Genomic DNA, 144,179 nt, shown 5'->3' with positions numbered 1-144,179 from the left:
CATGGACAGAGTCCTTGGGAGGGCTCATCCAGGATGGGACTTTGGCCAAGCTGGTTTGACAGAGGGAGAGAGGGAAGCAGAAGTTGAGGGGAGTGAAAATACAAAATGGACCACAGAACCTACAGGATCGGTGGGGGAAGGGAAGCCAGGGAGGCTGAAGGACAATGAGGCAAAGATGAGAACAACAGATGAGAAGTGGCCTTGAGGTCAGAGACTTGGGGCAATGACACAAGTGGGACAGTGTGTTGGAATATAAGACACAGAGCGAGGGATGTTGGAAACAGACTGGTAAGGTTCCTGGCTGTGACCGTAAGGGACAGTGGCTGAGGTGGGTATAAGAAAAGCCCTTGAGAGGAAGAGGAGAGGAGCTGAGGGCAGCCATTGGATGGGTCCGTGTGGATGGCAAAGTTCACCAAAGACAAAGGCAGAAATTAGGAAGGAGGAGAGGATGGTGAGCCAGAGCTCATGCCTCTAATTAATGGTGACTGGTGACTAGGAGGTGGGTGACCGGCAGAGACAAGATGACTGGTGTTGTCATATGGCACTTGCTGCCAGAGAGCAGGGCTTTTGAAGGAGGAAGGGGAATTGTCCCCAACCCCTCCCATCTAAAGCTTTTCCATCTCTGGGCTATTTAGTGAACAAAGCTACTTAGCACTGCATGCCTGGCATGAAAGACGACACTACCCTAAAAAAAATTTTTTTTTTAATGTTCACTTATTTTTGAGAGAGAGAGAGAGAGAAACAGTGCGAGTGGGGAGAGGCAGAGAGAAAAGGAGACACAGAATCCGAAGCAGGCTCCAGGCTCTGAGCTGTCAGCCCAGATTAGTTTCTAATCTCATTTCACAAATTCGTGCATTCGATTGACAACATTCCTATGAGGTACATATTATCAGCACCATCTTGCAGTTGAGGAAACTGAGGCACAGAGAGGTTGAGTCACTTGCTCAACCTCACACAGCCAGTCGGTAGTGAGGATGCGATGCAGGAACAGGCCCCGGAGCTTGAAACTCAGCCACAGCACTACACTACCTCTCTAAATGTCCGAAGTTCTCTGCCCTGAGATGCTCTCAGGCTTGCAGAGGAGAGATGAGTACAATCTAGAGTGATCAGTGCTGTGGAAGACACCCCAAGGAGAAGCACATGGATGAAGTGGAGGTGGGGAGATCAAAGGAGACTTCCCAGAGGAGGAGCTTCTTGCATCGCGTCTTGATGGACAAACAGAAGATCACCAGGTGATGGAGGGCATAGGGAAAAGTCTTCTTGGAGCACGTGCAAAGGCACAGTAATTGGAAAGAAGGCAATGCCCATTTAGGAACCCAACAGGCGAATGGGTAGGGGGTCAGAGTGTGAGGGAGGGCATAGCCCTCTGTGTTGGCATAGCATGCCCTCATGAAATATTTGTTCAATGGATAAAGAACCAGTTCCAAGTGTTTTTGTTTGCTGTTAGAGATCTCTCCTCCCATGAATGGACCGAGAACCTACACATATACTCAGCGATTACTTGATCACATGACAAGTAGGTCACAAGGAGCTCTGGACTCCTTGCTAAAGGCAAAACACACTCTATCTATTGCATTGCCTCTATCAGCCAGCCTGGTACTCTTTCCAGGAAACAGGAAAGGGGTCTGCAGTTCACAGTAAACCCATGCTGGATTCTAATTACTACTTGCCTTCCTGTATTCACATGCTAGAATTCTAAAGTTCTAGGATTTTCCTCCTGTTGCACTGATAACTCCTTGGCAGAATCCTTTGCTGGCTCCTCCTCTCCCAAACCTTTTAACATCACAGGGGCCCAGAACTCAGTTTTTGGTTCTTGACTCTTGTCTACCCTTGTTTCTTTCAACGTCTCGTCCATTCTCACTGCTTTCCATGCCATCCACGTACTGATGGCTTCTGCCCCCGGACTCCAAACTGACATATATCCAACTAGTACCCAGCATTTCTGCTTGGACCTCCGACATGGCATTGCGAGCCTCTCCTGTCCAAAACCGAGCTCCTGACTTTCCCGCTAAAATCGACTCATCCTGCCAGCTTCCCCAGTGAAGTTAATGGCACCTCCATGTTTTCTGCTACTGAGACCAAAAATTTTTGAGTCCTTGACTCCTCTCTGTCACATCCTATGTCTGAGCTGTCAGTGAATCCTGATGGCTCTGCCTTCTCTGTCTGTATTCAGAACCCACCCCTTCTCACCATGTCCTTTGCTGTCACCTGGTTCAAGCCACCATCATTTCTTGTCTTTGTTCCTGTTATAGCCTCGTAACAGGTCTCTCTGCTTCCACCTCAGTCATCACAATACCTAGAGTGTTCCTTTTAAAAAGGCAAGTCAGAGCATGTCACTCTTTGGCTTCAACCTGCCAATGGCTTCCTTTCTTGGAGAAAAGCTGAAGTCTTATATAACCTGTAAGTCCTACATTTTCTGGCCTCTCTCTTATGTTGTTTCTTGCTGTTTTTCCTTTCCCTCACTCTGCTCTAGCCACAATGAGCTCTGAGCTGGTCCTTAAACATGCAGGCCTGCTCCCACCTCAGGGCCTTTGCACATGCTGTTCTGCCTAGCTTGCCTTCTACTGGATCACCACATGGCTCAGCTCTCACCTCCTTTAGGATTCTGCTCAAATGTCACTATCACAGAGAGGCCCTCTGTGACCAACTAATTTAAATTTACAACATTCTATTCCTTGGAAACCCTTTTTTGTCCTTATCTACTTTTTTATCCTTAGCATTTGTCACCACCTAGCATTTTACTTAGTTACCTGCCCCTGCCTGCTAGAATGGGAGTCCCGTGAGGGCAAGAAATTCTGTCTATTATAGTCACCATTTTACCCAGAACATAAAACAGTGCCTGGTACTAAATGCTTTAAAAATTTTGTTGAATGAAATGAATTTTTTTTACAGGGGCTGTCTTCACAGTCTCCTGCCATGGAATCCTGTTTTTTTAAAACCTGGGTAATCTTTACCTACCTTTGGTCGTTTGGCACCTCTTGTGTTCTTTATGAATTCCCAGTGGCTCCTTGATGGTGATTCCAAACAGCCCATGAACATGGTCTTAGTTTCTTCTGTACCAATGTTTATGTTACTCCTTCAAGTCTGAAGGTCACATTCTTTGATGAAAGTAGAGGAGGAATTGAATGGTTCTGTCTTCTCATGGTCACTTGTTAATATTATCTCACCTCTTCTGAGCCCACGCTTATTTTTATTAATCTATTTTCTTGCTAAAAACCCTTTGATTGCTCATAGAATATTTTGAACAACTAATTTCAGGCCATAATATGCTATACCTTTGTGGCCCTCTAAAAATATTTTTATTAGCCAAATTGACTCTTGAATAATTCATTCATTCAACAGATATCTATGTCATGTCTTGGGAATACTGCTGGGAATCAAGACAGCCCTCACAGAGCTCACATGTTAGTGGGGCAGGCATTGGCACATTGGCATACGGAGAGGGTCATCTCAAAGGGTGGTCAATGCTGAGGAAAAGGACACAGGGTGTGGGAGGAAGGGCTACTTTAGACAGGGTGATCCAGGAAACTTCTCTGGGATGACATTTGGTCTGAAAGATGAGAAGTGGGCCAATTAAGGATCTGGGGGAAGAGCATTCTCAGTAGAGGGGTCAGCAAGTGTGAAGGTTAAAGCAGGAATAGCTCTGGGTATCCCAGGGACAGCAAGGCAAGGGTAGCTGAAGTGTGGTCAATAAGGGGGAGAAGAGGTCAGAGAGGAAAGCAGGGATCTGCTATCCTGCTGAAAGGATATCCTGCTGAAACCTGGGCTGTCAGCTCTAGCCAGGAGTTGGATTTTATTCCCATTGCAATGGGCAGCCCTTGGAGGCTTTAGGCAGAGGAATACTCTCCGATCACATTTCTGTGTGAAGATGGGCTGTGGGCGGGTGACTGTGGAAGCAGGGACGCTTTAGGAGGCTGTGAGTGAGTGAGGAGTGACTGTGGTGTGGATTGGGTGGGCAAGAGTGGAGAAGGACAGGACAGAAATGGGAGTAGTCTGGGTGTCTCTTTGGGGTGGGGCCCATAAGACTTGCCGAGGAACGGGAGTGTGAGGCAGCACAGGGAAGGCTGCAGTGAGAGATGAGCAAACAGTGGATGGCAGGATCAGGGCCCAACTCCTGACCTGGACCTTCCCCCTCCTCTCTCCATTTGGAAATAGGATGCTTCAGAGAGTTCTGGTCTGCCCTAGAACAGACGGGCTTTGGGTTGTGGGAATTCAGACTGGAAGGCAAAAGGAGGTGAGCCCCTTGGGGAAAAATGTAAAGAAATCTCAAGAGTCTAGGGGCCAGGGGTACTTCCTATTGTTTAGCTGGGGCTTGGGCCTGGATGTTCTGTTCTGTCCACGATGGAACGACTGCCCCCCAGTGGTGTGGAGTCAAACTGCAAGGGCAGGACTCTTCAGTAACCTAGCATTTCCTGTCACCCCAGGTCTTCAAGTGGACAGGAAGGAATTCTTTCTTTGTGAAAGGAGACTTGGATTCACTGATGATGGGCAGTGGCAGGTGCGTGTCTCAGTCTTCCCCGACTCTGGAGTCTGGGGGTAGTCTGTGTTCTGGTCCCTCTCCCATCCGGAAATACTGGGCAAGGCTGCCCCAGACAAAATGAGGCTGGTGGTTAACTTCCAGGCCTCTCCCTTCAACACTTCCCAGGTGCTGCCCAGTCTCCCAGCCAAACCCGTCAAACCTACTTTAAGTAAACACCGAGAGGAAAGAATGGCATGTGTTTATAGTCGGTGACAGCCTAGTCTGAATGTATGTGATTTGGGGAACAGCATTCCGCATGTTCGGATGAGGCTGGAGTCCAGGGATAGGTGAGCCTTACATGTGCCTGTCAGCCCCATAATCTCAGGGAACATAACTCATCGGGGGAAGGCAGGCCTCTGCCCAGGAACCCAGCGTGCGTGCGTGAGTGCATGCTGAGGGGGATGAGTGGGTTAGGAAGAAGAGGTTAGTCTTACCCCTGGTGAGAACTCCACATTCAGGCAGAGTAAAATCTTACCCTGGGGGCAAAGATGAGAGCATTGTCGGATTAGTAGCAGGCAAATTCTTTGCTCTCCCAACTGCCTGAAGAGCCCCCCACCCTGAGCCAGTTTGGAGAAGAACATAGCAGCCATTGCTGATTTGCAATCGGCAGCCCACTTTCCAGCCCCAGCCTGGTTTGCTGTCAAATGAGGGGATCAGAACGAATGCTTTCTGATGTGTTTTGGGGGTTGAGTCCATGCCTTAAGATTCAGTCCTTTGGTTAAGCATTACCATCTTTAAAATGTTCCACATGTTCTAAACCCGGACTGTGGCGATGGTTATACCACTGTATATGTTTATTAAAATAACTTAACTGTAAAAAAAAAAATGCTCTAAGCCCTATGGGGAACAACATGGGGAGTTCCCAACAATTCTGGATAAATCAGCTTAAGATGAGATAGTCAAAACAGAGCTGTGGTCATGGTGTGGCCAAAGGCTGATGGTGAGGATCTGGAAAGTCAACCTCCAGGAGTGAGCCATGCCAAGATTTTCCTCTTCTTTTTAGTGGCCAGTTTGGACTGTGGTTGGATGGAGACTTGTATCACGGCGGAAGCCACCCCTGTGCAACCTTCAACAATGAGGTGTTGGCCCGGCGAGAGCAGTTCTGCATCAAGGAACTGGAGGCCTGGGTCCTGAGCGGATGCCCCCATCGTGGGAAGCTTCCTGAAGCAACCAGTGCTCACACTTGCTCATGAATGCTATCTAGAACCTCCTTATAGAGGGCTGCCCATTTTCTCTGAAGCCTGGATGACTGTGGTTGTAAGCAAACCTTCCTGTGGTCTGGGGACCCAAGACAGTCATGGAAACAAGCAATATTCTCCTGGGGATGTGACTCTGAAAGAGTGAAATGCACTCACATCTCATCTGAGCAGCACAAAGTCCCTCATGAAATTTCTTTTTATGTATTTATTAGGTAGGCTCCATGCCCATCCCAGGGTTCAAACTCACAACCCCGAGATCAAGAGTTGCATGTTCCACCGACTGAGCCACCCAGGTGCCCCCTGAAATTTCTTTTTAGAGATTATACAATTAATACATGTTTACTGTAGAAAAACCAGAAGACATTTAAAAAGTTAAAACTGCCTAGGGCACCTGGGTAGCTCAGCCAGTTAAGCGTCGACTTCAGCTCAGGTCATGATCTCACGGTTTCATGAGTTTGAGCCCCGAATCGGGCTCTATGCCGACAGCCCGGAGGCTCAGAGCCTGGAGCCTGCTTCAGATTCTCTACCCCTCCCCTACTCACACTCTGTCTCGCTCTCTCTTTCAAAATAAACAAACATTAAAAAAATTTTTTTTACTTAAAACTGCCTACAATTCAACCACCCCCAAATCATGAACATTCTAGGCAATGGATATATACATCTTACAAAAATGGGATCTATTCTGTATGCTTTAGAAATTATTTTAACTTATATTGTCAAACCACAGACACCTGGGCTCAACTGGTGAAACTAAGAAAGACTCCAGTAGCATGTTCCTTTTTCTAGAACATTGAGGGCTTTCTGCCTGCCGTCAGTGTGCCAGGTGCTTGCAAGTCTCTAATTTCATGAGGAAGATGGGAAAGCAGCAAATGAACAATATGCCTATGTGGATAAAGAAGTTGAATCTCTGGGGCAGGTGAAAAAGGAGGAAAGATACGTTTCCTGTCCCAAGAGCTCAGTAAATGAAGAAACATCCAGGGGCACCTGGGTGGCTCAGCTGGTTAACGTCCGACTTCAGCTCAGGTCACGGTCTCACCGTTTGTGGGTTTGAGCCTTGCTTCTGGCTCTGTGCTAACAGCTCAGAGGCTGGGGCCTGCTTTGGATTCTGTGTCTCCGTCTCTCTCTGCCCCTCCCCCACTCGCACTCTGTCTGTCTGTCTCTCTCAAAAATAAAGATTAAAAAAAAAAAAAAAGAAAACATCCATATTTCTTCCTCCTGCCAGAAAACCAGATGACATAAGCCCTGTTAAATATCATCCCCTCTCTTGCAAACCCAACACAGTGTTGAAACATTTGGGTAGATTCCTAGACACATTTCCTTCGTACAAAAGGGTCCAAACTGGGCACATAAGAGAATGTCATGAAGGAAAACACCTTTGGTTTCAAGATGAAGATACATTCATGAAGCTTTATTGCATCTGTTTCCTCACCCAAATGAAGTAACCAGTCATTTAAACTTGCAGTTCTTACTTAACATTCTCAAGGTGACAAAGTTCAGTAACTCTAGAGGTTAAGTTGTTAAAACCTCAGTTTTTATACAAATAGTGAAGGCGCTTCTTAGAAAAATTTAACCTTGTAAATGGCACATGGTTCTGATAATTAAAACAGTTGCAAAGAGCATAAAGTGCAGCTGACTTAAATGGATGCAAACAAAATAGATTCAAGTTATTTCTCAGCAAAATGATACAATATTGAAACTAAAAAAATTCCAGAGTAAACCCCAATGATTTAAAGGTAAGAGTTGCAGAAATAAAACAATCTTAGCAGAAAAACATTACATTCTTGACCTTGGATCTGGATATACTAAGTCTGAGCCCTATAGTTCTCCCCCACTGAATGTTTTAGGGTACCTTGGCCAAAACAGATGTGACCCAGTACAGGGCTGATTTCACTTGTGCTTCTAGGAGCCCACATGTCCGCATATCCCACCTACACAGCACTATGGTGGAGGAGCTGGGAAGGGTTTTAATTATTCTCCTATGAATGAGGGTCAACTCTTGATCATCTGCTGGGGGGTGGAGGAGGGTGGTGGTGGTAGTACAGAATGGCAGACATTCCTAATACTTTTCCACCCTAGGGTCACAGAACAGAACCTGGTTACATAGCGGAAGGTTACAGCACTCTTAAGACTGTGGATGAGTACCGGCCTGTGGTCGGTAGTTCCTCCTTTCCTCCCACTTACTCTTGCCCGGAGCCAGGGCTGGCCCCCCCAATCCCAGGCTGCCATGGAGGCTTTTGTAAGGGAGTGTCTATAGCATAAGATAGGGGACTTTTATAACTATAGCACAAGTTAAGGACTTTGACTCCCATTCCCCACTGCCCTGCATCTACAGGACCCTCTGGCTACCACCAGCATTGGCTCTAAACTCCAGATTTTACTCCTGGTGAATTTCTGCAGAACTGGCAATTGTGTGTAATGGAGGTGGGGGATGGGTGTCCTCTGCACAGACTCGCTCAAACCCAGTGGTGCACAGGAGGTAAAGAACGAGCGTGGGTATACTGGGCTACAAAGGGGGACCTGGAATTCTGGGGATAATCACTCATCTATCCCAAGCAGCTCAGTCTTTGCTCTGAAATTCGTAACATGCACATTGAGCCCAGCAACAACAAAGTCCCAGCTCTGAGTGGCCTCAGAAAGGCTCCTGTGACAACCTTTGATCAGGCTCACAAGGGAAATTCAGAGAGAAGGCCGGAGGGGAGCCTTCTCCAGGCTGAGCAGTGATCGTGAAAAAGACCTCGGGACATCGGTAGTGAGTAATCAGGACGAAGAAGAAACCGCCCGGGTCTGGAGCTGCATGCAAGTGACCCAGAGAACAGCCTGGTTTGGGGGAATCCCTCTGCCACTGGGGATAGGGGTCTCCTGAGAGGCAGTCTCATGTCCCATTTCAGAGGGGGCCAGAGCCCTCAGATATTTCTAATAATCAGGACTCTCACCCAAGAGGTGGAACTCATCGTCACCCTCATCTACTGTCTAGTCCAACCTGGCTAAAAGGGTGAGGGAAGGTGTTTCACTAATATTTAGATCACTTAAGAAGAATTTTCCTCAAATTCAAGGTGATGGGTACCCTCCTCAAGGGGCTAGGATTTTTATGTTTTGTTCTTAACCATGGCTGTTTAGACAATCCCAACTTCATACTTCAATGTGCACTTTATCTCATTTCCAAACTTTAAAAAAAACCCAAAAACAATCATTATGTCATAAGAGTTCAGAGTACATAAAAAAATATTATTCTAGAGAATAGACTACAAAGAAGAGAGGCTTTAGTAATGTTAAAATAGGGCAAGGTCATGCTTTCCATATAGCATGTACAGCCAGAGCTGGTCTAACACCTTTTTGTTTTCTTCGGATAAAAATTACTTAGCTTCAGCATGGGTGTACATTCAAAATGTAAAAAGCCACTCGTTGTCACAAATTTGTAGAGTTCATGACCAATTTCCTAAATTAGCTATACTGTTGGGGGATGGGGAAGAGGACTTTATGTAAACTATCGGTTGCAAACATTCACACAGAGTCATCTGGAAAAAGCCGGGTTTTAAATTTGGACACTTTTTGTAAGTGATCTGGGCTCTGGGCCTGAATCCGGGTTCTTCCACTCCCTCTTTTCGAGGGGTCTAATTGGAGCCACAAATCATCTCCTGTCACGAAAAGAAAACCAGAACAAATAAAATCCAGTTTTATCATAATTTTGAGGAAATCCTCAGGTACCACATATTCCTTGTCTTGCAGATGCTTCTAGACGAATGTACTCTTCGGGAAACCCCAAATTATATATATGCCCTGTGCTTAGGTCCAATTAGAAACACCGCAGTCCTAAGCAGGTAAGAGCCTTTGTAGAAAAAGCTAACAGACCTATTCTTTTCAAAGATGACCAAAAGCAACACCCTCCCCCATTCTATGACCCTCTCCCTTCATACACTTTCATGAAACACAAACTTGGTTTTTCCAGGAAAGATGGACTTCACTGGGTCCCTGCTCCTCTCCTGCTTACTCCCCTCTGCAGTAGATGGTCCTGGTCTACAAGAGGCCCAAAAGGGGGAAGGACAGGGGTGTCTAAGTGTCCTACTTCAGCTCAGGTCATGATCTTGCAGTCCATGAGTTTGAGCCCTGCGTCAGGCTCTGTGCTGACAGCTCAGACCCTGGAGCCTGCTTTGGATTCTGTGTCTCCCTCTCTCTCTGCCCCTGCCCCACTCACGCTCTGTCTCTCTTGAAAATGAATAAACGATAAAAAAAATTTTTTTAAAGGGGAGGGTAAGGGCAATTTATATGTGCAGAACTTGAACTTTTTCCTGCAAAGTTATAACTTTGGCCCATCAGCATAGATTCCACCCAAAATGAGGAATGACCTCAAAGTGAAGTGACACTATGACTTGAAAGAAATGAGTGTAAGAAGGCCCTCTAAGACCTGACTATCCTAAACTGTTCTTGAACTTGTGCATAGATTCTCTTAGGGTGTATGAGGGTTCAGGAACTCTGAGAGCCTTTACTGCACTAGGAATACAACGTCTGGGTAGAATACATGCTCTTCATTTGCACCTGTGCTCTCAGATCCACTTTTCACCTTTCTGCTGCTCTACTCTATGTAACAGGAGCTGCTTTTTTTTTTTTTTTAATGCTTATTTATTTTTGAGAGAGAGAGACAGAGCATGAAGGGGGGAGGGCCAGAGACAGAGGGAGCTGTCAGCACAGAGCCTGATGCGGGGCTTGAACTCACAAACCGCGAGATCATGACGTGAGCCAAAGTCAGACACTCAGCCGACTGAGCTACCTTAACAGGAGCTCCTCTTATAAAGTATGTTTGCCAGGTCCCCTGCCTACTGGCTTTTGGTTAGGTTTGGCCAAAGGGGGGCACAGGTGGAAGACTGGAAGGGAGGAGGAGAGAGAAGTGAGGGTATTACTCCCTGAACCCTTCTGGCACTGCAGCAGTGGCCGTGACTCTTCTGTGGTTCTAGCTTCTGCAGGTGGTCCCAAGACCTGGCTCCCACCTCCACCCCCAGAGGTGGTAGCAGCTTCCTGCTGTTGTCTCACTATCCTCTGCTCATTTAGCTCTGCCAAAACTTCTGTATCTTGTCTCCGCTATTAATTTGTCAAACTACTCTGGATCTGACTTGATAGAGCTACTAAAAGTGGCCATTTAATTGCCATGATACTCCTATCTGGAAGATCTTATAGTACAAGGTCAACATTATTTGCCTTCAAATTCATCTCTATTTCTACCAAGGATCCTTATTTCTACCCATTCTAGTTTCGACTCTAGTGAATTTATAAATACAAACTTGAATGTCACTCTCGTGCTTAAAACACTTCAATGGCTTCCATTGCTCTTGGCCCACAAGACTATGCAAGATCCCATGGACCCCCTCCCTGAATGCACTATGTTCTTGATCATCTTCTGGCCTCCTCCCTTCACCCCCTTTACCCAGGTGACTCCTCATCCATCCTTCAGGTCTCACCTTCTAAATCCTTCTTAAAATAAGCTTTTACCAACCAACCAAGTGTGGCTTAAATCCTTCTTCTTTTGGCTCATCTAAGACTCTGTACACACTGTGCCCCGCCCCCAAAGCACTTACCACACCACTGTAATTGTTATTTACTTGTGCGTCTATTAACAGAGTGTGATCCGTGGAACTATGTCTGTCTTAGATACTGTTCCATCTCTGCTACCTAACATAGGACCTAGTGAAAATCCTCATTCAAGGAATGAATGTATCTAGTTTTAAAGTAGTTATCGCCACACGGCTGAACTTCAATAGCTTTTGGTCTCTCTAATTCTAGTCTCTCCTAGTTCCAATCCATCTGCTGCTGGAGTTTTCTTCCTTAATGTTTATTTATTTTTGAGAGAGAGAGAGAGAGAGAGAGAATGTGTGTGTGTGTGTGTGTGTGTGTGTGTGTGTGTGTGTGTGAGCAGGAGAGGGGCAGAGAGATGGAGAGAGAGAATCCCAAGCAGACTCCACGGGGTCACCACAGAGCCCACCCCAGGGCCTGAACTCACGAAACATGAGATCATGACTTGAGCTGAAACCAAGAGTCAGATGCTTAACTGACTGAGCCACCCAGGTGCCCCTAAAGATTTTTTAAATTATTTAATTAATTAATTAAAATGTTTATTTTTTTTTGGAGAGACAGAGAGAGTGTAAGCATGCGAGAGGGGTGGGTAGAGAGAGAGGGAGACAGAGAATCCCAAGCAGGCTCCATGCTGTCAGTGCAGAGCCTGACGTGGGGCTCAAACCCATGAACCTGAGATCATGACCTGAGCCAATATCAAGAGATGGATACTCAACCGACAGAGCCAGCCAAGCGCCCCTAAAGATTTTATTTTTAAGTAATTTCTACACCCAATGTGGGGCTTGAACTCATGACCAACTGACCAAGTGACCAGCTTGAACTCATGCTCCACCAACTGAGCCAGCCGGGCGCCCCTAAATGACTATCATTTAAATGAGAACTTTCAGAGGAAAGTAAGGATCTCTTTAGGTTATTAATTAAAAACAGGAAATTGTGCAAAGTACGTGAACAACAAACTACGTACCTGTGGCTTGGTGAAGTTTCTGATTAAGCACCAATGAACAAAGTACTGGTGTGCAGCAAACAAGCTCTTTGCATCAGTCTTCTTGCAGTATACGCGAATTAGCTGCTCTGCAAACCTCTCTGGCAAAAGCTCTGAAACCTTTTCAAAGAACAAAAGATTTCACTGTCATCTTGAATTCACACATTGAAGAGAGCTCAGCTGTTCTTAAGCTTCATTCTTTTTTTTTTTTTTTTTTTTTTAAGATTTTAAGTAGACTGTACCCAACGTGGGGTTTGAACTCATGGACCCCAAGATCAAGAGTCGCACACTCCAGGGGCGCCTGGGTAGCTCAGTCGGTTAAGCATCCGGCTTCGGTTCAGGTCATGATCTCCCAGTTCATGAGTTCGAGCCCTGTGTCGAGCTCTGTGCTGACAGCTCAGAGCCTGGAGCCTGTTTCCGATTCTGTGTCTCCCTCTCTCTGACCCTCCCCCGTTCATGCTCTGTCTCTCTCTGTCTCAAAAAATAAATAAACGTTAAAAAAAAAAATTAAAAAAAAAAAAAATAAACAAACACTAAAAAACTTAAAAACAAAAAAAAAGAAAAAGAAAAAAAAAAGAGTTGCACACTCCAATGACCGAGCAAATCAGGCACCTCAACCTAAGCTCCATTTTTCATGTTATATTAAAAACACCACATTGTTTTGCTGTCTTATCCCAACTGTCATCCAAAGAAAAGAATTGAAGATAGTTGTCATATTGCAAAATGTCCCACAATTTTATATTATTAAGACTAAAAAAAGTTTGTATTATGTAATTATACGTAGATCAGACTCTCATTAGAAGATATGCAAACAAACACATTTAACTTACATGATGTCAACCATACAACACTTCTTTCCCATCAGATTTATAACCTAGCTACCAAACCAAAAACTGTGCTTTCATCTATGTTTAGCAAACAGGAAAAACTGGCTGTTAAGATGATTTACACAAAAATCAGATATACTTTAATTTCAAAAATAATTTTTTTTTTTACTGTATACATTGACTTTAGGACCTAACCTGCATGTAAAATGCAGATTTATCATAAATCTGCCAAATGCCACTACAGTATATTTATTTTGCCCAAGTAGTTACCTGATCTTTAGTAATCCTGACTGCTTTGCTGAGGTCACTCTTACAATAGAAGCGAACATGATCAATAGGATTCTTGTCTTCCATTCCATAATCCATGTTGATAACCTTAATAAAAGGAATACATTAGTAATCACTCACAGAACAATGAGAATTGAATTCAAGGTTGTAGGAGCGTCACAAAAAAACGAGCAGAGCTCTCTGGAGGTAGCTCATAGTGGAATGAAAATAACTCTGGTGCATGTGCCGTAGGGATGTGGTCTTGAAACCTGAGTGGGGTGGGGGAGATATTTGTGTTTTCAACATAAGGAGGGTATAAAGTCTGTACCCACTATGTGATAGCCACTATGGTACTACAGATTCAAGGAAACTCGGTACAATCCCAACCCCACAGCACCATGTGGCCTAGACTGAGGTTGAACAATGATTATAAATGTAATTATTGGGGCACCTGGGTGACTCAGTCGGTTAAGCCTCTGACTTTGACTCAGGTCATGATCCAGTTCATGGGTTTGAGCCCAGCGTCAAGGTGTGCTGACAGCTCAGAGCCTGAAGCCTGCTTCAGATTCTGTGTCTCCCTCTCTCTCTGCCTCTCACACTCACGTGCTCCGTCTCTCTCTCTCTCTCTCTCAAAAATAAACATTAAAAAAATTTTTTTAAAGTAATTATCAAGCTACATTTGTTACAAGAGCTACCAAGGAAAAGCAAAGGGTGCTGTCAAACTTTGTAACCAGGGAGCCTTGTGGTCTGGGGCTTTGGGGGAATGACTAGGAGTGTTTTCCTGGGAAAGTCACAGGAATGAACCAGGTCTAGGTAGAAAAGAAAAGAATTCCAGGCAGAAGAAAAAGCTCTGAGGCAGACAGGACTGAAACGGTGAGCTGGGTTAAGTAACACTGAAGTCACTGTTGATCTTGGAAGAATAGTTCTAGTATGGTGATGGCGACACACAAAATGTTTAGGAGTAAATGAGAAGTAAAAAAGAGAAGACAGGGCGGGTGCCTGGGTGGCTCAGTCAGTTAAGCATCCGACTTTGGCTCAGGTCAGGAACCTCGCGGTTCATGAGTTCGAGCACGAGTCAGGCTCTGTGCTGACGGCTTGGAGCCTGGAGCCAGCTTCAGATTCTGTATCTACCAACCTCCACTTGCCCCCCTGCCCCGCTCCTCCTGTGCTCACTCTGTCTCTCTCAAAAATAATACATAAATGTTAAAAAATTAAAAAAAAAAAAAGAGAAGACAACTCCTAGAAGCTTGGCTGTTAAAAAGATGCAAGAAAGAAGAATATGGAGAGGAATATGGTACCTGGGAAAGGTAAAAGGGGGGTACTTTTCAAGGAGTTTGACAGGGGTAAAGGTGCAGTTTGTTTGTTTTTTAAGTTTGTTTATTATTTGAGAGACGTGTAGGCACACACAAGTTGGGGAGGGCACAGAGAAAAGGAGAGAAAGAGAGAGAATCCCAAGCAGGCTCAATGCAGAGCCCAACGTGGGGCTTGATCCCACAAACCATGAGATCATGACCTGAGCTGAAATCAAGAGTTGGACGCTCAACTGACTGAGCCACCCAGGTGCCCCTGTTTGTTGTTTTCTTAAGATGAAAGTCTGTTTAACTGATGATGGGAAAGTCAAAGAGACAGGACAGAATGGGATACTGTAAGGCTCCACAGAAGTGCTAAGACGAATGGCTCTATTGCCCAATGTGGCAGTCACTAGTCATAGGTGGATTTTTAATTTAAAGTCATCAACATTAAATACAATAAAAAAATTTAGTTACTTAGTTGAGGTAGTCACGTTTCAAGTGCTGAACCTGTGGCTAGTGGGCTACCAAAATGGACAGCACAGTTACAGCCTGACGCAGGGTTTGAACCCACAAACCGCGAAATCTTGACCTGAGCCTAAGTGGATGCTTAACCAACTGAGCCACTGAGGCGTCCCTTTCCAAATTTTCTTTAATGAACATGTGCTGCTTTTATAATGGAAGTAGGGAGGCTTTATCTTAAAAAAAAAAAAAAAAAATCTTTACTTAGTATATTTTTGGGCTAACTACTTACATCCACTATGAAGTCTTCAGCCTTTAGTTCAGTTTCTATCAAGATGTCCTTAGGTTTAGAATCAGCGAGATCTTCTGGAAGGCTTTTATAATTTTCCTAGAAAAGACAAGACTCCTTACATTAGAACCCCCGTTTTTCATCATTAGTGTTTGTGCCACAAAAGGTTCCCTCTCTAAAAATGGCACTTTACTAGGAAGAGTGGGTAGAGATACCCCTAACAAATACAGAGCTTCTGGCTTATGCCATCCTTCAAACACATCACAATAGAGTGATTCTCATAACAAAACTTCCACATTAAAAAAAAAAAATGTGGCATTGACTTAATAGGAGGAAAGTGTTATGAGGCAGGGTGTGGTAATCAGTGTGGCTCATGTTACTGGCTTTCGGCAAACAGAAAAACCTTCCATCAGCAGGAGATGAAACAGATATGGATATCTGGCATGCACCATCTGGGAGAACCTGATATAATGTGAAAGAAGAAATTAGTAAACAGCAGGTCCTTCGCTTCTCAGAGAAGCTCATGCAGATACCTTATTTTGAGGCCCCATTCATTTTCTTGCCTTTAGATCTAGCCAAAATTTGGGGCACCCCCTCTCACTTCTGGGATGAGAGAATAAAGGTTTAGACTAAGACAGACTTGGGTTCAAATCCTAGCTTCTGTAGGCAAGTTGTTTAATCTCTCCCAAGCTTCAGTTCCTTCATCTACAGGACCAAAGAACACGTTATTGATGAGATTAAGGTGAAAATGAACGTAGAGGGCTTAGAACAGAGTCATGATACTGTGATGGGTTAATGGCTTCCTTTTGGAGGTTTCCTCTCTTGGAAGAGAGACATCTTTCACTATTAACAACTCAACTTACCCTTTTCAATTTTTGTTGTTCCTTTTGGTTTAGTCTCACCCACATACTTGTATAGATTACGGCATTCAATTTTTTTTAAAATCTCTCGTGCTGCATTCAGTTTGGGATCAGAAGAATATAAAATCTCCAGGAAAATGTTATCTGCCAATTTGATAAAATTTCAGTTATGTTAAGATGGGGACAAAAAAGGTTTAAAGACTCATACACCGCTGTACTTCTGAAAGGATTTTAAGTGGACATTTACAAATGTAAGCACAGTATAACATTCAATGTCTTGGATTTGCTTTAAGATAATCTAGTGCATGGGAAAGGGCATATAGAGATGGCTTAAGGTTGGGTGATGGGTAAATAGGGGTGTATTAATTTGTTGTTGTGCTTTATTTTCTTAAAGGGAATGATACTTACGTAATTATAAAGTTATGTCTGAAATCTACTTCAAAAACAGACCAGTATTTTACGGGAGTGGGTGGATGGAGGGGATGAAGCAAAATTGCCATGTTAGTAATTGTTGCAGCCAAGTGATGGGTACATGGAATTTTGTATGTTTCATAATAAAAAGTTTTTTAAAGTTCCATGATGAAAGTAGAAGGTAGTTGTTTTTAAGATTTTATTTTATTTTTTAAGATTTTTTTTTAAGTTTATTTATTTTGAGGGGCACCTGGGTGGCTTAGTCGGTTAAGCCTTCAACTTCGGCTCAGGTCATGATCTCCCAGTTTGTGAGTTCGAGCCCCACATCAGGCTGTGTGCTGACAGCTCAGAGCCTGGAGCTTGATTCTGTGTCTCCCTCTCTCTCTGCACCTTCCCTACTCATGCTCTGTTTCTCTCTCTCTCTCAAAAATAAACATTAAAAAATTGTTTTTAAATAAAAAAATAAATTTAACATTCTATTATTCCAATTTAATTAAGATATTTTGGGGTAGAGGGCTTGCATTGGAAGGGAGGGAAGGGATAAGGTCCACTTATTTCCTAGGAATATTAAGGGAAAAAGACTAAAGTAAGAAAACGGTTCCCTAAGGCAGTGGTCATATGACATTTGCTATGTTTAAGACAGCCAACATCTAGGTAAGCTGAAACATTTATAGGCATTTTATTTTAATTTTATTTTAAAGTTTATTTATTTTGAGAGAGACAGTATGAGCAGGGGAGGGTCAGAGAAAGGGAGAGAGAGAATCCCCAAGCAAGCAGGCTCTGGGCTATCAGTGCAGAGCCCAACTTGGAGCTCAATCCCAAGAACTGTAAGATCACAAACCCAAGCTGAAATCAAGAGTTGGATGCTTAACCAGCTGAGCCACTGAGGCACCCCTATAGGAATTTTTATAGGAATTTATAAGTAGGAATTTAGGAAGCAGAGAGGACAAATTATGACATATTCATAAAAGGAACTACTACTTGATAATAAAAAGGAATAAACTACTGATGCATGCAATCTAGACGAATCTCAGACACATAACACTGGGTAAAAGGAGCCCTACAGAGATGAGTACACCTGCCTGATTGCATTTATGTAAAAGTCTAGAACAGGGCGCCAGGCTGGCTCAGTTGGAAGAGCATGCGACTCTTTTTTTTTTTTTTTTTTTAATGTTTATTTAGTTTTTTGAGAGAGACAGAGTGTGAGCCAGGGGAGGGGCAGAGAGAGAAGAAGACACAGAATCTGAAGCAGGCTCAGCTCAGAGCCTGACACAGGGCTCAAACTCACAAACTGTGAGATCACGACCTGAGCTGAAGTTGGACGCTCAACCGACTGAGCTACCCAGGTGCCCCGAGGATGTGACTCTTGATCGCAGGGTCATGAGTTTGAGCCCCATGTTGGGTGTAGAGATTACTAAAAATCAATAAACTTAAAAAAAAAAAGTCTAGAACAGGCAAATAGTGGTTGTTTCTAGGGGTGAGGTGAGGGCAAGAACTGACTGGGATGAAGCATGAGGGAATTTCCTAAGGAGAAGATAATGTTCTGTATCTTGCATGTGTCAAAACATTAGCAAATGTACATAAAATGTGTGCATTTATACGAATTGTGTCTGCATTTTACATCAGAAGAAAAAAAATCTATAAATTATTGTTGAACTTTAATCTTCATGCTAAAGGAGTTAGGGTAAAATGTACTGATCACTGCAATTTACTTAAAAATGCATCAAAACTGGGGTGCCTGGGTGGCTCAGTCAATCCGACTCTTGATTTCAGCTCAGGTCATGATCCCGGGGTCATGGGATTGATGCTTACATTGGGCTCTGCGCTGATCATGGAGCCTGCTTAAGATTCTTTCTCTCTCTCTCTCTCTCTCTCTCTCTCTCTCTCTCTCTCTCTCTCTCCCCGCCCCTCTTCCCAGCTCATACTCTCTCAAAAAGAAAAGAAAAGAAAAGAGAAAAAAAAGGAAGAAAATGCATCAAAATTCAGATGGGTTAACGAACAGGATGGTAAGTGACAGACAAGTCATAGAGCAAGTTCAGTAAATGCTAGAACTGTACCGGTGTGGCGAGTGTACAAGTGTTCACTGTAAAATTCTTCCAACATTGCTGCAGGTTTCAACACTTCCCAGTAACATGTGGAAAAACATTCTTAAAAATTAAAAAACAGGGGCACCTGGGTGGTTCAGTTGGTTAAGCGTCCGATTTTGGCTCAGGTCATGATCTCTCAGGTCATGATCTCGCAGTTCATGAGTTCGAGCCCCACATCAGGCTCTCTGCTGTCAGCATGGAGCCCACTTCAGATCCTCTGTTCCTTCTCTGCCCCTCCCCAGCTGTGCTTGCTCTCTCTCTCTCTCTCTCATAAATAAAATAAACATTAAAAAAATTAAAAAAACAAGAAGTGGAGACTTTAGATAAAGTGAGTTGACTTTTGGAAAAGCAGCAAAGGTAAGGAAGGCTCACATGGTCCTATTCCTTCCAAGTTATGTAGTTAAGGCCAGTAAAGATTTTATGACTGCTCAAAATAATATGCAAGGAAGATAAGATTCTGGGTCTCAAATGATGAAAGCTGGAAAATCCATATGCTTATTCTACCATACTCTTGGCAGATAAAGCACAAAAATGTGACCTAACATTTTGTATAGGATTTTTGACATTAATACAATATCCAAGGGTATAACCAGTGGACTCATCCCATTGAACAGGGTAAAAGCTAGTTTGGGTATTATAGAACCTTCAGAGTGAGAGAGAGCTATGTATAGTCATGTAGTAAAACCACATTAGGGGGCGCCTGGGTGGCTCAGTTGATTAAGTATCATCACTGCTGTCAGTGTGGAGCCCGCTTTGGATCCTCTGTCTCCCACCCCCCTCAAAAATAAATAAACCTAAAAAAAAAAAAAAAAAAAAAAAGACCAGGGGCGCCTGGGTGGCTGGGTGAAGCACCCGGCTTCAGCTCAGGTCATGATCTTGCAGTTCGTGGGTTCAAGCCCTGCATCAGGCTCTGTGCTGACAGCTCAGAGCTTGGAGCCTGCTTCGGAATCTGTCTCTCTCTCTCTCTCTCTCTCTCTCTCTCTCTCTCGCTGTCTCTGCTTCCTCTCTGCTTGTACTCTCTCTCTCAAAAATAAATAAATGTTAAAAAAATTAAAAAAACAAAGATCACATTAAACTGTATACTTTATGGTTTGTCACTTAACCCAAAAGTGTGTAAAATCCTGAATTCATTTCTTTTCATTAAAAGAAAGTTGAAATGTAATATAATGTTACAGGATAAATTGTTAGAACTAGCTTCTGATGATGAAGACTGAAGATTTTTTTTTTTAATGTTTATTTTTGAGAGACAGAGACAGAGTGCGAGCAGGAGAGGGGCAGAGAGAGGAAGACACAGAATCCGAAGCAGGCTCCAGGCTCTGAGCTGTCAGCACAGAGCCCCATGTGGGGCTCGAACTCACGAACTGTGAGATGACCTAAGCTGAAGTCAGAGGCTTAACCACCTGACCCACCCAGGCGTCCCACTGAAGATGACTTTTTAAATACAGCATCACCTGCTTCGTTATGAACAAAAGTTAAAATATCCCCAGCTTGCTCAAACTGTTATGTAATCTCTTCTTCCATTCCTATCAACATAACAATGGGAGACTAGTATCTGCTATGATGTTTTTAAAACAACACAGAAACAATTTAGATACACATCATCCCTTATGAGTGAAAGTGTCATCAATCCAATCTAGATTAATTAACCAGTAGGAAAATCACTTATTATAAACTTTAAATATTGTTGTACACAACATTCTGAGTGTGCACAAAGATATGTAATATGAGGAATCACTATTTAACTTATAATTTTGATTTACTTATGTTTGAAAAGTGACTAAAAAGTTCTAAGCCTAAAAGGGACTCTATATCACCTACATGTCTATTTTAAAGAATAGTATATATTCTATAATACACTATAGTACACTATAATACATATAGTTTTATTATTAAAATTTTTGTTTCTTTTGGTTATATTTACTGAAATGTATGTTAAGTCTGTTAAACTCAATATGAAATATTTGGGCTCATATTTTGTATGTGCTTCCCACCCCCATATCGTTCTCCTAGTAATCCGTTTTTATTGTTTTACAAGGGGATCAATCTGTGAGTTGTTGGGCATGGAGAATGTTGGTTCTTCAAGACAGTTTGAGAGGCACCGGTGTGAGTCTCGTTCTGGCAATGTGCTGCAGACAGAACCCGGCAGTAGCATCACACACAGGAAGCTCATGTAAAGTGATCTCCGCTGCCTTAGCCCACTCAGCTTGGGTTGTTTTTGCTCATTTGAAAAACCTTCAGCCTTTCCACCGATTCTCTACAAGCTATGTGACTGCTTTCTAACTTTCTTTTTAAACAGAGTCAGTTTCATGATCCGCCACGAAGAACTCCAACTTTTGTGGTCTACTTTTGCTTTGCTCATCTTTATGGCTCAGTCAGCACTTGCCCACATTAAAGAACCAGCTGCAACACCTTCACCTCTCCCTTCTCACCCTAAGCTGCAGGTTTTGCTTGTGTTGAAACGTGGCAAAATGCTCTTGGTATTCTGTGTTTTATAACAAAAGTAACGTTAAAAGCAAGTCAGTTTTTTAGTCTGGTATCAGTCCAGCCGTATTTTAAGTTAAATAACGGTGAATATTGGGTACTTAAGTGCCAAGTACTACATACCAGGTGCTATGCCTCATTTAAATACTATAACAAAACTATATGCTGGGTATCAATAGTCCAATTTATAGATGAGGAAACTAAGGTTCGAGAGGTTAAATGATTTTATCAAGGTGATACAGTTAGTACCAAGCAGAGACAAAACTCAAATCCAAAAGTATACAATCACTAGAGAAGCTAAATATATTGGTATGTTTGGAAAAGAACACATCTGCAATCCAGGCACAGCTTACACTTTATCTGAGATGGACTTCCTGTGTTACTGTCTAGCTCTTACCTGTGAGCTTAGTGAAGGCATCCATGTCATCAATTGCCGTAGAAATGTGATACTTTTTTCCTTCAGCACCTACAATTTCTATGTAGGGGTCTGCTTTGAGGAAAGCATCTGTAATCCTAAAGATCATTTCATAAAAATTTATGCTTATGAGAAAATTTGAGTATTTGCTTAATGTCATGCTTAAAGTTAAGGAAACCTTTCTACTTCAGAGAAGTAAAACCCTGAGACGCGATGTTCTAAAGACAACTGTTTTTTTTTTTTTTTAAACAAACAGATAAAAAAAGACAACTGTTTTTTGATCATACATAAATACATAAATAAGTGCATGGGGATTCGTCAGCTACCATGTTTACTGTGATCCAAGCATTATGGTAGGGCTTTAGATACATTATCTTATTTAATCTTTCCAACAAGAAGATAGATGTAATCAGCCTCAATTTTACTAATGCAGAAATTAAGTAATTTTCATTTAATCAAGTTAGGAAGAAGCCATACCAGGGTTTGAAACTAGCTGAATTAAAAACAAATAAAAACTTCTTATCAAAGTAACAACCATACAAATAGATGAATGTGTTCTAACTAGTCTGCTCATGTCAATTTAAAACTATTTAGAGATATGGAATTAACTCACATCCTACTTCTGAGAATTCCTCATGGGTCTTTGAGTCACACAGAGATGTATGGCTATACTTCTATCTGTACTTGGCTGAACTTTTCTGCTATGGTTCTCACTGGGCCAGGGAGAAGAGGTCAAATTCCTGTTGGTCTTACTATCTGCTACTAATTTTGACAAATAATTGACAGGGTAAGGACGGGCGTTAATCTTAATTCTTGAAATTAACTTGTCATTAACTTCAGAATGTCAATTATTCACGTCCCATCTCTCACCTTGATGACTAGTATCCGGCACATAAGTAACTACCTGTGAGGAGGTCTAAGGCATGCTGACATTGCCTCTTCATGTCTTGCTGAAGCCAACTCTTCCACACTTCATCTATCCCCTTTATCTATTCTCCTCCTCTTCCTCCAAATAAGTTTTTACTTTATGCTCGTTTTTGTTGTGTTTAAGGGAACCATTTTAGATTTATTCACTTAAAATTTACTTGAATTCCTAGAAATCTCAACTTGACCCAAGAATGATACTCTAGCAAAGCATCATGAAGAAATTTTATAGGGAAATAGCACTAGAATTTCTTACATTGTATCAATGATGTTGCCAACTTTGTGTTGATAAGCTCTGCGGTGCAAAGAGGTACGGGTATGGAACATGTCATACAGATTCCCAACCTCCTGCAGAAAAACATGAAATAAATATTAATGTAGGTTCAGGTTATGTTACCCTTGTTAGTAGATAAGTCCATAGGATAAGGAAAAGGGATGGTGACAGATGGACAAGAAGGCTATGCATAAGGACTACCTCATTAAAATCCCTGAGCCCACCCATTAAAAAATACAAGGTAGTTTGCAACTTTTGGTTTGAAACTTTTCTTCTTAGTAAACCAAAATCTATTGTTTTAAGTCTGTGGCAGGTTCTGTTTTAGGCATCTTCAATATATTTTTTAATCTCAACAAGTCTAGAAAATTAGGCATTATTCTTTATGTATTCTTATTATCAAAAGAAAGACTTTCTGTAGTACAATACCATACTACTCTTTAGCTACATGACTCTCATCTAGCAGAGACCTAATGATTTAGTATTTTACCTATTATGAAACACTAACATATATCACTAACTATGGTTAAGGATGAGACTTGAGCCAAACTTTTTAGGCTGAAACTTCAGTTCCGCCTTTTATTAATTGTATGTCTTCTTTGCTTCAATTTGCTCACCTGTTAAGCGGGATAATAATAGTATCTATTTCATACTGTTGTGAGAGTTGAGTTAATCCACCCAAAGCACCTAAAAACAGTGCCTCGCACAATACTTAATAAATGTCTGTTGTAACTTTGTTATTATTTAACAATGCAGTAGCAGTGAAAAGAACTTTAAGACACTTAACAAGTGCTAAGCATTAAGTAAAGAGACTGATAATTTACCAAGTTCTGATTTTTCCGAATTATTGAATGATTACTTCTAGATTTCAAACTATGAACTACACCTTCTTTGTTGTTTCCTCTGATCTAGCTTACCTTATCTCTAGTACAAATACGCTTCCTATCATCTACTTCACAAACACGGGCAAATTTGATAAAGCGCTGGTAATCAAAATTATTTTGGATTCCAAGATGATGGCAGTCCCTAGAAAGATTCCAAAGCAGAGAGATGAAATTTGTCAACAAGAAAACTATACCTTAAGTATCAACACTAAATGTATATAACAATTTTTTATTTTATTCATTTATTTAAATAAAATTTGTATATATTTAAAGGATATGAGGATTTTAACCAATTTTTCTGAAGTGTTCAGTGCATACCTGGCAAAATAATCCCATTTGTCCACATCAATGCCATTTCTTTTATTGGCCACTATCTCATAAAGGAAGCTTTTCTCTTTAGGACGCCCTTTGTATGGCCACTGGAAGACAAGAAAACTCACCAAAAGTTTTAGGAATATGAACGAAATCTCTTTACAAGCAAAGCAACTGTGTTAATCTAAAAATTATAACAGAGGGGCGCCTGGGTGGCTCAGTCGGTTGAGCACCCAACTTTGGCTCAGGTCATGATCTCACAGTTTGTGAGTTCGAGCCGTGCATCAGGCTCTGTGTTGACAGCTCAGAGCCTAGAGCCTGCTTCAAATTCTGTGTCTCCTTCTCCTTCTGCTCCTCCTGGCTCATACACTCTCTCTCTCTCAAAAATAAATAAACATAAAAAATTTAAAAATAAAATAAAATAAAAATTATAAACAGACACGTGAATGGGAATGTGAGATAAGTCAAAAAGTTCCACTCTTTCCTTCTTCCACCTAATTGCTAAACTAGTAGAAAAAGGAAAAGAAATGCAAAAGTATATGACATCCTGTTAATACCAAGCCTTATGCCATTGAAAGGATTCTAACTCTATTACACTTCCCATAACCAACAAACTTTCTTCTTTTCTTGGTTTAAAAGTTTCTTTAAAATTTAAGATCTGGGGCCCCTGAGTGGCTCAGTCAGTTAAGCATCGACTTTGGCTCAGGTTATGATTCTGTGATTCGTGAGTTTGAGCCCCACATCGGGCTCTGTGATGACAGCTCAGAGCCTGGAGCCTGCTTCAGATTCTGTGTCTCCCTCTTTCTCTGCCCCTCCCCTGCTTGCACTCTGTCTCTCTCTCTCTCAAAAATAAACATTTAAAAAAATATTACAAGATCTAATTATGAATTAGTAAGAATGCTCTTCATATGCTAATGCTTGAATTCATGCATGGAAATAGTATCTTTCAAAGTAGTTGCACATCTAGTCAAAATGATATGTATTGTTCAAAGAATTTTTGAAGCTCCTATATTTTGGAAATAGAATATTTGCTTCAAAATCCAGATTTTCTGGCAGGGGTTGAGGGGTGAGGGGATGGTGCACATGGGTGGCTCAGTTGGTTAAGCTTCCGACTTCAGCTCAGGTCATGATCTCACAGTTCGTGGGTTTCAGCCCCGTGTTGGGTTCTGTGCTGACAGCTCAAAGCCTGGAACCCACTTGGGATTCAGTGTCTCCCTTTCTCTCTGCCACAATGCAGGGGCTTGAGTCCATGACCCTGAGATCAAGACCTGAGCTGAGATCAAGAGTCGGATGCTTAACCAACTGAGCCACCGGGTGCATTTAGCTCTTTATCTTATAAGTAGATTGATATATATTCAAGGCAAAAATTTTTTAAAACCCAAAGGCAAACTATTTTTCAACTTTTAAATTAAAACAAACAAAAACAAAAACAGATTTTCCTTTGAACTATTCAACTTTTTTTCTAGGTCTTCATATATCTAAGTATTTCAGATATGCTATTTTTTTAATTGATTTATTTTATTTTTTTTCTCTTCTTTTAAAATTTTCTTCTATGAGTCCTGCGCCCTCCCATCCCTCCTCCCTCCTTCCCACTCCTGCACAGCTCTCCCTAAAGCACTCAAATATGTTAACTCTTTTAAAAATGATCTTATTTTGGGGGGGCACCTGGGTGGCTCAGTCGGTTGGGTGTCTGACTCTTGATTTTGGCTCATGTCATGATCTCACAGTCATGAAATCAAGCCCTGTGTTGAGCTCTACACTAGGCATGGAGCCTGCTTAAGATTCTCTCTCTCCCTCTGTTCCTCCCCTGCTCGTGTACAAGCTCTCTCTCTCTTAAAGAAAAATTAAATTAAATTAAATTAAATTAAATTAAATTAAATTAAATTAAATTTGGGGCGCCTAGATGGTTCAGTCAGTTAAGCATCTGACCTCGGCTCAGGTCATGATCTCGCAGTCTGTGAGTTCGAGCCCGATGTCAGGCTCTGTGCTGACAGTTCAGAGCCTGGAGCCTGCTTCAGATTCTGTGTCTCCCTCTCTCTCTGCCCATCCCACGTGGATTCTCTGTCTCTCAAAAGTGAACAAGCATTTGAAAAAATTTTTTAATTAAATTAAATTAAAAAATATATTTTATTTTTAAATAATCTTTATGCCCAACATGGGGCTTGAACTCAAAACCCCGAGATTACCACTCATGTACTCTGCCGACTGAGCCAGCCAGAAGCCCCAAACGTGTTAATTTTAATGGAGAAACAGGACACGCCCTTTTACATTTTTCAAACAATGTTACTTCAGGCTTCTATATAGAATACTACATATATATTCATCAAAAAACATTTACATATGTATTTTAATTTGGGAGGTAATTTCTAAAGAACGGTTAAGAGATGAAAAAAATAGATAAGCCTTTTTATTTTTTTTGCACTAAACAGTAGAAATACATAATGTATTTATCATTTAGTCCCCCTAAAATAGCCAAAAATCTCTCTTCAAATAGCTCTGAAGGATAAAAAAAAAAAAAAAAAAAAAAAAAAAAAAGCTCTGAAGGAAACTAGAAAAGACTAGATGGAAAACACAGTCAATTCAAATTAAGTTGTAAACAAACTTACCAAAGAATCTTTGATTGGTGATTCAAGTGGTCCTGTAATTTGTTCCTTGATAAAGCAAATATCTTCTTCAGGGATGAGACCGTAATGTTCCATGACAGCTTTGAGTCCATTAGAATTAACTAGGTGCTCAAACATCTTCACTGAGCCCTGTTCATGCTAGGAAAAGTCAGCACAATATGATCTCTTATAGACTCTAGTCCATCAGGGACCCCAAATAATTCAAATTATTCTTGATTCCAGGTAATTCAGAGATAAGGTTCCAATGCATGTTAATTATCTAGTTCCCAACTACCATCTTACAGATATTTTAAAAACCTGTTAAATTTGTCTGTAAACAAATAAACCTTTTACATATCATGTTCATTATCTCATAAATATATTTAATGAGATATATAATTTATAGTGCAGAAATATTGTATAGTACAGTACAAAAGAATATTACCCAGTCATACAGATGGGATCCTGCTTTAATGAATATCACTATAAAATTCAGTTCTATTGTTTCATCAGGCTTGGAACATTTGAAGTTACAAATTCTGTTAGCACTTCCATCTGGTGGTGAGAAGGAGTAACTGCAAACTTGCCACTTAAGAACAAAAGTGTTTAGAGTTCAAAAGTCAAGATCTAGGGGGGGAATCTCAAATTGGCCTCTTTTTACTCATCTGTCTGCTCACTCATTCATAATTGTAAACATCAAATGATCCCCTGAAGATACTGGCACCATCACAGGTCTTACCAAAACCCGACTCAATATGAAAACAAAACCCTGAATGGTCCTGTAACTACTTTTTTTAAGTGAATCAAGATACATATTAATTACAACAAGGAAAAACATAGTTCAGGTTTATAGTGAAGAAATCTGGTAAACATTGCCTTAAGTGATCAAAGTTAATGTCACCAGCATTGTGTTAAACAGAGTTTCCGTGCCTCTGATGCTAAAGAAGATATAATGTGGCATTCTGCCAAAAATACATAGTCTGACACTATGTATCAGAAAACTGCAAACTAAAGGACATATCAGAAACAACTCACCTGTACTCTTCAAAAAAATAACAAGATCATGAAAGATAAAGACTGAAGAATTGTTCCAGATCAAAGGAGACCAAAAGAAATAGCAACTAAGTATGATTTATGTACGGATTGGGGAGGAATAAAGTTTTCTTTCTCCTTTTCTGCATGGACAATTGATGAAATTTGACAGAAACTATAAACTAAATAATAGTATAGCATCAGTATTAATTTATTGATTTTGATACCTTTACTGAGGTTATGTAAGAGAATGTTCTTGTTTTTAGGAAATACCCACTGAAGTATTTAGGAATATAGGGGTATGTCTACAACTCACTTTCAAATAGTTCAGAAAAAATTTTACTTTTTTTAAAGGTTTTTATTTTTAAGTAATCTCCACACTCAACATGGATCTCAAACTTATAACCCAGAGACCAAGAGTCTCACACTCCACTAACTGAACCATCCAGGCACCCCGAAAAAAAATGTTATTTATACAGAAAAATTTAAGTCCCACAAAGATAACATGGGCAATTACAATGAAAATTATAAGCAACTTAGGAATAAATATAACAAAAGATATAGAAGACCTTTATGGAGAAGATAGGGCAAATGGCCAAAGATACTCAATAAAAGAGATGAAAAGTTATTATAAAGTAATAATAATTAAAGTGTGAAATAGAAGAGAATCCAGAAGGATTCATCATATATGGAAAGTTAATAAATGTTGGGGGTGTGTTATAGATCAGCAAGGAAAGAATGAACTGTTCAGTAAACAATCATCCATGTTTTAAAAAAAGACATTAGATTTCTACTATGCACATGCACAAAAATAAATCCACATGAGTTAAGGACTTATATGTGAAAGGCCAAATATCTATTATTTTAAAAATCTAGGTATGTATGTATGTATGTATGTTTGTTTGTATGTATTATTTGAGAGAGAGAGTGGGGAGAGGGGCAGCGGGGGAAAGGGGGAGAGAGAGAGAGAGAGAGAGAGAGAGAGAGAGAGAGAGAGAGAGACTCAAACGTGGGGCTCAACGTGGGGATCAATCCCATAACGATGCTCAACCAAGCCAACCAGGTGCCCCAAAAGGTCAAACATATAAATAAAAGACATGGAAATGGCTGAGTAGATCCTATTTAGATCAGCCTTGCTGAAGAAAACAACTGTTAAGTCTGGACAACTTCCTAAAAGTACTGGAGAGCGACCAAAGTAGGCAGATGTCAGCAGGAAGTTAATACTTGGAAAAAAAGAGCACGGGGCAATATTCCAATTCTTTTATGGCCTTTAGTATGAGGCTCCCAGGAAGCAAAACTATAGAGAAACTATCGATCTCAGTTCATTAAAGAACCAGAACACTTCATCAACATTTAAAATTTGTTTCTCAAAAAGTACCATTAAAAAAAAAATGAATTGGAGGGGTGCCTGGGTGGCTCAGTCAGTTAAGTGTCTGACTTCGGCTCAGGTCATGATCTCCCAGTCCATGAGTTCGAACCCCGTGTCGGGCTCTGTGCTGACAGCTCAGAGCCTGGAGCCTGCTTCAGATTCTGTGTCTCCCTCTCTCTCTGCTCCTCCCCCACTCATGCACTCACTCTCTCTCTCTCTCTCTCAAAAATAAATAAATATTAAAAAAATTTTTTTAATGAATTGGAGGGGTGCCTGGCAGGCTCAGTCAGAAGAGCATGTGACTCTTGACCTTGGGTCGTGAGCACGAGCCCCACATTGGCTGTAGAGATTACTTAAACGAATGAATGAATTTGCAAGTAAGAGACTGAAGAAAAAATATTCACAATACATATATCTGACCATTATATATATAGTTACTATATATACTATTACATAGTTATATAAGTAATTAATCAAATCAACAATCAAAAAGCAAACAACAACATTTTTTAAATGGGTTAAGTGTTGAAAGAACTCTTCACAAAAGAAGATACATCAATAACAAAGTACAGGGGGGCACCTGGGTGGCTCAGCCTGTTAAGCCTCAGACTCTTGATTTCCACTCCGGTCATGATCTCACAGTTTGTGAGTTCGAGCCCCATATCCAGCTCTGTGCTGACAGTGCAGAGCCTGTCTGGGGCCCTCTCTCTCTGCCCCTTCCCTACACTTACTTTCTCTCTCTCTCAAAAATAAACTTAAAACACACACACACACACACACACACACACACACACACACACACAAAACAAAAAAACAAAGCACAGGAAACGGTATTCAGCATATATCAGAGAATGCCAAAAAAAAGAAAACAAAACAACAAAAACCCAAAACCCCACAAAATACCACTTCACACTCATTAGAAAGGCTAATCTAAAAAATGAAATGATGAAGCTACAGAACAACAGGAAATCTCCCACAGTGCTAACAGAGGGCAAAATGGTACAACAACAGGGGAAAGGTCTGGCAGTTTCTTTTTTTTTTTTTTTTTTTCTAATTTTTAAGTTTATTTACTTATTTTGAGAAAGAGAGAGTGAGAGAGAATGCGCGCAGGTGCGTGTGCACACAAGTCGGGGAGGGGCAGAGTGTGGAAGAGAGAACATCCCAAGCAAGCTCCGTGCTGTTAGTGCAGAGCTCAATGAAGGGCTCTATGCCACGAACTGGGAGATCATGACCTGAGCCTAAATCAAGAGTCAGACACCGATGCTCAACCGACTGAGTCACCTAGATGCCCTTGGCAGTTTCTTATAAAGTAAACATGCACCTACTCCATGATCTAGCAATTCTACTCAGGTATTTTACCTAAAAGAAATGAAAACATTTTCCATAAAAATGTTTTGCAACCTTATTTGTAATAGCCAAAAAGTGAAAACAACCCAAATTATATTGAAGGGGAAAAGTACAAACAAATCACAATTTACTCACACAAGGGGATACTAGTCAGCAATAAGCAGGGATCAACAGTAATGCATGCAACATGATAGAATCTCACAATCATCATGTTGTATGAATAAAAGCAAAACACTAAAGAGTATATATGATATGATTCTACTTGCATGAAATCTAAGAATAGGCAAAACTAATCTATATTTAAAAAAATCAGAAGGTGATGAGGGAGAAGCAGCCATCGACTGAGAAGGGGCATAAGGGAATTTTCCAAGAAGATGAAGACATCTTGTATCCTGACTTGGGTAGTGATTACATGGATATATCTATCTGTAAAAATTCACTGAACCATGGTGCCTGGCTGGCTCAGTCAGTAGAGCATGTGACTCTCGATCTCAGGGTCATTAGTTTGGACCCAATGTTGGGTGTAGAGATTACTTGAGATAAATAAACAAACAAACTTAAAAAAAAAATTAAGATTGGTACCAACTTACTATATGTGAATTATTCCTTTATTTTTTAAAATTAAAAAATTTTTAATGTTTATTTATTTTTGAGAGAGTGAGCAAGCTAGTGGGGGAGGGGCATATAGAGAGAGGGAACAGAGGATCCGAAGCAGGCCCCACACTGACAGCAGAGAGCCCAATGCAGGGCTTGAACTCACGGACCATGAGCCTAAATCAAGAGTCAGATGCTTAACCAACTGAGCCACCCAGCTGCCCCTTGAATTATTCCTTTAAAAGAAAAAGAAAAAAAATAGGGGTGCCTGACTGCCTCATTTGGGACAGCATGTGACTCTTGATCTCAAGGTCATGAGTTTGAGTCCCATGTTAGGTGTAGAGATTACTTTAAAAAACATAAAGAAAAAAAAAAAAAAAAAAAGAAAGAAAAGAAAAGAAAAGAAAAGAAAAGAAAAAAAAAAAAGAAAAAGAAAGAAAGAAAGAGAGAGAAACAGGGAGGAAGGAAGAGGGGAAGGAAGAGAAAGAGAGGAGAGAGGGAAGGAGGGAGGGAAGAAGGCAGGAAGGGAGGGAGGAAGGCAGGAGGAAAGGAAGGGAAAGAAAAGGAAAGAAGGAAGGAAGGAGGAAGGAAGGAAGGAAGGAAGGAAGGAAGGAAGGAAGGAAGGAAGGAAGGAAATAGAGGTTGACATGGAAGGAGGATTCAGTACATATTAATATCCTTTACTCCAGATTCCAGAAATACAGTGTGGAAGCCAGCCTAACTTCACTTTCCAAAACCTGATTCCAAAAATATGGGTCAGCCACCTCTAAATCCCTAATAATAAAGTGGTTCATTTAATATAAACAATGAAACTTGACTGGTATCAGTTACTTCATGATAAAAATGGAGGTAGCTATTATTTTACTTTTCAATAATATGATAGAATAGTAAAAGCATTAAATTAGCATCTAGAAAACCTGGTTTTCTACTGCTGGCTCCACCCTTTAACAGCTTTGTGATTTTTTTGTGTATCAGTTCAATACACCTCTGTGAGCTTCAAGTTCCTTTACACTTATAAAATGGAGATAATGATTCTTCCTTTATAGACTACTGTGAGATCAAATGAAACATTATGTATTTGTATATGATTGCACCCTGAAAACTGTAATGGGGAAGTATACTATAACACAGCAATGGTTGCTTAAATAGTCTTTACTTTATTGACTATTGAATATATGAAAACATACCGTCCATTCCACATCTGGGCGAGCAAGTGGAATAAATCTTCCATCAAACATATGAGAAAATGGCCCGTGACCTAAAAAAACAAAAGCCTTAAAACTGCTTGCAAACTGGTAAAATGTGAATCTATTTTTTAATCTTTTTAGCGAAAATTGAATATCAACAGAAATTAATACTTTATAAGTACATTACAAAGAGGAACAAAAATCCTTCCTTCCTATTTTCTAAAACAAGAAAATAAGAAACAAAAACATATAGGAAAGTGAACTGCCCATGGAGGAGTCTTTGAGTCTTCAGAGCTCACATACATCTGATGAAAGGACAGTTCTGTGTAACTAAAAGGAATATTAATGAAAAACTTTGGCATCTTCAGATTGAATATTTATATTAGAATAGTCATTTTAAGATCATCCACTGAGGTGGCGGAAGAAAATAATAAAACTTTATTTTTCTACTCTCATCCTTTTAAAAACATTTATTTTCATGTAAATTGTATAATTTACATAATACATTTTATAATAAATATACACACTTGGGTTTTTACTGCTGATGTGGGCAACCAAAAGTGGAGATCACTAGTTTATCTTATTCATAAGTGATTTTAACATTCCACTCATTTAATACTATGAAACTTTGTTGACACACAACTCTGTAATTATCAGAATTTCTGAAGTGAGTTACTTGGCTAAAGAGGGACTCCACCTGGACCAGCCCTGGGCCTTTTTGCATGTCACAGTCTATAGAAAAAGCCTCATTAATGCAGTGCTCAGACTCCTAGACACTGACAAAGTTTCCCAATGATCCCCTCTAGAATCTGTTAAATTTATCATCTAGGAGTGGTACTGGTCCTGCTGAAATCTCCAAGAGGACATGCTAAAGAGAGTGCCTTATCCCCTTGAGAATCTGGCTGTTCAAACACAGATACCTCCCTTTCTCTATCTACCCTCAGGGCACACACAAACTCTCAGAATCCTCCAATAGGTAGGAATAAACTACAAAGACATGGGGTTGAAAACTCCTGTAAAAAAGAGGACAGTCTCTCCCTCTCTCTTAAGTTTATTTATTTATTTTGAGAGAGAGCGCATATGCACAGGGGGAGGGCAGAGAGAGGAGAGAGAGAATCCCAAGAAGGCTCCATGCCCAGTGTGGAGCCCAGCTCAGGGCTCAGTCTCACAAACAGTGAGATAATGACATGACCTGAGCCAAAATCAAGAGTTGAATACTTAACCAACTGAGCCACGCAGGCACCCGTCTTTTCTCTTTCTTTGTCAAAGAAGGATGATATTCTACTTGGATTAAAATGGTCTAAGACCTCACATGGGTCAGGAGAGAAAAGGAGTTCTCTAAATGTGTTGTTAATCTGCTAGGGAAGATTATGTATTTTAGGTATGAGAAGAATGAATTTGATGAAGTAACTGACAGAAAATGGCAACAAAAAGAATAAAGGAAAGATAAAACTCATATCATCCTAAACAGAGTAGTCAAAAATCTCACTATTAGAAGGTCCTTTTGGGGCACCTGGGTAGCTCAATCAGTTGAGTGTCCTACTCTTGATTTCAGCTCAGGTCATGATCCCAGGGTTGTGGGATCAAGCCCCACATTGGGCTCCACAGCATGGAGCCTGCCTGGGATTCTCTTTCTCTCTCTCTCCCTGTCTCTCTCACTCTCTCCCTCCCTCTCTCACTCCCTCCCTCTTCCCCACCCCCAGCTCCTCACACTCTCTGTCTCTAAAAAAATTTTTTTTAAATAAAAAAATTAAAAATGTAAATATCCAAAAAAAAAAAAAAAAAGAAAGTCCTTTCATATAACTTGTAGCAAAATTGTTTAATGTGGGAAATACATTTAAGACCACAAAAAATAATAGCAAAGCTTTGAGCTTATGAATCATTCTAGGAAGAAGCAAGGGCACATTTATATTAATGTTAACTGCAGAATTAAAACACAACTTTCAGGGGCGCCTGGGTGGCTCAGTCGGTTTAAGCATCTGACTTCGGCTCAGGTCATGATCTCACAGTCCGTGAGTTCGAGCCCCGTGTTGGGCTCTGTGCTGACATATTGGAGCCCAGAGCCTGCTTCAGATTCTGTGTCTCCCTCTCTCTGACCCTCCCCCATTCATGCTCTGTCTTTCTCTGTCTCAAAAATAAGTAAACATTAAAAAAATTTGTTAAACACTACTTTCATATTTCTTTCCATTATATTTTTTAATTCCAAAAAGAGATAACTTGTTATGGTTTTATGTTAACAACTTTGGTTCTTTGTACAGCATACCGAGATCATGACAAAGGCCAGCAATCTGAACACAGAGCACATCCCGTTCACTTATCTGCAGCTCTGGTTGTTTTTCACGCAGTGCACGAACAAGACATCCCGCTAGATACCCTACGCTGCAGAGTAAGCAAAACAAAACAACATAAAGTCACTCTTCCATTTGAAAGATGATACTTCTGGAACTCAAGAATTCTAATATGTTTCTCAAATGTTTTAATATATTTCTACAAGTTAACAGAATAGTCAGTTTGAGAACTAGGCAGAAACACAAATAGAATCCTCAAAGCAGGACCTATTGGCTCACAATCAGTTAATTATTAGGGAAACGCAAAATCAAAACCACAATGAAATACCCCCTCACACTCATTAGAAAAGCTATAAAACAAAACACAAACAAACCCCCCCCCACACACACAAAACAAAAAACAAAAAAACAAATGTTGAGCAGGATGTGGAAAAATTTGAACCTCGTGCACTGCTGTTGGGAATGTATAATGGTGCAACTGCTATGAGCAATATGGTGGTCCCTCAAAAAATTGAAACTAGAATTACCATATGATCCGGCAGTCCCACTCGCGGTATATAACCAAAAACACTGAAAGCAGTGTCTCAAAGAGGTATAAGCACACCCATGTTCCTAGCAGCACTCAGTCACTCTGCACCAGAACTCTGTCTGGCTCTCCCTGCTCCTGTTCTGGGCAAGCCCAAGTCTAAGTGGATGATGTGATCATTGAGGATTTGTCAGGCTACATGGAATACTACTTATATATTCCCAAGAAAATGCCCCACATGGCAGAAATGATGTACACCTGATAGCAAGAAGCTAATTAATATGATTTAAACCAATAAAGGGTTGCCAAAGAGATTTAGTTAATGGCAGACCTTGTGGCCACATCGTGTGAGAAGACGTCTCCTTATGCTCACTGTGCTTGCAATAAAAACTTTTTTCAGGCGCGCCTGAGTGGCTCAGTTGATTAAGCGTCCGACTTTGGCTCAGGTCATGGTCTCGCAGTTCATGGGGCACCTGGGTGGCTCAGTTGGTTAAGCGTCCTACTTCAGCTTAGGTCATGATCTCATGGTTCATGAGTTTGAGCCCCACATCAGGCTCTGTGCTGAGGGCTTGGAGCCTGGAGCCTGCTTCAGATTCTGTGTCTCCCTCTCTCTCTGCTCCGCCCCCACTCACATTCTATCTCTCTCAAAAATGAAATAAACATTAAAAAAAAACTTTTCTCAAAAAAAAAGTCAAAGAGGTAGAAGCAACCCAATGTCCTCTCACAAACGAAGGGATAAACAAAATGTGGTATAAACATACAAAAGAATATTATTCAGTCTTAAAAAAGAAGGAAATTCTCACACATGCTCTAACATAGATGAACTTTGAGAAAATTATGCTAAGTGAATTAAGCCAGTCACAAATAGATAACTACTGTATGAGGTACCTAGAGTAGTCAAATTCATAGAAACAGAAAGCAGAATGGTGATAGCCAGGGGCTAGAGGGAGAAGAGAATGAGGAATTGTTATTTAATGGAGAAGAGTTTCAGTTTTGCAAGATGAAAAAGTTCTGGAGTTTGGTTGCACAATAATATGGATATATTTAACACTATTGAAGTACACTTAAAAATGGTTAAGATGGTAAGTTTTATATCCTGTGTATTTTACCACAATTTTTTTTTCAAAAAAGCAGGACTTCTGGTTTTATAACATAGATTGAAGATAAAGTGCCCAACAAATGTTAAATGCACTTTTAGCACTTCCCTCAGAAAGTAATTCCTGAGTGAATACAGTATCTTTCTTTCTCTGCTTAAACCCTAACTCCACAAAGGTGGGACAACTGCTACCTTGGTCTGGTAGGGCCTAGTAAGTTTTCAATAAATATTTGCTGATGAATGAATAAACATCTGAATAGACACTTGTCTTCTGGCTAATTAAAAACACTTCAAAAACAAAACACACACACTTCAAAACAAACAAACAAACAAATGTAAAACAGTGTGAGTAGTCCATGAAACCTAGAAAATTATCTAGTTTTTTCCACCCCAGCCCATGTTCTCCTGGTTCTAGATTCTATAATGGAAAAGCAGACCAAATTCTCAACTAGTTGTTTGTAACAGAGGTGCCACCTTTTCTACGCTTGTGAATGCTCTTCTGATTTACACATTTCCTGCTAGGTTAAGAATATTATCTGGTTTCGGGGCGCCTGGGTGGCTCAGTCGGTTAAGTGTCCGACTTCGGCTCAGGTCATGATCTCACGGTGTGTGAGTTCGAGCCCCCGCGTCGGGCTCTGTGCTGACAGCTCGGAGCCTGGAGCCTGTTTCAGATTCTGTGTCTCCCTTTTTCTCTGACCCTCCCCTGTTCATGCTCTCTCTCTGTCTCAAAAATAAATAAATGTTAAAAAAAATTTTTTTTAAGAATATTATCTGGTTTCAAAGGGCAATTCTTTATAAGACTAAACAGGAAAATTAAATAATAAAATTTACAACATTAGTTATATCAGTAACCAACCCATGTTTAAACAAATATGTCATCGAAATGGCCTGTCAATAGATACTTTCATTATCTTTCCAGTGAGGATATGAATTGGCTTATAAGAGTATATAAAATAGGGGCGCCTGGGTGGCTCAGTTGGTTAAGCGTCTGACTTTGGCTCAGGTCATCATCTTGAGGTTTGTGAGTCCAAGTCCCGCATTGGGCTCTGTGCCGACAGCTCAGAGCCTAGAGCCTGCTTTGGATTCTGTCTCTCTCTGCTCTTCCCCCACTCATGCTCTGTCTCTCTCTCTCTCAAAAATAAATAAGCATTAAAAATTTTTTTTAAATACATAAAATATAGCAAGGTAAATCAAAGCCTCAATTTTCTCAACAAAATATGGATATTATTACCATTTTGTAAAACTATGCTCTAAAAGGTCATTATTTCATAAGATAAGGAAAGTACTTAAATAACTGTAAATTCCCCATCAACTGCCTTCTTACCCTAGACTGTGCTCAAATCGGTTGTGCGAAGCGCCTGGAAAAATATAGTAACTGCCACCCAACTGTTTGATATATCGAAGCCGCTGAAATTGAGGTGTGTCGATGATTCGGATGAGGAGAGGGTGGAGTTCAATGTGGCCATGGATAGGATCATTAATGACCTAGAAAATGTTTAAATTAATATCAATAACAATATATAATTCCATCTAAAATTTTTGTGCAGCCGTTCCTATCTACAGTGCACAATTAAAGCTATTCAATTGTTCTCAAGTAAGAATACTTCTACAGGAAATAACAAGATATTAATATCATTACCTTATTTAGGTATCACTACCAGACAGATCAAGTATATTGGGTCTGGGTATATTTTACTTCTTCTTAATGGATTCTAATATAGAAAAATAAGGAATTCAATTTGTTTATTGTGTATATGATTTGATTAGTCTTTAATAAGTTAGTCTTGTATTCAAGTTAAACGTACTCATTTAACACACTCATTCAGATCATATAAGCCTTATTGCTATAGACAATGTGTCTGTTTTTTTCCTAAATGTATCTATATGGTACCCATTAGGAAGAGAGGGAGTGAGGAAGAAAGAATGGGAAGCTTCCTACCATACAGATAAGAAATTTTGGGCAGGAAAATGAAATTCTATACTACTCAATGTCACTCAGAAATACCTATACTTAGTGAAGATAAATTTTACAATTATTTATTACTCTAAGCTTAAACAGGGTTAAATACAGGTGAAGATTTAATGTCCCTCAGTGTTTCTTAAAATAAAGATACATCTTAACTATCCATAACCGCCTTTTAAAGAGAAAGACAATAAAAAAGGAGTGGCCCTTGTGTGGCTCATTTGGCTAAGTGTCTGACTCTTGATCTCGGCTCAGGTCATGCAGTTTGTGACTTTTGAGCTGATGGCATAGAGCCTGTTTGGGATTCTGCCCCTCCTCCACTTGTGTTTTCTCTCTCTCTCTCTCTCACTCACTCAAAATAAATAATAAAAAAAATTTTTAAAAGAAAAAAAAAGGAACTTAATAAATGATCTGATGCATGATTTGCAAACTGCTTCAAATTTTTCCATGAAGTTCCTTAAAAATGTATGGAATTCTGGGAGGTGAAGGGCCTTGTCTACTGCCATATTCTCAGAACTCATCACGCAGCAGGAACTCAAATATGTTTTAAATGGTTACTGTTGAACTGCCATTGCAAAGATACAAATATTTTTTAAAGGTTTATTTATTTTTTTGAGAGAGAGCATGAATGGGAGGAGGGGTGGAGAGAGAGGGGGGGACAGAGGATCCAAAGCAGGCTCTGCGCTGACAGCAGTGAGCCCAATGAGGGGCTCAAACCCACGAACTGTGAGATCATGAGTTGAGCCGAAATTGGAGGCTCAATGGACTAAGCCACCTAGGTGCCCCAAGATACATATGTTAAGATTCTTTTTATTTTTTTTTATTTTTTTATTTTTATTTTTTCAACGTTTATTTATTTTTGGGACAGAGAGAGACAGAGCATGAATGGGGGAGGGGCAGAGAGAGAGGGAGACACAGAATCGGAAACAGGCTCCAGGCTCTGAGCCATCAGCCCAGAGCCTGACGCGGGGCTCGAACTCACGGACCACGAGATCGTGACCTGGCTGAAGTCGGACGCTTAACCGACTGCGCCACCCAGGCGCCCCAAGATTCTTATAGTTAAAGTGTACCATGCCCATATATAGATACATACAAAATATGAATTACAAAAGCTCTATGCTGTAAAGAAGCTTAAAGGGTCATCTGGTCCAACATTTGAACATGCTAGTGATAAGGAAGTCATTTCCTTTAAAAACAGCCCAATTCAGGGGCGCCTAAGTGGCTCAGTCGGTAGAGTGTCCGACTTCAGCTCAGGTCATGGTCTCATGGTTTGTGAGTTCGAGCCTGCATCAGCCTCTGTGCTGACAGCTCAGAGCCTGGAGCCTGCTTCAGATTCTGTGTCTCCCTCTCTCTCTGCCCCTCCCCCACTCACGCTGTCTCTCAAAAATGAATAAATATTAAAAAATTAAAAAAAAATAGCTCAATTCAAGTTGTGCATCAACAGCCTGAGTCAAGTAATGCCTAGAATTTATACCTTTGTTAAGCAATATGTAATGTATATTAACAAAGATTAGATTTATGACTGGTGAGTATTAATTTTTTTCACCTGCTCTATAAAGTCACTTTATCACTATCATAAACTGGGTGATATTGGGTGTCTGGGTGGCTCAGTTGGTTTAGCGTCCAACTCGATTTCAGCTCAGGTCTGCTTGGGATTCCCTCTTTCCCCCTCTCTCTGCTCCTCCCCCTCACTCACTCTTGCACACTTGTGTGTATATACTCTCTCTCTCAAAATAACATTAAAAAATATATAAAATCATTAAAGCTATCAATTTCATGACTATACAGTGACTCACTGACCAAAAAGTACTTAGGAACCTCAAAATCTATTTGCAACAAATGTAATTTATAATTTATAAATATGGTTAGGCAGTTTTCTGTTTTTGATGAAACATAGAAAGAATAAAAGTGAGCAAATGACACTGATTGTCTTTCTTTTTAACTTTTAACCTTTACTTTAGAGGGAGAGGGAGATGTGAGTGGGGGAGAGAGGCAGAGGGAGACTGAGAATCTGATGCAGGCTTCACACTCAGCCCGACACAGGACTTGATCCCATGACCCTGGGACCATGGCCTGAGCCAAAATCAAGAGACACTCAACTAACTAAGCCACCCAGGAGCCCCGAAACTGGTGTCTTGAACATTACTTCAAAATTATTTTTGCTGCAGGGGCGCCTGGGTGGCTCAGTCGGTTGAGCGTCTGACTTCGGCTCAGGTCACGATCTCGCGATTTGTGGGTTGGAGCCCCGCGTCGGGCTCTGTGCTGACACCTCAGAGCCTGGAGCCTGCTTTGGATTCTGTGTCTCCTTCTCTCTCTGCCCCTCCCCAACTTGTGCTCCATCTCTCTTTGTCTCTCAAAAATAAATAAATGTAAAAAAACAATTAAAAAAATATTTTTGTTACAAATTTTGTTGCACTGTGAAAATGTGGTAACAGAGATCATCTGAGATGATCTCACCTAATAAAGAAAACTTATCTATGTCCTATCTGAAGAGAATACTCTGTGCTGCCCTTCTCATGAAGGAATGAAGGACAAAATAGATTGCAGGCAATTTTCTTCCAACTGCAGGACAAAATTGTTAAATATAATCTTTAATAAGTGATCACCCTATTTAATTTGTCATGAAAAGAATGAGGTATTTTAATATTAGGTAACTTTTTCAGAAAGGGCTAAAATTTGATTATTCAAATAAATACTTGCTATAAGAACCACTACTTGGCCTATAAAAGAAAACTCTTGTAGGACTGAACCAAACACATTTATTAAATATTTCAAACATGGGGAGTTTGGCTGGCTCAGTCAGGGGAGTGTGTGGCTCTTGAACTCAGGGTTGTGAATTTGAGGCCCATGTTGGGTGTAGAGATTACTTAAAAATAAAATCTTAAATTTTTTTTTTTCAAACATGATTTTCAATGGGAAATAAGCAGACTAACTGGCAAGAGTAAAATTGAAATATGTATTCTCATAGAGATCTGAGATAACTTAAATACCGTACAAAATATACCAAACACAGCTAATGAAAAATGTACATGATCATTGCAAAAGGGTACAAAAGGGGATTTAGATATCCTACACCTTCTTCCAGGTCTGAAACTAAGTTTTCTTAACCTACAGAAGTCAAAAGGGTGAACAATAAGATAAAATTTCTGTCACCAATCAAGAAACATTTCTTTAATTATGATACCAGAGAGTCTGTGAAAAATGCACATTCACGGGCCTACTGTAAATTCCCACAATCAGAATTTCTGAGATGGAGGGTGGGCAGTTGACCACTTGTTAAAATGATTCTTGGGACACTAATTCCAAAAAACAGGGCCTTGAATGTCTGGAAGGGGCCGGGAGATGAAAAATAAGAACTATGAGGGGCACCTGGGTGGCTCAGTCAGTTGAGCACCTGACTTTGGCTCAGGTCATGATCTCACAGTTTGTGGGTTCGGGCCCTGTGTCAGGCTCTGTGCTGACAGCTCAGAGCCTGGAGCCTGCTTCAGGTTCTGTGTCTCTTTCTCTCTCTGCTCCTCCGCCACTCGTGCTCTTTCTCTCTCTCTCTCTCAAAAATAAATAAATGTTAAAAAAAATTTTTTTTAATAAGAACTATTGATAGATGAAACTCTAGGAATGTATCCACCCTGTGGACTAATATCTGACACAAAAATTTACCGGAGCTGACAAGAAAATTCAGCACAACTTTAAAAGTTATTCTCTGACTAAGGGGAAAGCAGAGCTATGTGTGTCGATGTGGAGGATGCTCAAAAGTATAATAATAATAATAATAATAATAATAATAATAATTTTTAAAAAGCGATGTAAAATGAAAGTTTAAAAGGTTACTTACTGTTTATAATTTTTATAAAGCTTAAAAAACATGTAGAACAACACTATACATTGTTTATAGCTATAGATATACATTAGTGAAAGTAAAAAACATTTGTGAAAATGAATAAACCCAATTCAAGATGGCACTTATTTTGGGGGAAGAACGGATGGAAACAGAATCTACAATAGGTACAAAAAAGACTATATTGTTTCTAACATTTTGTTCTGAAAACAACAGATCTGAAGCAAAATTAGGTAAAATATTAAGATTTAACAAGCTAGGTAGTTGCCTACTTACACTTTTCTGTATGCTTAATATATTTTAGTTTTTCTTTTGGTTTAAATATTTTGTGCTTATTTGAGAAAATGCAGTTTAGAAATATAAAAATCAATTACAATTCTATTACTGAGAAGCAGATTTCCTCCCATTCTTTTTTTTTTAATGTTTTTTCTTTCTTATTTAGTTATTTATTTTTAAAGTAGGCTTCACGCCCAACATGATCAAGACCTGAGCTTAAATCAAGAGTTGGACGCTCACAGGAGTGCCTGGGTGGCTCTGCTGGTTAAGTGTCTGACTTCGGCTCAGGTCACGATCTCACAGTTCGTGGGTTCAAGCCCTATGCCAGGCTCTGTGTTGACAGTTCAGAGCCTGGAACCTATTTCAGATTCTGTGTCTCCCTCTGTCTCTGCCCCTCCCCTGCTCGCTCTCTCTCTCTCTCTCTCTCTCAAAAATAAACAAACATTAAAAAACAAATAAAAAAAAAGAGTTGGACCCTTACATAATAGGGGCATCTAGGTGTCTCAGTCAGTTCAGCATCCAACTCTTGATCTCAGCTCAGGTTTTTTGTTTTTTGGTTTTTTTTTAAGTTTATTTATTTATTTTGAGAGAGAGCAAGGAGGAGGAGGGGCAGAGAGAGGGTGGGACAGAATCCCAGGCGGGCTCTGTGCAGACAGCGCAGAGCCCTATAGGGCTCAAAGTCATGAACAATGAGGGGCGCCTGGGTGGCGCAGTCGGTTAAGCGTCCGACTTCAGCCAGGTCACGATCTCGCGGTCCGTGAGTTCGAGCCCCGCGTCAGGCTCTGGGCTGATGGCTCAGAGCCTGGAGCCTGTTTCCGATTCTGTGTCTCCCTCTCTCTCTGCCCCTCCCCTGTTCATGCTCTGTCTCTCTCTGTCCCAAAAATAAATAAACGTTGAAAAAAAAAATTAAAAAAAAAAAAAAAAAAAGTCATGAACAATGAGATCATGACCTGAGCCGAGATCAAGAGTCAGACACTAAACTGACAGAGCCACCCAGGCACCCTGTTTTTATTTTTTTAAGTTTATTTATTTATTTTGAGAAAGAGAAAGAAAGAGAGAGAGAGAGAGAGAGAGAAAGTAACATGGGCACATGTGCTAACAGGGGAGGGGCACAGAGAGAGGGAGAGAATCCCAAGCAGATTCTGCCCTGTGAGCTCAGAGCCCAGAGCCCGATTTAAAGCTTGATCTCACTAAGCGTGAGATCAGGACCTGAGCTGAAATCAAGTCAGACACTTGACTGACTGAGCCACCCAGGTGCCCACAGCTCAGGTCTTGATCACAGGGTCGTGAGTTTAAGCCCTGTACTGGGCTCCGTGCTGGCATAAAGCCTATTTAAAAAGAACAAAATAGGGAGCGCCTGGATGGCTCAGTCGGTTGAGCGTCCAACTTTGGCTCAGGTCATGATTTCACTGTTCGTGAGTTTGAGCCCCACATTAGGCTCTGTGCTAACAGCTCAGAGCCTGCAGCCTGCTTTGGATTCTGTGTCTCCCTCTCTCTCTGCTCCTCCCCTGCTTGCACTCTGTCTCTCTCTCTCTCTCAAAAATAAACATTAGAAAAAAAAATTTTTTTTAAAGAATAAAATAAAAAGTCAAAAAAACATAATAAACTCAGATTCTTCTTACCTTCATTGCATCAACATGAATTTCCTTCAGTTGCTGGATATAATTATGCAGCTTCTTTCTGTCACCCAAAGTACTAAAATTACAACAGGATAAGCAAATCCGTCATTATCTGCTTAATAATAATCCCTGGAGTATATAATAGCATATAATCAACTCTAAATTATCTACACTAATAGAACGAGAAGTCAGATTAAAAGGAACAATTAATAATTCAAACATACGCCCCCTCTAAAATTCTCCCTCGAGGCTTCTGCCCTTGATTCTCCTCTCTTGGTAACTCAGACTTCAACATCTCCTACGTCTCTACTTAACGCTCAATTTATACTTCAGACTTATTTAACCTAACCGAAGTTGCCATCTTCTCTCACAACCCTGAATCTGCATGGTTCAAGGTAGTACACGGAATTATAGCATAGAGATAATGAAAAAGGACTTTGAAATTAGAACTGGTTCACATCTGCATATGGAATCTGTGTGACCTTGGGGCAGGGAGAATCACTCAACCTTTTTTAGTATACTAATGTTCTCATCCGTAGCACAGGGAAATATTATCTACCTTACAGAGCTGGAGAGGGATTAAATAATGTATTCAGCACTGCAGTTAATGATAAAGACCCAGTTCCTTCCCTCAAGAACTAGAGAAATTTAACTATGATTACCGGTGTCACAGAAATCATCACTGATTATCAATTCAATATTTACCCTATCAGAAGTATTTTAACTATAAGAATTTAGGAATCTATTAGTGTGAGCAAGTGATAAACGTGTGAACAAAGTTCACATGATAAGTCCATGAAGAGATTTTTAAATTTATTATGGTAATGAGTTACAAAGGTCCAAGTCTGACTTATGAACATTGGATATGACTTAGGCACAAATCCAATATATATGAAGGCAATAGCTTTACTTATACCCATCTTCTTTTGTCAGTAATCCCTTGTAATGCTTCAGTTTCAGAAATAAATTTAATAGGATTTAATGTAAACAGCTCAAAATCCTGTAATTGGTTATCCGGCTTCTTTTACCTAATTGGTCCAAGCAAATTAGCCTGACACTTGGCTAATTATCAACAGAAGCAGCATGTAAAGGGGCAGAATTTACTGACCTAACAGCTAATTAGATTGAAAAATAAATCTTTTGCTAAAAGTCCTAGATACACTTAGAGTCAGAACCGCTACAATTGGCCTCTATATCATATTAAATCGTACTACAATCTAAGAATCACTTTCTTGGGATATATGGAAGCATTATTACAGCTGATAAATCATAAAGCAGCATACATTGTGTTTTCCTATTCTCCTACCAACCTCATTAGTTTGATATAACAAGCAGAGGGAAAGGCCAAGCTTGGAGAAGTACTTACAGGTCAGCGATAACGGAGTCAGGTTAAGTATCATTGCACAGTTGAGCACAACCAAGAGTTACAGCATAAAATACCAAACCTAAACCAATCTCATTGCTTAGTATTTACTTGAACTGATACTTGGTATTCATTACTTAATAAAACCCAAAAAGAAATATTCACAAAGAAATTGCTGATTAAAGTCTATAAAATTAGGGGCACCTAGGTGGCTCGGTTGGTTGAGTGTCTGGCTCTTGATTTTGGCTCAGATCATGATCTCACAGTTCATGGGACTGAGCCCCATGGTAGGCTCCAGCCTGTGGTGGGCTCTGTGAGCACAGCACAGAGCCTGCTTGGGATTCCCTCTCTCCTTTTTCCTCGTCCCCTCCCCCCAGCCCCCCCCCCCCACCTACCCACATGCTCTCTGTCCTCTCTCAAAATAAATAAATAAACATTAAAAAAAGATAAAATCTATGAAAATAGACACCCAAAACCTAGAGGTTTTTTGGTTTAACAAGGTTATAAAAACAATACAGTATCTCAAAGAAAAATTTAAAGTATTCAATGGGCCAGGGCGCCTGGGTGGCTCAGTCGGTTAAATCATCAACTTTGGCTGAGGTCATGAAGTCCTGATTCCTGAGTTCAAGCCCCACGTTGGGCTCTCACTGTCAGCATGGAGCCTGCTTCAGGTCCTCTGTTTCCCTCTCTCTACCCCTCGCCTGCTCACACACACACACACACACACACACACACACACACACACACACATTCTCTCTCTCTCTCTCTCTCTCTCTCTAAAATAAACATTAAAACAACAACAACATGGGGGACTGGGTGGTTCAGTTGGTTAAGCATCTGACTTCAGCTCAGGTCATGATCTCACAGTTTGTGGGTTTGAGTCCCGCATCAGGCTCTGGGCTGACAGCTCAGAGCCTGAAGCCTGCTTTGGATTCTGTGTCTCCCTCTCTCTATGCCCCTCCCTGCTCGTGCTCTCTTTCTCTCTCGAAAATAAACAAACATTTAAAAAAAATTTTTTAAAACAACAACACTATTTCAAGTATCCATGGGCCATAGTTAGACTATAAGATTTCATATGTATATTTCATCATTTCCTGAATCTAAAATGTCTTACAACTGACATATACAGTTAATGTACCAATGTTTCTTATTTCTTAGAAAAACCTTTTATTTTTTTTATGTGTATTTATTTTTGAGAGAGAGAGAGAGAGAGAGCGAGCACGAGCAGGGGAGAAGAGGGAGGGGGACAGAGGATCTGAAGTGGGCTCCACATTGACAGCTCATGACCTGGGTCAAAGTCAGATGCTTAACCAACTAAGCCACCCTAGAAAAACCTTTTAAACTGGGGCTCCTGGATGGCTCAGTTGGTTGAGTGCTGACTTCTGCTCAAGTCATGATCTTGCAGTTCATGAGTTCAGGCCCTGTATTGTGCTCTGTGATGACAGCTCGGAGCCTGGAGCCTGCTTCGGATTCTGTGTCTCCCTCTCTCTCGGCCCTCCCCTGCTCTCATTCTGTGTCTCTCTCTGTCAAAAATAAAAACAAACCAAAAAGAAAACATCTTTTCAATCAACAGTTGATCATAAACTTGAGAAATTTCAGTACTTTTCTAAACTGGACTTCCTCTTAGAAAGCAGAATCTAAGACAAGACCTTATGTACAGGTAATTTATTTTTAAGATGTGAATCTAGGAAAGGTAAAACAGGAAAGGATGGAAAAAACAGTACTATGTTATATTAATAAATTGGCTGAACTACTACCGCTGTGAACAACTTTGCCTAATCTCACTGGGATCTTCAAAGGCAGCTCTAGCCAGCAGAATTTTGCTAAGATAGAAATGTTCTGTGTCTTCCCTGTCCAACATGGTAGCCACTAGCCATAAGTAGCTATTGAGCACTTGAAATATGGCTAGGTAAGGAACTGAGACTTTAATTTTAATTAATTTAAACATGTAACTAGCAGCTGCTATATAGGAACACACAGCCCTGAAAAGTCCTGCAGAATATACCTCAGAGTTATATGGTGGGCACAACCAGATAATGTTCATTTGAAATTCTATTTTGTTCACCTCATGTCTCCAAAGTTCCTAGAAGAATTCCTAACATGTAGTGGGCCCTCCATAAATATTTGTTGAATAAATTGGTAGTATTTGGGTCCACAAAATATATGGTTCTCTTTAAAAGCAAGACAATTAGAATAAATGCAATTCAATTAAAATAATAAGCAACTAGGGGTGCCTGGGTGGCTCAGTCAGTTGAGTATCCGACGTCGGCTCAGGTCATGATCTCACGGTCCGTGAGTTCAAGTCCCACATTGGGCTCTGTGCTGACAGCTCAGAGCCTGGAGCCTGCTTCGGATTCTGTGTCTCCCTCTCTCTCTGACCCTCCCCCGTTCATGCTCTGTCTCTCTCTGTCTCAAAAATAAATAAAAAAACATTAAAAAATTTTTTAAAATAGTAAGCAACTCAATATACCTAAGAAATAAATAGTAAGGGGGATGTTGAGGGGACTGAAACGTGATTATGAAAGAGACTCCTGATGATTCTGATCCAAAGGACATTTATTAAAATTCAAGTAAATGTCCTAAGGTGATCTTTTCTCACAATCTGCTTCTATTATCAACTACTAAACAACAGTGTATGAAGTAAGTGTATGAAGTAATTGTTTTGATTCTTTGGTTACTGTTACCACAAACAACACTTAGCCAAGTGGACTCCAGAAGAAAAAATACCTTATTTTACCACTGTTGCCAATTCTCAAAAAAAAAAAAAAAAAGTCTCCATTTTAAGCAATATTTAAATATTGTTTCTCAACTGTGGATCTTTAAAGTGGATCCACACTAATCTAGCCCCTACAACCTCCAGCCTTACATAGGGATCTCTACCTATATATATATAATTTATTATTAAGGGCCAATGTGTTAATCACTTTATATACACTGTCTCATTAGTATTTTCCATTTCACAGGTGCAGAAACTGAAAGGTGAAATTACTTGTCTCAAATCACACAACCAAAAAGGAACAAGCTACTTTGGATCGTGTCTTTAAATCTAATACCAAGTATACATTCCAGTCTTAAGACAGCTTTAGGAAGACCTAAAAATATGTTCAAGATAAGGTTGTAGCCTTGATTTTCTTGCCGACATTGCCCCCCTATTAGTCCTACGTATTTTATGGTGTGTATAATCCACTTATTCTGAACTTGAGAGTAAAAAGTTGGTCACTGCAAACTTCATGAAGGCTTGTCAGCAAAATTTTTAAAGTAGGAATCATTAGTAATATTAAACACAGGATTTGCACAGCAAAAACAGACACAATTATGTTGGGATTCAGTTTAAAACACTTTGTAGATTTATTTATTTTAAAGTTAATTTATTTATTTTTGGAGACAGAGACAACACAAGTGGGGGAGGAGCAGAGAGAGAGGGAGAGAAAGAGACTCCCAAGTAGGCTCTGCACTGCCAGCACAGAGCCCAGTGCGGGCTTGAACCACAAAGCCATAAGGTCAGGAGCTAGCTGAAACCGAGGAGCCAGACATTTAACCGACTAAGCCACTCGGCACCCCAACACTTTGTAGATCTAAAATGAGGACAGTTAGATCAGTGTCATGGGCTTTGTCCCTCAGAGGTGAATAAAAAGGTCAGAAGTATGCTTGGCTACAAGTTGAATTTTATCATTCTTACCTTATTCCAAGACTTTCAAGATCAGACTCATTAAGATGGAGCAGTATTGAACCTGTGATTTTATTTACTTTGGAAGAAAAGGGAGAAAAAAAGATGAATGGTTTCAACAATTATACCATATGCTTTTTTGTTTCTTTCAATTTGGATTCACCAGATTTACCCAAATCAACATTTACTAAACCACCCACTACAGGTAATGGACTGTGTAAAAACCACTTTCATTTGCCACTTGGAAAGTCTTTTCCTCCACATGGGGCTCAAACTCACAACCCCCAGACCAAAAGTCACATATCCTACAGACTGAGCCAGCCAGGCACCCCTCTCAACTGGATAGTCTTCATTTTAATTAGATAACTATATTGACAGGCTATTTTTGATAAATCAAGTAAAAACTTTTAAATTATTTGAATGACTTATTTGTGAGGAAGTCCAGCAGCAAAACCAGTGGCTTCCTTCTAAAATAGGTGAGGTTTGGCATGGGGGGAGGAAGGAAACTTAAATCTATTGTTCTTAGAATAGTCAGGTCAAAACCGTAGCCTGAAGGGTGCCAAGTGTTGATTGAATTCTAAAACCTCCAAGGAGGGGCTTGACTCCCGGATCTTGGAGATGTGAGTTTGAGCCCCACACTGGGTGTACAAATTAACTTAAACAATAAAATACTTAAAAAAAAAAAAACCTCCAGAAAGCACATAATACTGTGTTTTGAAATATATATACGTTTATTTTTCTTTCACTCACTATATAATAATTTTACCTCCCTCCTGACCTCAGATTCCACACTCTGGACTATTTTCAAACAAAAAAAATCTTTTTTTTTTTTTTAAGTTTATTATTTTGAGAGAGGAAGAGCACTCCTGAGTAGGGAGGTCAGAGAGAGAGAGAGAGAGAGAGAGAGAGAGAGAGAGAGGGAGAATCCCAAGCAACGCTCCACACTAACAGCCTGACTCAGGGCTCAACCCCACCCTTGATGATCTTTGATGAGAACACTTGTTAAGGTATAGCTGGCATGAATTCTGGAGTCCAAAGACAAAATCTTAACATTCAGTTCTGTTTTTTTTCCAGTTGTATGACCTTTAGAAAGTTACTTAACATCTTTAGACCTCAAACACATCATCTGTAAACAAAACAGGGATTACAGCCTCTAAATTTCAGGGCTTCAGGGGCCTGGGTGGCTCAGTCAGTTGAGCATCTGACTTTGGCGCAGGTCATGATCTTGAGGTCTGTGAGTTGGAGCCCCATGTCAGGCTCTGTGCTGACAGCTCAGAGCCTGGAGCCTGCTTCAGATTCTGTGTCTCCTTCTCTCTCCGCCCCACCCCACTCGTGCTCTGTATCTCTCTCTCTCCTCAAAAAAATATTAAAAATTAATTAATTAATTAATTAATTAATTTCAGGGTTCCTGTGAGACTGTATTCCATAATGAGGAGAGGGACCCAATACCTTGTTTGGTCAAATAAAAGCAACCCAGACTAAGACAGGGATTAGAAAGGAAGACTATTACAATAGGGAGAATGTTGTGACCTCAGAAATCTCCAAGTGGTTCAAAATGAAACAGACAAAAGTGTTGCTGTTTTTTTTCATAGGGTAAGGAAGTGATCTCAGTGGGGTCTGACAGGACAGTATCCTGCTATGCTCAGCTGGTTACCAGAGAGGCTGATGATGGGGCCTTCCACTTTTTAGTGCTTGTTCAGGTTTGGGGACAAGCAAGATCTCAGGGCCTTCTAGGAGAGAGAGAAGGCTGACTAAAGTTTTGGTCAAGACAAAGCAGACGGTTAAGAAATGAGCATTTGTTGCGGCAACTGGCTGGCTCAGTCAGCGGAGCATGGACTCTGGATCTCAGGGTTTTAAGTTCGAGCCCCATCCTCGGTGTACAGATTACTTAAAAATAAAAAATCTTAAAAAAAAGAAAAAAGAGGGGCACCTGGGTGGCTCAGTCGGTAAGCGGCCGACTTCAGCTCAGGTCATGATCTCGCAGTCTTGTGAGTTCGAGCCCCGCGTCAGGCTCTGTGCTGACAGCTCAGAGCCTGGAGCCTGTTTCAGATTCTGTGTCTCCCTCTCTCTCTGACCCTCCCCCGTTCATGCTCTGTCTCTCTCTGTCTCAAAAATAAATAAATGTTTTAAAAAAAAATTTAAAAAGAAAAAAGAAAGAAAAAAGAAATGACAATTGTGAATGTAGGTCAGTTTTACCAATTAAAGCAAGTAGTGAGTTCTGCTAGCATTTGACTGTAGGTTCAAGAGATCATTCTGAAGGTTGATGACTTAATCTACAGAACACCAAAAACAAAAACAAAACAAAATCTATAGAACACCACTGAAAGAGAAAGCCAACATCATAGTCCATCATATTCTGGAGACAGAAAATATAAAACTACTTCATCCCCACCTAGTTGCTATTCAGAGAAAACTTCTGAGTGCAGGCCAACCAAAGGGGGGGGAGGAGAAAAAAGAAGTACCATTTCCCACACCATCAAGCTGTTTTTTAAGTCTTCAAACACTAAGTCCCTCGACCCTAGACAAACAGGACTCCACCCTATAAACTGCAAAAATTTATTAAACTTACAAAATGGGGTAAGACAGAGAGAGGTTAAGCTTCACATCCGTTAGGGCAAGTTTAGATCTCAACTGGATGGATGCTTGAACTGGAGCCAGTTGCTTAAAACTCACAACCCACACATTTGCCCCATGTGATGTGGCCAAGTTGTGGGCTGCTGGGAGTCCGGTGGTCAGCTCAGCACTCCCCAGTGTCATTCAGATTTAACTAGGCAAACTGATTTTGGAGACCAAAACAGAATCATTACCAAGCTCTACAAGTGTGGTCAACCAACATGCACTGAGCCCTGCTGGCATGCTACGGGTAAGGCAACGGGGATGCAGGGATTCACAGAAGCATGTGCCCTCCCCATTAGGAAAACCCCGAGTTGAGGGGCCAAGGGAGGAAACCTAAACTTGAAAGCAAAACACACTCCAAGTGCTCAAGGAGCTGCAGGAGCACAGAGGGGGTCTCCCGAGCCCCGTGAGTGTGAATGACAGCGCCCCTCCGACTACGGTCTGGGGAAAACGTTCTTCTAAGTCACAACAGGGACCGGAGTCTCGCCTGCCCCGCGCTGGGGTGACCAGTTCCCGAAGAAACCCACCAGCCTCACACCAGGTGCCTCACCCAAGTTCACAATCCTCAAAGTCGGCTTCTCCCCCTGCGGGTCCCCAGCCCCAGACGCCCCATTTCTCCTCCCTCCATCTCGGGGGCACTCCTAGGCGCCCCTTCTGGCACCTCCCGTCCCCGTCCTCAGGCCCCCGGTTCTGGAGGACTCTCACCCTCAAGGTCGTCCCCCCACCCCCCCACCCCCGCCCCCAACACCTCGGCACCCCCGCCTCGGGTCTACCCCTTCTGGTACCTTCCCCGCCGCAGGCCCCCTGCTCAGAGGGGCTCTCCGCCTCAGCTCATCTCCGGCTCGGCGCCCCACACCCCCCGCCTCAGGTCCACCCCTTTCGTATCTCCCCGCGCAGGTCTCCCTTCTCCGCTTCGGGTCCTCTCTGAGGCCCCCAGCTCACTGCCTCGGCGTGCCCTCCCCTCAGGCCCGCGGTCCCCGCCTCGGGTCGCGGTCCCCGGCCCCGCAGCCCTGCAGCCCTGCTACCTCGGAAGCGTTCCAGCAGTCCGGGATCACTGAAGCCACTGCGCTTTAGGAAGCAGCACACCTGCTCCGGGCCCCAGGTCTGGTGGTCGCGGTGGAGTTTGGGGCCCGGGGAGCTCTCCGCCGCCGCGGAAGGGATGTTTGGCGGGGTTCTCGGGCTGCCATCGCGTCGGGGCCGTTTGAAGGGCTGGTCCGAGTCCGCTCCCTGCATGGCAACAACCAGCGCCCTGCACAGCACAGTCAAGAACCGCGGCGCTGGGACCGCACGCAAGCGCACTGACTGCCGGTCGGTGGGGACGAGTCCGCTCGGCACTGCCAGCCTACTGGCCTCCCGCGCAGGCGCACTGGTACTCAAACCTTGTGGCCGGGCAGCCCAGCCACTTCAGCCACCGGGCCCCCTTGCGCAGGCGCAATGACAGCCCACTGGTCCTCAACAGGTCGGGAAGTTTACCGAAAGGGGCCGACTAGACGCAGAGCCGAGGAAGTGCTAATACGGGCGAGGTGAGGAAAGAGTGTATCTAGGACCCGTGGAAGCCCCGCCAAAGCCCGGAGCGCGGGCTCCTCTGGTGAATTGCGGGTGTCTTCTTCCAAATGAGTATCCCAGGCATACCCTTGGCCGTGTTTCATATGCCCCAAACTTAAACCTAAAAGGCCATCATCAGCGGCCAGCATCTTCCCAATTGAGAGACCAATGGGCAAGAAGCTGAACTGGAAGACCCTAGAATGATTTCAGATCTGATATGAAGGTAGTCTTCTTGCATTTCACAAGCTCTACGGTATCGCTGGGCAGTTAGAGGGCCCTGGGGGTGCCTAGCCTTGAACTCTTATCTTAAGGTTTCCAAACAGAAGCGGACTTCAAATTTCTCTCTAAAAGAATCCTCAACCCCTCTCTCCAGCCCAACTCCCTGCCCAGAGAAAAGGAAGTGGTCATCGCGATTACTGTTAAACAAAATTCACCTGAGTAGATTTGAAGATCTAATCGGCTTTATTTCAATGATTCATGAATAGGATAACATCCTATCTAGTAAGGAGAAAGGAACTGTACAAATGGAAGATTTTTAAAGACAGAAAGGGTGTAAGACAAGGAAGTCAGACAAAAGAAAGGATTGTTTTAGGCAGAGTCACCCAGCTGTGGGGGGAAGGCAGGGGTCTACCAGGCCACTAACTCACTAGTGCTAGCCCAGAAAATACCAGACTGACCTGTTAAAGGTCACAGTTCAGGGAAAGGCTGAAACTGCAATTGGGTTAGACACTAAGTCTTGGTTTGCTGATGTGGGGCCTCACACGGGTGATTTCATTTTGGACCTGTTTCTTTTTCAACATTACTTAAAACTTATCTTCAAGGACTTTTACCAGCTGGTCGTAACAGCCTGTAAAAATGGGAGGCATGCCCCATCATTTAGTCACTTGGGGGAGGACCAAACTTCCCTGTAAATCCTAGTTCATGCAATTAACTAGTAAAAAGACTACTGCTACCACCACTAAAGCCTTACACCTCTCCATCCACCCAGCCATAGACCCATCTAGGGGATAAAGAGTGTATGAGGCAGATTATCATCAAGCATTATGAACTAGTGGTCTGGTAGAGAGCAAAATATTACTAGCACACACTTAGAGCTTTACTGTGGTGCCAGGCATTTCCTAAGGGTTTTACAAATATTAATTCATTTATGTATCGCAACCACCTCAGGGTGTAAGAAACTAAGATACAGAGAAATAAGTAAATAATTTGCCTGTGGTCACACAGCTAGTAAGTGATAAAGCCTGGATTCAAACCCAGGCAATCTAGCTTGGCTCCAAAGTCACTTGCTAACCTGCTTGTTAATGGGAATTTTGACATAGAATTATATCAGGTAACTCAAAATTTTCAATTGCTCCTTTGTCCCACAGAGCCATGGTGAAAAGTATAGAGAGGGGTACTTGCCCTCTGTCTGCCTAAAAGAGCCAGGCTCAGCAAAACATGCCCTTAAGCCCAGAATAATTTGAGATGAGATGAGAGAGTTGCCAAGACTTGTGAAACCAAAACAAAGGGGTGAAAGAGACAACAAATAGCACATGAATGAAAGCCTTATATTTCAAGTTGGAAATGGCTGGCTTAAAAACTTGTATTTTTTTAGACTTATGGGAAAATCTGCCCTGACAGCAAGGTTTCCTTGGCAGTAGAAGGTGATATAAGCAGGGTTTTAAGTTTAACCAACTGGGTTTGTTCAAAGCAGCTGCTTTTGAGAACTTTAATTTTCCATTTGTCTGTGTTTGTTAAAGAGTGTAATTTAATTCCATATTTAGTATTTCCTCTACTTTCTAGGGGCCCTAGATCTTGTGCAAGATGGTTGGTTACTTGCTCAAGGTCACATGGCTGGTAAGTGACAGAATTGAGATTTTAAGCTGACTCCCAAACTTTGGTGCCTTCTGGTTTGCCGAATAGAGTTAACTCCATTTACAGTTCTGGTGATCTTGTTCCTTCTATCTTTCCACAACTTGGGAACAGTTACCTACTTGACATAGGCCCTGTGCTCTGGTCATATTAAAGGAGATGACTGCTCAGATTCGCCTCTGATTTCTCACTCACCATAGTTAGGACTAGAAAAAAAGGTAATTTCAAATTAATTTCAAGCCCATTGCTTAATGACCTTGAATATCTCCAGCAATTTTTCTCAGCCCTTCCCTAGCTACCTTCCACCTACCCAGCTGAGCTGGGCAATTTTATTTCTGTCAGCATTAACCTTGCGGTTTTTATCTCTCCGCAGCTTCCTCTTCAACCAGTGCTGCTGGTTCTCAATGCCAGCTGTCATCACTGTTTTACTTCCTCTCCCCCCTTTGTGGAACCTAGCCTTCTTAAGCCTTTTTTTTTTCTTTCTTTGGTTTTTTTTTTTTTTTTTTTTTAGTATTTTCCCCAAATCCCAAAGCCAAGCCAAAATTCTTTTTTTAACTTAATTTTATTTTGAAAAATTTTTATTTTTTAAGTAATCTCTATACCCAAGCCAGGAGGAAAGGAGATCAGTTTATTGAATAGTGTAAGTGATGGAGTATAGCAGACAGTGTCTGAAAGACTTGGAAAAGTGAGTCTCTCTGTTGCTTGGGGTTAGGGGTTTATATTGGAAAGGGGTCCAGGGTACGTGTTCCTTCAGGAAGGCAAGGTAGGGTCAGATCAAAGGTAAGTGTCAGGTGAACAATAGGTGTTATCCTATAAATCACCAAAGGTGGGGATTACTGATGACAGTGTTGATGGAGGTTTGTTCGCTGGAAGCTAATGTCCTGGAACATGTTTGGGATCCAGTTCTTTTCGGATGTTACCTGATCCAGGTGTTTGAGGGCCTAGGATGAACTTAGAGAATGATTAACTTTCTTGTCTTCGCTTCGAGTGGGAACATAGCTTCTTTGTTCTTTGAACAGAGCTGGAAGTGGGGCATGAATTCACAAATCTAAGTTTTGTGACCTGAGCCACCCAGGCATTCCTAAACTTAAAAAAAATAATAAAATAAAATAGAATCCCTTCAGTTTCTGTGCCTCAATCCTTTCACGTGTTTACCTTTACTTCCCCGTATATGAACTGTTCCTAGGCTCAACAAAGCAACAAAGCTCAACAAAGCTAAGGTAGCTTTCTTTGGGAACAACCCCTGCCTTCTTTTTTTTTTTTTTTTTTTTTTAATTTTTTTTTTTCAACGTTTTTATTTATTTTTGGGACAGAGAGAGACAGAGCATGAACGGGGGAGGGGCAGAGACAGAGGGAGACACAGAATCGGAAACAGGCTCCAGGCTCCAAGCCATCAGCCCAGAGCCTGATGCGGGGCTCGAACTCCCAGACCGCGAGATCGTGACCTGGCTGAAGTCGGACGCTCAACCGACTGCGCCACCCAGGCGCCCCACCCCTGCCTTCTTTTTGGGCTGCCCTTCTGATAGTAAAGCTTTGTTTCAAAACTGGTGTCTCAGACATTGGCTTACTGTGCATCAGGTACATGGACAAGTTTCCCTCTGGTAACATCTCCTTCCCTGTGCACACAACGGAAAGACCACGTGAGGACACAGCAAGAACATGGCTGTCTAGAAGCCAGGAAGAGAGGTCTTACCAGAAACCAATTGTGCTGGCACCTCGATCTTGGACTTCCAGCCTCCAGAAGTGTGAGAAACTAAACTTCTGTTATATTTAAGCCACTGTCTGTGGTATTTTGTTACAGCAGTCCTAGCAGACTAATACATATGACCAACATGTTTGTACTATGTCCACTCCTGAGTTGATGGCCTAAGGTTGGACATTTTGACTTTGTGGTTGCCAGCCTTTGGGTCCCAGGCTTCTTGGTTATTATGCAAAATAAAGTCACATGGGGGCACCTGGATGGCTCAGTGGGTGAAGCATCGGACTTTGGCTCAGGTCATGATCTCACAATTTGTGGGTTTGAGCCCTGTGTCGGGCTCTGTGCTGACAGCTCAGATCCTGGAGCCTGCTTCAGATTCTGTGTCTCCCTCTCTCTGCTCCTCCCCAACTAGCGCTCTGTCTCTCTCTCAAAAATAAAGATAAAAAAAATAAATAATAAAGTCACATGTATTTGTCTATTTCTCTACTCTTAAGGGTGCTGTCATTAGTAACAAAACACATAGTGATTCAAGTATTAAGGAAGGCTTTGTTCATTTTTTTTTACATTCCTTTCCCAAGTTAAATATCTTGTTTACATTGTGATCCTTCTCACTTAAAAACTCGACCCTTGGGGTGCCTGGGTGGCTCACTCAGTTAAGGGTCCAACTCTTTGATTTCAGCTCAGGTTGTGATCTCACATTTCATGAGATCCAGCCCCATGTTGGGCTCTTCTCTAGGCATTTGTATTCTTGGGACTTGTTCTGGAGGGTGGGTGTCTCTACTATCAACAAGGATAAGGGTTTCAGGATTTCTGTAAAGGTGGGACTTAAAGCCTGTAACTTGGGTGAGATTGGAGTTACACGTGCATAACAAGCATACTGAACTTACCTATATTGTGAGTTAAAGTGGACCAATAACCATAGTGTTTAAGATGCTCTTATTCGCTTTTTACAGGACTGAGAAAAACCTCTATCCCTAGGAAAGAGAAGTACCACATACATTTGAAGTGGTTGCCAGAGAGGCGCCTGGCTGGCTCAGTCGGTGGAGAATTCCACTCTTGATCTCAGGGTGGTGACTTCCAGCCCCACCTTGGGCAGGGCATACAGCTTACTTTATTATATTTTTATTAAAAAATTGTTTTGTTTTTACATTTAATTTTTGAGAGACAGAGTATGAGTGGGGGAGGGGCAGAGAGAGAGGGAGACAGAATCTGAAGCAGCCTCCAGGCTCTGAGCTGCCAGCACAGAGCCCGATGCGGGGCTCGAACCCACAAACTGTGAGATCATGACCTGAGCTGAAGTCAGACGCTTTAACTGACTGAACCACCCAGGCACCCCCATACAGCTTACTTAATTATTAAAAAAAAAAATAAGTGAAGCAGCTGCAGGAAAGTGAACTTTCCCTTACTCAGTCCTCTCTGAGTATTGGGGGGGAACTGGCACCAGATTCTGAGGAGGACAGCAGTGTTCCTTGGTGAAAAGACCCTTTTCCTTGGGAAAGTAGCGAAGGGGGCACTGAATCTTCAGGGTGTTGGTGGAAGCTGGTGCTAAGGCTTCCAAAGTGGGAAGTTTAGGGAAGACACAGTAAAGGTGAAGCATTTGGGGTTTGCAGGAGGCAACTGGGAGACAGGGTTTAGAAGAAAATTGAGTGAAGGGAGAAGATTGTCATTGGAGGTCATTACCACAACCGCCCCTGCCCAACACTTTTGTTATCTGGGAATCTTTCAACAGGCAGAGTTCCTTCTGTGGGAACTGGGAGTGTGAGGATGTGCTCTCAAATGTAAACAGACAGTTTTCCAGAGCAAAGGAAGAAATGAAACTTAAGAGTACAGACTTCCCAGAATACAGGGGATCCTTACGTGAATATGAGTCACTCAAGACTAATACTGAAAGACATTGTATATCATACAGATTAAAAATTAGGCTGCAGTCGAAAGACAGATGAATGGATAAAGAAAATGTATACTTGTAATGGAATACTACTGAACCTTAAAAGAAGGAAATTCTGACATGCTACAACGTGAATGAACCTTGAGGACATTATGTTAATGTCACAAAAAGACAAATACTTTATGATGTGGGAAACAAAGGCAAAAGAAAAAGTTAAATTTCCTTACTACCTACAGCCCATTGACAAGTCCTTCAAACAGGCGGAATGAACTCCTCTGAGAGCTCAGTCCCTCAGTGTTGACACTTTGCTAAGGGCAAAAGGCAATCTTATCTCAACATTATCCTGCCCCTCCAGGATCCTGTGAGTCTAGTTTAAACATATAAAAGCTCTGGGGCGCCTGGGCGGCTCAGTCGATTAAGCGTCCAACTCAGGTTTCAGCTCAGGTTATGCATGTTCTCCTGGGTTCATGAATCCGAGCCCTGCATTGGGCTCTGTGCTGACAGTGTGGAGCCTACTTGGGATTCTTCTCTCTCCCTCTTTCTCTGCCCTTCCCCCACTCGCACTGTCTCTCTCAAAATAAATAAATAAACTTAAAAATAATAAACATATAAAAATTTCTTTGGAAATTTCCTTTATCTCTAACCCCTCAAACATAGGTTAGCAGTCATCCTCCAAGCATATGGCTCACTGATATACATCTGAAGGGTCTCATGACTGAGGATTTACTACACAGTAATTTTTCATTGACCTTTTCCTAACAATAGCTAGCCTCCTCAGGGTCCTGGAAACCTTGTTTCCCAAATTCCTTGGAGGCTTGTGCTTTCCCTAACCCTCTCCCAACTTGAAAATATATAATCAAAAAAAGAAAAAAAGGGGCGCCCGGGTGGCGCAGTCGGTTAAGCGTCCGACTTCAGCCAGGTCACGATCTCGCGGTCCGTGAGTTCGAGCCCCGCGTCGGGCTCTGGGCTGATGGCTCAGAGCCTGGAGCCTGTTTCCGATTCTGTGTCTCCCTCTCTCTCTGCCCCTCCCCCGTTCATGCTCTCTCTCTGTCCCAAAAATAAATAAACGTTGAAAAAAAAATTAAAAAAAAAAAAAGAAATATATAATCAGTCACCCATCACAACCCCAGTGCAGCTCTTTCTGTCAACGAGTCTGGACCCGTGTTTTAATAAAACCACCTTTTTATTTTTAGAAAGAGAAAGTGAGATTGTGAGCAGGGAGAGGGGCAGAGGGAGGGACAGAGAATCTAAGCAGGCTCTACACTCAGCAAGGACCTGGCGGGGGGGCTTGATCCCATGACCTTGGTATCATGACCTGAGCTGAAATCAAGAGTTGGGTGCTCAACTGACTGAGCTACCCAGGCACCCCAATAAAACCACTTTTTGCACTGAAGATATCTCAAGAATTCTTCTTGACCATTTGCTCCGAATGCCAACATTTCCACATCAATTCCACTTATATGTAATGTGGTATCTGGAGTAGTCTAACTAATAGAAATTAGAATGGTGGTTTCCAGGAACCAGGGAGAGGAGAAAAGGAAAGTTGTTAAAGGGTATAGTTTCGGTTTTGCAAGATGAAAAATTCTGAAGATTGATTGCACAACAATAGGAATGTCCCTTTTTTTTTTTTTTTTTTTAAAGTAAGCTCTATTTCCAACATGGGGCTTAACTCACAACCCAGAGATCAAGAGTCACATGCTCTACCAACTTCGCCAGCCAGCCACTGCCTTTAATTTCCAATTTTGTACAAAAGTTTTATTATAGGATTTTATGAGAATTGAGTCTGGCACATAGAAATGCTCCATACATATGAGTTATCATTATTATAAAAGCATCCCTAAGCCTCCTTCTTCATTAATTCAACAAATGTCAATATCATACTTTCTTTAATGCATCATTCCACACTTTGGGGAAACCACAGGGAAAAAGTACTACCTACATGGAGCTTATACACACTTGAAGTTTATATATTCAACTATATGCACTTACTAAATTACTAGTGGTAGATTCAGATAACACGAGTAGATCATAAGTTCTGGGGAAAAAAAAAAAAGAAACCAAAAGTACAGGAAAGGCTGGTTGGTCTAGGAAGTGCTGTGCTTTGGCATGGAACAGAGACCCAAGTGAAGGGAGCCTATGTGGTACTCATTTATGATGAGTATCTTTAGTATTTAATATCATTAATATCATTAATATCATAATGTTACAAATAATGCCTGATTAACTTGCAAACATTAGACTCACCAAAATTTATACCAAGTTCTTTTTTTGGGGGTTGTTCATTTGTTGCTATGTATTTTTTACTTAAAAAAAAACCTTTTTTAATGTTTATTTATTTATTTTTATATTTATTTATTATTTTTTATTTTTAAAAATATGAAATGTATTGTCAAATTGGTTTCCATACAACAGCCAGTGCTCATCCCAACAGGTGCCCTCCTCAATGCCCATCACCCACTTTCCCCTCCCTCCCACCCCCATCAACCCTCAGTTCTAATATTTGAAACACATTCAAACACAAAACCTCCCAAACACCCTTTTAATCTTTTCTTGTTTGATGATAAAATAACGTAAATGATGATACATCCTACATTGGAACATAACCATTAGAATTGTTACAGAAGGGGAGCCTGAGTGAGTCAGTTAAACGTCCAATTCTTGGTTTCGGCTCAGGTCATGACCTCTGGTCCTGGGACAGAGCCCACATCCGCTCCATGCTGGGTGTGGAGCCTGCTTAAGATTCTCTCTCTCTCTTTCCTCTGCCTGTCCTTTCTTGGGTGCCCGGGCTTGGGCACTCTGTCTCTCTCTCTCTCTCTCTCTCTCTCTCTCAAAAAAAAAAAAAAAAAGAGAGAGAGAGAGAGAAAGAATTGTCAGAGCGTCTGGATGGCTCAGTTGGTTGAATCAGACTCTTGATTTCGGCTCAGGTCATGATCTCACGGTTTGTGAGTTTGAGCCCCACATTGGGCTCTGTGCTGACAGCAGGGAGACTGGGATTCTCTCTCTCCCTCTCTCTCTGCCCCTCCCCCACTCATGTGTGCATGTGCTATCTCTCTCTCTCTCAAAATAAATAAACTTTTAAAAAACAAAAGAAGAAGAATCATCTTGGGCATAATTTAGACATTACAATGATAAATCTGCCATAGTATATGATATAAATGGATATATGATCCATTTCTTACTAAAAAAAATACTAATATATGTATTGAAAAAAGTCTAGCAAGATTCACATCAAGACGTGACAGAATGTGGAGCAAGTGAACGCTTTTTTTTTTTAAGATTTTTTTCTTTTTTAGGTAACTCTACACTGTATGTGGGGCTTGAACCCACAACGCCAGAGATCAAGAGTTACACTCTACCGACTAAGCCAGTTAGGCACCCCACAAATGGAACCCTTATACACTGCGGTGAGAATTCAAAATGGTCTACTTTGAAAAAGACATGTCATTACCTTATGAAGTTAAATATATATTTGCCATTTGACCCAGCAATCCAATTCATAAAATAATAAAAGAAATAAAAATATAAGTACAAAGACTTGAATGCAGATATTCATAATTATTAATAACACAAAAGTAGAAACAACCCAAATGTCCATCAACTGGCAAATAGATAAATGAATTGTGGTTGTATGTATAATCTGGTAAATAACAAAATCAACCAAGTAAATTTAAAGATTTAACTGGATTTATTAAATGATTCATGAATCAGGCAGCACCCCATCTAGCAAAAGAGGTGCTCCATGGTGTAGTACAGAATGGAAAGGTTTGTTTGTCTTTTTAAAATTTATTTATTTATTCTTGAGAGAGAGAGAGCGAGCATGCATAAGCAGGGGAGTGGCAGAGAGAGAGGAAGAGAGAATCCCAAGCAAGCTCCACATTCAGCATGGAGCCTGATGCGGGCTCAAACCTACCAACCGTGAGATCATGACCTGAGCGGAAATCAAGAGCCTGAGGCTTAACCAACTGAGCCACCCACATGCACCTCAAAATGGAGATCGTTCTTATAGGATGGTGGGGCAAGAAAGTTATTAGCAAAAGAAAAGAAGTGTTCCTGGCAAGGCTGTTTTTTTAGGGGGAAAAGCAAGGTGTCTTATCATGCAGACTACCTCATTTCACTTTGAGGGGAAAAGAGGACCCAGGTGCCTGCCTGATTGGCAGGAATTGAAAATTCCTGACTGACCAGTTAAGACTACATTTCTAGGGGAACTTGAAACTGCAATTAGATTATGTATTAATTAAGCATTGATTTGGGAACTTGGTCTAAGTAACACTATTTTGGGCCTCTGTTTTGTTTTTTTTAATGTTTATTTTTGAGAGAGAAAGAGCATGAGTGGGGAAGGGGCAGAGAGAGAGAGGGAGGCACAGAATCTAAACCGGCTCCAGGCTCTGAGCTGTCAGCAGAGAGCCTGACACAGGGCTCGAACTCGGAAACGGCAAGATCATGACCTGAGCTGGTCAGCTCGCTTAACCGACTGAGCCACACAGGTGCTTGTTTTTGTTAACAATCCATAGTATGGGCAGTTATTTAGCAATAGAAAGAAATTATCTACACATACAACATGAATGAATCTCAGAAACATTACACTAAGTGACAGAACTCAAATACAAAAGGTTACATACTGGGGCGCCTGGGTTCCTCAGTTGGTTAAGCATCCAACTCTTGATTTTGGCTCAGGTCATGATCTCATGGTTCAGGCTACCACAGAGCCTGCTTGGGGTCCTTTCTCTACCTCTCTCTCCTCCCTCCCCCTCTCTCCCCCCCTCCCCTCTCTCCCCCTGCCCCTCCCCTGCTTTTGTACTCTCTCTCTTAAAATAAAAAACATTAAAAAAATTTTTTTAAAAGGGGCACCTGGGTGGCTCTGTTGGTTGGGCGTCCGACTTGAGCTCAGGTCATGATCTTGCGGCTCATGGATTCAAGCCCCATGTTGGACTCTGTGCTGGCAGTTTGGAGCCTGGAGCCTGCTTTGGATTCTGTGTCTTCCTCCCTTTCTCTCTGCCTCTCCCCACTCATGCTCTGTCACTCTCTCCTTCAAATATAATAAACACTAAAAAAATTTAAAACAACAAATAACAAACAAAAGGTTACATATTGTGCATACGTATATTTTATATTAAAGTCTAGAAAAGGCAAGACTATAATGATAAAAAAGAGTCAACAGTTGACTGAGTAGAGTGTGTGGTGGGAAGGATGTGGGGAGGGCAGGGAAGATCAGAGGGCACAAGAGAACATTTTGAAGTGATGGAAAAATTTTTTTAATGTTTATTCATTTTTGAGAGAGAGAGACAGAGCATGAACGGGGAAGGGGCAGAGAGAGAGAGGGAGACACAGAATCTGAAGCAGGCTCCAGGCTCTGAGCTGTCAGCACAGAGCCCAACGTGGGGCTTGAACTCACGAACTGTGAGATCATGACCTGAGCCGAAGTCGGACGCTCAACCAACTGAGCCACCAGGTGCCCCTGGAAATTCTATATATGGATTGTGGTGGTAGTTATACAATATACTATTATTAAAATTCATCAAACTGTATACTGAAAATGGGTACATCTTACTCTATGTAAATTATACCCCAACAAAGCTGGAAAAAATTCAGTGTAGCATATACAACTTAAGACTTACACATTTTCCTTCATGTGAAAAATAATTGTAATACATTTTTTTAAGATTTTATTTTATTTATTTTGAGAGAACGAGGGCACAAGTGACTAGGGTCTGAGAGAGGGGGGGCGGGGAGAGAGAGAAGAGGGACTCGTGCTCACCAGAACTGGGGCTCCAGCATACCTGATTCGGGGCTCAAACTCATGAACCCCAAGATCATGGCCTGAACCGAAGCCAGACACTTAGCCGATTGAACCACCCAGGCCCCCCTAAAGATTTTAAGTAATCTCTACACTCGATGTGGGGATGGAACTCACAACCCTGAGATCAAGAGTCTTATGATCCACTAACTGAGCCAGCCAGGCGCCCTTGAGGTCGTTTGTTTATTAAAACAAGCTCTGGCCAATTTTATTAAAGAGGTCATCTTTTTAAATTTAACAAATTTTTAGGAGCGCCTGGTTGGTTCTGTTGGTGGAGTGTGAGACTCTTCATCTCAGAGTTATGAGTTCAAGCCCCACGTCATGTGTACAGATTACTCAAAAATAAAATCTTTAGAAAGATGACGTCTGAGTGCTGGGACTATAGTTTGTTTTGCTTTTGTTTATGTATCTTCTAATTTCTCTACAATAAATGTGATTTTCTATAATTAATTATTTCCCGAAGTGATGATGATGATGATGACCTAACTGAAGTAACATTCAATTTGGCTTGGCAGTGCAGTGTCAAGGAGGATATTTGAACCTGGATCTCCATACTCTTGGCCATTATACTCTTCTGCTGGCTTCAGACTTCCATGGTAAGAACAGCCTGGGATGCTTAACAAAACTGTGCATCATCCTATTGAATCTGTATGGTTCATAAATCTTCAACAGTGATTCTTACCATTGGGAATTTTGATGGGACTATTGCCTAGATGTAGGATCTGAGGATCTGAAACCTCCTGAACATTTTCTTAACATATTAAGGGTCTGTCATTGATGCCAAATAACCTCACATATATATTAGTTACCCCACCTGGAATCTATCATCATTAATCCTTCCTGGAAAGTCATCCCTCACTGTGACCCCATACATGCTCAGTCAGGTGACTCTCTGTCCCCACTACCAGCATCCGAAAGTGTACAGCTCTTCTTGACAGGTGTTTACTTAATTCAGGGACTGGTGCATGCTCGCCCCTGAATTGCGATAACCAAAAATGCAAAAATGCCTCCAATCATTGCCAAATGTCCCTTAAAGGGACAAAATTACTCCAAAATTAAGAACTACAAATTTGTGTCTCATATCAGTCTAACCATCCTCTCCTCCAGCCTCTCCACAGCTTCAGATTCCTAAACCTTGCTATTCAAAGTGTAGTCCTTGGACTAGCAGCATTGGCGTTAAGGGAGCTTGCTAGGAAAGCAGAATATTAGGCCCAACCTCAGATCTACTGAATCAGGATCTGAGTTTTACCAGGATCAACAATCCCTGGTGATTCCTATGCACATTAAATTTGAGAAGCACTACCAGGTCTCTAACTTACTTGGGGGTGACTATCACTTGGAACAGAGGTTAACAGTTCAACCAAATTTCTGGAGATGATCATTCCATGGTAAAGGGCAGGACCTAAGAATCTGTATTGTTATCATGTGGCTCAGGTAATTCTCATCCTTGGGCAAATTTGGGAATTGCTACTCTAAAATAAACATCAGATTTTGTCATTATCCACCTAAAATTAAAATCTCTTTAGTGACTCTCCATGGCCTACAGTAGTGATTCTCAACTCAACCTTAGGTGCTTACCTAGGAAGTATTTAGAAATCTGGATGCTAGGCTGTTCCCCAAACCCACTAAAAACTCTAGGGGAGGGACCCACCCACTGGCGAATTTTTCAAAGCTCCCCAGTTGCAGCCAATGTTAAGAACCACTGGGAATGATCAAACCTGAGCTGCTTAACCTAGATTAGAAAACCCAACTGTGAAAGGCCCTGCCTGCGTTCCTAGCCCTATTTTGCGTTGTATTTTTGCCTGTGCATACTACACTCCAACCTCACTGAACTACCTGTAATTCCCAAACCTATGGTACAGTCATGCCTCTGGGCCTTTCTACAGGTTGTGCTCTCTGAATGGCAGTTATTCATCCCTAAGGACTGAATTACCACTTAGCTCCTTCGCCTTTAGAGTAATTTTAGATTTCCTTCACACACCTGCCCAGACAGAGTAATTCATTCTCTTTTCTGTGCTAATACCATGCCTCTTTGTGTAGAACTCTATTACTATACTTATTACATTATACAGCTGATTCTTGAACAACGTGGGTTTGAACTGTGCAGGTCCACTTAACAGGCAGATTTTTTTTCAATACAGAACAGTACTGTATTTTCCTTAACATTTTTTTTCTCTTATTGTAAGAATACGATATATAACATATAAAACATACAAAATATGTGTTAATCAACCATTTGTTATTGGTAAGGTGGAATTCTGGTCAATAATTAAATTTTTGGGGGAGTCAAAAATTATACACGGATCTTTAATGGCAGGGCATGAGGTGTGCGTGTGGAGATGTCAGTGTCCCTAACCCCCACGTTGTTCAAAGATCAACTGTAGTAATGGGTTACAATTATTATATCTTGAGAATGAAAACTAAGGCTGGTTTAGTTTTATATCCCTAGCACCTAGCTAAGGGCCAGGAATATGGTAGGCAGCTAGTAACATTTTTGACTTAGTGAAAGTAGTATAAAAGAAGAAAAAAAAGAAGAAAATAAAAATGAGCAGGAATATTATTACTTTCTTTAAAAATCTGAATTAATATAATCTAACATTAAAATCTTAATTAGAAAAGAACTTTAAGCTGTGAGTTTCATCTGGAGAAATATGCGTGAAGGCACTAAGAGAGAAATAAACCCTTTCCTTAATTCAGTGACATAATTTGGTCCACAAATTCATTCCAAGGAGTTGAAATAATCCTGTTTCTTTATGTGTCTAAGGCATTTTTGAACTGAGGTAAAATTCACCTAACTTAAAAATTACATTTTTATTTTTTTAAATAATCATTTTAAAGTGTATTTTAGTGAATTCACAATGTTATACAACCACCATCTAGATTAAGCTCTAAAATGATTTTCCTCCCCTCAAAAGAAACCCTGCTACAAACATTGGGGTACATGTGCCCCTATGAATCAGCACTTTCAACAATAGCCAAATTACGGAAAGAGCCTAAATGTCCATCAACTGATGAATGGATAAAGAAGATGTGGTTTATATATACAATGGAATACTACTTGGCAATGAGAAAGAATGAAATCCTGCCATTTGCAGCAACGTGGATGGAACTGGAAGGTATTATGCTGAGTGAAATAAGTCAGTCAGAGAAGGACAGATATGAGTTTTCACTCATATGTGAATCTTGAGAAACTTAACAGAAGACCATGGGGAAAGGGAAGGGGAAAAAAAAATTGCAAACAAAGAGGGAGGGAGGCAAACCATAAAAGACTCTTAAATACAGAGAACAAACTGAGGGTTGATGGGGGTGGGTGGGGGGCAGGGGAAAATGGGTGATGGGCATTGCAGAGGGCACTTGTTAGGATGAGCACTGGGTGTTGTTATGTAAGCGATGAACCGTGGAAATCTACCCCCAAAACCAAGAGCACACTTTATACACTATATGTTAGATAATTTTACAATAAATTATATTAAAAAAAGGAATAAAAAAAAGAAACCCTATACTCAAGTAGTGAGTCACTCCCCATTTTCCTCCTAGCCCCTGAAAACCACCAGGAACATTAACTTTTAAGTTACACTAAGGTATTTAAAAGATATAAAGCAGGTATTTAAAAAGGTCTAGGTTCTAGATAGCTGTACAATTGTTTCTAGTCACACAGAAAAGAGTACAAATATAGTTTTTTTCAGTATCTCAAAAACTCCAATGTTTTATTAACCATTTTATGTACACTGATATCGTCTTGAAAACTAATAAAAACATGTCCAAATCTTCTTATATAGTCACTGTACAAATGCTCATGTATGTTTTCTACATTAATAATGAAGATGAAAATGACACAATAGTTACAGCTACATAAAAATATATACAAGGACTTAAGACACATTTGATATTATTTGGTTTACAACATGTGTAGATAACACAAAAAGTGAGGATATAATTTGCAGAAAAGTAAAATGTGACCAAAATCACTTTTCTTCTTAAAATTTAAAAAAAATTCCTGACAATAGCAATTACTAATTTACAGCCAAATCTTAGACTAAGTCAAATTAGCCAGGGTTAGACATAAGTTAAACATTTTGTATTTAAAAAAATAAGTTTTTCAGTTTAAAAAACATACATTTCATAACATTTTCTCAAAATTAATTAAGAATGGTTTATCCATGTCCTTCCAGATTCTGGAAACACATTAGAAAAAGTGAATATTGAACAGCTGATTCTTTGGAAAGCTGCACCCAAGTACTCCTTTTATTAGGTTGTGACATCAGCTAAGAGGGCCTTTATTAGGTCTGGAAGGCAAGGAGCTGGAGCTCAGGTACGAATCTACTTATGCTCAAAGAGAGAAAGGCCATGAGAAGGGAGCTAGACAACCCAGGATAGTAGTGGCACTTGGATGTGGAGTTACCATAGTGGGTCAGAGACAGGCTGGTGTATCATCCTTTGGCTCAGGTGCTATAGGAACCAATCCCTATTCAATATACATATGTATTTTTTAGAGTAATCTCTATGCCCGACATGGGGCTTGAACTCACAACCCTGAGATCAAGACTCACATGTTCTCCCAACTGAGCCAGCCATGTGCCCCCCTGCTCAATATTAAATGAGAACAGAAATATTTCAAAGTGTGCTTACCAAAAACAGATTATGTACCTTCATATTACAAAGCATAGAAGGAGACATTGATTTTTAAAAAGTGAGCTAAAAAGTTATGAGGTATCTCCTTACTTCATCTTAAAACTAACCCAAGAAATAGACGTTTAAAAAATTCTTTAACTATTAAAATGTTTAAAAGGCACTTGAAATATTGCTTTCCAATCCAACTCAAATATACTGTCAATTAATTTTGGACATAAAAAAGCGCATAATTTTGGTGCAATTTTTCTTGTAATTCAGTGATACTTTCCATCTACAGGGCTGGAAGTTTTGAGGGATAGAGCCCCAACATTCTGCTACCTGAAAGTGCTTTTAGCGTAGAAACAGGAAGGGCGTTAATGATTTGCTCTCTCAGTGACAACATCCTGTAGTCGTTTAAGCAAAACATCATCATTTTCTTGACAGAGGCGTTTGGCAGGTGATTCTGCATCACCATCGATGGCTATTGCTCGCTTCTTGGTTCTCTGTTCACCCTGTCTTATCATATTGTTGATATCTTTCAAACTCTGCAAAAATAGAGGACATGTGTGAGTAAAAGGGGAAAAAAAACAAAGAACTAAGTAACTGCTTTTTCCTGCACTCTACCCAAAGCTGAACACTAGGGTAGAGATTATCTTTTGAATCTAGGCCAACCTAATAAGAGCGATTAGATCTAATCTTTTCATGGTTTTAAAAACTGGATTTACCTTACAGCAGTAGTACTCAAAGACACTGGACCAGATGCAGAAATATCAAGGAGCTTACTAGGAATGCAAACTCTCAAGCCTCACCCTAACACCTACTGAATCAGACACTCTAGGGATGGAGTTCAGCAATCTATGTTTAACCAAGCCCTCCAGGTGATTCTGAGCTCCCTTGACATTTGAAATCCTCTTCCTAGAGCAATGCTTTTTAAGCTTTAATGTGCTTACTAATCATCTGCAGATCTTGTTAAAATGCAGATTCAGATTCAGCAGGGCTGGCATGAGGCTTGAGATCAAGCATTTTTTAAGTTTATTTTTTAATTTTTTTTTTTTTGACAGAGAAAGAGAGAGCGAGAGAGAGAGCACATGCACGTGTGAGCAGGGGAGGGGGTAGAGGGAGAGGAATCTCAAGCAGGCTCCACACTGAGTGTGCTCCGATACTGAGGTGTGGGGCTCAATCCCAAGAACCCTGGGGTCATGACCTGGAGCCGAAATCAAGAGTTGTTCAATGACGAGCCACCCAAGTGCCCCCAAGATCCTGCATTTTTAGTATGTTCCCAGGTGATGCTGATGTTGAAGCGTCTATAAACTATATTGAGTAGAAAGCCTTAGAGTAGTGGCTCCTGAAAGCTGTGGATCATAACTGTCTAGAGAACCTGAATGGCAGGCTTTGGGATTTAAGTAGGTCTATTGAACAGATCCGTGTTCAACAGGTCCCCCAGGTGATTCTGGTCTATGGTTTTGAAATCATATGCCTTAGAAGTCAGGTGGTCCCATCTTTGATTTCATTTAAGAATATCTTCTAACCATCCTTGTAGGAAATCGACTTCTATGAAGAGGAAATGCAAATCTGTGAGGTATTCTATCTCAGTGAGGTTTGACTTCTGGAGACATACTAACATATTTAGCTTGATAGCCTTCAAGTATCTGAAAACATCTATCATATAACTGTCACATATTCATCACTGCTATGGGAGTTAAGATGAGGATAACCACAGAACTGTTTGCATAAATAAGAGAAGGCCTCTGTTTTTAGACTTTTCACTATCCCATCACCAAAGCGAACTTCCACTTTGAAAGCTTTTCTTAAAGTCAATTCCTCGTGTTCTGACCACCTGCCTTACTGAGTCCCTTCTCAAGATCGTATTTAAGCAGGGTGACACATTGGACTCTTGCAGTGAACTTCCCTAGTATCACAACAATAGTAATGGATTAAGCTACTGAAGCAGTTGGAATACACTGCCTCTTAATCACAGGAAACTTGCCACAGTAACAGTTAATATTATTTAAAAAATTTTTTTAAAATGTTTATTCATTTTTGAAGAGAGAAAGAGACAGAGTGTGAGTGGGGGAGGAGCAGAGAGAGGGCGACACACAACTCGAACTCACGAACAGTGAGATCATGACCTGAGTATCCACTAAACTCATGTGTATATTGCTATCATGGTATTTGTGATATTCTGACAAAACTACCTTCTTATTCATCATATTTCCTGCCTGGTTGTGGATTCCAGATCAAGGCAGGGAATGGATTTTCTTTTTTTTCAATTCACTGCAGCAATCCAACCCCTATATTAATTACAAAGAATGCTTTATAAAGCCCTGCTGACATGAAGTGTAAAGAACAGTCTGAGTCAAAAGTGAAGACCAATATTGTGGGTTACGTGTTTAAAAAAATTAAAAAAATATTTATGTTTTGAGAGAAAGAGATGAGAGATAGCGTGAGTGAGGGGAAGGGCAGAGAAGCGGAGGAGACACAGAATCCAAAGTAGGCTCCAGGCTCTGAGCTGTCAGCACAGAGGCTGATGTGGGGCTTGAACTCATGAACCATGAGATCATGACATTGCCGAAGTCAGACGCTCAACTGACTGAGCCACCCACGTGCCCCCAATTCATTATTATTACTTAGTAATTTTGCAGACAAAGAGCAAGATTAAAGATTATTAACTGGCAATATGAAATCCAATTTTTAACACAAGTACATAGATTGTTGCTAACACCTTACCTTAGAAGGGCTGCCATTGAACTTATATAGCAGAGCACTCCTTGGTGTAAAGGCCTGATGCATTCTTGTGTGGGGAAACATAAATGGAGTGCTGCTGGGAAATGCGGCGTGGTGAGCCTGGTTGTTGCTTAATATGTGGAAAAGGAGAGAGTGGTGGAGCTTCCATCTGAAATAATCCAAAAGTAAATTTTTGTTATGATAAAAGTTCTTTTTTTGAATCCCACCATATTTCTATTCCTTTATTTTTTTTTAAGTAGGCTCTGTGCCCAACATGGGGCTTGAACTCACAAACCCAAGATCAAGAGTTGCATGTTCTACCAACTGAGCTAGGTAGGTGCCCCCACATTTTTATTCTTATTGGCATTTCTTATGTGTCAGCTACACCATAAGAATCTATTAATGGCTGAAAAAAAGCAAAGACATGCGTCCATTACCCCTTGTTTTTCAAGAGTTACTAACAGATAACTAAAATTTATTTTCCTGCATCTTTCAGGAAATACTGAAGAATTCTGAGACACCCAGAAGTGGTAATAAGCCAGGAGTATAGTATATAGGAATAAGCCAGAAAGGAGAGGCAAAGAGTATCAATATTCTAACACAATGATAATCTCTCTATACATAACATACACCTCCTGCCCATAACCAAAGCCATAGCAGAGAGAATAAAGAGAGACAGAACTCTATGAGCCAGAAGGATGGGTCCATCATGGAACAAATTTGTTAGTGAAATGATTAAGACTTTATACTAAATGCAAATTATTTAGAAATAGAATTAGGGAAGCAGGGTCTGCACTTTCCTTTAATAGTCTCGACAATGTTTCCATTCTAGGAATAAAGAGATGGTTCCTTAATTAATAATTTCATCATCTTCTCACGGAAGCTAATAAAACTAGTTTCAATTGGCTCATGACAGACATATTCATGATAGGGGAGGTGGAACTGATGGGAGTTGAATGAATAGTCATGGCCTCTGAGATAGTCACAGACCGCATTCCTTGAAATGTAAAGGGAGACACAAATACACATATATGGCTACTGGCTAGATGCAGTTTCACTTGGTTCCTCTTACAACTAAAGTCTGCTCTCCTGGGAACCAACCTCAGCTTATACACTGATGATGTTTTCACAGGCCTGCTAGTTACTGCCAAATCTGCATTAAAATGTCTTAGTGTTGCCTCTACTAATGATTCAGGCCTATTTATTTCCTTTTCTCTTTATCTTGAGAAAACCACTTATCTCATATATACATATTACAATAGAAATTAAAATTAAGAGAAAAAAACTAGCAGAATTGTTTTCCTTTTTTCCACATTCTCATCTAGTAGTTGCCCATATGTTAACATACTTTCCAGCAACATAATCATAATACGGATAAATTTCCCTGATTTCTTCTGGTCTGTGTTGTATGATAGTTTTAATCATTCTCTAATTAATTACTGGTATTTTTTTTTTCTCCTATAAAATGCATCAGTGACACTTTAACTCTGAAACACTTATCTAATAAACTTATAGTAATCTAACTATGACTATGAATATTCATATCATAGTAAAATATAAAACATACCACATGGTCCTGATTTGACAAGTCATATCTCAGTGCAAATGACTTCACTCTTCCTACGTATATTGTATTATAAAATTTGATAAGATCACCTCTTTCCTCTTTCACTGGTCCACTAGAACAGTCAGGTGTTTTTGTAGCATCTTCCAATTCTGTTAAAAGATTCAGGGTTATGACAGATGTATTATAATACACAAAGTGGTGATCTGAATCACAACTCTATGATATAAAAACAAAATCAGAGGCGCCTGGGTGGCTCAGTCAAACATCTGACTCCTGATCTCAGCTCAGATCTTTTTTGGTTTTTTTAGTTCATTTATTTATTTAGAGAGACAGCAGAGCCTGATGTGAGGCTTGAACTTACAAACCATGAGATCATGACCTGAGCTGAAATCAAGAGTTCTATGCTCAACTGAATGAGCCACCCAGGTGATCCTCAGCTCAAGTCTGAATCTCAGGGTCGTGAGTTCAAGTCCTGCATTGGGCTCCATGCTGGATTTGGAACCAATTTAAGGGGAAAAAAAAAGTAAACACAAATCTTTATATAAAGCAATTAATGTTTTTAGAAAATGTTTGAAACCCATCTATATTATGTATAAATTAAATTGGAAACTTGAGAAATACAAATACATGTACTTAGGCTAATACTCTTTTTTTTTTAATTTTTTAAATGTTTATTTTTGAGAGACAGCAAGAGACAGAGTGTGAGTAGGGGAGGGACAGAGAGAGAAGGAGACAGAGTCCAAAGCAGGCTTCAGGTTCTGAGCCTGATGTGGGGCTCAAACTCAAACCAGGAGATCATAACTTGAGCCAAAGTCGGAAGCTTAACCGACTGAGCCATCCAGGCACCCCAAGGCTAATACTCTTTTCTCTAGATACTATTTCAGCAAGAATTTTTTCACAACGATACTTTTTAAGTTTATTGATTTATTTATTATGTATTGGCGGAGGGGGGCAGAGAGAGAGAGAGAGAGAGAATCCCAAGCAGGCCCCATGCTGTCAGCATAAAGCCCAACGCAGGGCCTGAACTCATGAGCCACAAGATCATGACCTGAGCTGAAATCAAGGGTCGGACGCTTAACTGGCTGAGCCACCCAGGCCCTTCTTCTCAAATTTTTTATGCACAGTCCCCTTTCCGTGTTAACACCTACTACCATCCTAATAAATGCTATTCCAAGCCATATTGGCTTTGTATCAGCTGTTGTAGGTTATTCTCACTACATGGACCAGTCAAAATTATTTAAGGTCCTCCTTTGATTAGAAATTTCTGGACACAGAGACTATACACAGTCTTCAGATTTGTGTGTCATTCCAATTCTCGTCATTAATATTTACATAAAGTAATGGGCTCTATTTATTTTGAAGGAACCAAACATTTAAAACTCTCTGGGGACCTTGGTGGGATGCCTGGCTGGCTCAGTCAGCAGAGCATGTAACTCTTAATCTGGTGGTTGTGAGTCAAGCCCTATGTTGGGTGTGGAACCTACTTAAAAAAACAAAAAACAAACAAACAGTGATATTTGGCAGTTTCTTGTGAACTCTAAAAGGCATGACCATAATATAAAAACAAGTAAAACTGTGCTCTATTATATCTTCATTGTCTATCTGGTGATTTTAAGATGGGCATAATGTGGGGCGCCTGGGTGGCGCAGTCGGTTAAGCGTCCGACTTCGTCCGACTTCGGCTCAGGTCACAATCTCGCGGTCGGTGAGTTCGAGCCCCGCGTCGGGCTCTGGGCTGATGGCTCAGAGCCTGGAGCCTGTTTCAGATTCTGTGTCTCCCTCTCTCTCTGCCCCTCCCCCGTTCATGCTCTGTCTCTCTCTGTCCCAAAAATAAATAAACGTTGAAAAAAAAAAATTAAAAAAAAAAATAATAAGATGGGCATAATGTGAAATAAAGTTACCTGATTTTCAATATGCAGTTACCAATATTATATATCTCATATGAAAACAGAATTTTCGTCTCATGAGAGAATTTGCTTTTACTGTTTTCTTTTAATGTGACCTACTCAACATTTCAAGTATTTTGTTTTTATTATGTTTAATCTCTACACCCAACATGGGGCTTGAACTCACGACCCTGAGGTCAAAAGTCACACACTCTTCCGACAGAGCCAGCCAGGCACCCAACAACATTTAAAGTATTGCAAATAAGGAACATGGCCTTAGACAAATTAGCATGAAAAAGAAAAAGAAAAAAAAAATTTAAAGAGAAATATTCATTAATAAAAAACCATAAATTTTATACTGCTTAAAAAATGATAGGGGTGTATGGGTGGCTCAGTTGGTCGACTGTCTGACTCCGAGTTTCCACTCAGGTCATGATCTCATGGTTCATGGAATTAAACCGTGCATTGGGCTCTTACTGACAGCATGGAGCCTACTTGGGATTCTCTCTCTGTCCCTCCCCCACTCATGCTCGCTCTCTCTCAAAAAAAATAAATAAATAAAAATAAAAAAAACTTAAGTAACAGCTGTTACTTACTGAGGTCTTACTATAAGCAGGTCTTGTGTTAAACATGATACTTACATCATTCTTTGTAATCCTTAAAACAAGTCTCTGAGGAAGTACTGTAAACTTGTCAGTGTACCATTATACACTTGAGTATTATATTTGTTACTGAGATTAAGCTGTAATCTGGGTCTCTCAAGTGTTCTAGTCAATAATGCCAGTCTAGGGTGGTCTGCTCACATAATGGTGAAGAATTGGTATTTTGATCAGGAAGCTCATTCCCAACAGGTAGCTATTATAAGAGTTTCTGTTAGGTTTATCTTAATCAAAGGCCAATGCTTTGCTAATTAACATACTCAATGTAAGAAATGGGTTTTTATTCATTAAAAAAAGGGGGGGGGGTAGGCACGCCTGGATGACTCAGTCGATTGAGTCTGACTTTGGCTCAGGTCACAATCTCATGGTTCGTGAGTTTGAGCCCCACAATGGGCTCTGTGCTGACAGCTCAGAGCTTGGAGCCTGCTTCGGATTCTGAGTCTCCCTCTCTCTCTGCCCCTCCCCCACTTGTGCTCTTTCTCTCTTAAAAATAAACATTAAAAAAAAAATTCAAGGGGCGCCTGGGGGGCTCAGTTGGTTAAGCGGCCAACTTTGGCTCAGGTCATGATCTCACCATTTGTGAGCCGGAGCCCTGCGTCAGGCTGTGTACGGACAGCTTGGAGCCTGGAGGCTGCTTCGGATTCTGCGTCTCCCTCTCTCTTGGCCCCTCCCCTGCTCACACTCTGTCTCTCTCTTTCTTAAAAATAAACAAACATTAAAAAGCAATTTAAAAATTTAAGAATCTGGTTTTTATTGATGAAAATAGTGACTGTTATGAAAGCCTAATGCTTAAAGTTGGTGCATGCTGGGGAAATTAGAAGTACCTAAATAGACTGGTTAACATATTTGAGACACTGTCCACAATATCATGATACAGATGAGTGATTCACTGAAGTCTGTGGAGCTCTACTATTATGGATGATAATGAAGACCAGCCCTGAACTCTGATGCATGTCATTTGCTTGATCCTGGCTTTAAGGCTAACAGAGTCCTGAATCTGGAATCTTGGCACCTGCTTCAAGTGAACCTTTAATGTGTGAGGTGGTGGTTGGACAGCTGGGTCTTTGGACAACCTATATAGGATGCATAAACTATGTGTGCTTTCTAAATAGTAATCATTTTATACCTAATTAAGAATTTTATAGAACCAGAATTGTTCTTCACTATGTGGTATTCTTTGTTATGTTTAAGTCATAGCAACCAACCATAGCTGGAGAAACTTTAACATACCTTATCTGAATATAAACTTGCCTGACTGTATCCTCCACTGTAACTTTTTCCTTTTTGGTGCCAGAATTCCTGAGTCCATTATCACTGGATACTTGTGCAGCTCTGTGCCATCACCATTGGATAAAATCTTAAAAATGGTTGTTTGCTTGCTAATAAATATCTAGTTAATAAATGTATATACAACAGAAATTGATTTGAAACCTTTAGGTTGTAGAGAGTAGCTAACCTTCACTGACCTCAAATTTCATTTGCAGATACTGTATCTATTGAACTTCACTGCTCCTTGTATGCCAGATACTTGCTAGTAGTTACTTTGTTTCTCATAGAGAACATTATTTTCCAGCTAACCTCTGGTGCCTGTTTGTCTCTACCCCCACCCCACATGCCTGGTTTTGTATGGACAGAAAAACCACCTGGGACAGATGAGCAACATGTGTTACAAAAATAGAAAGGCTGTGTGTGTGTGTGTGTGTGTGTGTGTGTGTGTGTATGTGTGTATTTTATACACACGTTTGTAGTTGATGTATATGTACGTATATATAATATATATGCATTTTTTCAGTTTTACTGTCTAATACACTTCCATTGCCTTGAAAAGGCTCAGGAATAATATATCTATGTAAAAAGAATTGAGCTTGGCTTATGTATCCTTAAATAGGGCAGATTCTAGGGCATTGTTATTAAAAAATTTTTTGGTGAGTAAGATCTTAAAAGTTCAGATCCCAATAAACACCATAATGATCACGGATATCTACGTGATTAAAAAAAGAGTCCTTGACTCTGGCAATTTTCTCTAAGAATTTATCCTAAGGATACGGATCAAAGATTAAGCTACAGTGATGTTCCTCACAAAGCTATGTATAATGGTTAATAATGTAAATGTCCCACACTGTAGAATACATCACAGTACATGTGTTACACATGTACACGTTAAGTAATGGGAAGATGAGACAAGGAAAAGATGGGCAGAAGAAGCATTTTTACAGCTTATCAACATAGGAATAATTACCTTGACAATATGAATAATTGATTTTCCTTTCTTTGAAAAAAATTTCCTAGTGCCTCAAGTCTTACATATCATGATGGTAACAACAGGATGGCAGCTTTGTTGGTGGTGGAAGAATACTTATATACTTATTAATGAACAAGACGTTTCCTTAATTGTCACCCCAGGCAGATCACTGACAGCTACCTTACTTCCCCTGTAATTCAGATTTATTTTTAAAATTTATTAAGAGCCTTTTATGTGTTTTATTAATGTTGTAAGTATACTACAAAACTTTTTTAAAACAAAAAAATTTTTTTAATGTTTATTCATTTTTGAAAGAGAGAGAGAGACAGAGCACAAGTAGGGGTGGGGCGGAGAGAGAGGGGGACGCAGAATCTGAAGCAGGCTCCAGGCTCTGAGCGGTCAGCAAAGAGCCCGACACGAGGCTCGAACTCATGAACGGTGAGATCATGACATGAGCCGAAGCCGGACACTCAACCGACTGAGCCACTCAGGTGCCCCACAAAACTTCTTCTAAAGCACAATTAATAGGGGAAAAATGGTTTCAACTCACAACCTCTTTGGATGGAGGCATCTGACTCATACTTATCTCAAACTTGTTTCTTCCCAAATGCTTTCACATATGCATTATCCATTCCACTTACATCACTAACTCCATGCTGCCTGACATCCACTGCATTATGTACCATGTAATCAAAGGTATATTACATATAGAATATTAAATTGGGCAACTTACCATAATCTGTCATTTCAAAATCACCATTTATGTTTTTATTGTATGCCACAACTTCTTTTGGAATACTTTTCAACAGTACACTTCTATAGACCTACAGGTTAGAGTGGAAAAAGACTGCTAAGTCATAAAGATGCACAGTTTAAGCAAAACCAAAATAAGAACAGAATATCATGCCAGTTAAAAGGTATTTGTCTGTATTGGTGATAATCGAGGGCAAAATGTTACTAGGCTGGTAAATATAGATTATAGCAACTATCTTAGTAGAGGGGATATGGAAACAGAGCCTACCACCTAATACTGCCACTGTAGTTTACAAAAACTAAACACTGATGAGCAGGTTTTGCCAAATAAAAGCAATTTCAAATATCTGAGCTTGTTCTTCCTTTTAATTCCTTGCATAAGAATCATTTGATCTCATTAAGGCTTGTTTTCCTACTCCCATCCCATTCTCATCTCCTTTCAGATGGTCACATGAAAATCTGTTTCCCTTCCTTCTTCTAAATTCTTTCCTACCTCCAAGACAGCTGAAAGGCATAATCCATTTCCCCTCATCCTATGGGTGGTAGGTATGAGAGGATATTTAGGAAGCTATGGCTCGGTCCATTTTGGACCCACACTAACTTCACCTTAATGATCTTTAGGGATAATCTGGACCTTTCTAGAATCTGTTCCTGAAGGATTTTTCTGAAGAGGTCCAGACACTCTTAGCCTATCAAAGGATATAGCAAATGCTTGTACTTGGCTCTTCCATGTATTTTAGAGCTTAAAGAAGTGAAACTCTATGTGGGGCTCTCTTAGAAGGGGTTGTGACTACCAGTACTTAAGCATGGGATATCTGAGTAGCTACATCACATCACATCTCTCTTCCTAAGATGGCAGATCACCAAGGCTAGAAAAGAGGTCATTATGCTCCCTAGAGCTCAGCAACTAAGCTCCTGAGTGGTCAAAGCCTTAAGGTAGCCCAACTTTATGTTCTTCAGCTGTAATAATAACAATACAGAACTAATAGTCATTAAATACTTACTGTGTGTCCGGCCACTAGGCTAGCATTTTATATTTCCATGACTGAAAGGTTTTATAGGATTTTTACCATGGCTATTATAAAATGACATTATCAAATATGCTTGGTATCTATTTAAAGATTCAAACATTAAGATTCTTAGTAGGTGGCAAATGAAGCTAGACTTGAGCTAATAAATCCTCAAATTTCACGGGATTTTAAACATCATTAGAGAATCAAGTCCCACACAATTAGAGAATATTATTATTATTATTTAAATTTATTTTTTTGGTAATCTCTACACCCAACATGGGACTCAAATTCATGACCCCTGAGATCAAGAGTCACGTGCTCTTCTGAGCCAGCCAGGCATTATTATAGATGATTTTCATTAGATTATTTATTTTAAAGTTTACTTATTTTGAGAGAGAGAGTGCGTGTGCAAGTGGGGAATGGGCAGAGGGTAAGAAAGAGAAAAAGGCAGAGAGAGAAAATCCGAAGCAGGCTCTGCATTGTCAGTGCAAAGCCAGATGCGGGGCTCCCACAACCCTGGGATCATGACCTGAGGTGAAATCAACAATTGGACACTCAACCAACTGAGCCATCCAGGCACCCCTAGATTTTTTATTAAAGTAGGCTCCGTATTATTACGTGGGGCTTGAAATTCACCACCCTGAGATCAAGAATCTTATGCTCTATAGATTGAGCCACCCAGGCACTTCCCTTCATTAGATTTTTTGTGAAAAATGTCCCACTCAACAAATGAACAAATAAATGGAATAGGAAAACACATGACAAATATATGCAAATATATTGATTAGTATATAAACAGCCAATTTCCTGGCTTTTACTGAAATTTTCTTTAGAGTTTAATGATATCCACTAAACCAAAAAATCTGAAGTACAGTAAAACTATAAAAGAAGTTTACCTTTTCTATGACTTGTCAACAGAGAACTAGTACAAATCTATTTTTGGACGGGAGGAAAAATGTTACTCACATGACTGTTTGCCTGGGGCTGATTCCTATAACTTTTCATTATTTCTTGAAAAGTTCTTTCTTCTTTTGTTACCTAAGGAAAAGTAAATTCTGCATTTATCAGTTGCTTTTAAAAGAAAAATGGCTCTGAACAAAAGCTTCAATTATAGGTTGGCAGTGAGAGCAGTCCTGCAGAAAGTCATTAACCCCAGGCCAGTCCATGACTAAAAACCACTACCATTTATGATTTTTACTATCTTTAAAGTTCAAGCTTTGTGGCCTGTGGGGACTCAGCTAATAGCTTCATTAATCAAAAGCACTGAGATTGCTATGGTATAACTTTACTGAAAATACATTTCTTTTTATAAAAAGAATGATACCAGAAAACTCCAATCTGCTGCATCCCCTGCAGTCTCTGATTTTACTGACTTTTAAAGTACCCTCTTAAAAGTAAAGTAGCCACTTACTAAAGGATAAAAAATGTCTTATGGTGATTCACAAGAAAACTGAACAATTATTACAGGATTAGGTTTTTAATATTTTAGGACAGACTATATGGTTTCTAATGCTTAGACAGAAAAGTTATGGTGGTGGCCAAAAGGAAGGAAATGAATTGGTGATCCATAACAGTATCCCTTCCAGTTATTATAAAATTTACTTAAATTACTCCCTCTCTCTGCTTTACTGTCCGTTAGCACTAAACCTGTTCTTCCATAATGATGAGCTAAAAATGGCAAAGCCTGAACTCTGAGAGTTCCATGGAAAACACAAAATATTAGGTAATAACATTTATTAATCTCTATTTTGTATAGAGATCTTAAAGGCATTGTGAGAGAGGAGTCAAAAGGAGTTTGAAAACATGTCCTCTGCCTCAAAAAGCTTAAGAATTAGGTCTTAACTATGTACATCTGCTAGTACTGCCAGTGTGGTCAATATGGTTCAGACCAAAGTTATAGATGATTGTTTCAGGTATATCAGAATTTTAAAAAGCAAGTAAGATATACTATTTTATGAATGAAAGCATGTTGTAGCACCTAGAAAGTAAAATGCTTTTCTGAGGTGGTGCAAAAAATCACTGGAAAGCAGTATATTAGAGAAGCTATTTTATGAAGTATGAGTTCATTAAATTATGAAATAAGAAATCCTAGGGTGCCATTTGTTAATTGTATAACTGACCAAGTTACTTTCAGCTCTGGGCCTCAATTACTAACCTACAACATAATGATCATTTTATTGTAAAGTATTAGATGAGAGGGGTCACAGCGATGGTGGTAAAAATGATGTTCACATTAACAGTATGGAGAACCATTTATACAAATGGTCTCTAAGACCTTTTCCAATTTCTTTACAACCAATGTATTCTTATGATGTGGGAAAGCTGATTATTACAAAATGAAATGGAGAGTCCAGAGAATAGATGCAGTAGCTGGAATTTACTACTTAACAATAGTGGGCATTTGAACAAACTAACAATTAAGTGCAAAAGATTTTCACTTTGTGCTTCAAAAATGGGTAACTAGGGCAAAGAGCTTCCCCCAACTTATACATTACCTTTGCCATGATGTAAAAGGCACAAAGAAGCAGCTGATCCAAATGTCGGTCTTTCATTAGATCAGGGCAATGAACTAAAGTGAATTCAAAACATGTCCATATCTTCCTTCGTAACTCATTTGAAACATCCAGTTTTAAACATAAATCTCGTAATCGTACACTTGCTAAATGATAGACCTAAGATGGAAGGTAGCACATTGATGCAAAAAAAAACCAGTAAATAATTCTTCGAATTTATGTCTTACCATGAACATGGGCTTTCAGGTCAAGATTAACAAATACCTAGGCTGTTGATAAATGTATGTAAAATTACATAAAATTTCCGTTCTATAGTACTAGTTCACTGGCAGAACTAGTTTCACTAGTTTCAGTTCTCTTCAGAAGACTGTCTTAAAAACTCTTTTGGAAAAGATGTCCTCTATCCTGTCATCTATGTAAAGTAAGAAACACTAAAATGCAAGATTTACTTGCATCATGATCATTATGAATACATAATTTTTCAAGTGTTCAGAAATCCCCCATACCTTTTTTTGTTCAGAAAAGATTACTAGGAAGTCTAAAATGTCAGATAATAGGGGTGCCTGGTTGACTCAGTTGGTGGAGTGTGACTCTTGGTCTCGGGGTTGGGGGTTCTAGCCCCATGCTGGGTGGAGAGATTACTTGAAAGTAAAATCTTTAAAAATTTTTGAAAAAAAGTCAGATAATAAAGAACTAAAATGTTTGATTTCAAGAATGAGTCAGAAAGCAAAACCATTTAAAAAACCTCCCCTATATTCTACACTGTTTTTATGAGCACATAAATGGAATATTAAAGTAAATGAGATACAAGGTTTTTTGTTTTTGTTGTTTCTAAGTACATCAGAGTAAATTTAGTTCAATGCCCTAAACCTTTCATATACAACTTTTATACGAATTGATAACTAATGCAAATGACCTGAAGGTCCTGCAAGATTCTAAAATGGCTTCCAATCATCCAGGAAGCATTATGTTTTACTGTTTTAAAAACTGGTGACCCTGCTGTGGTATTCCTAAATCACACTATTCTGTTTGAACTAAGTCTTCAAATTTAAATGTTCAGGGAAAAAGAGTCAGGCATCCCTTACAGCAAATTATCTTTGGGGACGCCTGGGTGGCTCAGTTGGTTGAGCATCTGATTCTTTTTTTTTTTATTTAAAAAAAAAAAAATTTTTTTTTTTTTTTAACATTTATTGATTTTTGAGACAGAGAGAGACAGAGCATGAACGGGGGAGGGTCAGAGAGAGGGAGACACAGAATCTGAGACAGGCTCCAGGCTCTGAGCTGTCAGCACAGAGCCCGACGCGGGGCTCGAACTCACGGACCGCGAGATCATGACCTGAGCTGAAGTCGGCCGCTCAACCGACTGAGCCACCCAGGCGCCCCAAGCATCTGATTCTTGATTTTGGCTCAGGTCATGATCCCAGGGTCCTGAGATTAAGCCCAGTGTCAGGCTCTGTGCTGGGCATGAAGCCTGCTTAAGATTCTCTCTCTCCCTCTGCCCCCTCCCCCGCTCTCTCTCAAAATTAAAAAAAAAAAAAGTATCTTTGGCAGGAAAATAATCCACAAATAAGAGTTTAAAAACAAATCATAAGCTATCCAATACACTAATCTGATAGAAAGTCAAATGGTAGACTCCAAAGCCACAAGTGATTCATTTTATAGCAAATTCATTTTTTCTGCATCCTATCCCCTTGTTTCTAGTCCATCTGGCCAAAAGATAAACAGAATCCATTTGGGTCAGTGCAGTGGGAAAGATGCCAGAACTTTACATTTGTCACGGAAAATAAAAGATAATGGCCCTAGTTAAAAAGATTAAAAATAATAAGTCATTAAGTAATATTTGTTAAGTATCTTTTACAGAGTTGATCCAATGCCTTAAAGAAACACATACTGTGGAAGTCTGATTCTGACAAAAAAATTCAGAGTACATTCTATTCAGTCCTGGAACACCAGCACCACGCTGAATTCAGCATAGATAATAGCTGCAACTTACTCAAGGAATGGTTATTTTGAATTCACTATAGATACGGACACATATGTTCTTTTTTTTTTTTAACGTTTATTTATTTTTGAGACAGAGAGAGACAAAGCATGAACGGGGGAGGATCAGAGAGAGAGGGAGACACAGAATCTGAAACAGGCTCCAGGCTCTGAGCGGTCAGCACAGAGCCTGACGCAGGGCTCGAACTCACGGACCGCGAGATCATGACCTGAGCCGAAGTTGGACACTCAACCGACTGAGCCACCCAGGCGCCCCACGGACACATATTTTCTTTATACAGACATCCTATTCTCTTTTAGGATAGAGTTTTTCTAGTTTCTAATCTATGTCAAACAGGTTATAATTAAATGGAAAGAAGGATGCCTGAGTGGTTCAGTGGTTCAGTCAGTTAAGTGTTTGATTCTTGATTTTGGCTCTGGTCATGATCCTGGGGTTGTGAGACTGAGCCCTGCATTGGGCTCCTCGATGAGCATGGAGCCTGCTTGGGATTGTCTCTCTCTCCCTCTGCCCCTCTCCCCAGCTTGCACTCTCTCTGTCTGTCTGGTCCCTCTCTCAAATAGATAAATAAATGGAAAGAAAAAAACCCAAGATTCTGAAATAATGCAGAATTAAAAATTCAGAACTAGGGGCGCCTGGGTAGCTCAGTAGGTTATGTGTCCGACTTGATTTTTGCTCAGGACATCATCTCACAGTTTGTGGGACTGAGCCCCACATCGGGCTGTGCACTGACAACGCAGAGCCTACTTGGGATTCTCTCTCTCTCCCTTCCTCTGTCCCTCTCCTGCTTGTGCTCCCTCACTCTCTAAATAAATAAATAAACTTTAAAAACAAAAACAAAAAACAGGCCTTATATAGGCACAAGGTGGAGGCAGTAGTCATGGAGGCAGAGTAGAGGAGGCAGTGGGAAGTGGAGAAAATGGCAAGTCTCTCAAGAATTATGATTAAAAAGACTAGAGGAAATAAATTTAAATTTGCATCAAAAGTAATTTGGAAAGATAATTTCTTAAAATTTTTAAGTCTTAAACCCTAATCACAATGCTAAGACAAAAAACAGTGCTTTCTTTTTCCTTTACAATTTTTTTTAACGTTTATTTATTTCTGAGAGAGAGAGTGTGAGTGGAGTAGGGGCAGAGAGAGAAGGAGATAGAATCTGAAACAGGCTCCAGGCTTTGAGCTGTCAGCACAGAGCCCGATGAGGGCTCAAAATCAGGAGGCTTGAGATCATGACCTGAGCTGAAGTTGGAAGCTCAACCAACTGAGCCACCCAGGCGCCCCTCCTTTATAATTCTTGAGAATGGGCTAGCCAGCCATGTAGTTATGGAGTAGACTACAGAGGTACTTTCAGTTCTGGGATTTATTTTAGAGAAGAATCATGTTTGGTTATAAAAATCTAATTAACTTACCTGTCTTATCAGAAGTTGACAGTGCTTGTAAAAATGGGTAGGGCAAATTGAAATTATTTCTATGTTAAATCTTTCAGTCCTTTTTCATTAATACTACAGTAATGCATGTATTATAATGGAAATTGGTCAAATCTTAATTTAAAAGGTAACACAGTAAGGGGTGCCTGGGTGGCTCAGTCCATAGAGCATGTGACTTTTAATCTCAAGGTCATGAGTTTGAGCCCCACTTTGGGAACAGAATTTACTTAAAAAAATAAATAAAAGGTAACACATTGGATTTATGATAAAAACTGTGTGGCCACCCAGTATTCCACCAATTTTTATAACAATTCTTCAATAATTTAAGCTTATCTGTAAGATCCAAGAAGCACCTGTCCCACAATGAACTCTAATCTACAGCAACCTAACACGATGTAGTTCCACTAAATTTCAGAGGATGGCCAACTGCTCAAAGTGATATAAGAACATAAGGTGGTAGGATATATAAGTTATATCATGAAATGGAGTCACACCATATAAGCCTGAGTCAAACACAGTTCACCAAAATCATAATGTTTTCTTAAGAGGTCAAATATGTTTCTTTTAAAAGGGTAAACGTATATTACCTGATGTCAAAGCTGACAAAGATACTACAAAAAATATAGACCAATATCTCATGAATATTGATACAAAAACCCTCAACAAAGTACCAGTAAACTGAACACAACAGCATACCCTAAAAGGATTTTACAGTGTGATCAAATTATGATTTATTCTTGGGATGGAAGGATAGTTTAACATAGAAAAACCAATTAGAGTAATATACTACATTAACAGAATAAAGGGAAAAATATGATTATCTCAATTGATGCAGAAAAAGCAACTGACAAAATCCAAAATGCTTTTTTTCTTTTTAAATTTTATTTTCTAATTTTTAAAAATTTTTATTTTACACAGTGAGAGTGTGAGCTGGGGAGGAGGCAGAGGGAGAGAGAGAAAGAAAGAGAGATAAACTTAATCAGGCTCCATGCTTATGGCAGAGCCTGATATTGGGCCTCAATCCCGTGACCCTGTGATCATGACCTGAGCCGAAATCAAGTGTCAGATGCTCAACTAAGCCACCCAGCTGCCCCCAAAGCCCCCCTTTTTTCCCCATAAAAACACTCGATGAACTAAGAATAGAATAAAACTACCTCAACATGATAAATGCCATATATGAAAAATCCATAGCTAACATCATACTCAAAAATAAAACAAAGAAAAGAAAAAAGCTTTTCCCCTAAGATTAGGAACATGACAAGGATGCCCAATTTCAGCACTTTTCAACACAGTACTAGAAATTCTAGCCAGAGCAATTAGGCAAGAAAAAGAAATATAAGGCATCCAAACTGGAAAAGAAGTAAAATCACCTCTGTGTGTAGTTTACATATGTAGAATACTGGAAAAGTCTAAAAAGTCCTTAAAAAACGTGAGAAATAATAAATGAATTCTACGAAGTTGCAGGATACAAAATCACACAAAAATCTCTTTCATTATTATACTACCAACAATGAATAATCCAAAAATAAAGAAAATGATTTCATTTACAATAGCCTGAAAAAGAATAAAATACTTAGGTATCAACTTAACCAAGTATATGAAAGTGTATACTGAAAACTGCAAAATACTGCTGAAAGAAATTAAAGAAAGTGCAAATAATAAAACACTGCATGTTAAAAAACAAAAAAGCAAAACAAAAAGCTCAAAACACAAATAAATGGAAAGACGCCCCATGTTCATGGACTGGAAGACTTTTTTTTTTTTAAATGTTTACTTATTTTTGAGAGGTGGGGGGATGGGGGAGGATGGGACAGAGGATCCAAAGTGGACTCCATGCTGATAGCAGTAAGCCTGACATGGTGCTCAAACCCACGAACCACAAGATCATGACCTGAGACAAAGTTGGACACTCAACCAATTGAGCCACCCAGGTGCCCCTGGACTGAAAATTTAATAATGTTAAGATGTCAATACCAGTCAAAACAATCTACAGATTCAATGCAATCCTTATCAAAATCCCCATGATGGGGTGCTTGGGTGTCTCAGTTGGTTAAGCATCCAACTCTTGATCTCAGCTCAGGTCTTTATCTCAGGGTCGTGAGTTCAAGCTCTGTGCTGGGCTCCATGATGGGCATAGAACCTACTTTAAAAAAAAAAATCCCCAAGATGTTTTTTGCCGAAATAGAAAAATCCATTCTAAAAAGAAAAAGAAAAATCCATGCTAAAACTCGTATGGAATCTCAAGTGACTCTGAATAGCCAAAATAATCTTGAAAAAGAAGACAAAGTTGGAGGTTTCACATTTCCTAATTTCAAAACTTACTACAGGAGTACCTGGATGGTTTAGTCAGTTAAGTGTTTGACTCTTGACTTTGGCTTAGTCATGATTTTATGGTTCATGAGTTCAAGCCCTGCGTCAGGCTCTGTGCTGACAGCATGGAGCTTGCCTGCTTGGGATTCTCTCCCTCAAAACAAATAAACTTAAAAAAATTTTTAAAAAGGAAGGAAATTCTGAATGATGCTACAACATAGATAATCTTGAAAACTTACGCTAAGTGAAATAAACCTGTCACAAAAGGGCAAATATTGTATGATTCCACTTATATAAGGTACCTTGAATAGTCAAATTCATAGTAGAATGGTGGTTACTAGGAGCCAGTGGTGGGGAAAGAAATGGTGAATTATTGTAATTGTTTGGGACAGAGTTTCAGTTTAGGAAGATAAAAAAGTTCTGGAGATGGATAGTGGTGAAAGCTCCTCGACAATGTGAATGTACTCAATGACAATTTTGTACTTCATGACGTTGTACTTTTAATTTTTTTAAATGCTTATTTAATATTTTTGAGAGACAAAGAGACAGAGCGTGAGCAGGGGAGGGACACAGAGAGAGGGAGACACAGAATCTGAGGCAGACTCCAGGCTCTGAGCTGTCAGCACAGAGCCCGATGCAGGGCTCAAACACATGAACCGTGAGATCATGACCTGAGTCGAAGTCGAACGCTTAACTGAGCGAGCCACCCAGGCCCCCTGACACTTTTGTACTTAATGTACACTTAAAGATGGTTAAGATGGTAAATTTTATGTCCATTTTACCACACACCCAAAAAAGAAGGCTAAAATTGCTGTTAATCTTTCTTGCATTGATTGAATGACATTTTATTTTCATTTTTTAATTTTTAAAAATATTTATTTTTGAAGTTTATTTATTTATTTTGAGAGAGAGAGAGAGAGAGAGAGAGAGGCAGGCAGAGAGAGAGAGGGAAGGAGAGAACCCCAAGATGGCTGCATGCTGCCAGTGCAGAGCCTGACGGGACGCCGAATCTCACCCAGTGTGAGATCTTGACCTGAGGTGAAATCAAGAATTGGACGCCACAACTAAGCCACCCAGGTGCTCCTTAAATATTTTAACTAATCTCTACACCCAATACCCAATGTGGGGCTCAAACTTACAACCCTGAGATCAAGAGTTGCATGCTCTACCAACTGAGCCAGGCGGGTGCGTCAAATGAGATCTTTTTAGATGTCATAAAATCACATACCTTTCTATAAAACAGTGCTAAAGACCCAGTTCTCTTTGGTTTGCTTATTCCAGCTGTATGTGCCTCTTGTGCTTTAGTCAGATGGTTCTGTTTTGGAGAAGCACCAATTAATGACTGAACAGTAAGTGACACAGGACTCTCGACTTTGGACTCCTGAGTTGTGTTCATGGAAATTGGTATCAGTGTGATCTCTCCAGCATCATTTGCAATACCTAAATGTATAAGCAAGAATTCTATTTTAGAAATAAGTTGCATGTGTTCCAGAAAAACTGTCAATTATCTACCTACCTACCTACCTATCTACCTAGCTATCCAAACATAGGAATAGGTTAGAAAAGAGGAAAGCTACAAAAATTGTAATTCTAGGTTATAATACTCTTGTTTTCTATTTCTGCTCTGAAACAATGTTTTCTTTTGAACTCTTAAGGAGATGTTTGTAATTAAGAAAAAAGATTTTTGCTTAACACGCTCATTTGTAAAGCTCAGATAAGAAAATAAGTCCAATGAAAAGCGTGGTAAATTCATAAAAGTATGAAAATTCAAAAACCAGTATAAGTTCAAAACAAAACAAAAGGTGGAATACAGAAGATTTTTAAGGCAGTAAAACTATTCTGTATAATACTATAATGGTAGATATATGTTATCAGACTTTCATCAAAATCTATAGAAGTGTACATCAACAGTGTACTTTTATGTAAATTATGGACTTGGGTCATAATGATGTGTCAATGTAGGTTCATCAGTTGTAAGAAATACACCATTCTTTGGTATGTTGATGGTGATGAGGTCTCTGTGTGTGTGGGCAGTGGGTAAATGGGAAATCTCTATACCTTTTACTCAATCTTGCTGTGAACCCAAAACTGCTCTAAAATAATAAATTAAAAAAATGGTATAGGTTAAAAAAAAAAAAAAACTGGATCAAAAAGGCCATGTGATTCAACCCAGCAAGACATTTCTTAAATTACTAACCAACTCAGAAAAAAAAATAAAATAAATACATTAAAATGTTACCGTGCAATGGGATTGTAACTTTATGTCCCGTTGTCCCTGTGACTATGGCTGTGGCCATAGTTAGAAGACTTTGCCCAGGTGAAACTGATAGATTTTCAGCAGTAATGCTTGAAGAAGGAGCAATTTTCAATTTTGTTCCTTCTGTTATGATCCTGTCCATAAGTATTTCTTTTGGGGGATCTTCCCCAAAAAGTCTTCTCTTAGCACTCCCTGCAGTAGGAGAACTGTAGCGTTCATGGACAGAAATTGGAGACAACGGTTGCATATCTAATAGAGAGAAAAATAAATTTAAAATAGTTTGATATGTATTCTAAAATAATAAATCAGGTTCACTCATTCACTCAAAAAATAGATACTGAGTTACTATATGCTAAGCAATAGGTATTCAGCAGTAAATAACACGGCTTCTATCTTCACAGAATATAGAGTATAGCAAAAGAGGTATGAAAAAGTTACTACATGTGAAAATTATGATAGCTCATCTTCCTGGTTTCTTGAACCTCTGCCTACTATTAAAGGAGCAAAATATTAAGGGTAAAATAGAAGCTGAGAGGTAGAATGAGGTGACCACTAAATTTGAGCAGTCCAATTAGCTTCTGTCTCCCAATCTTATCTAGTAAATAACATCTGAGAAGGAAAAATCAGTGATTTGGTTCACAGTTTTGGCCCCTCCTACACACCCATACTTCAAGCAGCTTAAGGCAGTAGCTTCGGCTTTTTCTTTTGTTTAAGTAGGCTGCACACCCAACATGGAGCCCAACATGGGGCTTGAACTCACAACCCTGTGGTCAAGACCTGGGCTGAGATCAAGAGTTGGACGCTTGACCTACTGAGCCACCCGGGTGCCCCTATGGCTTTCTGATTTAGTAGGTACAGAATCATCTTTTATAAGCTCACGAGAAGATAAAGATGAGCAAAGGTGATAAGACTCTGTTTAACTTGCCTTAATCTGGGTTGGCAGTAGTGTGTTGATTAAAAGATTATAGATTATATTTAGTTTTCAATGCTATCCTTCCATAGGAGGGCTTTCCCTATATACCAAGTGTGTAAAGGTTCTCCTAGCCCCTAAAAACCCTACATCTTTTTCCACAATCCTTCCCCACTTTCCCTGACCCACTGATTCTTTACAGGTATATAATATATAAATATAATATATAAATAATATATAAATAATATATAATATATAAATATAATATATTTTTCTCTATTTATTTTTTCATGTTTATTTTTGAGAGAGGGACACAGCATTACTGGAGGAGAGGCAAAGAGAGAGGGAGACACAGATGCAAAGCAGACTCTAGGCTCTGAGCTGTCAGCACAGAGCCCGACATGGGGCTCGAACTCACAAACTGTGAGATCATGACCTGAGCCAAAGTCAGATGCTTAACTGAACCACCCAGGCGCTCGTATTTTTTATTTTAAAGGTTTTTTTTTTTTTTTTAAAGTAATCTCTATACCCATTGTGGGGCTCAAACTCACAACCCCAGATCAAGAGCTGCACACACCACTGACTGAGCCAGACACTCCTATGGTATGCTTTTTTTTTTTTTTAAGTGTATTTATTTATTTTGAGAGAGAGAAAGTGGGAGTCGGGGAGGGGCAGACAGAATCACAAGCACTGACAGTGCAGAGCCCAATGTGGGCTTCAACCCCACAAACTGAGATCATGAATGACCTGAGCTGAAGCTGGACGCTTAACCAACTGAGCCACTCAGATGTCCTACCTATAATGTGCTGTTTAAAGTGAAAGCATTTCAGGGCACTTGGCTGGCTTGTCAGTGGCACATGTGGCTCTTGATCTCAGGCTCATGAGTTCAAGCCCCATGTTGGGTGTAAAGATGACTTATTAAACATGTTTACAAGGTATAAAAATAACTTCTGGAAATGATTTGACAGCTCTCTGTATTAATAAGGTGAGAGGAGAAACAGTTATGTCTTAATAAAAATCTCTGCATATTTCTGGGGCTTATGAAAACAGCTCTGATTTCCCAACCTCAGTGGCAGATAGAAAGTTCTGTGGTAACTCCCATGATCACTTAATAGGAGTGTACCTGGATCCTTTATACCTAAGAAATCCAACACAGCCCTTGAATCTGACTAGGAATGTTTAAGCCGACATTTCAAACAATTTTTTTTGAAGTTTATTTTTGAGAGAGAGACAGAGTGTGAGTGGGGAGGAGCAGAGAGAATGAGAGACACAGAATCCGAAAAAAGTTCCAGGCTCCAAGCTGTCAGCACAGAGCCTGACACAGGGCTCAAACTCACAAACCGCAAGATCATGACTGCAGCTGAAGTCGGACGCTTAACCAACTGAGCAACCCAGGTGCTCCTAAAGTTGACATTTCAAGAGAGGATTCATAGTATAGCCATGAGGTTAGCTGCAAACCCCTTCAAATTATCTTTTGTTAGCACAGAAGTGGAAAAGATACAGTGAACAACTCTTTACATTTAATAAATACAGAAATTAATATTATGTCTTTTTCTTCCTAGAGTCAAGGCTCAATATTGTTTTCTAAGGATTTTCCATTATTTGATTCTCTTGCCTGAACCCCTATGAGAAAATACTTTTTTCTTCTACTTATAAAAATAATATATGCCCTATATGTTCACAGCAACATTATTCATAATGGCCAACAAGTGGAAATAATCCAAATGTCCATCAACTAACGAATGAACAAACAATATATAGCATATCCACACAATGAAATATTATTCAGTCATAAAGATGAAGAGCTGATATATGCTGCAATATAAATAGATCTTGAAAACATGCTACATGAAAGAAGCCAAGCACAAAGGCCACATATTATATGATTCTATTTATATAAAATTCTAGAATAGGCAAATCTATAGAGACAAAAAGCAGATTGTAGTTCCAGGGGATTGGGTGGGGGAACTGGACAGTGACTGCTATTGAATATGGGGTTTCTTTTCTGGGCTGATGAAACTGTTCTGGAATTAGATAATGGTGAGAATTGTAGAGTCTTATGAATATACTAAAAACTACTTAACTGTACATGTTAAAAGGGTGAATTTTATGGTATGTGAATTATAACCCAATGAACAAAAGAGCTTACCGAAAGAAAATTCTTAGAATACCAAAAAACTGTAATATAGAAAGTAACATCCACTCAAAACACCACCATCTGGAGAGAATCATATTTGGGTGACCATTATTCATGATCTTAGTTCTGAGATGTCTAGCTAGGCTGTAAACACACACACACATATAAAATATAAATACATATGCATACGTATACATATATATATTACAGTCAAGGATACATACACATATGCACACATTCTCACACAGACTGTTCATACTTTGTTCAGTTCCAATATGCAAGAATTTAAGTTACCATAGTTTAGTTAAAATAACAACAGCCTAACAAAATGGTTCAAATTTCAGTTTCCATGATGTACTAACTATAACTGCATAAACAAACTTTAGTTTACAAATCATTATATAACTAATAGATGTGAATCATGATCAGTAACTAATCATGTTAATTCTTTCAAAGTCTGTCACTGATTGGTCAGGGCACATCTGCTATTCAATTCATGAGCACAGGAAAGCATACAGTTATGTTGTCTCTTTGTCTCCAGTGAAAAACCCTATATGACATTTTATAAAAACAGACACATGAGGGGAATCATCAAAAAAAAAAAAAGTACGGGGGTGTTGGGGTGGCTCAGTCGGTTAAATGTCTGAGTCTGATTTCAGCTCAGGTCATGATCTCACGTTCGTGGCATCGAGCTCCACATCAGGCTCTGTGCTGAGCATGAAGCCTGCTTGAGATTCTCATTCTCTCTCTCTCTGCCCCTCTCCCTAGCTTGTGCTCTCTCTCTCTCAAAATAAATAAACACCAAAGAAAAAAAAAAGAAACCTTAAAAAAAAAAAGAAAATTGCAACAAAGAAATGAAAGTGATAATACTGAAACTGAAATTAATTTAGAATGTCAGTAAAGTTACAGAAGGAACAACTGACTCTGGGAATACTGACACTGACACTGTTCAAGAGATTAGATACACAGCCTGAAGAACTTCCTGAAAGTGAAATTCGTTGACATAATTGAAGAAAGTTGTTGAGATTAAAAGGATGAAGATATCCAACAGAAAGTGATGATGGCAAAAACTTCACATTTGAGGAACTCTCAGAGATATTTCAAAGAATTAAACACACAAAGTATAAAATGTTGAAAGCTGATCCAAATTTAGAAAGGAACATGACAGTTCACCAAGGCACAGAAAAGATGCTCATTCACCAGCATAAATTACAGGAGAAGGAGGTGGCAAGCACTGTTTAAACTATTCTTTGTAAGTTTGGAAAAAAAAAAAAAAAAAACCACCAACAAAAAAACCAAACCACTTTCAGGGCACCTGGCTGGCTCAGTCAGTGGAGTGTGTGACTCTTGATCATGGGGTTGTGGGTTTGAGTTCCGTGTTGGGTATAGAGATTACTTAAAAATAAAATCTTGAAAAAACAAAAACCAAAAAGATGAAAAACAAACCACTTCCATTCTCAATGTTTCCAGTGCTTTATACTGTACTATGTAAATACTTTTATTATCTTTCATTTTGCTAAACATTAAGGACTCATAGCTTTTTTTTAAATTATCACTTTTTTAAAGTAATCTCTACACCCAATGTGGTGCTCAAACTTATGCCCCTGAGATCAAGAGTCACATGCTCTACTGACAGACAGCCAGGCGCCCCTAATGACTGATCATTTTTAAAAGTTTTGATGAAACAAATAGATAAATACAAGTTTGACAAGATTTTTTTCCTTTTTAAAGGCTTTTATTTATATATTTTTAAAAAGCTTATTTATTTTGAGAGAGAGAGAGCATGAGCAAGCAGGGGAAGGGCAGAGAAAGAGAGAGAATCCCAAGCAGGCTCCATGCTGCCAGCGTGGAGCTGGACACAGGGCTCAAACCATGAGATCATGACCTGAGCCTAAATTAAGAGTTGGCTGCTTAATGGACTGAGCCACCTAGGTGCCTCTGGACAAGATTTAATTAAAAAAAAAATTTTTTTTTTAATGTTTATTTATTTTTGACAGAGAGAGAGAGAGAGAGAGAGAGACAGAGCATGAGTGGGGAAGGGGCAGAGAGAGAGGGAGACACAGAATCCGAAGCAGGCTCCAGGCTCTGAGCTGTCAGCACAGGGCTCAATGCGGGGCTTGACTTCACAGACCGAAAGATCATGACCTGAGCCGAAGTCAGACACTCAACCGACTGAGCCGCCCAGGCGCCCCTGTCTCCTGACAAGATTTTTAAAGGTCATAAAACAATCCTAATCATTCTCACTGCTTACGAAGACTGTTTTGCATGCACATTTTTATCATCTTGGACTACATGTAAAGCAAAGACTATATGTGTGCCTGCACACACATACACAAAATTATAGTTCAAGTTGGATCAAGAGCCATGTGAAGCCCGAGTACTTGTTCATCTGAAGTTTGTTCAGGGATATGTGATCAAAAGATTTTAACTGATTAAAAAATTCAAGAAAAAATTTATATAATCCAGAGGATGCACACATCAGATGCACACATCTTAAGAGAAAATAAGGACGAATGAATGAACTAAAATCTTCCCGTAAGGTTCATATGAACTATTTTAAGAGAGTATGGATAAGTTATTTCTTAGATGAACTTAAGCATCCCAAAGAGTTTTTTGCTCTGCTTCAAATACTTTTCTTTCTATAAAGACATACATAGAGAAAGAATATAACTTTTGTCACATTTGAAAAGTAGGTATTTTGCTTATTTACAGTTTTCTGTTAGCATTAGGAAAAGTGTGTTTATTAAAAGGCTAAAATACTATTTCCACAACAACTGACATTGAAGTAAAAAAATATTAAAAAACAGAGTGAAAATCTTATTACTTTGATATGAAAAACTATACAACAAGCCACAAAAGGGTGTTAGCATAAGCCTCCTTTTACATTTTGTTTTATTTTTATTTTTAAGTAGGCTTCACACCCAATGTGGGTGTAAGATTAAACCCATGACCCAAGTTTAAGAGTCCCATGTTCTACTGACTGAGCCAGCCAGGTGTCCTAGCCCCTGTTTATCTTTTAAATTTAAAAATTCTTTTTCATAAGCCCCTTTTTCAATCTTGATGAAGAAATTAGATTTCATAATAATATATTAGCAAGACTTGAAATTTTGAGAAAATTATCTTTGTTATTTTTTTGTTTTACCTGTGTTGAACCTACCCCTTCGAAGACTCCCACTGTCAGTCCGAACTTCTTTGACCCTTGGATGCATTAGAGGAGACATCGGCATCATAGGAAGGTGTCCCTGTACATTTCCCCCACTTCCTGTTTCAAAGTTATTTGGGAATATAACCTGTAAAAAATAAAAACCTCTTGCTTTACATATAGATAAACCTACTGATGAAAACTTATAACAGAAAAATGAGAAAAAAGTCTTCTTCAACTGTTTTATTTCCCTTCTTTCTTCTTCACAAAATAGAACAACTTGCATAAAGTGCTCAATAGTTTGTGTTGTTACACATATCTCACTTAATTTTATAATTTATCTCCTTAAGTTTATTGACCACTTCTAGAAGTAAACTGATGAGGTAGGCACCATCTATTTCCACTTAAGGATGACAAAATATAGGCTTAAAATATGAAATTTGCCTGAGGGCAATTACTATTTTTTAAGTTTATATTTTTTTAAATGTTTATTTATTTATTTTGGTAGGGGGCAGAGAGAGGGAGAGAGAAAGAGAGAATCTCAAACAAGCTCCACGCTGTCAGCACAGAGCCCAGTGCTGGGCTTGAACTCATGAACCGTGAGATCATGACCTGAGCTAAAATCAAGAGTTGGATGCTTAACCAACTGGGCCACCACAGGCATCACTAAAGTTTATTTTTTATTTGTTTTGAGGGAGAGAGAGAGAAAACAGGAGTGGAGGAGGGACAGAGAGAGAGGGAAAGAGAGAATCCCAAGCAGACACCGTGCTTTCAGTGCAGAGCCTGATGTGGGGCTCAATCTCATGAACCATGAGATCATGACCTGAGCTGAAACTACGAGTCAGGCACTTAACCAACTAAGCCACCCAGGTGCCCCAAGGACAACTACTATTAAGTAACAGAGCAAGGGCTTCAACCCAAATCCTCTTTCTTCAAGTTCATTGCCTTTTTTCACTTTCCCAAGAGATTCTACAATGGAAGTATTGATGAATACTAAAGATTGCACAGTTAATCACAGTTTGTTGCAAAAAACCAAAGATACATGGAAGAGAGATTTCAAGAAATCATTTTCTTTTCAGTTCTTCCTGGTCTTGGATAGTCCTTCCAGTAGTGTGGAATTAGGGAAAAATTCACCAGGTTTCATGAAGTATAAGACACAAAAAAGCAAAGAAAGATGAAAACACAAGAGTTACGAAAGAGCAACACAGAGGTAAAGAAGAAAAAACTCAGTTTCTCACATGATACTAAACTGTGAAATGTGTGGCTTGTGTGTATTAGGCACAAATTTCTGATTTTTTAAATTCTAAATACTACTAATGAAAACCATTTAATTTTTTACATAGACATTTGAAAAATTAAATATGATAAAATTAGTGGTTTCTTAGATATGACTTCCAAAAGCACAAGAAACAAAAAAAAATAGATAAACAGGACATTATCAAAATTAAAAACTTTGTGTTCTAAAAGACTTGATCAAGAAATTAAAAGGCAACCCATGAAATGAAAGGCAAATTTTAAAAATCCTATTAACAGATAAGGGAGTCATATCTACAATATATAAAGGATTCCTATAATTCAATAATAAAAAGACAAATAACCCAATTAAAAAACGGCAAAGGATTTGAATAGATATTTCTCCAAAGGAGATACACAAATGGCCAATAAGCACATGAAAAGATGCTGCACATCATTAGCCAACAGGGAAATGTAAATAAAAACCGTAACGAAATATCACTTTATGTCTACTAATGGCTAGAATAAAAAAGATAAGTGTCAGGGAAGAAAAAACAAAGGTAAGTTTTAGAGAAGATGTGAAGAAACTGGAATGTTCATACACTGATGGTAGGAATGTTAAATGGTGCAGCCACTTTGAAAAGAGTGTGACGGTTTCCCCAAACTAGAGGTACACAGCTGGAAGTACACGTGTACACAGCTGGAGGTTCATGTGACCCAGCAATTCTATTCCTAGAAATGTACCTAAGAAAAAATAAAAACATGTCCATACAAAACTTGTGTGTGAATGTTGATAGCAGCATTATTCATAAAAGCCAAAAGGCAGAAACAACCCACATGTCTATCAATTGATAAATGGATGAACAAAATGATGTATTCAAATGACAGAGTATCATTAAGCCATAAAAAGCAATGAAGTGCTAATATATCCTATAACATGGACGAACCTTGAAAACATAATGCTAAGTGAAAGAAGCCAGACACAAAGGACCACATATCATATGCTTCCACATATTTGAAATGTCCAGAATACACAAATTAATAAAGACAGAAGTAGATTAAGGTTGCTTAGGGCTAAGGAGAAGAAGGTGGGTAAGGAAAGTGACAGCTAAATGATACAGTTTCTTGTTGAGGTGATGGATATGTTCCAAAATTGACTGAGGTAATGGGTGCACCTATCCATGAACGTACTAAACACTAAATTATATGTTTAAAAACAATTTTTTTTAATGTTTATTCATTTCCTGAGAGAGGGAGACAGAGTGTGAGCAGGGGAGGAGCAGAGAGGAGGGAGACAAAGAATCCGAAGCAGGCTCCAGGCTCTGAGCTGTCAGCATAGAGTCCAATGTGGGGCTCGAACCCATGGACCGCGTGATCATGACCTGAGTTGAAGTTGGACACTTAACTGAGTGAGCCACCCAGGCACCCCATAAAGCTATTATTTTTTAAAATGACAGGATCATCAGCCTTGCCCTAACTCACCTCTTCACAGGTAGGAACTTTGTTTCCTGAAGCCTGGAGAGCCTCCCACAGTGCAGAATCGTGACTCCACGCTAAACTCTCTAAAATCTGTTCTTCGATGCTGTTCAAGTGTTTCACCATGTCCCTGGAAAGTCCCTCCTCTGAGCGGATAACCACCTCAATAACCTGGTAAAGAGAAAATTGTAAAGGTAATATAGGTAGTCTTGGTCATTTCTAGGCTTTCATGTATGACTAGCTTTGGTCTTATAAGGACACAGAACTAATGATATTGTTGAACTATGATTCAATGGCTGATCAATATATTTTAATTTAAAAGGACTTAAGATGTCCAAAATACTTTCACATACATTTCTGTTTTTCATGTTTTCTTTTACACATGGAGAAATGAGGCAATGATAGGGAGAAACTGGTCAACCAAGGCCAATAGTGGAAGTCGGGTCTTGGGTTCTGAGTCCAGTGCTACTTTGAATTTACTGTCTCTTCTCAGACAATTCTTCCCAATAGATCAAGAGAACAGATGAATAATATATTTAAAAGGAATTCTGCTTATATTATATAATTCTATTTTAATAAGGGTAAATTCTAGAACAAAGTCTGTAGGTATATACACAAAAATATTAAGTGATTATTATTTATAATTAGGATTATATTGTATGGTTTTAATATTCATATTTATATGTACTTTCCTGTTTTTCTTCAAGGAGGCTATATTATTTATGTGGTTAAAGAACAAAGGCATTTCACTTCTTGAATGAAAAAAGGATGCTACAAATAAAAATGAATTGCTATCAGATAAGGTCAAAACCAACAATGTCCTTGAATAAAATTACTTATATTTCCTAACAGAAAATCTGAAAACACACATCAAGTATCAGAAGCAATTTTCCCTAAGACACTAAAAAAATATTTAAATCCCACTCAGCAATTCAAATGGATAAGCTTTCTAATGATCTGCATTTTCCATTACTTGAGACATATTTTCGGTATAAAAATTGAACTCTTCAAACTAACTTTTCTATAAATACTTTGAAAATAGCACATACAGCAAAATATTAACTAAATCATACCAATAAGGGTAATGTAGTAGCATCAGTCTTAAATTCAGATACTAGGTAACATTAAATGTTACTGTAGTTGTGACCCTTATGTTGTGTAAGAAAAAGATTAATAAAATAGTTCTAGCAGGAAAAAAAAAAAAAAAAGCTAAGTAAGACTGATCCACACTGAATTAGTTCAAATTTAAGGAAGGAGCACAATCTTTTATTTCAGCTTCATTAGCTAAACCATAACCACAAACCATTTTATACCTTTTCTTTCTCCTGGGGAAAAGAGCTTTTCTTCTTCATTATGCATCTGTTTAATAGGATTATGATTTCCATTTATAAATATGGAAAATTCAAAGCTAACTACTTAATTCCTGGTCACATTTGCAAGTCAGTGAAGGAGAAAGGACTGCAGTTTGAGACTGGCTGAATTTACTAATATCCTCATCCTTTCCCTTTTGTTTTTGATTCCACCCAAAGGACTAAAATGTTTTCAGAATACCTCTGGAAATATTTCCCAGACATCATTACAGCCTGTAACTTTAACACTAAGATAAACAGAACGTTTATGAGGTGCACCATATCATAACTTTGCTCTCATCTCACCTTATAAAAATAAAATGGTTGTAAATTGAGAACTTCAATAATCCAGGGGAAAGTACGAGGTGAGCTATAGGCAAAGAGCACAATTTCCAAACAACAGGCCATCAAGGAACGATGAAATATATCCTGCTCTAAAAGAACCTTGGAGAACAGAAAAACTGCAGTTTAATATTTCTCAGCAATTTCAGCCTTTGCCATTCTATAAAGACTACAGAAACAAGATAAAATAATGTGTACATTATATTATACCAGATTATCAAAGATAATAATGTGAGCTCTCAAACTGGTAAAGAGTTTTGTTATAACATATAATCTTGCTCAATGGTAGATTTTAAATTTAAATGAGGCATACACAACAATCTGCTTTGAAATAATAAAACAGTCAATATTCCCATCAAGAGGAAGCATTAGGATTGGTTCCATTTTTTTTTTTTTTGTTCCGTTTGTTTTTAAATGCCAGTTTTACAACAACTATTTTGTTAACATAAAGACTGTTAATCAGGGGTGCCTGGGTGGTTCAGTTAAGAGTCAGACTCTTGGTTTCAGCTCAGGTCATGATCTCATGGCTTTGTGGGTTCAAGCCCTACACTGGACTCTGTGCTGGCAGTGCAGAGCCAGTTTGGGATTCTCTCTCTCTCTCTCTCTGTCCCTCCCCCACTTGCGCTGTCTCTGTCTCTCTCAAAATAAACAAATAAACTTAATAAAAAAATATTTGTTAATCAAAACACTAAAATCAAAGGTATTATGTCACAGCTAAGACTTAAAAAAGTTCAGAGAAATAATTTACTAAGAAGATAAAAGTCGTGTTGACCATTAAGACTTTTTTTTTGAGTTTAAGATTTAACAAAATTTTCAGTTTTAAAAAGTGTTTGTTGCCATCCTTCTTTTAAATATCACTCCAAATCAACAAAAAGGATAAGAAACAGAAACTCCTTGGATAAAACTAGAAGTCAGCTGTAACTGCAAATTAGAATACATGAAAACTGAAAGTGGATGGAAGGATGACAAATTACTCAGTAGAAAGTAGGATGGTCAAACATAAGGGCCTGAAGAGAGACACTTGAACCTAATTAATTTGCTCCATGCAACCTGGGGAAAACATAGCAACTGAAGGGACAGGAGGAATGGAAAGTAGGGGCTAGGCAGGGGCTGACACGAATGGATGATTTGAAAGTCTGTAGTAGTTAGAACTCGTCAGGTCCCCATTCAACCCCTACTCTAATGAAGCAGATGATAGGCCTCTAGTCTGTCCCAACAGGGATCTGGAGAATTATTCTAAGACTGAACTAGGGAGACTCAGAGCTTGAGAACACCAGACATAGGAGAAACTGTGGTTTTAGGCAAAAGTCTGCAGACTGCATTGTGAGATCAAGTTTCCCTTTCTTGCTCTGTTCAGTAACACCAACCTCCAGCAAAAAATTAGCAGATACTTCTTTACAGAAACTGAAATATTCCAGAAGAATCTTAAAGACACCAAATGTTGAGGGTCTCTAATACTACATGATTATATGAGACTGTTGGGTTTATATTCCTATTTTTGCCAACAAAGCTTAAGAAAATTTTTTTAATGTTTTTATTTATTTTTTAAGACACACACACACACAGTGCAAGTGGGAGAGGGGCAGAGAGCAAGGGAGACACAGAATCGGAAGCAGGCTCCAGGCTCCGAGCTGTCAGCACAGAGCCTGATACGGAGCTCGATCCCACAAACTGTGTGTGAGATCATGACCTGAGCTGAAGTCGGATGCCCAACCAACTAAGCCACCCAGGCGCCCCAACAAAGCTTTGAACCAAACTGTTCAGTTACCATAAGGGTTTATTAATGTCCCATTTTTAGTGCTTCATTTAAATGTAAGTGGATATCCAAGAACAATCCAACAATATAAGGAAATCCTCCCACTGGAAGACAAAAATTAAAACAAAGAGAAAAAAGGGGCACCTCGCTGGCTCAGTTGGTTGTTCTCAGCGTTGTAAGTTGGAGCCCATGTTGGGTGGAGGCGTTACTTAAAATCTTTAAGGGGTATCTGGGTAGCTCAGTTGGTTAAGTGTCCGACTCTTGATGTCGGTTGGTTCAGGTCACGGTCTCAAGGTCATGGGACTGAGCCTTGGGTTTGCACAAATCTCTTGGGATTCTCTCTCCCTCCCTCTCTTCTGCCTCTTCCCTACTCGTGCTCTCTCTAAATAAATAAATAAACTTTAAATATCCCAGGGTCATGGATTGAGCCCCACGTCGGACTCTGTGTTGAGGGTGCAGCCTGCTTGGGATTCTTTCTTTCCCTCTGCCCCTCTCCCCAGCTCACACATACTCTCTCTCTAAAAAATAAACAAAACAAAACAAAACAAAAATAAAATAAAATAAAATAAAGCCTTTATGCAGAGTTTTAAAAAAGGGCCTTAAGGTTTTTACATTTTGTTTGAACTGTAAAATGTCTATACCAGTGGACTGTGAAGATATGCATATATAACGTAATACTTAGAGTAACCACTAAAACAAATCCATACAAAGAATAACAGTCTAAAAAATGTTCAAGCAGGGGTGCCTGGCTGGCTCAGTCAGTAGAGCATGCAACTCTTGATCTCAGGGTCATGAGTTCAAGCCCTATGTTGGGCATAGAGCTTAATAAACAAATAGGGGCACCTGGGTGGCTCAGTCAGTTAAGTGTCCAACTCCAGCTCAGGTCAGGATTTCATAGTTCGTGAGTTCAACCCCTGCGTTGGGCTCTGTGCTGACAACTCAGAGCCTGGAGCCCACTTCAGATTCTGTGTCTCCCTCTCTCTCTGCCCCTCCCCAACTTGTGCTCTATCTCTGTTCTCAAAAATAAATAAATGTTAAAAAAAATTTTTTTAAAACAAATAAAAAATGTTCAGGTAATCAAGAGGAAGATGGGGGAAAAAAAAACAAACAAAACACCAAAGAGTACAAACAGAAAACAAGAAATAAAATGGCAGACATATGCCCTAACAGATCAATAATTAAATGTAAGTCTGAATTTACTGATTTAAAGAGACTGAGATGAAAAAATGTGACTCAATTACATGCTGCCTATAAGAAATTCACCTCAAAGATAATGATACATGTAGCTTGAAAATAAAAGGATAGAGAGGTGCCTGGGTGGTTCAGTCAGTTAAGCAACTGAATCTTGATTTCGTCTCAGCTCACGATCTTAGGGTTTGTGAGATTGAGCCCTGCACTGGGCTCCATCCTGACAGCATAGAGCATGCTTGGGATTCCCTCCCCCTCCCTATCCCTCCCCTGCTCAAGTGCACTTGAGCACATTCTCTCTCTCTCAAAATAAATTAATAAACTTAAAAAAAAAGAAAAGGATGGAAAAAGACATACCATGCAAACAATCAAAAGCAGGAGTGGCTATATATGAACAAAAGATAAGACTTTGGAACAATTAACGGCTTCAGAGAGGACACTATCTCATGATAAAAGGCAAGAAGACATAGCAATCTTCAATGTGTATATATCAAACAGCAGAGCTTCAAAATATATGAATAAAAAATAACCTGATAGAACTGAAAGGAGAGGGGTGCCTGGCTGGCTCAGTCGGTAGATTACCTGATCTTGGAGTTGTGAGTTTGAGCCCCACACTGGGTAGGGAGATTACTTAAAAATAAAATCTGAAAAAAAAAGGAAAGAACTGAAAGGAGAAATAGATAAATCTACAATTATATCTGGAGACTTCAATACTGCTCTCAACAACTGATAGAGCCAGACAGAAAATGAACAAGGATACAGAAGAAGTCAACACCACCACAATTAATACTATAGAACTGACATTTACAGAACACTCTACCCAACAACAGAATACACTAGGGGTCATAAAATGAACCTTAACAAATTTAAAAAAATTGAACTCATAAAGAGTGTGAGTAGAATGAGCATTACTACAAAAGGGTAGCATGAGGGAGATTGTTGTAATAACAGAACAATTCAGTATCTTGATTTTGGTGGTAGTAGCATTAATCTACAAGTGATGCAATGGTGAGGAAGAAGATACATACATTGTTCCAATATTAATTTCCTAGTTTTGATATTACACTATGTAAAATGTAGCCATTGGGGGCAACTGACTACATAGGACCTCTCTGTACTACTTTTTTAATTTTCTGTGAATCTATATTTCAAAATAAAAAGTTGAAAATTTACTTCTTTCTCAGGAAGCTATGGAACCATATGCTCTATCAAATATTAAGATAAATCACAAAAGAGAAAGCCATGAAATCCAGGAAAAAGGTGGACCAACACAAGAGAGAGATGAACATTTCCAGAATGAAAACTAAAAGAAATTTTATTACATTAGTTATGCTGCACCCCTAGACATCAACCTGTTGCTAATGGAACTGAAAGTCAGAGGACTCCAAGAGTGACAAGAAAGGGGAGGAGGAGGAAACTGAAAGATGATATTAACAGCTTTGAGTTTTTATAAACAGTATGTATATATGTACGTGTGTACATATGTATGTATTTACTTATGTATTTATAGTAAGCTCTATGCCCAACATGGGGCTTAAACTCACCACCCTAAGATCAAGAGTCACATACTCTGCGAACTGAGCCAGCCATGTACCCCAACAACTTTGACTTTTTTTGAAAAATTCCTTTAAATAGCTATTGGAAAGAGTGGTCAGACTTATCAAATGATCAAAGGACACAAAGAATTTCTTAACAAGCCACTCACAGTTTATTCCTCAAAAATTCCTGGGAGGTATGAGCAAATATCTTAATTATCAGTCGGGTTAATAGTTAGGGGAGGGGGGTGACTCATTATTAGCTAGCTGGGAATGAAAGGACCTGAAGGGAAAGGATACTAATGATGTAGCAGAGATGAATTTCATGTACTTTACATTTCTACCTAGAGGTGGCCAGGTCTAGATGTGCAAAACACAACTAGGGCCAACTAGCAAGTCATACTGGCTAAGTTTGCTATTAACTGCTGATGCCCACAACACCCTTAGAGCCTCTCAATACACTGTTTTAAGGCTTAGGAGTTTTGAACCTTACCAGTGGCTGGGAGAATGGATTTACTTACTGACATGTCCATTCCATGAAGTCTTCGTGTTTCCTGAATCATTACAGTCTCTAATATTTTATAATACAAAATTTCCGCAAGTTTTAGTCTGTTTACAGCAAAGTCTAGGGAGGGGAATAAAAGGGAAAATATTTGCTACTGAAATGTAACTGTTAAGCACTGAAGGAAAAAACTTATATAAGCTTAAATCTTATACATTAAGAATAGCAAGGAAGGAAAAAATTTAATTTCTACTTTTTTAGGGCCAATGTATCTACTTTCAATGCTGTGTCAACTTTAGTTTTGTCTTCTTACCTATGTGCGATCCCGGCTGTTCATCTGTTGATTGAGTATAGTGTTGGCAGAAAGTCTCTCCTATTCCTTTCACTATTTTCATAATGTTTTCCATAGGATTACGTATACAAGATCTATAAAATAGAAGAGGAACCTAATTACCAGGAAAAAAACCCAGACTACCAACATTTCTTCAAGAATTAATTTGGTTTTAGTGACCACAGTTTTATTCCCAACTGTAAATCTAGATATGTTAAAAGCATGTTTCAAATAAATCTACAGCTTTTAAACAAAATCATCTGGCATACTGTTTTGGAATTTCAACATTAGCAGTGTCAATATTATCTCTTTTGTTCTTCTATTTATATGACATTTTAGAAAAGGCCAAATTATAGGGATAAAGATAAATCCGTATTTGCCAGTGGGTGGGATGACACAGGGGTTGACTAAAAGGGGCATAAATTTTAGGGGCTAATGAAATTGTTAAAAGGATGACTCCTATTGTGAATTATATAAATTTATATATATATAATATATATATAAATTTATATAAAATTATATAAATTTATATATATATAAACTGACATAAATTATACTCCAATAAACCTGATTTAAGAAAAATAGAGGCTATAGCAGTATTTATGTATATATTACACATACATATTATAATATGTAATATAATTTACTATATATTTATATATATTACATATATAATTATATAATAGTATAAATAATTATAATTATAAACACATTATAAATGTAATATATTATTATAATTATAATTGTATAATTATAAATATAAATGTTGAAATTCCAAATTTAATTCCAAATATAATTTTAAATACATATATTTATAATTATATATATTAATATATAAAATATACTTATGTAAATATAAATATAATGTTGAAATTCCAGACTTAATTCCTAATATAATTATGATTTTAAATACATATATTTATAATTATATATATAATTATATAAGTATATATATAAGTAAATATAAAGTTGAAATTCCAAATTATAAATATATTATAAATATAATTATATTATAAACATTACACATTATAATTTTATATAATTGTAATAATATATTATATTACATATTATTTTAATTATATATTAATCATACAACTATACAGATATATATATTATATATATAATAGGCCATATTATAGGGATAAAAAATAAATCAGTATTTGCCAGTGGGTGGGAATGACATAGGGGTTGACTAAAACGGGGCATACATTTTGGGGGCTAATGGAATTGTTCTACATCTTGATTGTGATGGTGGTGGTTACATAACTATGCATTTGTCAAATTTCATACAACTATACAGTTAAAAGGATGACTCCTATTGCATATAAACTATACTCCAATAAACCTGATTTAAAGAAAAATAGAGGCTATAGCAGTATTCATATATATATTATATATAATATATATATAATAGATACAGTTGATCCTTCAACAAGATGAGTTTGAAGTGTGCAGGTCCACCTATAAATGGATTTTTTTCAATATAGTACAGTATTGCAAATGTATTTTCTCTTTATGTTTTTTTTGTAAATTTTTTTAATGTTTATATTTGAGAGACAGAGAGAGAGAGGGAGGAATGGAGGAAGGGGCAAAGAGAGAGGGGGGACAGAATATCCAAAATGGGCCTTGTACAGATAGCAGAGAGCCTGATGTGGGGCTAGAACCCATGAACCATGAGATCGTGACCTGAGCCAAAGTCAGATACCTAACCAACTGAGCCACCCAGGCGACCCTCTTTATGATTTTCTTAATAACATTTTCTCTTCGCGAGCTGAATTTATTCTAAGAATACAGTATACAATACATATAACATACAAAACATGTGTCTATCAACTGTTTATGTTACTGATAAGGCTTCTTCTAGTCAACAGTAGGCTGTTACTAGTTAGATTTTGGGGAATCATTAGTTATGGAGTACCTGGCTGGCTCAGTCGGTAGAGCATGTGACTTGATCTCAGGATCGTGAGTTTGAGCCCCATGTTGGGTGGAGAGATTACTTAAAAAAAAAAGTTATATACATATTTTTTGATTGTGTGGAGGGTTGGTGACTCTAACCCCCATGCTGTTCAAGGGTCAACTATATATATTTATAGTAGTGGAACAATAAACTGTATGTAATTCTCATCGAAGCCTAAATAATAATAAATAGAAAAATACAGCACTAAAAAGGCACTTAGCAAGAAATAACTGTTACCCTTATATTGTTACCTTTCTGTCATTCAAACACAGAATCTTAATTCAGAAATGACAAACAAGGGCAACTGGGTGGCTCAGTGGTTAAGCGTCCAACTTTGGCTCAGGTCATGACCTCACGGTTTGTGAGTTCAAGCTCCACACTGGGCTCTCTGCTGTCAGCACAGAGCCCTCTTCCGATCCTCTGTCCCCCTCTCTTTTTGCCCCTCCCCTGCTTGTGCTCTCTCACTCAAAAATAAATAAACATTAGGGAAAAAAAAGAAATGCAAAACAAATCCAGACTATGAGAAAGAAAGTGATCTGCCTGAAACCAGATAATGAGTGCAGTGTTCAGGACTCCCAACTCCATGTCCAAACAGACCAGTATGATGTGTAGAGAGGTAAGCAACACATATGGCAAAAATACTTTGTTTTTAGCAAGTCCTTCTAATGCAAGCTGTGCCTCTTAAGTAATGTTTTCTTCCAATTAGGTTGTCTTTAATTTTTTTTAACTATTTTTTTAAAGTTTATTTATTTATTTTGGGGGGGGGGGTTGCAGAGAGAGAGGGAGAGAGAATTCCATGAACTGTCAGATTATGACCTGAGACAAAATCAAGAGTTGGATGATTAACCAACTGAGCCACCCAGGTGCCCCTCATGTCTAGGTTTTTAAGTTAACTTTTTTAGTTAACTGTTGGGTATGGTGTAAGATAAGAGTCCACCTTCATTATTTTGCATGTAGACATCTAGTTTTCCCAGCAGCATTTGTTGAAGAGACTATCCTTTCCCCATAGCGTAGTCTTGGCACCTTTGTCAAGGATCATTTAACCAAATACATGAAGATTTATTTTAGCATTCTCTAGTCTGTTCTATTGGTCTACAAGCCTGTCTTTATGTCAATCCAATTCTGTTTTGACTATGGTAGCTTTGCAATATATTTTGAAGTCAAGAAGCATTCCAGCTTTGTTGTTCTTGCTTTATTGTTTTAACGGTATTTTGAAATTCTACATGAAATTATAGGAATTTTTTTTCTATTTCTATAAACAATGCCACAGGCATTTTGATATGGACTGTACTGAATCTACAGATTGCTTTGGGTAATAAGGACATTTTAACAATATTAAATCTTCCCATCCATGAACATGGAATGTCTTCCCATTTATTTGTTTCTAGGTCCTTTGTGTTTTGCATACTATGTTTTCTTGCTTCCCACTTTCTCTTGTTGCTATAAAATGTTTGCATCATTACCTTGACACTTCTTTTCAACTTGTTCATGCTTACACAGTTTAGTCCAGATCTATTTTATTCAAGTGCTATGAGGATTGAAGCTCTCCATGACAGTCTTCCTACCCTATCAGCAGTCTGCATATCTTTTGAGCTGTGTCTGAGGTTAGGATTGTTCTGTCTACTTTTCTGTAAACTAAAGGTTTGGGAGTAGAAGAGAGCTCAGGTGGTGTTATGTTCAGCTTTTGTTAGAAGATCAGGACTTTGCTTATTACTCTTCTGAGATTTAATTAAATATCCCTATTCCAGGGTTCACTATATCTAGTCAGAGATATCTTCTAGTTCTATTAGGATTAGGATTTCACCCCAAATCGGTATGGAACCTTGGAAAAGGACAGGCCCTGCGAGTTTTTCATATTTCTGCTGCGATCTTGGTGGTGGAATATAGGGGCTTTCACCTGGGAAGGTATCAATGACCTTTTACTCATTTTTCTGCTAACCCCATTTGTTTCTCTCTACATCTGGGGTATTAACAAACATTCTCAAGATCCATCAACATATCTTCTTTCCCTAGTAATGCTTCTTGGAGATGGGCATATAAGAACCATCCATTCCTTTCCTTACCATCATTTTGGAAATTTATAGCATGAAATCATATCCCTCTCCTCATTTGGTTGCTGCTAGTAAGTAGTTTGCTGGTTTTTACTATTCTCTTATTTCACTAAGTATTAGGAAAGAAAGTTCTCTGATCTGGCTTCTATTTACCATCTTTACTAGGACACATGCCTCTTTATCTTAAGCAACTGCATTAAAATTCCATTTACTGCTGCACCATCAATATATATTCAGTCTCCCACTTGATGAACATTTAGACTGAACCCATTTAAAGTCAATGTAAGAAGAAAACCAATTAATGTGTAACTTAGGGGTAGATATAAGAGTGGGATGTCAGGGCTAAATAACCTTAAGATGTATTTATTTAAACTTTAAGGTCTATAATATTATGAAATAATATCTCTATGTAACTTTAATAGGTACTTCCATCTGATTTTAGGTCAACATACCTTGTAATTAAAATTTATTTAGAAGGATAATCATATTATACTTACTCAAAAATATTCATAAGTTGTTCACTTGGTGCGTTTTTCAGTCCAGCCACAATACTCTGTAACCGGCTCACACTTTGAGTGGCTGAAGCAACAGGAGTAATGACTGCTTCTTTTTCTTGTAAATATCGCCGTCCTGTCAGTGGGGTAGAAGGTGCAAATGATGTTTTCTGTCAAAAAAGAAAAATCTTTTAAAAAGTTTAAAAAGATTAAAAAGTTACCTTGCCCTCATTATGTGTTTAATTCAGTGTATGTATCACCTTCTCTATTCATATTTAGTAGTACTTTTTTCCTCCCTCCTCTGGTTATCCACCAAATTTTTAACAGTATAATGCTAATAACATCCTCACATTCAAAAAAACACTTTTTCAAAGTACTTACTACCTATTATCTCATTTTATCATAATACTCATTTGAAATATACACATTTTCACTTTACATATGAAACAAGCACAGAAAAGTTTAAAAAACTGTTGAAGCTGATAAAGTTAATGGAAGAGGCTTGGTCTAAAACAGGTTTTCTACCTTCTAGACCAGTAAATTTTCCATTAGACCTCATTCTCCAACCCATTTTACACATAAATACAGAATTAAGCCTTCACTATTCACAATCAAGCCCAGAGTTGTATGGCTAAAGTTCAGGGAAAGCACATAGTTTGTCATGGGTCTAGAAGGAAACTAAATTTTAAAGCAAGTGGCTAAAGTGATGCAAAGAATGATAAGAAAGCATAAACCCTTCTTTATGTCAAAAGACACATACCCTACTGAAAAGTCCAGGCATTCTGGGAAAATACATCAAAAATATGAAAAGCATCAAGAAATGAGGTAATACTAAATGCCACTTTTAATTTTCTTTAATGTTTATTTATTTTTTGAGAGACAGAGACAGAGTGTGAGAGGGGGAGGTGGAGGGGGGGGGGGAGAGAGACAGAGAGAGAGAGAATATGAATCCAAAGTAGGCTACAGGCTCTGAGCTGTCAGCACAGAGCCCGACATGGGGCTCGAACCCACAAGCTGTGAGATCATGATCTGAGACAAAGTCAGATGCTTAACTGACTGAGCCGCCCAGGTGCCCCCTAAATGCCACTTTTAAAAACTACCTTTTAAGGCTTTCATGGAAAATATAAATTAGTAGAAGAAACTCAAGATTTAACTTGAAAGATGTGTCTGTTGTTAGTAGAATCACACACAGAGAGAAAAAGATCATTCAAGACTGAGGCCAGGCTAAGTTATATTACTTTTTCAAAGTGTTGTTGAAGATTACAGTCCACATTAGCCTGTGCTGTCAGTTTCCCTAATGGGGCATCACCAGTGAACTTTCGAGGAGTTCCAATTTCCTCTTCTGCATCTGCTCCCAAAAAGATCCTCTCATCAAAATCACCAACAGTTAAAACATATTCTTCATACTCCTTGTTCACTGCTTTGCTGAAAAGAGAATTATTTTATTTACTTTTAAAGATTTTTTTAAATTATTTTTTTTAAGTTTATTTATTTTGAGAGAGAGAAAGAGAGAAAGGATCATGACCTGAGCTGAGATCAAGAGTTGGATGCTTAACCCGCTGGCCACCCAGATGCCCCTTTAAAGATTTTAGTAAAAAAAAAAAATTTTTTTTAAATGTTTATTTGAGAGAAAGAAGAGACAGAGCACGAGTGGGGGAGGGGCAGAGAGAGAGGGAGACACAGAATCCGAAGCAGGCTCCAGGCTCTGAGCTGTCAGCACAGAGCCTGATGTGGGGCTTGAACCCATGAACTGTGAGATCACGACCTGAGCTGAAATCAGATGCTTAACCAACTGAGCCACCCAGGCATCCCTTAAAGATTTTAATATTTATTCATTTTTGAGAGAGAGAGACAGAGACAGAGACAGAGAGAGAGAGAGCGCGCGCAGAGGAGGACAGAGGATCCAAAGCAGGCTCTGTGCTGACAGGAGTGAGTCTGGGGCTCGAACTCACGAACTGTGATATCATGACCAGAGCTGAAGTCAGACACTCAATCGACTGAGCCAGCCACATGCCCCTTTAAAGATTTTATTGTTAAGTAATCTCTACACCCAACATGGGGCTCGAACTGATAAGCCTGAGATCAAGAGTCTTGTGCTCTTCTGACTGAGCCAGCCACGCACCCCAAAAATTATTTTAAGTAGTTAGAATAAAACTAAGTTACACACAGATTTACCTTTTTTTTTAAAAAAATTTTTATTTATTAAAGTAATCTCTACACTCAACATGGGGCTTGAACTCATGATCCCAAGATCAACAGTGGCATGCTCTACCAACTGAAACAGCTAGGCATCTCCACAATGGATTTATCTTCACTTCAAGATAGATTTAGACTCCAAGACCTGGAAAAGCTGATGACTTTCAAATTTTTAACTCTGCCCATCTAACAATATTGAAGGTTCTTATCTGATTATGGACATGCTTCACATTCACATATATAACGATAATAAATTACTCTGAAAGATGAGCAAAAAGAGAGTATAAACTTAATCTCAAAACTAGCTGAACCTAATTAAGATCTGATCGTTGAGAGAACAATAGTTGCTTTGAATATATATACATTCTGAATTTGCCAGAAGTCATTGGGTCTGTTTATGAGTTTCTCTGGAAGGAGCTCTTTTAAGTGGCAAAGGTTTCCTAAAATAAGTGTACTTAAAGACAACAAGGCTTAGTTAACAACATCTAGTTAATACCACTAATGCAGAAGGAACTTGAGTTTGAAGGAGTTAACTTGATATAATGTTCCACTTAATAAGTTGCAATAAATCATTACTGACAGCATATAATATGGCAGATACCATTAGTGTTAGATACTTACCTATTATCAGTAAAACTGGAAAGGTCCAGGAGGCATTCTCCTTTTAAAATCTGGGAAGAAAAAGTCATTTTGTGACATGTAATTAAACACAATAACATACAAAAACATGACATTTATCTAAATTTTCACATTGGTAGTTGTTATAAATAATATACACACAAAAGAGAATTACTGAATACTTCTTTCAAACCAGTAAAACCTATATAGTGTGCAAATAAAAGTTTAAAGTCCATTTTGAAAATACTTTGAAGTTGGCCTATGGCAGTGGTTTATAAATTCTAGTGACATAAGAAGAACTTAGGGGAACTTATAAAAAATGCAGATTGATGGACCCCAAGGTCTGAGCTGAGGCAGCATTTTATATAAATTCCCCAAGTGATTCTGACAAAAGCAGTCCAATTTTAAACACTGGTCTATGGAGAAGGGAAACTAACATTTATTGAATGATTATATGTATCAGGCAAGAAAAAGATTCAAAGGGAATATAGGTACTGTTGCTGGTGAGAGAAGAAAAGTACACTGTTTATAATATTTTCTATGTACCCCACACTATGCTTAGACTACTATACATCAGGGTTGCAAACTCAAATGCCTTCAGGGGTCAAAGCTCAACATACATAAATGAAGAGGGTAGAAAGCATACTTCCCATCTTAAAAGACGTGGCCATCATTTAACTTGATCAGAGTTACCCGTGTAGAAATTCATGTAGATATTCCAATCCTGTTTTGCCATAGCTTCTGATTTTTGAAAGAGACTGTCACATAAAAAGTCTTTATATGTAAATTAAAATGGAATGAAATTAAAGAACGTCCTACACAGGCCAAACAAAATATCTGTGGCCCAAGAGCAGAAGGACAAATTGTCCAACTCAGGATACTTCAGGAGTGAAATGAAGTCCTATAATAATTATGCCAAGACAACAACCCAAAACTAGATAATCCAGGCAAACCAAGATGTATGGTCATTATACCTTAGAGCTACTAGTATGCTGCTGCTGCAGAGCAAAAAAGACATAATCCTTGAGTTCCTGTCAAAGTTTACTTTGCTGGAGATGTTTAACATACAGATAAGGAGCCATGACTCACACACACTCACACACACACACACACACACACACACACTGGAAGAAAGATAACACTAAATACAAAAGTTTGTGTAAAAGAAGAGTCACCACGTAGGAAAGACTTTATGCTTAAAGAAAAATCTCATAATATCTACAAAGAGGGGTACCACAGTGATGACCTAATTTAAAACCCTTTTTCACCAAAGAGAAAACTCAAGGACTAGCTGGATTAAATGGCTCAATGTTTGGGAAGACATTGAGACCAAGAGGAATAAGCCATTTCATAAATACAGAAATAGCTAAGTGAATTACCTAGAGGAAAACCCAGAATGCATGCAGATAGCCTGTAAGCGGCTACAAAACTATAACGGATTTCCTGCTCTATTTATATGGAATTAAAGCTATAGTTGTTATAGATCATCCCACCTTTAGAAAATACTCAGCAGTTACTCAAATTGTGGCAGTAAATTAGTTTACTCTGACCTCCTGCTTTTTACGTTCTGTTCTTCGTAATTCTTTTATCAGAGCCTCTTACAGCTGCCTCTGCCTATGAATTTACTTGACAGTACATACAGTTGGTCACAGTCTTTAACAGCTCAGTTTGCACACCACAAAAGATCATAGGGCAATTCTGCACCACAGCATTCTACATCACAGCAGAGACTGAACCCTGATAATCTTGACCTTGAGTCCTGTAACACTGAGAACTTGCTTAAAACCTTGTTTTTGCCTTTGAGGCTTCTGCTACTGACCCTTAAAAATCTTAGCCATTCACTTATAAGTACAGTACCTTTCTGTCAAAGAGTTTTGAAATATACGGCTTAAAGTAGTGCTCCTTTATTCCTTTTGCTTCTACTAGAAGTCCATCATGCAGTTCACACAGTACAGCAATGATGCAGGGAGGTTCTTCAGAAGCCCTAAAGTCAGCAGTATGGAAATCAGATGGTAAACCTAGTTTGATAGGGTATGAAGAGCAAAAGAGGGGGAAGAAGAATATGGTCAACTTTCAAAACTTTTTCTAAAAACTAATGACGAATTTTTAAAAATAAATAAGGTTATTACCTTTAAATGATGGGTTTAACAAATCTCGTCTATTTGGGCATATAATGGCGTTGGCAAAAATCAGATCCAAGCAGCACAGAAGTAAATGGTAAGAGTTTACTAAATCATCTCCAATCATACGAAAATTACCTTTATAAGAAAAAAAAAAAAAAAGACACGAAGACCAGAAACCTCTCATGTCAAATAACCAGTTCCCACAGTAGAAATGTAAAACCACTGAAAGTATCACCTTACCCTTAGTATAAACAAAGAGGGTCCAACAGAAATTAAAGAGATCCTTAACACTGCAAGGAATCCTCCTAGAAAGAAAAAATGTACTTTTTAATTGACTAATTTGCTAAATATCACTCCACGTTTGTCATTTAAATTGAAATAGCAAATATAAATAACTAGAAAGTCAAATTACATGTAAAATTCCATTCACAAAGGACAATTTACAGTCCATTAAATGGACTTAAATAAGCCTTTTTAGTCTGCACAAAATAATCAGAACATAAAAAAATAAGTATTACCCTGAATTTCCAGATATGGTAATTATAAATGGGTTTTAAAAAATTTTTTTTTCCACAAATGGATTCTTATGGTAAAAAGCAGACTTTAAAAATGCAAATTTCCGGGGCGCCTGGGTGGCGCAGTCGGTTAAGCGTCCGACTTCAGCCAGGTCACGATCTCGCGGTCCGCGAGTTCGAGCCCCGCGTCGGGCTCTGGGCTGATGGCTCGGAGCCTGGAGCCTGTTTCCGATTCTGTGTCTCCCTCTCTCTGCCCCTCCCCCGTTCATGCTCTGTCTCTCTCTGTCCCAAAAATAAATAAACGTTGAAAAAAAAAAAATTAAAAAAAAAAAATGCAAATTTCCTAAGCTTTATGTTTTTTTAATATCAATTATATAACGATTAAGGTTCTCACCTCTGCTTCCTGCTTCGTGGTAACCTCGGTAGCTCTTCATATGGATTTTGAAATATATCTAAAAAAATTGGCTCAAATTTTTTGAAAATTACAGTAGACACCTCAAAATTTCTTTCTAGCCTTTCTATACGTTCACGAAATTCTTGTGGCAGGTTTGACATGTCCATCCACTTCTTCATTTTATTAAAAAACTGTATTAAGCTAAACAAATTAAAAAAAAAGCAACTTTAAAAGGAGTCCATACAATGGACAAGTTAACATTTTATTTACGCCTACAAATCTTTATTTAAAAACCTAAATTTATAAAAAAAACAAACAAACAAAAAAAAAACAACCAAAAAAATCTCGCTCCCAAGTGCTATGAAATTACTCTGACTCCCAGAATCACTATAGGAATGTAGATTTTGAATTACGGTCATTACATCAATGTCTTCTAAGCAAGGGGCAATGACACCTACCTACTTCTTTTATTCCCTACAGCACCTAGACAGTAATTTGTATATACATTACAGAGTAAATACCAACAGATTGTTGAGTTCACAAAATTTGTTTGAGGACAGACATAATCTCCCAAGTAGTGGATTCTGGAAGTTGATCACAAAGCACCAGACAGCTACAGTTTAGGAATAAAATTCAAGTGTTCGTGTTCCAATGTGTGGTTCTACCACCAAATATAAACGAAGAAGGTAGTACATATCCAGAAAATCACTTAATGATTATTACTCCACCTTTCTGGCTTATTCAATTATGGGTACATTTTTTATGTCCCCATGTTAGTATGGTCTTAGATTGAAAATATGTAGTGCTAAAGTCCATTTAAGTGTCTAGCACTATATACACAATACTTTTTTTATAAAGATTTTAAAAGTAATCTCTTCACCCAACGTGGGGCTTGAACTCACAACCCCAGGATCAAGAGTTGCATGCTTTACTGACTGAGCCACCCAGGGGCCCCTGGAATGATACTTTAAAACAATTTTTTTTTAAATGCTATTTAGCTTTTTGAGAGACAGAGACAGAGAGCGAATGGGGGAGAGGCAGAGAGAGAGGGAGACACAGAATCTGAAGCAGGCTTCAGGCTCTGAGTTGCCAGCACAGAGACCAATGCAGGGCTCGAACCCACAAACCGTGAGACCATGACCTGAAGCTAAGTCCGATGCTCAACTGACTGAACCACCCAGATGCCCCTGGAATGATACTTAAAAAAAAAAAAAAAAAAAAAAAAAGTTGATAGAAGACATCATCAGCTAATTGTCCACAGGTACTCAAACTCCAGATATGCTGACTGAAATCTGAGACTCTAAGAGTCTTTTTACAAATTTTTTTTTTTACTCTTTATTTTTGAGAGAGAGAGAGAGAGATACAGAGTGTGAGTGGGAGAGGGGCAGAGAGAGAGGGAGACACTGAATCTGAAGCAGGCTCCAGGCTCTGAGCTGTTAGCACAGAGCCCAACTGGGGCTCAAACCCACGAACCGTGAGATCATGACCTGAGCCGAAGTTGGACGCTTAAGCGACTGACTCTTGATCTCAGCTCAGGTCATGATCTCATGGTTTGTGAGTCTGAGCCCCGTGTCAGGCTCTGTGCTGACAGCTTGGAATCTGCTTGTGATTCTCTCTCTCCCTCTCTCTCAGCCTTTCCTTGGCTTTCTCTCTCTGTCTCTCAAAATTAAATAAATATTTTAAAAAAGATTATAAACTAGGGGCACTTGTACCCCAATGTTCATAGCAGCACTCTCAACAATAGCCAAATTATGGAAAGAGCCTAAATGTCCATCAACTGATGAATGGATAAAGAAATTGTGGTTTATATACACAATGGAATACTACGTGGCAATGAGAAAAAATGAAATATGGCCTTTTGTAGCAACGTGGATGGAACTGGAGAATGTGATGCTAAGTGAAATAAGCCATACAGAGAAAGACAGATACCATATGGTTTCACTCTTATGTGGATCCTGAGAAACTTAACAGGAACCCATGGGGGAGGGGAAGGAAAAAAAAAAAAAAAAAAAAAAAAAAAGGACGTTAGAGTGGGAGAGAGCCAAAGCATAAGAGACTGTTAAAAACTGAGAACAAACTGAGGGTTGATGGGGGGTGGGAGGGAGGGGAGAGTGGGTGATGGGTATTGAGTAGGGCACCTTTTGGGATGAGCACTGGGTGTTGAATGGAAACCAATTTGTCAATAAATTTCATATATAAAAAAAAAATAAAAAAAAAATAAAAAAGATTATAAACAATAGCCAAAAACATTATTGCCAGGTTGCTAAATATTTATTTGGGCTGACAGATTATAGTCTCTTGTAGGAGACTTTGTTTGGGGAGGCAGGGATGCTCAGCATGTGAAATCCTTTCCTTTGTTTGAGGAATTCCCCAATTTTGAGTCTTGCCATCTGCTAGATAGATCACCTTCATTGGAAGTTAGGGTGAAGGCATAAAACCTGAGGTCTTTTATATATGTTTGGGATTTTGAATATGGAGCTGGTGGCGCAGAGAACACAACAACTGATTAATTCTTACAATCAATTAGCTCTTAGGGGCAAATACAGTCGCAATGTCCAGGGATGGTACTGATGATCATGCAAGTCATGTCCTTGTTAGATAAATTTTTGTGATATGCTTTTCGCTATAGCCAGGCTCCTTTTGTTCCTGGACGTTTTCCAAGTCTATTTTTTCAAGTCATTCTAAAGACTTTGTCAGCTATTCAATATCGTTTCAGTAAATTTCTCTTCTCCTTAAGTTAGCCAAAGTTGGTAGTTGGTATCTGTTTTTTTATAAACAAGGGGCTTGACTAACACATCCCCATATAAATCCACTGTATTTACTGTTACCCCCAAAATGGCTGTTCTATTGTGGAACAAAGTACATCAAATGTTTGAAAACAAAACAAAAAAAAAACCTTACAGCATTGTTATTACTTAAACTAGGATTATGATTTTTAAAACTAAAATAAGAAGCAAAGTAAACTTGACAGCTTTCAAAACTATCCTGTTCATTGGGATTCTGTTGTAAAGAAAACATTATTCCAAAAAGCACATGAAAAGAAACTCCACATCACTGGCCATCAGGGAAATACAAGATACCATTTCATGCCTACTAGAATGCCATAATAAAAAAGACAAATAATAACAAGTATTGGCAAGCGTAGTGGTAAAACGGAACCCTCAAGCTCTGCTGGTGGGAATGTAAACTCGTGCACTTTGGAGAACAATCTTGACAGTTTCTCAAAAGGTTAAACATAGAATTCCCATATGATCCAACAATTTCATTCATACATATACACCACCCCCCAAATGAATATATGTCTCCAAAAGTTGTACACAACTGTTCATAGCAGCATTATTCATAATAGCCAAAAGGTACAAAGAACTCAAGTATCCATCAACTAATAAGTGGATAAACACAATGTGATATATCCATGCAATGTAAATATTATTCAGACATAAAAAGGAATGAAGTGCTGATACATGCCAAGGGCTAGGAGGAGGGAGAAGAAGGAAGTTGTTTAATTGTTACAGAGTTTCAATTTGGGAAACTGAAAAAGTTCTGGAGACGGATAGTGGTGATGGTTGCACAATGTAAATGTATTTAATGCCACCGAACTATATTCACTTAAAATTGGTTACGTGGTAAATTTTGTTATGTAGATTTTACCACACACACACACACCCTAAAACAAATATAGAGTAGGGATGGTAAACATGGGGCATATGTCCCAATAGCAGCACACTACTGAATTTTACTGGCACTCAAAAAATAAAAAAGAAATTATTGTGTAAAAAGTTAACATCATCAATGTTCCAATTAAAATTATGAAAAAAAAATTTTCATGAACTAAATATTCATTCAGGTTCTATTATAACATGAAAATAATGAATGAACGTCATCTTGATTTAAATCGCAAGTTATTGAAAAACTTGTGAAAAATGTGGAAAAATTACTTCTCAATACTTAATACAATAAGATGCAGACAAAATAAAATAAAAATTCAAATTATATAACAGTAACTATTTTTTAATATTACACTTAACAGCCAAATAAATTTTTAGTTGGAACTCATTTTAAGTTGAAAGTTGCTTTGGGGGCGCCTGGGTGGCACAGTCGGTTAAGCGTCCGACTTCAGCCAGGTCACGATCTCGAGGTCCGTGAGTTCGAGCCCCGCGTCGGGCTCTGGGCTGATGGCTCGGAGCCTGGAGCCTGTTTCCGATTCTGTGTCTCCCTCTCTCTCTGCCCCTCCCCCGTTCATGCTCTGTCTCTCTCTGTCCCAAAAATAAATAAAAACGTTGAAAAAAAAATTAAAAAAAAAAGAAAGTTGCTTTGGTTAAGTTTTTTCACAAACTGAGGCTGAATATATAAATACAGTTCAAAACAAACATACTAATATTTGTGGGTGGATGCATATGTAATACAGCATGGACTTGGGAGGCTCCGCCACTTACTAGGAGTATAACCTTTGGGAAGTAATTTAAGTTCTTGGTGACTTGGTTTCCTTATCTGTAAAATGAGATTCATTTCATGGGATTAACTGTGAGGATTAACTGAATAAAAAAATACAAACCCTTAGTATATAGTAAGTGCCTACCATACAGGTAATTTCTCAATAAAAATTTTCTAGTTTTACATGTACATCTAGAATCTAAATTTGCACAGTATTTTGCAGTATGATTTATGAGCAATATTTGATGAGAATAATCAGGGGCACCTGGGTGGCTCAGTTGGTTAAATGTCTGACTCTTGGCTTTGGCTCAGGTCATGATCTCATGGTTCGTGGGACCAAGCCCCATGTAGGGCTCTGTGCACAGCCTACTTGGGATTCTCTCCCCCATGACCAAAATAAATAAACATTAAAAAAAAAAAAAAGATTTAATCATTTAAAATTATCCTTAAAGTTCAAATTGTGAAAATAGCCCAAATTATTATAAATCAATGTAAATAATAACATCACTTGTAATTCTTTTTTATTTGTCTGAACATGATGAAGCTGGTCTATGCTCTTTTAGTAGTTCAGAATCTGACACCTGAAAAAATTTATATCAGGGGCACCTGGGTGGCTCAGTTGGTTGAGTGCCCGATTTTGGCTCAGGTCATGATCTCAAGTTTGGTTGGTTCAAGCCCCACACTGGGCTTTGTGCTGACAGGCTTTGCCTGCTTTGAATTCTCTATCTCCCTCTCTCTCTGCCCCTCCCCTGCTCACTCTCTCTCAAAAATAAACATTAAAAAAAAATTTTGTTTTTAATTTATATCAATCTACATTTAAAAAACTAGTATCTTTTGACCCTTCACTACATTTTTAGAAATTTAGCGGAAATACATTTTCAAAATGATGTTAAGCTGTGTATTATCACAAAGAACTGGATACAACCTAAATGGTCATTGATAAGGGGTTGGCTAACTATATGAAACATCCTTACACCCTAAATCCTAGAGTAAGGAAGAGCTACTTATGGTGATATGGAAGGATTACCAGAATATTAAGAAAAGCAACTGCAAAACAATACGTATAGTAGGATCGCATTTATGTTTTAAAAAACAACCAAAACACTAAAAAACAGGCTTTTTTTTCTGTTTAATAATTTATTAACAGTAAATTGTTTAAGTGGTTAATTCTGGGGAATGAGGAAAAAAAAGAAAGAGGTATCTTTACATTTTTAAACTTTCTGTATTATTTGAAAATTTGTGAACCTTTTAAAAAATGATGGTAAAAGTATACATAACAGAAAACTTACCATTTTAACCATTTTTAAGTGTACATTAAATACATTCCCAACGTGCAACCATCACCACCATACATCTCCAGAATGTTTTCATTATTTGAAATTTTTACCATATACTTATACTGCTCTAAATTTTAAGTTCTTCTTTTTGGTTCAGTTTCCCCAACAACCTAATATTCTAAATATTTAAAAATTTTTATATGGTCAATAATGAGAAACACTGATAGAAAAGTCAGATTATTTTATATTACAATGAAGAGGGATATTCTGCTCAATTAAAAAAATTATGTGAATTCAATCTTAATTATACTTTCATTTTATTTTTATCACTAATGACAAAAATTGATACCTATTAAAGTTTTAAAAACTGCCTTCAGGGAAAAATTTTGTCTTTAATGTACTATTTTTCCACTTATGAAAACTAAAATTGTTCTGAGAAAAAAAAATTTTGGTTTTTAATTTAGCATGAATTGAAACCTAATTGCTCTCCCTGGATAGGTCTTTCAAAGTTTGTTTCTCTTCCATGCTGGAAACCCATGACAGCAAATTGACAACAACCTCAAGTAGTCTTGTCATGGGTAGAAAATCCCAGAAATTGAGAACACTACCACCTATATCTGGTTCACTCCATTTCTTTTGTTTTGTATCCAGGCAAATAGTTCCACATGATTAATACTAGAGCAAGTAAAAGCTATAGCTAAGACCTTCTGATTGCTTACCTGTTGCAAGGTAAAAAATACTAACTATACAGTAGAAAAACAAGACAACACCTTTAGCAGATAATCAAAATTAACATCACCAAAGAGAAGCAGGTGGATATCGTGCCTCCAGATGTAATATAGTGAAGACACAAAACTACTTATGTAGTTTTCTATCTGGGGATATGTAACTTGCTTCTAAGTATAAGAAAATATGAGACAAATCCAAAATGAGGAGTAATCTATTAAAAAGGGGGAGGTAATTGGGGTGCCTGGGTGGCTCCAGTTGGTTAAGCATCTAACTTCAGCTCAGGTCATGATCTCATAGTTCATGAGTTTGAGACCCACAACAGGCTCTGTGCTGACAGCTCCAAGCCTGGAGCCTACTCAGACCCTATGTCTCCCTCTCTCTCTGCCCCTCCCCTACTAGCACTTTGTCTTTCTCTCTCTCAAAAATAAACATTAAAAAAAAAATTTTTTTTAAAAGTGGGGGGTAAGGTGGTTGTGGACTATATTCTTGCTGTGGAAATATTCCTGATTAAAGGAAACTAAACAGACATGATAAGTGAATGCGGTAACTGATCCTAGATTGGAAATTGTTCTTTTAAAAAGCTGCTATAAAGACCATTATTGGATCAACTAATAAAACTAGAATAGAGATAATAGATTAAATTATTGTATCAATGTTAACTTTGCTGAAGTTGATAACTGTTGTAGTTATCTAAGTTTATACACTGAACTATTTAGGGACAAAGGGCTATAATGTATGTTACTTACTTTGAAATAGTTGAGGAAAAACTATTTGAGAAAGATCAAATGACAAAGCAAATGGAGTAAAATGTCAATAGCTGAATTTGGGTCAAGGGTATATTGTTGTTCTTTCTACTTTGCTTATTTTTGCAACTTTTCTGAAAGCTTGAAATTGTCTCCAAATTTAAAAAAAATTAATAAAAAAAGCTACAGATAAAAAATTTTTAGTACAGAGACCTCTGAAGTCAGAATTTGAGGAAAAGGGGCAATGGAATAATGTGAGAATTAGAAAAGGAGACCTATAGGATAACAAACTTAAAATGGAATAGAGTTAAACAGAAATTAAATTCTAAAGCTAAATTTAGGACTTATAAAACAGTGTTTGAAAAATCAAAGTGCTTTACCTTAATTTAGCTGAACGTAGTATTCTGGTAAGTGAAACACAATTTCCTTCCATGATACCCTTCCCAACAGTAGGAATAATGCTTTTGCGGCATGCAACATACAACGAACATGCCAACCAGTGTATAACTTCTCCCTGGCAGGCAAAAGACAAACAGTAAAATGGATGTATTATGTTAATATGCTTGAATTCTACAACCAAAAAAGATCTTGGAATTGTCTGATCTTACATTATGTATATAACAGGCCAAAGTGATGAAGATATTTGCCCAAGGTCACGAAGCTTAGTTTTGCAGTAATGGGTATAAAACTCCTTACATCAGTCCTGTGTAAGATGCTAAATCAGCATTAGTCTAAAAACAGATCTTTCATCTACACCCCAAATCTAATATTATCCAAAGAGTTCTCTTAAAATTTCTCAGCACTGGCTTTCTCAATTTTATAACACCGGTGAGTCATGGCCTTGAAGATGCTTAAGTTCCTCTCCACCATGTTAATTTTATGTTTCTTCTTTAACCAGTTTGGCAGAGAAAGGAAAGTACTGAGTAGAAAGATGGCCAGGGAGACACATAAAAAGTTCATATCTATCTCAAGCAACATAAAGGAGACTGTCATTTTTGCTAGGTAAAAATTTGGGGAATTATTTACCTAATCTTTAAAAAATTTTTTTATTTTAGGGGCGCCTGGGTGGCGCAGTCGGTTAAGCGTCCGACTTCAGCCAGGTCACGATCTCGCGATCCGTGAGTTCGAGCCCCGCGTCAGGCTCTGGGCTGATGGCTCAGAGCCTGGAGCCTGTTTCCGATTCTGTGTCTCCCTCTCTCTCTGCCCCTCCCCCGTTCATGCTCTGTCTCTCTCTGTCCCAAAAAAAATAAATAAACGTTGAAAAAAAAAAAATTTAAAAAATTTTTTTATTTTAGAGAAAAAGAGAGAGCATGAGCAGGGGAGTGGGGTAGAGGGAGAGAAGGAGGGCGAGAGGGAGAGGAGGAGGAAAGGAGAGAGGGAGGAGGAGGGAGAATCTGAAGATGTTCCACGCTCAGTGAAGAGCCTGACAAAGGGCTTGAAGCCACAACCCTGGGATCACAACCTGAGCCGAAATCAAGAGTCAGATGTTCAACTGACTCAGCCACCCGAGCACCCATATTTACCTGATCTTTAAAATAGTAATTTAGCCTATTTTAGCAGATATCTCAATTTATAATGCTATAAAAAAGATGACATTTGGTAATTCAACACTTAATTGTCTGCTTTAGACTTGAGATATCTCCCAAGTTAGAATCACTTTATTATTATTAATGTTTATCTACTTTTGAGAGAGAGAGAGACAGAGCCCGAATGGGAGAGGGGCAGAGACAGGGAGACACAGAATCTGATGCAGGCTCCAGGCTCTGCACTGTCAGCACAGAGCCTAATGAAGGGCTTGAACCCATGAACCATGAGATCATGACTCAAGCCAAAGTCAGATGCTCAACCGAGCCACCCAGGCATCCCTATTATTTTTTCTGAAGTTTATTTATTTTGAGAGAGAGAGTATGCATGCCAGTGGGGGAGGGGCAGAGAGAGGGAGAGAGAATCCCAAGCAGGCTTTGCATTGTCAGCGCAGAGCCTGACATAGGGCTTGATCCTACAAACAGTGTAAAATCATGATCTGAGCCAAGATCAAGAGTCAGACACTCGACTAAGTCACCCAGGTGCCCCTTAAAATCACTTTATAAGTTTACTACTGAACTATATATGGATTTTAAGGTTTAAGAATTAGACACAATACAGCACAACATATTACTGTTCCTATTTACTATTCTACAGATCCTCTTTAAGACTAGATTCTAGAAGGATAAAAACATGGAAAGATTTCTTGTAGTAATCCAAAAGGGGTGGACAGAAATGGGGTGGGCACCAATAGAGTTAAAGCCCAGTGTTACTACCTTAAAGTAGTGAGAAATCTTATTTGCTCAAGGTATTAAATGAGGCATGTAAGCTTAAGTTTGGATAATTTTAGAAGCCTTGATTAACCAATTATTTGGGAATAGCATCCAAATATTACAAGAGCCACTGGAGGGGCACCTGGGTAGCTCAGTCGGTGAAACATCTGACTTCATCTCAGGTCATGATCTTGTGCTTCGTGGGTTTGAGTCCCACATTGGGCTATGTGCTAACAGCTCAGAGCCTAAAGCCTGCTTCAGATTCTGTGTCTCCCCCTCTCTCTGCCCCTCCCCCAGTCACACATGCTCTCTCTCTCTCTCTCTTAAAAATAAACGTTAAAAAAAAAAGAGCCATTGGATACAGGTTACTAGATGAAAACACCATTGAGATAAAGAAAATAAGTACTGAAAGTTTTGCTTCTTTTTCCTAAAAAAAAAAAAAAAAAGAAAAAAGTCATCTTTATTATTTATTCTGATGCTAGACCTTAGAAATGCAATGATGGTTTCTGACCTCATGGAATTACAAATTTAGAGTTAAGAAAAGGAACAGAAAACCATGATCTATAATTGGTGAGACATGCTGTAAGAATTGAAGATAAAGTGTGAGAGACTACAGTATAATAACTGATGTTAAGTGGAGGTCAGAGAAGGATTCACAGAGGGAGACACCAAAATGTAAGAGGGAAAGGCAAAGGAGAAATGTAAGCAGGAAGTTGTTAGGCATACTGACAGGCAGGAAGCTGGGGACAGGGCTTCTTAACAACAGAGGGGCACTGGGTGACTCAATTGGTTAAGTGTCTGACTTAGGCTCAGGTCATGATCTCGAAGTTCACGTGTTCCAGCCCCACATCTCAGTCCCTCCAGCCCCACATCTTCAGAACCTCTGTCCCTCTCTCTCTCTGCCCCTCCCCTGCTTGCGTGCATGATCTCTCTCTTAAAAAATTTTTTTTAAAGATTGCCTTACAAAAACCAGTAGATCTATGAAAATACCTACTCTAAGAGTCTTTCACCAAAAACAAACAAAAGAGAAAAAAAAGGAGGGGCGGCTGGGTGGCTAAGTTGGTTGAGTGTCCAATTCTTGCTTCTGGGTGCAGGTCATGATCTCATGGTTGGTGGGATGGAGCCTGATTCCGGCTCTGCGCTGTAAGTGTGGAGCCTGCTTGGGATTCTCTCTCTGCCCCTCCCTGCTCGTCCTCTCTCTCAAATAGATAAGTTAATTTAAAAAATAAAAGAAGAGAAAGAATATAAAAGACTCTGGACAGAATAAACCCTCACCAAATCTTAATTCACAGATCTGTGCTCTCTAAATCAAACATTCAAGATGTCCTGATTAACTTCCCCTAACTGGAGATTTAGTTCTTCAATTTGCCTGTTGGTGAGTGGGAAAAGTTTCCAGGCAGAGGGTGTGGCATGAAGAAAGTACACAAGTGGGAAGAAACTTGGCATGTTCAAGAATCTGAAAGAGGTGTCCGGTTTAATGCCCTGACCAGTTTGCACAGTAAATGCTTATTCAACGACCAAAAGAGGACTTGGGATGTCGGAAACACTTTCTTGGGCTTTTAGAAATTAGTTTGTTTTCACTGAGTGGCCATAATTCATAATCTCCCTTTCTTATTCTTCCTTCAGCTTTCCAGTCATGCCACTCATGGATGCAGGTCACTGTCCTTTATCCAGTCTACAATAGTCCTACTGTAGAGACATACGAAGAGTGTCTCCCAGGTATTTTTCCCTCATATACAGACACACATACTCAATTTCAAATATCCAACTATATGCTTCTGAACCTACCAATTAATTATTTCACTGGGTGGTGAGTCGGTGGAGCACTGTGTGTGTGTGTGTGTGTGTGTGTGTGTGTGTGTCTAGACCCCTTGGATCATGAAACAAAACCTCTGAATTTAAATATAATGAAATACACTCCGCCGCAATGCCATCTCTCCACTGCATTCCTTGTCTGGATTCCTATAATAATTAGCAGAACGACCCTGAGGAAGACCCTTCTCTGGGCCTTGATTTTATTACCTGGAAAGCAGGTATAATTCGGCCCTGCCATATTCACAGGGCGGTGGGGGAGGACTCAATGCAATAATGGTTGGGAAGAAATAAATGATGGTTTACACTTATTTTATCCAGAACCAGGCACTGTGCTAAGCATCAGGATACGGACACAGGAGCAAGCTGGGGCTGAGAGCCTTTCCTCAAAGCGAGTACCCCACACTTCCGCCCGGACGAGGCCAAAGGGTGGAGGCCAAAGCTTAAGCCCTTTCGTGGAATGGCGATCCCAGGTCGGGTTCCCAGGGTCGTGGTGAGAACTAAGTGAGATAACAGATTTAAAGAGCTGGGCAGTGGTGTAGGCACTAACTTCACTTTAGCTTTTACCATTATGGCATTTGGTTTTTTAACACATTTACGGGCACTATCATGACGTCTGCGGCGCTCGACGGGGCGGAGGGAAGCTGGTCTGGAGTCTAGGGGACCCCCGAGTGACGTGTGACCCTCCGCTCCTCTTCCGGACTTCGGTTTCCCGCCTCAGAAAGAAAACGGATAGATTGGTCTACACCCGCCCTTCTAGCTTCGCACTCCTCTGCTCCCGGCTGGGCAGCGACCCTTCCCGGCGGGGAAACTCCCACCGCCCCACAGGGTGGGGTAGGGGCGGGGCGAGGGTGGGGCCTGGCAGGGGTCTGGTCCGGCCGCCCCACCTGCCGCCGCTCACCTCTAGGCTGTAGTTGCCCCGGATGGCGGTGAAGTCGTCCAGGGCTTCGGCCGCGCTCCCCTCGTCCAGGTTCAGCTCCTGGCACAGAGCCTGCAGCGCCTCCCCGGCGGCGGCCAGCACCGCCGCCCCCTCAGCGTGGGGCTCGTCCTCGAACATCCCCTCAGGCCCTGCGGGCGGCGCAGCCACGGCCCCCCGGCTCCTTTCTCGTTTTCTGGGCGCGCTACCCACAACCCCCTGCGCCAAAGCGCGCGAAAGTCGGTGACTTTAGCACGACGTCTCTCCGACAGTCTGCATCCGCGTTTCCCCTCAAAAAAGTCCGTTTCTCCTCCAGGGCACCCAGTGGCCTCTCTCTGGAGATGTGTGATAAGAAGATGGATCTCAATTCCTGGGGAAAAAAACAAAAACAAAAACACCCTGGGCGTGGTCTTTGTCGGGCTGCGAGGGGCACAGCCAGCGCAGCAAGTTGTTGCGGAGGGATCGGCAGTCGCGCGCAGAGGCTGCTGGGAATTGTAGTCCATATCCTGCCTTGACGGCCGCGGCGCTGCCCGGGTCTCGGCTGCTCTTCGGCTTCGACCGAGCTGTCTCTTGTGAGGTGGTCTCCTCGATCGTCTTCGGGAGAAGCTTCCTCTGTACCACTAACCCATGGGCGTGTGTTTTCTACTGCCTCGCCAAACTTCGTCTCAGACTTGCCCCTTGATAAGAGACCGAGGCACGAACTGAAAAAAGTGGTCTCGTGACAGCGGGAGGCCTCGGGATTCCTGTCTCCAGCGGCCAGTGAGTGGTCTGTTAGATGACTGAAGGACTGGAGAGGCAGGGATGTCAGGGAACTACTCCTTGTCTCTTCTCGGTTGCTAAACCAGGCTAGACCTGGGCTGAGAGAATTGCAGTAATCAATGACCCTGGGAACCGTCCTAGTCAAGACAGTCATTCCAGGCTTAGAAATGGCCTGAGCATAAGCCTTAAGGCATGGAACGGGTCTCCACCAAAACCCCTTCTGCAGGAAGAGCCAGAGTGATCCAGAGCATGTCACTCTACTCACAATCTTTCAAAAGATTCCTCTTGCCCTTAAAATAGTATCCAAATTCCTTGTGATCTGGCCTCACCTCATTGCCCCCCTCACGAGTATATAATAAGGTGCAGCCTAACTGCTTTGTTTTGGAACCTTGAAAATGCCATGCTGTCAAGCTAGTTCTTGCCTCAAGGCCTTTCTCACATGCTGTTCAAAGAGCCCCAAATACTCAACACCAGGTCTTTGCTTGTCTGGCTCCTCCTCCTGGTTCAAGTTCAACTAAATGTTAACTTCTCAGGCCATTCCTGAGCACTGTATGTAAAATAGCTGACCCTCCCTCCAACACTCCTTTTCATTGTCTCATAGTACCATATCACAATTGACATTATCTTGTTTATTCACTGGCTCTTCCTACTAAAATGTGACTTGAATGAAAGCAGGGGCCTTTTTTTTTTTTTTTTCATGTTCACAGTATTACAATGTTTAGATTAGTGCCTGGCTCATAGTACTTGAAAAATTACAAAATGTCCATTGATGCTTGGGTGAGGGAAGGAGTCACCAGAGATGAAAATGGAAGACAAGTCAAGGTAGGTTACAAAGGACCTCATAAGCCCCACCGAAAGCCTAGACATTGCCAGTGTGTTTTTCAAATGTTTATTTATTTTGAGACGGAGAGTGGGAGGGAAAGAATCCCAAGCAGGCTCTGTGCTGCCAGCGCAGAGCCTGACTCGAGGCTCAGACTCACAAAACTGTGAGATCATGACCTCAGCCGAGATCAAGAGTCAGACGCTTAACCAACTGAGCCACCAGGCGCCCCATCGGTGGCGGGTTTTAATGAAAGGAGGTAATGAGTGATCCATATATGTTCTGAGAACGTCCCTCTGGCTACAGTGGGACACAGATTGGATGGGGTAGAGACCAGAGGTATGGAGATGGCAGGGGGCTGGTCCAGCATTGGAAGGAGCCAGTCTGAAGAGAGGTCGCTGCCTCAGAACTGAATGGGACACTGCTAAAGAGGGAAGTCCCCCCAAACAGAAGTTTCCATCTAGGCCAAGAGGGTGAAAGGTGATGCGGTTTCCTGGAATGGTAGTGCAAGCAGAGGGATGAGCTTAGTCGCAGAGCAGCTGTGTTTGGGATGCTTGTAGGAAGTTTAAGAGGAGGCTGTTGGAACCTGGAAGGTAGCCCCTTTCTCCTCTCTCCTGACAATTTCTCAGTCTTCTATACTGTCCACACATGCAGAGGGGTGGGATTTGGGAACCAGCTGCAAGCCAGGTCTCAAAGGAGAAAAAACTCAAACTCCTCTTACCCCTCAAACTCAAAATCAAACTGAAACACCCATGTGGTACTTCCAGCTCTCTCCTTCCTTCTAGAAGCTACTACTGCAGCTGACTTTAGGACCGTCTCATTATCTCTGGAGGGAATGTTGGCACATAGTGTCTGCACAGAGAATCTCCTCCCATTGGTTTTTATTTACTTAGAGGGCTGGTATGGGTGGTTGAGGGGAGGTCTATCTCCAGTGCCAAGGGGTGTGTCAGTAAAGAAATGTCAGGATTAGTGGAGGTAATGGGTGAAATTCCTCTTGTAGTGGCTCATTTGTTTTCTGATTAACCTATGCTTATTGAGGAGAGAGCTACAGGAGTGGGGACAGCCCGGATATGAGGAATTGGGAATATTCAGGCAATTCCTGATGCTAACGGAGCAGGTAGGGGGTGTGTTGGCATGAGAAGAGATTCCAGGGTAGAACCTTTAGGAACACCTACATTTCAGAGATGGGCAGAATTTGAGGAATGAATGAATTAAACTTCTAAACAGGTATAAACATAAAGGAGTGGTATCTCAGAGGCCAGGAAAGAAGTATTCCATAGAGCCCAACACCGCAGAGAATTAAAATAGAATTCAAAGAAGACCTCATATCTTATCATTCATATGTTTTTTGTGACCTTTGCCAGAGCAGTTTTCTTTGGCACGGTGAGAGTGGAAGCCAGAATACTGTGGCTGAGGGGCTAAAGGGAGGAAGGTCAGAAAGTTGGAAGTAGGAAATAAAAGCTTCTAAGAAGTTTTGTGGTGGAGAGGCAAAAGGAAGGGAATTTTCTAGGATAGGGGAAACACAAGTATGTGAATAATCAGCAACAGGGGCAGGCAGAGAGAGATTGAAGATAAAGAGATCATTGATTTAGCCAGGCCCTGGAAAAGCTGGCCAAGCCAAGAATCCAGAGCCTGGGTTTTTTTCTAGGTAGCTCTTGTCTGCAAGGTTATCACCTTACATCTAGATTAAGCAGAACTGCTAGGTGCTCTGCTGAGTGCAAAGTAGAGCAACATGCAGTAGGGAGTTGAGAGTGGTAAAGGTTTGTTTGGAACAACTGCTGAGAAATATCACTTGGTCTGTCAAATGCAAACATATTGGTCGTAAGTTTTTGAGGAAAAATAGAATAAAACTATCTCTGCCCCATGGGATCCTGGCTTTCATAGTTGGTCCTGGATAGGATCACAAGAGCTGAGAAATGTCAAGCTTTTTGCCTTTGTCATAACTAATCACTTTTTTATCCAGATCTAACCTGCAGAGGGTGATTCTGACCTCAAAAGAAACCAAGATAAAAGGAAAGAGCTTCAGGAATTACAAACCAAACCAGAGACTCGCTGCCTCATTTTTCATTTCTCTAGTAGTTTGGCTTTCATTGAGTTGCAGCATACGGACTCTAGCCCATTTCATCTTTGCTACTGGATTTGATTCTCCTGATTCTTTTCTCACTTCATGTATACTGAGTCCTGAAAATCCTTAATTTCTTCATTCCACGATGTCTACTGAATGCCTGCTTTGTGCAAGATACTGATTCTTCCTTTGATGTGACTTTCAGAACATCCAGACTTGAACTGAGGGGCACTGCTGGCTTAAAAATGATCCAAGAAACAAAATAAGCACCTTTCAAATGTCATCCAGCAAAGAAAAATTGAGAAACACACATTTTTCCTTCTTTCTACGACTGGATCTAGGCTGTAACTTTGGATTTTCAGTAAGCCATATCCTGTCTATGTAAAGCCTTCCACTTTCATCTCCTATCTTTTGATTCACCTGATCTGTCGCCTTTTACATTAAATCAATGACTTACTTTTTTTTTTAACTTTCATTTATTTTTTGAGAGACAGTGAGAGAGACAGAGCATGAGCAGGGAAGGGGCAGAGAGAGAGAGAGGGAGACACAGAATCCAAAGCAGGCTCCAGGCTCTGAGCTGTCAGCACAGAGCCTGACGTGGGGCTCAAACCCACGAACTGCGAGATGGTGACCTGAGCCGAAGTTGGACGCTTAAACCGACTGAGCCACCCAGGCGCCCCATCAATGACTTACTTTTACGACTTTCTTTTGCCATATTGTAATTCTTTCAAATGTTCTAAACCGAATTATTAGAAAGTACATGCCTTGGCAGTTAGGCCAAGATGAAAGGAAAAAACTCTTTATGTTCCTTTATTTCCCTTATGAAATAAAGCATTTAAACAGTACTCTTTTTTTCCTCCTCTTTCGGACTGTAACTAAACTATGTCATTGCTTTTCAATAAACAGTACTGCCGTAGTCACCAACCCCCCGCCCCCCTGCCCCGGCAAAACCAGCCATGCTTCCCTCTTAGTCACCACTCCATGCCCTATACCTAGTCACTAAATCTTGTGGATTCCTCCTCCACCAGGTTTCTGGTTGTCTTTCAACATTTTATGTTTTCTCTTCCAATCCATCTTATGTTTAGTTACTAGACCAGTTTTTCTCAAGCAACATTTACACCATGTCGCTTTCTTTCTCAGAACTCTTCAGGGGTTCACTATTATAATTGAATCAGATTTAGACAGCTCAGCATTGAGCATTGGGGACATGTCTGTCACATCCAGCCTCACCTACATGCTTTTTTTTTTCTTTCATCAATACGCTCTCCCTGCTTTTTATCAGGATTCATGTTGGTTTTTATTTTTTCTTATTACCCATGTTGGTTTTTATTTTTTCTTATTATCCAGATGAATTCCCATTTAACACTACACTGAATTTCGAATAGAAAATGAAGTATGGGTACTGAATCCAGATACATTGTGAAAATTGTCTCTGCTTTGATTCCACTGTGTGATAGGGCCCTATGATTAGCCTCCCTGGTGTTTAATATTTCAGAATTCTCCAGAGCATGCGTCCAGAACCTCTTAAGGCCTTTAGAGGCTTCAAAACTAAAACATGTACCGTGTACCTCCTCCAGATGTAATTTAAAATATAAACAATTCTAAACAAAATAAGTACAACACCAACAAAAAACAACAAAAAGAAAGTGTAACAAAGTTCTGATTGTTTTTTCCAACATGGCTATTTCATTTTGTAATTCTTTTAAAAAATTATTTTTTCGTCCCCCAGCTGTGTTGTGCCCTAAGCAGGTACTTGGTGTGCACAAACATGCTCCTCTAATGAAAAACTACCCACCTAACCTTTTAACTGTCGGAAAAAAAAGCAGTTGATAGTTGTGGGGAGGAGCATAACCTGACCTCATTCTTCCTATTCTTGTTCCTCAAAAGAAAAACTAAAGTGGTGGTTGGTGAGTTGGGTCCTTCCCAGGAAAGTAGTACCAGTCCTGCTCACAAGGGCAGTTAAGTGATTTTTGCTCCTCTTCCTTTGGACTTTGGATAAGGAAACAAGAAACTAAAAAGTCCAATTTAACTTAAAAATGTAGTTCTAAGGTCTTTATCCATCAAAATCTATGTCTAGGGCACTCAATTTGGTCACAAGAAGGTATTTCAGGACGGCATTTTAAGTTTTCCTTTAAGAGATTACACTGACACAGACTTAATTCTACCTAGGACCAAAACTTATGATCATTTTTGTTTCCTGAACCCATGCATACCTAGAATAATCTTGCTCACCCTTAATCCCAGGGAAGCTGAACATTATTAACTAAAAATCACCCCAGATATTAGCCCAAAGCAGAGGAACCTGATGGAAAATCAAACCATATGAGAGAGATGTATGTAACATTCAAAGACAGTAATAGCAAACAGTCTTGGTGAGATTATACCTGTTGCTTCTTGCCTCATTTCAATTTCCTCATTCAGTTTAGAGAAACTGTGAAATAGCTAAGGCTGTTCCCTGTGGAGCTACCAAAGAAAGTACAGAGAATTAGAATCAAGACACTTGAGTTTAAGTCCTAGTAATGCTACTTACTGATTCTGTGCTCTCTGGCAAGTTCTTTAACCTCTCTGAGCCTGTTTCCTCATCTGTAAAATGGCAATAACAATAATGTCTAAATTATACAACTAATGCAAGGGAAAAAAAGATATGAAACTTCCATACAAATAACATTATAACTTACTATTTCCTTTACTATTTTCCTACCGCACCAGAAACACCTGACGCTAATCTTCACTTCCACATCTTAAAACGTTAGCCCCGTCAATATAGGTAATTCTTTTTTTTTTTTTTTTCAACGTTTATTTATTTTTGGGACAGAGAGAGAGCATGAACGGGGGAGGGGCAGAGAGAGAGGGAGACACAGAATCGGAAACAGGCTCCAGGCTCTGAGCCGTCAGCCCAGAGCCCGACGCGGGGCTCGAACTCACGGACCGCGAGATCGTGACCTGGCTGAAGTCGCACGCTTAACCGACTGTGCCACCCAGGCGCCCCTATAGTTAATTCTTAAATGCATGAATTTACATTGAATAATTGAGATTAGGAATGGGTCTACTTAGAGCAAACAGACTGAAGATTATATGTACCCACACATCCATATAAGATGTCTCTGGAAGGATGTATAAGAAACTGAAAAATATAAGAACTGTAGTGCTTAAGGAAAGAGAAATTCAATAATGGTGAGATAAAAATAAGGAAATTTACCTTTTACTGTGTATCTTCGGTATCCTTTGAACTTTGTACTTATTCCAAAAAATAACCTAATAAATGAAATGTATGCTATAAAGGAGATAGACTGTCATGTATGTTTGCTATGATACTTAAGATACTTTTTTTAGGGGCGCCTGGGTGGCGCAGTCGGTTAAGCGTCCGACTTCAGCCAGGTCACGATCTCGCGGTCTGTGAGTTCGAGCCCCACGTCAGGCTCTGGGCTGATGGCTCAGAGCCTGGAGCCTGTTTCTGATTCTGTGTCTCCCTCTCTCTCTGCCCCTCCCCCGTTCATGCTCTGTCTCTCTCTGTCCCAAAAATAAATAAACGTTGAAAAAAAAAAATTAAAAAAAAAAAAAAAGATACTTTTTTTATTACCTGCTTTTATTGATTAGCTCTGTTAATTAAAAAAATGCACCTAAGGGGTGCCTGGGTGTCTCTGTTGGCTAAGCATCATAGTGTGGAGCCTGCTTGGGATTCTCTCTCTCTCCCTCTCTGTCTGCTCCTCCCACCCCCCCTTTCTCTCTCTCAAAAATAAATAAACATTTTTTTAAAATGCACCTAAGGACTTCTAAGCATTTTGTTCATTTCAGAAACTATTTTTCTCTGTATATTTGATTTAAAAAATAAGATGCAGGAATAGAGAATCATGAATTAATTTCCATGTACAATCACACTGTTACTTCTATGGTCCTAAAATTTGAAATGCAACAGACAAAAGTGAAACTCATGTGGTTAGACCATTGCAGATATTAACTGAATTTGTAACAAAGTAACAGACCAAAGACTAATTTCGTCAATATATAAAAGTTCCTATGAATCAACATGAAAAAGACTTAACATCCTCAAAATGAGAAAAGGATTTGAATACTTAGAAAAGGAAATAACAGCTTTAAGACATCAAAAGGTGCTCAACCTAATAAAAAAACACAGACTTACACCACTGAAAAACATTTTTTTTAAATGTTTTAATGTTTATTTTTGAGAAAGAGACAGAGCATGAGCGGGGGAGGGGCAGAGAGAGAGGGAGACACAGATTCTGAAGCAGGCTCCAGGCTCTGAGCTGTCAGCACAGAGCCCAACATGGGGCTCGAACTCATGAACTGCGAGATCATGACCTGAGCCAAAGTCGGACGCTTAACTGACTGAGCCACCCAGGCGCCCCCCAAAAAACATTTTTTTAAATCTATTCAGTTGTCAAAAATCCAAAAGTTTGGAAAGCTTCAGTGACTCCCCATTTCAGAGTTAAGTCAAACTCTTTGTCACAGCTTACAAGTCACTAGGAATCTGGATCTAGTCCCTTATATAACTTTATTTCCCTCTGCCTTCATTTGCTTCTCTCCTTTTTTATCCCACCCTAGTCATCCTGGTCTTCTGGTTCCTAGAATACCTAGGCAACCCTAATGCCTTATGACTTTTTAAAAATTGTATTTTAAGGATTTACTTACGTAAGTAATCTCTATGCCCAACATGGGGCTCAAATTCACAACCCTGAGATCAAGAGTCACATGCTCCATCCACTGACTAAGGCAGCCAGGTGTCCCACGTTATGGCTTTTGAAATGTCTATTTCCTCTGCTGCTAATATTCTTTCCCCAGGTCTGCATAATTAACTCCCTCACTTCCTTCAAGTCTTTGCTCAAATATCACCTCAATGAAGCCTACTATTAACCATTTTATTTAAAATTATACCCCCTGGTCCCCACAACCACCACACTACTGATTCCTCATACCCTGATCATTTTCCAAGAACATATTCCAGCTTCTAAGATACTATATGATTTTATATTTATTTATACTATATATTATGATACATTATATTCTTTTTCTCTTCTGGTAGAATACAAACCCCACTAGGGATTTTGGTTTATTTTATTCATTGATATTTCCTAATTACCTAGAATAGTGCCTGGGCCATAGCAAGAATTCAATAAATATCTGTAGAATGAATATCACATTGTGCAGGCAAGGATGTAGGGAGAAAAGCATGCTCTTACATCACTGGGGGGTAACTGTTATTACCTCCATGGAAGTCATTTGGCAATATTTTAATATGAAATAACATATCCTTTGACCTGGTGATTGCACTTTTAGGATTTTCTTCTAAAGACACACTTGACCATATGTGAAATACATATGTCTGGAGTTACTCACTACAGTATTGTTTGTTCCAAAGATTGGAATTTCTCAGGGCACCTGGTGACAGCTGAGCATCTAACTCTTGGCTTCAGCTCGGGTCATGATCCCAGGGTGGTGGGATTGAGCCCTGCACTGGGCTCCATGCTGAGCATGGAGCCTACTTAAGATCCTTTCTCTTTCTGTACCCCTGCCCTCTACTAGTGCTCTCTCAAAAAAAAATTGTAAATTACCTAAGTTTCCATTAATGTAATAAATACTGGCCAGGAATAAAGAATGAGGAAACTCTTTTTGGAGTAGTATAGAAAAATCTCAAAGATATTAAGGAGAGAAAGTGCAAGGTGCAGAAAAATATGTATAGAATACTATAATTTGTGAAAAAAGGGACACCTGCTGGCTCAGTTGGTACAGCATGTGACTCTTCATGTCAGGGTCGTGAGTTGAAGCCCCATGTTGGGCATGGAGCCTACATAAATAAATAAACAAATAAATAAATAAAATTGATTTGTGAAAAAAGCAGGGAAGACAATACACATATCTACTCATAAATGCATAATTATGTCTTGGAGATATAAGAAATTGATAACATGGTACCTCTGGGGAGGTGAAGTGGATGGCTAGGAATATTCTGTAACTTTTGAATTTTGAATATATATATATGTATATATATGCATTACCACTTTATTTTTTTATTTTTATTTTTTTTTTTTTAAATTTTTTTTTTTCAACGTTTATTTATTTTTGGGACAGAGAGAGACAGAGCATGAACGGGGGAGGGGCAGAGAGAGAGGGAGACACAGAATTGGAAACAGGCTCCAGGCTCCGAGCCATCAGCCCAGAGCCTGACGCGGGGCTCGAACTCCCGGACCGCGAGATCGTGACCTGGCTGAAGTCGGACGCTTAACCGACTGCGCCACCCAGGCGCCCCGATGCATTACCACTTTAATAAATCTATCATGAGTCAAGAAAAAAATGTTTTCTGAACTTCTCTCTTTACATACTGTATTTTAATTTCAAATAAATCCTGATTTAATATTTTGATTAGAAAAGTATTGAGGCACAGGGTTTTTACATAAGGAATCAGATGCACAGATGAATATCTTGAGATTATTTTCAGATTTAGTCACTTACTGATTTTTCAATATAAGACCACTTAACTAATGTCTATTTCATGCTTTTATTTCACTTTTTGCAGTGATGAGGCCTGGGTAGTGTTATGGTATTAATATTTCAAACATCTTAAAAGGTTCTTACAACAACTAGAATGCTATAACAATTCATTGTTAAGTAGTAAAAAGGTCTGAGGTTCTGAAGGTCTGAATTAGAAGACCGCTTTAAAACTTTTTAAGTTCCATTTTCTTTTTTTTAAACATTTTTTTTAATGTTTATTTATTCCTGAGACAGAGAGAGACAGAACATGAGTAGGGGAGGGGCAGAGAGAGAGGGAGACACAGAATCAGAAGCAGGGTCCAGGCTCTGAGCTGTCAGCACAGAACCTGATGCGGGGCTCGAACTCACAAACCGTGAGATCATGACCTGAGCCGAAGTCGGCCGCTCAACCAATTGAGCCACCCAGGTGCCCCAAGTTCCATTTTCAATTATTTTAATAATTCAGTTGCTGAAAAAAGTTTTGCAAAAGACTTTTGGGTTTGAAATCTGAAAAAGAAAAAATTTCCGACAAGATTATTTAAAGGTCTAAAACAGGATACCACGAAGGAAGTTATGGAAATGTGTTTGGCCTATTTGAAAAAATTTTTTTCATATGAAACTATTAAAATGTGGTGGGATTGACTGGCCAAACTGTATAATTCTGTGGGGTCTTGAACTGAAATGATAATCTGGGTTGTAATATAATCCAAAACTCCTTAGAAATCACCAAAGCTCTTGCAGGGGAAAAGCTTGAGGTCTTTCCTGAAAAAATCAATTTCTTTAATTTTAAGGTCAGAATACTTGATTTGAACTGTCTACAAATTCTTTAAAAAATTTTTTTTAATGTGTATTTATTTTTGAGACAGAGAGAGCGAGAGAGAGCGAGAGAGAGAAAGAGAGAGAGAGAGAGAGAGAAGGGCAGCGAGAGGGAGACACAGAATCTGAAGCAGGCTCCAGGCCCTGAGCCGTCAGCACAGAGCCCAACACAGGGCTCAAACCCACAAGCTGTGAGATCATGACCTGTGCCGAAGTTGGATGCCCAACCAACTGAGCTACTCAGGCGCCCTAAACTGCCTACAAATTCTTATCCTTTTTAGTGTCCTGCCCTTTTTGCCACAAAAGTGATTTCCTAAGATTACCTGATGCACACCAGAGTTTAATTCAGGATTTAGTAGGTTTACTTTGGTTGGTGGGTGGTTGAAAGACAAAGGTTTGGGAGATAAAGCCTTGTATGGCATAAGAACCATGACCTCATAAATATTTGAGTGTCTGGAGAGACAGATTCTCTACCTGTGGTCTTCTGACCAGTCTGGGGCAAGATTTCACTGAAAACTAGTGTCTGGGGGGTCATAAAAGCTGGACTCTATGTTTGATATATCTTCTATACTGTCTCAACCTCCACCTTTTAATCTAATTCACATAAGCATCCTTTCTAGAATCTAAGCTCCATCTCCTTCCTAACCTCTTCCCGTATCTCTGTTCCCTTTAAAAATGTCCCTTGCTGTATTCATACCACCACCTCTGTCAAAAGAAAAGGGGGGAGGGTTGGAGTGACAGGTCCCTCATAAAGATTCTTTGGTATCCATAGGAACCACTTTAAACCAGTGCTGTCTCCCTTGGACTTCAGACTATAAACTCCACAGGGTGAGAGGAAGAGACATCACTGAATCATTCAACAACTGGCACTCAGTCATTCTTTGTGCTGGGAAGTCATCACTGTTGTTCAGGAAGAATAAAATCCATCACTTCCCTCTGTGTTTTCTGTAACAGAAAGCAGTTGTTAATTATCCTTTCTAAAGCTTTTCTTCTGCTGTGTTCTGACAAGGGTTTGAAGATGTAGGGAAAGCAGCTGATATGATGTGGTTTCAGGGATGACAGGAAAATCTCTATATCCCACCCTTACCTTCAAACTCATTTCCAAATACCTCCTCTGCATCCTGCTTAGTAATGCCTAACATTTCTCAATTAAAGGTTCATGCCTTTGGCTTAGAGATCTACCTTATTAAAAAGCAAGCATCCCTGGGGGTGCCTGGGTGGCTCGGTCCACTGAGCCTCCAACTCTTGATTTCAGTTCAGGTCACGATCCCAGGGTTGTGGGATCGAACACTGCGTCGGGCTCTACAATGAGCGTGGAGCCCACTTAAAATTCTCTCTTTTTCCTCTCTCTCCCTCTGCCCCACCCCCACTTGCATGCTTTGTCTCTTTCTAAAATTAAAAATTAAAAAAAAAAGCAAACATCCCTGGAAGAGTTAGGCTCATTAAAACTTGCATTATTAATCATTTTCGCATAACAGCCAGTTCATTAGATCCCTTCCTGAGAGGGAGAGATAGAAAAAGGAGCTTCGAGCCAGGAAGGAGGGGGAAGCTGGAAGGAGAGAGAGATTTTACAATTTTACCCAGTGCAAGTTTACTTGGCAGGGTTGATGTCTAGGAGATGCTCTCATTCCCTAAGCCCATCTCTTACTTATATGATAGTTTAATCTTTCAATAAGAAAAAATAATTTTTTTTTTTTTACATTTTATTTATTTTTGAGAGACAGAGCACAAGTGGGGGAGGAGCAGAGAGAGAATGAGACACAGAATCAGAAGCAGGCTCCAGGCTCTGAGCTGTCAGCACAGAGCCTGATACGGGGCTCAAACTCACAAACTATGAGATCATGACCTGAGCCGAAGTCAGACGCTTAACCGACTGAGCCACCCAGGTGCCCCCCAAAATAATAATTTTTAATAAAATATGTATCTCAGTATAAGGAAGAAAAGCAATACTAAGAGTAAAAAAGTAAGAATCTAAAATAATAAAGACATGGCTAGGCCAGCAATAGATAATGAGCAATACCTTTTAATAGTATATGATGATGATAAAACTGAAATCCTATTGACTTATACCGAATTTTTAACATATTATAACAAAATTAAATGTCCAGAAATTTTTGTTTTATATATTTAAAAAATTCCATGAAAACACAAAACTATGTTTGAGAAGAGCCTTGTATAAAAATAATGGAGATATTTGGAATATTTGGATGTTTGAATTTGTTAATACAATCACTATTAAATACTTCTTCAGCCTTTCCCAAACTGCGGAGGTAGTCAGTAAAAAAATCAGACCTCTGCTTTTTTTTTTTTTTTTTTTTTTAAAGTAATCTCTCTGCCCAACGTGGGGCTTGAACTCACGACCCTGAGATCAAGAGTCATATGTTCCACCGACAGGCCCAGCCAGGTGCCCCCGACCTCTGCTTCTTAATGGATGCTTCTCTCTGTGAATTTTAACACAATGAAACAAGTATTATTGTACTTGCCCCTCCCTGTTGGTAGTATTACTCAGAAAATAAAAATCTTCCTGGAGGGAAATGGACTCTGGCATAAATATGAGTGAAGAGATATGTCTTCACTGCTGTGAGACAGGGTGGCATATGAGGTCAAACCAGGGACTCAAACAATATTCCTCAAGAATAACCACGAGCTTTTGTCTAAGTACACTCCTCTACAGTGTACAATGTACATAGAATCCTATTAAATAAGATATGCTAACTTTATTTTTATTATTTGAAGCTCGATATCATTTTACAGCATTTTTGAATTTGGGGTATGAGTTTAACAACTGGGATTTAATTGTAGAGTGGATCTGCATTTATTGACATTAGAGGGACAGAGCAGATTAGAACAGCGCAGAGCAGGGGTGACTGGATGACTCAGTCGGTTAAGTGTCTGACTCTTGATTTTGGCTCAGGTCATAATCTAATGGTTTGTGGGATTGAGCCTCATGTCAGGCTCTGTGCTGACAGCATGGAGATTGCTTGGGATTCCCTTTTTCCCTCTCTCTCTGCCCCTCACGCCCCAAAATAAATAAATAAAAAGAGAAAAGAGCAGAGCGGAGGAGACTAGCCAAGGATGTGGCTTTTGGAGCAAGACTACTTGAGTTTGAATTCTGGCATTTACTGGTTATGTGACTTCAGGCAAGTCACTTTTTCAAATTCTGTTCCTCAGCTTCCCCATCTGTAAAATGGAGAGAATAATATATGGAGTGGTTATAAGGATTTAAAGAATTAATCATATAATGTACTTAGGAATCTGGCTCATTGTAAACACTTAATGAGTGTTAATCATTTTCACTGGATAATCCACAAAATGGACAGTTCAAAAGCAGACAGTGAAAAGTGGTTTAATGGAGTGAGACCAAGGAGAGAGCAGCAAGAGACATGTTTAACTCAACTGTGCTCAGTGCACTCAAGTTTAGCATCCAGCAGCTAGCTTCAAGGTGTCCTCTTGGCTCTGCTCAAGGGTGAAGATTTAATTCAGCAGATAGCCCTGGCCTGCAATTAGCTCAAAACTCCTGACTGCTAGTCCCAAACATGAAGACCTCTCTTGGCCAGGGATCCTTTTGAAGTCACACTCGGCATGCTGCCACAACCCTGAAAACAAACCCAACTCACCATGAATCATAAAGAAATTTGTTTGTAAAGATGTATTGGCAGAGGGCTGGGGGTGAAAGGTGAAAATCGAGGGGACAGGGTGGTAAGATTCATGTTGCTTGCTTTACAACAAAAACCTAATGCAATTCACCATTGGGTGTGTCTCTTTTTCACATGCCAGTTGCCCCTTTTCCTTCTGGCATATATATGAGTGAAGAGAAAGGCTTCTTTCAACCTCTTACATGTCACTCCATGTCACTACCTCCCAGAGGCCTCTCCACTGCCCTAGAGAGTTCACCTGTGGCTCTCCACTTATGTTCCTCAACCAGACAAAAGCCTGGGAATTAGATCAATTTCTACTTAATCTGGTATGCCTCTTGGGGGTTCCCACCCTTCTATATGCAGCTTATCAAAGTATTCACCCAACACAAACTAACCTCTTTCTTGGGAAACTTCTGCTTGTAAGAAAATGTTCTCTATCTATGCTTAAAGCATACAGTGGGTGCTCAACAAATAATAGTTCCCATCCTAGAGCCATTTGAGGATCTGACAGTAGTTGTAGGAGAGGGAATCAGGAAAATGAAAAGGGGAGGGAAAGAGTGGAAATCTTGCATAATTGGGGTAGATTTAGTATTATACCACTTCAGAAATTTTTTCTTGCTTGAAGGTTTTTAAGGGAAAGAGAAAGGAAGTAGAAAGGCCACAGGGATTTCATAAACATACACCAATAATATCAAACTATAAGAATTGGTTGTTAATTTATTCTTAAGATTGTTGACAAGTAGACTGGGCTTTGACAGAAGACCCAATCATCCTAAAATTGCTATATATATATTTTTTAAATTTTTTTAACGTTTATTTATTTTTGAGACAGAGAGAGACAGAGCATGAACGGGGGAGGGTCAGAGAGAGGGAGACACAGAATCTGAAACAGGCTCCAGGCTCTGAGCTGTCAGCACAGAGCCTGACACGGGGCTCAAACTCACAGACTGCGAGATCATGACCTGAGCCGAAGTCGGCCGCT

General features: G+C 39.5%; 3 protein-coding genes across 5 annotated transcripts in view; 1 reads left to right on the top strand and 2 right to left on the bottom strand.

Annotated features, from left to right (window-relative positions):
- Positions 1 to 5,712, top strand: part of TLDC2 (TBC/LysM-associated domain containing 2) — an 11,386-nt gene extending 5,674 nt beyond the window's left edge. Inside the window, exons 5-6 of the mRNA XM_032592574.1 lie at positions 4,425 to 4,498; positions 5,523 to 5,712. Coding sequence (XP_032448465.1) covers positions 4,425 to 4,498; positions 5,523 to 5,712 — 264 coding nt within the window. The remainder of the gene's footprint in view (positions 1 to 4,424; positions 4,499 to 5,522) is intronic.
- The window catches only part of SAMHD1 (SAM and HD domain containing deoxynucleoside triphosphate triphosphohydrolase 1), a 54,387-nt gene extending 1,634 nt beyond the window's left edge, over positions 1 to 52,753 (bottom strand). Inside the window, exons 1-17 of one of the 3 annotated variants that reach the window (XM_030309652.1) lie at positions 52,448 to 52,753; positions 48,819 to 48,885; positions 43,780 to 43,852; positions 37,408 to 37,568; positions 34,437 to 34,552; positions 32,174 to 32,244; positions 26,648 to 26,803; positions 24,048 to 24,148; positions 23,763 to 23,871; positions 22,831 to 22,922; positions 21,633 to 21,748; positions 16,260 to 16,400; positions 15,400 to 15,494; positions 13,360 to 13,464; positions 12,245 to 12,382; positions 4,954 to 4,995; positions 2,959 to 3,098 (exon numbers count right to left, since the gene is read on the bottom strand). In XM_030309652.1, the coding sequence (XP_030165512.1) occupies positions 3,066 to 3,098; positions 4,954 to 4,995; positions 12,245 to 12,382; positions 13,360 to 13,464; positions 15,400 to 15,494; positions 16,260 to 16,400; positions 21,633 to 21,748; positions 22,831 to 22,922; positions 23,763 to 23,871; positions 24,048 to 24,148; positions 26,648 to 26,803; positions 32,174 to 32,244; positions 34,437 to 34,552; positions 37,408 to 37,568; positions 43,780 to 43,852; positions 48,819 to 48,885; positions 52,448 to 52,655 (1,824 nt within the window). In that variant the 5' untranslated portion in view covers positions 52,656 to 52,753 and the 3' untranslated portion in view covers positions 2,959 to 3,065. Of the gene's footprint in view, positions 1 to 2,958; positions 3,099 to 4,914; positions 4,996 to 7,097; positions 9,354 to 10,743; positions 10,748 to 12,244; positions 12,383 to 13,359; positions 13,465 to 15,399; positions 15,495 to 16,259; positions 16,401 to 21,632; positions 21,749 to 22,830; positions 22,923 to 23,762; positions 23,872 to 24,047; positions 24,149 to 26,647; positions 26,804 to 32,173; positions 32,245 to 34,436; positions 34,553 to 37,407; positions 37,569 to 43,779; positions 43,853 to 48,818; positions 48,886 to 52,447 lie in introns of those variants that run through there. The other 2 variants (XM_030309651.1, XM_030309653.1) reach the window with 2 other exon arrangements.
- A 15,122-nt stretch (positions 52,754 to 67,875) lies between these two features.
- RBL1 (RB transcriptional corepressor like 1) lies at positions 67,876 to 128,932 on the bottom strand. The gene is given in 23 exon segments (XM_030309650.1): positions 67,876 to 69,355; positions 71,538 to 71,585; positions 71,587 to 71,703; positions 73,102 to 73,250; positions 78,621 to 78,711; positions 80,620 to 80,691; positions 82,149 to 82,325; positions 89,128 to 89,339; positions 90,139 to 90,405; positions 96,361 to 96,493; positions 99,061 to 99,225; positions 100,710 to 100,847; positions 105,746 to 105,849; positions 106,040 to 106,152; positions 110,563 to 110,729; positions 111,798 to 111,984; positions 113,377 to 113,426; positions 115,231 to 115,391; positions 115,503 to 115,631; positions 115,737 to 115,801; positions 116,406 to 116,606; positions 123,969 to 124,102; positions 128,599 to 128,932. Coding segments are annotated over 23 exon segments (3,207 nt in total). The 5' UTR covers positions 128,755 to 128,932; the 3' UTR covers positions 67,876 to 69,184.
- Between the last annotated feature and the right edge of the window lie 15,247 nt (positions 128,933 to 144,179).

The sequence above is a fragment of the Lynx canadensis genome, chromosome A3, assembly GCF_007474595.2.
Source record: "Lynx canadensis isolate LIC74 chromosome A3, mLynCan4.pri.v2, whole genome shotgun sequence".
Classification (NCBI taxonomy): Eukaryota; Metazoa; Chordata; class Mammalia; order Carnivora; family Felidae; genus Lynx; species Lynx canadensis.
The sequence above is the reverse complement of the archived record's forward strand: the minus strand, read 5'-3'. Positions and strand labels throughout refer to the sequence as shown.